The 120,158-nt window shown below is 45.3% G+C and overlaps 1 protein-coding gene across 4 annotated transcripts; it reads left to right on the forward strand.

Annotated features, from left to right (window-relative positions):
• Positions 1-6,706: 6,706 nt before the first annotated feature.
• On the forward strand, positions 6,707-63,557 carry slc23a2 (solute carrier family 23 member 2). 4 transcript variants are annotated; one of them, XM_052040861.1, is made up of 17 exons: positions 6,765-6,850; positions 7,455-7,507; positions 7,989-8,261; positions 22,266-22,364; positions 28,204-28,320; positions 33,774-33,931; positions 37,163-37,251; positions 38,439-38,506; positions 40,920-41,101; positions 43,954-44,074; positions 45,747-45,903; positions 47,902-48,048; positions 52,214-52,323; positions 53,133-53,262; positions 54,327-54,464; positions 55,934-56,029; positions 58,439-63,557. In XM_052040861.1, the coding sequence occupies exons 3-17, from the start codon at positions 8,154-8,156 to the stop codon at positions 58,666-58,668; spliced, it is 1,950 nt and encodes a 649-aa protein (XP_051896821.1). In that variant the 5' UTR covers positions 6,765-6,850; positions 7,455-7,507; positions 7,989-8,153; the 3' UTR covers positions 58,669-63,557. The 4 variants fall into 4 exon arrangements, with proteins under 4 accessions (XP_051896820.1, XP_051896822.1, XP_051896821.1 ...); XM_052040860.1 differs by lacking the exon at positions 7,455-7,507 and having other exon boundaries at positions 6,707-6,850; XM_052040862.1 differs by lacking the exon at positions 7,455-7,507 and having other exon boundaries at positions 6,707-6,850; positions 47,902-48,049; positions 52,218-52,323; positions 58,439-63,556.
• Positions 63,558-120,158: the final 56,601 nt, after the last annotated feature.

Consider the following 120,158-nt stretch of genomic DNA (forward strand, 5'->3'; position numbering starts at 1 on the left):
TGGAGGGACGGCAGAGGAAAAATGGAAGAAATTTCTACAGGAAATAAGGACAATGCAGGACAGATATATTCCAAGAAAAAAGAAGGTTTTGAATGGAAAAAAGGCACAGATGTGGATAACGAGGGAGGTGAAGGATAAAATAAAAGCAAAAGGGGCGGCGTACAAAGTAGCAAAAATTAGTGGGAAAACAGAAGATTGGAACGATTTTAAAAATCTGCAGAGAGAAACTAAGAAGGTCATTAGGAAAGCAAAGATGAGTTACGAAAGGAAGCTGGCGGACAACATTCGGAAGGATTCTAAGAGTTTTTTTAAATACATAAGGAATAAAAGAGAGACACGGGTTGACATAGGACCAATTGATAACGGTGCAGGAGGTATTATAATGGATGATAGTGAGATGGCAAGGGAATTGAATGAATATTTTGCATCGGTCTTCACCGTGGAGGACATAAGCAATGTGCCCATTAGTCAGGAGTCTCACGAATTGGAGCTGAGTTCAATTGAGATTAATAGGGAGAAGGTGCTTGGAAAACTAAAGGGGCTTAAGGCTGATAAGTCTCCCGGACCGGATGAGGTGCATCCCCGGGTTCTGAAGGAGGTGGCTGTGGAGATAGCGGAGGCGTTGGCGATTATTTTTCAGGAATCGATAGATTCTGGCATGGTTCCGGAGGACTGGAGGGTAGCGAATGTAGTTCCGTTGTATAAGAAAGGTGGGAGGCAGCAAAAAGGCAATTACAGACCTATTAGTCTGACGTCAGTGGTGGGAAAATTATTGGAGTCTATCCTCAAGGAGGAGGTTACCGAATACCTAGAGGCGCAAGGCAAGATAGGACCTAGTCAACATGGTTTTGTGAAGGGGAGGTCCTGTCTGACCAACCTATTGGAGTTTTTTGAAGAAATCACAGGTAGGGTGGATAAGGGAGAGGCGGTAGATGTTGTGTATTTAGACTTTCAAAAGGCCTTCGATAAGGTGCCTCACAAGAGACTGATTAATAAGATGAGAGGTCATGGAATTATGGGCAGGGTAGCAAAATGGGTGGAGAATTGGCTGGTTGGCAGGAAGCAAAGGGTGGAAATAAAAGGATCTCGTTCTGGTTGGTTACCGGTTACTAGTGGTGTGCCGCAAGGGTCGGTGTTGGGGCCTCTCCTTTTTACCTTGTACATCAATGATTTGGATGATGGAATAAATGGTTGTGTGGCTAAGTTTGCGGATGACACCAAGATAAGTGGAGGAGTAGGGAGCATAGAGGAAATAGAAAGAATGCAGAGGGACCTAGACAGTTTAGGAGAATGGGCAAGGAAATGGCAGATGAGATTCAATGTTGAGAAATGTGCAGTTGTACACTTTGGAAGTAGAAATAAGCGGGTAGATTATTATCTAGAAGGAGAGAAGATTGATAGTGCGGTAGTACAAAGGGACTTGGGGGTACTTATACAAGATACCTTAAAAGTTAACCACCAGGTTGGATCGGTGGTTAAGAAAGCGAATGCTATGTTGGCATTCATCTCGAGAGGTATAGTGTATAAAAGTAAGGAAGTGTTGATGAGGCTCTACGGGGCGCTAGTGAGGCCTCATTTGGAATACTGTGCGCAGTTTTGGGCCCCGCATCTTAGGAAGGATGTGCTGACGTTGGAGAGGGTTCAGAGGAGATTTACGAGAATGATTCCAGGAATGAAAGGGCTTAAGTATGATGAGCGTTTGTCGGCTCTTGGACTGTACTCGCTGGAGTACAAAAGGATGAGAGGGGACCTCGTAGCGACATTTAAAATGTTGACAGGTAAGGATAGAGTAGATGTGGCTAGGCTGTTTCCCTTGGTGGGCGTGTCCAGGACCAGAGGGCACAATCTTAGAATTAGAGGGTACAGTTTCAAGACAGAGATGAGGAGAAGTTTCTTTACCCAGAGGGTGGTGAAATTGTGGAACTCCTTGCCACGCACAGCAGTGGAGGCCAGATCAGTGGGGGTATTCAAGGAGGAGATAGACAGATATCTAAATAGTCAGGGTATCAAGGGATATGGGGATAAGGCTGGCAAATGGGATTAGAATAGTTTTTTTTTCTCTCTCTTTTTTTCCCACCCCATTTCTTTTTCCCTTTTCCTTGGAGCAGACTCGATGGGCCGAATGGCCTGCTTCTGCTCCCTATCTTGTGATCTTGTGTGATCTTGTGATATTATTCCCCATGGAACGTTCCTTTCTGGGTCAGGGGAACATGAAGCATCTTTTCCCAGGACTGACCATCTTTAAGTTTCCACAGCTCATGGCTTAGTTGGCATCTCACTAATGTAAGGTTCATAAGTATGTATTAAATTTAACCTAATAAGATTCTTGCTCATGACTATAATGAACCACAGTGGGTGGAAGTATACTCGTTACAAGTTCAACAGATGTATTGATTAAGTTGCACCCAGTACAGAGAAGCCATATGTAACAAAGAGAATGGACACAGACTTCTCCTTGAAACCTCAGGGACTTGTCCTTTGAGGATCTGTGGAGTGCTCTCTTTTCCACCTGCTGTATCATGTTGATTGCAGGTGCTCTTCCCTCTAACTGTGCTTGCTCTCTCTCTTTCTTGTTCTCCCTCATCTCATACTTTATTCCCCTTTACTCGTCATTCTCACCCACTAACTAACAATTTCCAGAACTATTTTAACCTTGTTGCTTTCCAAAATACATTTTATATTTCACTTATCACTAGCCCCATTTCCTCTTTGCAGATTGAGCATTCATTATCATCCTTGTTAACTCTCTCACAGACTATGCTGCTCTTTAAATGGCCCCCATATTAATTGTCTAAAACTCTGTCACATGCAGTATGTTGCTTGCCTCAGCTATATGGCCTTTTGGATGTTTCAACCCCTCCTTTGTTCTGTCCATCTTTCTTGCCCTACTTGTTTCAAGTAGCATGTAATGTATTTAATATATCTGTTCTGTCACAGGCTATATATCAGCTTCAAACACAATACCCTCACTCTTGCATCCTACAAGTTTTAAAGGTAATTCTGTTTCAGCACGTTCTTTGCAGTTAGCATTTTTTTTGTTTAACTAACCACAGCACTTTGCTGCTTAACTTTCTCCCATTTAAGTAAATAGTTAGAACATGGTGTATTAAAATATTTTACCTTTTGTTTCAGCTGTTTCTCAAATTTAGCTATTTCCTGTACTTGTGTCTGATGATTTGATCATTTGCCATGAAGTGTGGCACCAATATCCCATCCACCCCTCTTTCTAGACCCTGACAACTCCCCCCACCAACCCCCCCCCATGCTGATTCTCAGTCTGTAACTCCTGGGATCTCACTCAACGCTCTAAATTCACTCCCCAAAGCACAGATTCTATTCCTGCCTTCTCCACCCCTCCCCGATCAAACTCATTTTCCACATCTGTATTGTGGAGGGTCATGGCTGTCATGTGACAGCACTGCCCACTACCTGGTCGGAAGACACACCACTGCAAATCGAGGTTTGGCTCAGCCCCACGCATCAGCGCACACCTGACCATTGGCCTTTGTAAATTACCTGGCCTGGACCCCCCCAGCCCTCCAGCACTATAAAGTGCACCACATGTGCTTGGCTCGCTCTCTTTGCCATCTTTGAGGGACCACCCTGTTTCACTCCAGGCCGAGTACCGTGGAATGGCGCTGGAGAAATCATTGGTGAGGTGTACACTGTTAAAGGGTTGGGAGCATTTTAGTTAGTGTCCCTAGTAGCATAGAGCTGCGCCTGCAATGAATCAAGGGGTGGTGGGTATTGTATTGTTTTTCCCTGATTGTATATACCTAGTTTCTTGTGTGTGTGTGTGTGTGTGTGTGTGTGTGTGTGTGTGTGTGTATTTTATCCCGGTGTGATTTTCCCACGCTCGCTATAAACTGTGCACACGTGTTATTCCTGTTACCATTTTCCCATGCTCGTCTTTAGTAAATAAAATCATTTACTGCCAGACTGTGTTCAGAGTCCTTGCTTTTGAGACCCATCGAATCTGTTTTCTCACTCACAACAACATCCCACCTCCTTCCTGTCACACACCTAAATGTCATATTGTCATCTCTCTCAACTCTGATCTTGCTTGCAGACAACCTAAACCATCGCCCCCCTCTCCCCCCATCTCCCCGATGATGTTGTTGAATGGTCCATCCTGTTACTTAAGTAAAGATATGTTTGCTACCTGCCAGAATGCTGGCACTACAACTTTTTCTAATGAATTATCAAATAAATTTGCTAATGCCTCTGCTATTTCTTAAAATGCATGGATGCCACCTATCTGGACCACAGTTCTTATTCTCTTTGAGTTTGATCAGCTTATTTAATATATCTCTTTTTTCCTATTTTAAATGCACTCATTTCATTACTCATCCCATTATCCACCTGTTCTATCTCCCTGACAAATAGTGAAGCAAAAATAATGATTTAATATTTCTGTCATCTTCTGTGTTCATCTGAAACAAAAAATCTAGTCTTAATAATAAAATCTAGTCTAAATAATAAAAAGCATGGACGATTGTAAAAACTCATCTGTATTAACTTGATGCCTCTATTGCCACTCTAAGCTTTGATTTCATTGATATGTCTGTAATAATATTTTGCTATTTTGTTTTATGTTCCTTGATAATTCAAGGGCCCTTGAAACACTTTGCAACCAACAAAATACTTTTCAAGTCACTTTTGTGCACCTGGTAACCAACTTATGCACAGCAAATTCCCACAAGCAAAAATGTAATTATATTTTCACAGAATGTGGACTTTGCTGGCCACACCAGATTTGTTGTCTATTCATAATTATCTTGAACTGAGGAGGGAGAGAACAGTCAATCACATTGATGGATCTGCAGGTCACATGTAAGTCAGGCAGGGTAAGATTGGGAGATTTCCTCCCTTGGAGGACATTTGTTAATCCTTAGAGTTTTACAACACTCCATTATTTTCATGCTTATTATTGTAGAGATTAAATTGATCCCAATTTTTTAAAAATTCTAATCAATTTAATTTAGTTTCACCATTTGCCACATCAGGATTCAAATATGTCTCTGGATCAGTGGTTGAACCTCTAGCTATTGGACAAGTCACTTAACCACTTTGCTACCACACCTCATGCTGCCTAATTTGCTGATTATTTCCAGCTTTTATTTCAGATGCCTGAAGTATTTTGCTTTTGGCTCATTTTGATCGCGTGACTGCATGTTTACTGTATGAATCATTTGGACCAAAACGCCTAATTATTTTGCCTTTGTATATTTGGTAATGTGTCTGGGGGGGGGGGGGTGCAACAAAACAAATGATACAATAAGTGATTAAAATCAATGAAGAACAGAGGGACCTTGAAGTATATGTCTACAAATCCTTAAAGGCAGCAGGGCAGGTAGATAAGGCAGTATAAAAGGCACATGAGGTGCTTTCCTTTGTTAGCCAAAACTTTGAATATAAGAGCTGGGAAGTTATGCTCAAATTGTATACAATGCTTATCTGCCACAGCCTAAGCCTAGTTTACTGTTCTGATCATTATCTGATTACACTGGAAAGTGGGAAAGATGAATTTTGATGGGGATCTTACCAGATTTGAAAAACTTTAATGATAAGGGAAAATGAATTAAGCTAAGGTTGTTTTCTTAGTAATTGAGGCTGAGGAGAGACTTAATATCTGTATTAAATTATGAGTGGCCTATAGAGGAAATAGGAACAAACATATCCCTTACCAGAGCAACCAAAAAGCAGGGGCATAAATTTAAAGTAATGTAGAAGATTTAGAAGAGAGATGAGGGAACCTTTTTTCACCCAAGACTGGTAGGGGGTCTGGGATTCACTGCCTGAAAGGAGGAGAGATGGAAACCATCACCAAACTTAAAAGGAGCCTGGATGTACCTATAGATTCTCTGACTCTTATGTCAATGCCTCAAGTGCTGAGCTGGGATTTGGCTCAGTAGCTCTTAGATTCAGATTCAGATTAGTTTATTGTCATATACACCAGCATGCAATGAAATTCCTTGCTCATATGAAGATCAGAGAGTAAACCGGCCTTATATACAGGCCAACCCTGGGTTATAAATTATGGACATCCCTAAATGCAAACAAGATCCCATAATATTTAAAACATCTAATGAACAATCATTCCTACAAGTGCAGGGCTAGTTTCCTCTCCCTCTCCACTTTTCGTAATTGTTTTCCCTTCACTCTTATGTGCTTTTGATACCATTTATTACAACACTGTGGAGGTGTGGTTACCATATTGAATAATTTTTGAATAATTATTGAATCGACTCTTAGGCTACAGACTTACCATGATTACTTCAAATGGAACTGTTAGGTTGTGGAATATTAGGCTACAGACTTACCATGATTACTTCAGATGGAACTGCTAGGTTGTGGAGTATAAGGCTACAGACTTACCATGATTACTTCAAATGGAACTGTTAGGTTGTGGAGTATTAGGCTACAGACTTACCATGATTACTTCAAATGGAACTGTTAGGTTGTGGAGTATTAGGGAACACAGGAAAAGGAGGGTGAAATCAGGTCAATATTTATTCATGCGCTGAGTAAGCTTTAATAATTTAACAGGAATAAGATAAAATAGGTTAAGCGTTAAGATGAGAGAATGCACAACAGCAGATGCCAAGCACATGACTGCAGATGGCGCTTCTTTCCAAAGTGAGTTGCTTTGCCATTGGTGGACTGTGTTTTTTGGTTCGGTTCTCCATGAATGACGTCGAGTAGAGAGGGTGATGCCTTCCGGCTGCGGCGGCACAGTCTTCATTGTAGGAATAGGAGACGTTGTCGAGCTGCCGGGAGCCGCATCTCGCCGGCACCGTGGCAGGCGACAGCGGGGATTGCCAGAGCGTCGATAGGCCTCATATTACAGGTAAGAGCAGGAGATCTCTCCGGGTGTACCTCACACACGCGTCCATTCATCCGCTACCTTACACAATGCCCTCCTCCTAACCTTACATAAACCTTGACAAGCGCATGCTTTGCAGTTTCCCGTTATTGCAGTCAATACTTAATGCAATTCTTTTTAATGTCAGCTTCATGGAATGCTGCTGCTAGTTGTTGGAGGGTGGAATGGCTGAGGTGGTCTCAGATGGAAACTTTGCAAAGGGGAGGCTGGAGTATGGGGGGTTAATTTGTATTGCGAGGGGTGGCTGTCTTTAGCCTTCCGTCTGGCCTTCACTGCACCGATCACAGTTTGGGAGGGGGTTATGATGGGGGTGATGTTCTTGCAGTGGGAGTGACAGCGCGCTGTAAAGATGGAAGGGTGCAGAGGACAATGGCACGAATTGCAGTGACCTCCACTTCTTCCCACCTCTTTGGCGTTCAATGATCTCTCGAGCTTGCTCTCCATGTCCCAGTTCTCAGAAACCAGTGCAGGCGATAGGGGGGCTTCCTCGTTTGCTGTTAGATCGTGTTTACATTAGATCTTGGCGGCGGAGGCTGCTGGCTAATGTTTTAGGGTTTTTTATTTTCAGGCATGGCGGCTTCTTGTTCCAGGCACTTGAACTGCACAGATCATAAGTCCAAGGTACTTGCAGAAACGCGCGCACACAGACATTCCCCTCACCCCCCTCTCTCACACACATACTTCTCTCTGAGAGGGATAAATCCTCATTTCCCTCTGTTCTCAGAACACCACACCTATACCTCAAATTTGCAACCTCATGGTGCTGTTGAGTAACTCAGTTTATATAAGCAGTATTGAGCCAGCCTTCATTGGGAAAGAAGCTGAACTTTATGTAAGGAGCCACGTGAACTGATGTTGTTGTTAAGCAGACCTACCGAGAGGTTTAATTGTTGCTCCGTTGAGTGGCTGATGGATAATTTTTTTCCTTGTATATTTTATCTGGTGAAATGATGGTGTGTATTTAGGGCAGTGGCTGAGGAGTGCTGGCAGTAGATTCACCTCGCCCTTCCGCAAGTGTCTCTGTCTGCCAATTTGACTTTGGGCTGGTTTCAGATTCTCTACATAGAACAAAACGTAATCTGTGTTTTTATTTAATTTTCAGGTTCAGGGACGTTCGCAGAATTGGCAGGTCATGTTGACAGCATCTCTGAGGCGCACGTGACTGCCCTTGGGGCCAGTGTGAGAGAACTGACCCCCACCCTGCATACTCCCTGCACTATTCTTACATCCATCCCCTCCCTCCCATCTCTGCTCCTTCTGGGAATCGATGGGAATCGGCAAAAATACAACCACCAAGGGCAGCATGGAGTCCGGGAGCACATCCGACAGCAAGTATGAGGATGAGAAGCACTCGGCTGCATTCTTCCCAGTACCAGTAAGAGTCAACAAAATTGTCAACCTACATTTGTGTTGTACCTTGTACTCACTTATAAAGCAATGTAGGAGCATTAAGAAAATGATATTTGACATCTTGCCCTGTAAAAAGGACAGATGAGGGAAAGCCCGACCAATGAGTGTTCTCAAAAGGAGGAGGGTCATAGAGTACCACAGCACAGAAACAGGCCCTTTGGCCCAACTTGTCCATGTCGGCCTGATCTTCTGCCCGGTCCCGTCTACCTGCACCCAGACCATAGCCCTTTATACCCCTCCCATCCATGTCCCTATCCAAACCTCCCTTAAATGTTACAATTGAACCCACACCTACCACTTCTGCTGGCAGCTCGTTCTGCACTCACATCACCCTCTGAGTGAAGAAGTTCCCCCTTGGATTCCCCTTATTTATTTCACCTTTCACCCTGAAGCTATGTCCTCTAGTTCTAGTCTCACCCAACCTTGGGAGGGGGGTTGGGGTGGAAGCCTGCATGCATTCACCCTATCTGTACCTCTCATAATTTTGTATACCTCTATAAGATCTCCCCTCATTCTCCTGCGCTCCAGGGAATAAAGTACTAACCTATTCAATCTTTCCCTATAACTCGGGTCCACAAATTCTGGCATCATCCTTGTAAATTTTCACTGCACTCTTTCAAGCTTATTGATATCTTTCCTGTAGGTAGGTGACCAGAACTGCCCAGAGGGACAGGTTTAGAGAGGGGATTCCAATGCTCAGGTGGAGGCATGGCTGCCAGTGGTGGAAATGATTAACTTCTGAGATGTAGTAGAGGCCAGGTTGGAGGAGTGCAGAGATCTCAGGTTAGTTCCAGAGGGGTTTGCAGAGAAAGTGACAGGCCCTATATCTGGGATCTCTGTCTTTATGTGAGTGAATGAGAGAGGCCAACAGTGAGACACTCGAAGAATCTGAAAAGAAATTACAGGGACCATTCAGTGCATCGTACCTGGCCACAGCCTTTTGAAAGCATGATGTAATTTAGCCTCCACACCCCTGCTCTTCCCCACAAGCCAGTAAGTTAGTGCTACACAAGTGAACACCCAGTTTCCTTTTAAAAGGTATTTGCTGAAGGTCCGTCGTTAGCAGTTAGAAGAAGGTGCAACAAACAATCTGCTGGAGGAAACCAGGGGGTCAAGCAGCATCTGTAGGGGGAAAGGAAGTCAACGTTTCGGGTTGAAACAGCAAGTTCCTTCCCTAGCCCCCCTCCCCACCCACCAGCAGATTGTTGCTCCGCATTCCAGCATCTGCAGTCTCTTGTGTCTCCAGTTAGAAGGTGTTGGGTTCTAGACCCACTCAGACACCAAATAGAAGAATCTAGTCTGACACTCCAGTGTAATCCCTTTCATGTAGCTTTATACCAAAGTGTACATAAAAACTTGCATGGCAACATTTTGAGGAAGAAAGTGGAGTTCTTCCATGACACTGATCAATAATTATCTCTTGTTAAACATTACCTTGTCACTGTTACATTGTTGTTCCTGGGAGCTTGCTGTGCACAGTGTCTGCTATATTATGTATGTTACAATGATGATTGCATTACAAAAGCACTTCATGAAAGGGATGTGGAGTATGCTGTAGAAATGCGTCTTTTATGACTGATCCTGTGGAATGTGATTCTTAGTCCTTTCGAACTGTGCATTACAAGAGGCAGTAGGTTTCAGCTGTTAACTTCCCCTGTCAGAAGTAGTTTCTACTTGTATTGTCCCTTTATTTTGTCAGTTTCTTTAAATTTTTTAAATTTTATTTACAGCGTGGTAACAGGCCCTTTCGGCCCAACGAGTCCGCCCCGCCCATTTTAAACCCCCAAATTAACCTACCCATACGTCTTTCGAATGTGGGAGGAAACCGGAGCACCCAGAGGAAACCCACGCAGACATAGGAAAACGTACAAACTCCTTACAGACAGTGACGGGAATTGAACCCCGATCGCTGGTGCTGTAATAACGTCACGCTAACCGCTTGACTGTCTTTGGTTAGTAAGCTGCTCACTCTTTCATGCATTTCCTTTAACCTTCTCCCAGAATCATTGAATGATGACTAACTGATGATGATGTAGCATGGAAGGGGGCCATTTGGCATCTCCCACATCCCAGCCCATTCCCCAAGCCCTGCTGATTTTTTTTTTGTTGTTGAGGAATTTAACCAGTTACCTTAAATGTGACAATTAATATAACTTGCCAATACATTTCCAGATTCTACAAACTTGCTGTGTAAAGTTGATTTCCTTCCTTCTCTGCAGTAATGGGTACAATCCCAGCCTCTCTGACCTATCCACAAGTGTCATCTTGTTTGACATGTACCTCCACCATCAGATTTCTGATTTGATTCATGAACCTATGAACACTACATTGTTGTTCCTTTTTTGCACTATTTATTGTCGTAACTTAAAGTAATTTTTATGTCTTACACTGTACTGCGGCTGCAAAACAACAAATTTCACAACATGCGTTGGTAATGATAAACCTGATTCTGATGTACAGAAATTTAATAGCGGCCCTGGCTTTTTAGATCGGACATTTTGTAAGTCTTGCTCCTTTACCATCTTTGAATTTTGGGATAACGAGGTTGGTGGTGTAGCTGTTGATCTAATTGATGTATACATTCTTAATCATTTTCAATAGCAAGGGCTGTATGTAACTTATCTTTCCACCAAGACTGGCCGCCTCTTATGCTCCTAACTTTATTCTTAACCCCTTATACTCCTGTTGAAACTGCAACTTCCAAATATTGGCATTGAGACCTTCCTCTAGTGTGTTTCCTTCTGAACCCTCTGCTGCAGTTCTCCTGCTAGTTAGTAGTTGTTGAGGAGATGTGATGACACTTCTGATGCAGTTTTGGACTTGGCTGGTGACTTACCAACCCTCCTTAGAACTCTGGTTAAGAGGAGCTAATGAAGTACAGACCCAAGACCAAACTAGTTTTGGAGACTTGAGACAGCACCTTCAAAGGCAAACACGGATGATGTGATTAAATTTCAGCATGATAATCACAGCTGGTGTTCTGTGCCTCCACAGTTGCCATGAAGTACTGGTTACGATGTGGTGACTCAGAGCTTAAGTGGGGCACAGCAGTAATTAGCAGCTGCTCTGGTTTTTTTTAATAAAGCAGATTTTTCTTTTAAGTTCCATGATAAAATTATACTTGTTTTCTCTCTGTTTTGGTCTTGTTTAACTTTCTACAAATATCAGCATACCTTAAGGACTGCAAAAGGCAAGAGGCATCACCCTTCCAGAGCCAAAATTAGCAAGCTGCAGTTTCAAAAGGAGGAGTTTGAGGGGATTTAAGAGTAAAGTCAGGATCAAGATAGGAGGCAACTAGACCCAGTAGAAAGATGAGTTACATACAGCTCTCACTATTGAAGAAGATCAAAAATTTATAAAGCTACACCACCAACCTTGTCATCCCACAACTCAAACATGGAAAAGAAGCAGGAGTCACATGATGTTCAAATTAAAAAGCTAGGACTATTATTAATTTCATCTCCCTGTGTGGAAGCCATCCTTATCTGCCCATTTTCTGGAACAGATGTGCAACTCCAATCCTACTGCCAATCCAGGAATCCTTGCATGGTGCATCCAAATAAAGCATGGTTAACAGGTCGAGACGTAGGGTTGCTGAAGGGTGCTATTTTGCCACACAATCTATTGAGTTTATTGGTTATTAATATTTAATTGCAAGGGGGTGGGGAGCCCTTAAGTTTCATGGTTTAATAGTTGTACATGTTAGTATGGTGCCCAGATGATTAATATCTTGAAATTGTGCCACTTGTGACAACTGTGACACACTTCTCCTTTACTCCAGTATTTCGCACCTTGGAAGCCTTTCTTTCAGCTGTGAGATCAAATACCAGAGGTAACTAACATAAATTTAGTCCTTGTATTCATTGTTCACTCAGCCACTTGCTGAATGAAAAGTTCATGAAAGAATACACCTTTAGATGTAATCGGGAATGTTTTTGACTACCAAGCAGTATTCAATGGGCTGCAGCAAAGTTATGGAAAGTGGGCAAGTTCTGATTGCAGGTCCTGTAGGTGTTGGTGATGCAGGCTGTGCCGAACATCAGTGAGGGGAAGAGAGACCCAATCAGTTCTAGGATTAAACTACTTGTGACGGCACAGTGGCCCAGCTAGTGGAGCTGCTGCCTCTGCTGTTTGTGTGGAGTTTGCATGTGCTCCCTGTGGCTGTGTGGGTTTTCTCCTACATCCCAAAGACTATGTAAATTACCCCACTAGTGCAAGTTACCCCTCACCTGTGGGTGGGTGGTAGAATCTAGGGGAAGTTGATGGGAATGTGAGGTGAATAAAATGGGGTAAGTGTAAAGGGGTGTTTGATGGATGGTGTGGACTTGATTGGTTGAACGGCCTATTTCTGTGTTCAGTGACTTTGCGATTTTCTGATTCTACTTGAACGTTTGACACCAGAACACTTGAGCAGTAAATTAATGAAATTCCCGTCCGTGCCATTTACATGGCGTGTGGATCTGCGCCAGACAGTGGGTTCTTTTCATCTGGTATGGTTTTTTACCCTGGATTATTTAAGGCAAAACCTGCTGCCCTAGATGTTGGAACTTGTGAGGGAATAAGGTCACAAAAAGTGCTTGGCTGCAAATCTATTATAGCAACCCACCTCCAAACTGTAAACTGCGAATTTAGTCATTGGCTCAATCTGATAGTCCCAGCTGACCTAGTTTTTTTTTGCTGACTGCATATAGACTACAATCCTTGGTTGGTATTGGTATTGGTTTATTATTGTCACTTGTACTGAGGTACAGTGAAAAGCTTGTCTTACAAACCGATCATACAGGTCAATTCTTTACACATTGCAGTTACATTGAGTTAGTACAAAGTGCATCGATGTAGTACAGATAAAAACAGTAACAGTACAAAGTGTCACAGCTACAGAGAAAGTGCAGTGCAATAAGGTGCAAGGTCACAACAAGGTAGATTGTGAGGTCAGAGTCCATCTCATTGTATAGTGTTATTCTGAGTCTCAGTGGATGTTAAAGATACTAGGGTGTGATTTTAAAGTCTTCCTCGAGTGTATCTTTGCTGAGATCAGAGCATGAAAAGGCACAATAGTCTTAATTAATCTGTGGTCAGACCTTCAATTTCCAAGACACAAAGCTGTGGAGCTCCCTTGCCAAACCTCTCCTACCTTTCTCTTTCTGCCTTTTTAAGGTGTTCCCTTAAATCCTACCTCCTGAGCAGCACAGTATCCTTGGATCTTCTTTTGAGGCACAGTCAAGGCTAGGACGTGCTTTGGGATGTTTTGCTATAATTAAGGCAGGTTCTTTGCTTGATTTCCTTGAGCCAGTTGTTCCGTAGACTGTCTGCTGAGCCGGGGGTCCAGAACCAGGCCCTTCAGCCCACGTGTCTATGCCGAGCAAATTTTTGTATGCACTTGACCAGAAGTTGAAGGTGCTGATGTCCCAGGGAATATTCTATAGTGCTTTGGACCTCTGATGACAGGGTGTTAGATCTCAGACTTTTTATTCCTCCCTTCCCAAACAATCTGATCTGGTGGGAATGATGTTGTTATATAGTCTAGCTTTACGATTCTACCTGATGTGAACAGTGAGTTCAATGTCAAGTAGGGTCTTAAATAAACAAGGAGAAATTGCTTCTCGAGGCACAAGATTAAGCAGAGAGCATAGCGCCAAGGCCATTGGCAAGTCGAACCATTTGTACCCAGCAGGGTCCTATCATCTGGAAGGCACTGTATAAAAGGTTGGTGGAAGCAAATTCAATAGCAAATTCCAAAAAGGAATTGGAATATTTTTGAATGGGTATTGGAGAGTGGGACCAACTGGATAGGAATATCAAAGAACCAGTAGAAATATAGAGGGACAAATGGCCTCTTTTACTGAATTGTGTTATGAGCGGCTTCTCCTGGGGGACAGTGGGTTCCCCGCCAGAGTAAAGATGCTGGCGTAATTCACCGACCAAGCTTGGTGGTCACACTGCTTTAAGTGACTGAGATTTTGTGTGTAGTGTTTATGTGCCATTATCCTCCAGTCTCTGCATTTTTCTGGAGAAATTACTTGAGGTGCAGAGGGAACCTGTGAGTAAGGTGCCATGAGAACAGAACTGAGCATTTGGAGGCTAGCTGTGATCTTGTTGTCTGGTGGACCATGTGTGAGGGGTTAAATAGCAATCTCCATCTAATGTTTTTGTGTAACCATGATGGAGATGAAACTATAACAAGTCCTGCCACAAAAAAAATTATGTCAGGCCTCCATGTTTTAAATAAAAAGGCAGGTATGTCCCGTGTTATCATGTTGAAGAGTTGGTTACTATAGGTAACAGAAACAAGAAGATGCTGGAGGAACTCAGCAGGCCAGGCAGCATCCATAGAGAAAAAAAGACTGTCGACGTTTGGGGTCAGGACCCTTCTTTAGGACTGAAGATGGGAAAAAGGGAAGCCTACTATTTGGGGGGGGGGGGGGGGGAACTGAGCAGTGATAGGTGGACAAGTAAGATAAGATTTCTTTATTAGTCACGTGTACATCGAAACACACAGTGAAATGCATCTTTTGCGTAGAGTTTTCTGGGGACAGCCCGCAAGTGTCGCCAGGCTTCTGGTGCCAACGTAGCATGCCCACAACTTCCTAACCCGTACGTCTTTTGGAATGTGGGAGGAAACCAGAGCACCTGGAGGAGTGAGGAGAGGTACGGTGGGCACAAGGTGGTGATAGGTAGATGACTATCACTATCTCTTACCTGCATCTACCTATCACCACCTTGTGCCCACCCTGCCTCCTATCTCCTCATTTGTCCACCTATCACTGCTCTGTTTTTTTGTCCCCCTCAATAATGGGCTTCCCCTTTTCCCATCTTCAGTCCTGAAGAAGGGTCCTGACCTGAAATGTTGACCATCTGTTTTTCTCCACGGATGCTGCCTGACCTGCTGAGTTCCTTCAGCATCTTGCTTTTTCATCTCGGCTCCAGCATCTGCAGTTCTTTCTTATTCTAATAACAGAAACAAATCTACCCTCAACATTGCTTAAAATACAACAGAAATATTACAGTTGCAAATGCTTTTCTTTGCACTATGAATACACAGGAAACTGGAATATGAAGACATTTAGAACACTGGGGCAATTCTATCTGTCAGTGACATTGTTCCTGATTGATGTCTAAACCCCATCCAGAAGACTTGGTTCCAGAACACTTCTTCACCTTGCCTCCCAGAAATCTGGAACTCTCTCCCACAAATGGATGCTGAGCCTTGGCTGGATTGAAAATGTCAAAAGATTGACAGGTTTCCATTACGTTACTTTTATTTGGAGGAGGGAGCCTGAATAAAATTGGTTTTATGTGCAGACATTGGGGATGGTGGAGGGGATTTTGTAGGGCCTCCGTTCAGGGAAGAAGTGGAGGAACCCAAGCTGAGGAAGAGAGGGATTTGACATCCATTATCAGGAGAAGGTGGTTCAATCCAGGAAACCTGCTGACAAGGGGCAGGGGAAGGCATATAGGTGGGAGTGAGCAAAGATTAGGGTTTGGTAAATTTAATAATGGGACTGGAATGAGTAACCAAAAGGAGGAAGTCTTTAGCAGAGCACTCCTACTTGTGGATCTTGGGATGGAGATTGAAGAGGACTATGCAAGCTTGGAAGACTTGATTGAGCCTGCCCCAGGTTTGGAAGCCTTTCTGCTGGGACATCACATTCCACTGCCCTTAATGTCATGTGCAGTAACCTTGGTGGGCATATGACCCTCTCAAACCTGGTTATTCTTGGAAAAATATCCTGTGCAAAACCACTTCACTGCTGATGAGGTAGCTGCAAAGTGGGGAGGGGGGGAGGAGGGGGTAGAATCCTGCAATGTGTGCATACTAGCACCAACTGCTTGGGCCGAATGTTCTGTTTCTGTGCTGTATATTCCATGTAACAATTCTGACTAAGGATCAATGCTGAGGAACTGGATCAGGAAAAAACCTATCTGTGCCTGCATTTTCTTAAATCTGATGTTGATTCATTGTCATTTTTAAAAGGCAATCCCAGTGAGTTCTCATTATTTTGTATTTCCTTATGATATAAGAGACGATCATTTAGCCCATGGAGTCTATGCCAAGTACCAGAGCATTCCCATTAATCCCAGTGTGCCACTTATTTCCCTCCAGCCTAGTTCCTCATATGTGCCATCAACTCCACCTTGATTCTCTTGCCACTCACCTACATTAACAGTGATTTGCAGTAACCATTTGTATACCAGCTGGCACAATTGTGGGACGTAGGAGGAAACTGAAGCACCCTGGCCTCTGCAAGGAGAATGTGCAAACTCCACACAAACAGCACCGGAGGTCGGGATTGAACTCGAGCTGTGAGGCAGCAGTGTTACCTGTGGTCACACTGTGCCGTCCTTCTGACTTGCTGAGCTCCACTACAGGTCCAAGGTGTGCATTCTCATTGTACTTCACGCACACCACCTGACCACCTTGCAGCCTCTGACTGGAAGCTGGCTGTCAGCTCCCCACAGTAGCTCAGTGAACCTCGGGTTGGAATTGCATGGCCAGGTTCAAACTCTGGCCTGCATCGACAGCTGACCTGATGAGTTCTGGCATAGGTGCAGTTGGAGCCCTCTGTAAGCCTGGGGGATACAAGGATGCAGTAATGGAAATGTAGATCCTGTGATTTCTCAATGCTCTTAAGCAAGATTGGGGTCTATTGTGATCTCCTCCATGCTTGAATACCCTGCAGTGGCATGACCTGAAGTTTGGCCTGTTGTCCAGGACACTGAGTTGGACTGCATTGAGAATATAATGATAGAAGGCATTCAGACCTTGTCTATCCCATCATTCAATTGCATCATAGCTGATTTGTGATCTAACTCCATTCACTTGCTTTTGTCCTGTAACCCCTTGATCCCTCTGTTAACAATGAATGAATAAGAGCATTGCTATTGGAAGCAGACTGGAGTCTTTTGTACAGGAGGCACAAGATGGAACAGTTCCACCTTGCCCAGCATCTCAAGTAGAGTCTGTAAACAGGAGAACTTTCGTCGTGCATTCTGTTCATCTGCTCAAAGAAGAAATTGCATTATTTTTCCATTTGGTTTTAAAAAAAAACTAAATTCAGTAGCAACTTCCTTCTTTTGAGGCTGTGTAAGGTGCCTGATTTGGTGATTGTTGGCACTGTCAAATCAGTCTTTTGGGCAAGTTGTGGAGTGTAATGGAAAAGGGGTTGGCTCGTGGTATCAGAGGGTCCTGGGGCCAGCACAAGAAATGGAAGTTGCGAGTCCAAGAATGGGTTACAAGAGAGAAGCATATTTTGATTCTTCTTTTTAAAAAAAAACTCTAATTTACCCTAAACTGAAACTCAAGAAGGTGTTGCCAGAAATTGAAAATGGAAATGCAAGCATTCAGTTACATCTTGACCTCCATACTTTCGTGAGTATCCAATTAGAAAGGATAACAAATTTTGCTATGCTTATGATAGACAATTTGGAGAATTTTGTGTGCTTGGTATTGGCATGGACTTGGTGGGCCAAAAGACCTGTTTCCTTGCTGTATCTCTGACAGAAATGATAGAGTTTTAGGGTCACTGTATGTGCTGAGTGCTGATGGTGACCCAGTGGAATGCTCTAGCTCCCACCGGATGAATCCACCTCCATTATCCAGGAAATTGCGTGCTGGGAGTAAGCAACCTGCCTCCAGCGAAAGATTCTCCTGAGGTTTTGTGGGGGAGATCCTGGGTAAGGGCAGTGGCCTTTAGGCAGTATGTCATCAGGGACCGGGTGGGGAAGAAAGAGGGACCCTGAAAAGGGTGAGCAGCAGCGATTGTGGGTGGTCTCGGGTTGGGGAGGAGAGAGCAGAGAATTTGAGCTGAAGAGGGAAAGGGCAAAGAGCGGAGCAAGAAGGGGAAGGAATCTTTGAGGGGAGGAGGCTGAGAAAAACTGTTTGGACAAGATTGTCAATGTTGATGCCTGTGTGCCTTTGCACCAAGACCTTGCTCTGTCAAGCCCCTGTGGTAGCTGGCATGCAGTGTCTGACTCACACTAAAGGAAAGAAGCCATCACTGACCCTGAGCTGTTGCATTTGAAGGAGAAGCCACGGGTGTTTGTGTGTGTTCATGTGCAAACTGGTTCTGAAAGGGTCTATTTCCTCTTGTTAACATCAGAACATCGCAGTTCAACAGAATTCCTGAACTCTTCCCCTAATTTGTTCAATGTTCCCCAGTCTTTAGATTAAAATAGCTGACTCAGGCTTGTGCCTTTGGTAATGAGCCAGCACTAGGCATTAGTCACATGCTTGCTGAGCTTTATGCAACCTGTGTTCTCTGTCCCAGTCTGGATATGAAAATTCCTTTCTTTCTAACCCTTGTTCTCATTGCTGATTACATCATTGACCACTGTTGGGTTTACAAGGACTGGAAAGGACTTGTGTCTGCACGGCATGAATCCCAAAACCACCAGGCTTGGAAGGAGAGTGTAAAACTGTTCCCAGTTGTTTCATAACTGTAGATTAGAAGGATATTTTGTTGATAGCTTCACTTCTGTTGTTTGTCTTTGTAAACTCTCATCAACTGTAACTATCTAATAAAGCTGTGAGAACTATTAGTGCATCTCCATAGAACCAGGATGTCCCAGTGTATTTTATAATCTGTGAAGAACTTACCAAGTATGAACACTGTTGTATTACTGGAGACAGTAGCCGGAAAATCTTTTTGTTCAGTGATTTGTAGTTGAATAACCATTGACTGGGCCAAGAAGAATTGGCTGGCTGTGCATTAAAATGGGTACATGGGATCTGTTGGGCCCTCTTGAGGGCATAGTTGCAAACTCAGATTAGCTTGCCATCCCAAAGATGGCAGCTTTGTCATGGCAACAAACCCTTTGTACTCCACCATGAGCATCGGACTAGGTTTTTGTGCTTGTCCCTGGAGCCGGTCTTGAACCTGCAAGCCTCTGTTGTAGGGGATAGAGTGTGTTGCCTGCTGAACCGATGAGCTTGGCTGACATCTGGCAGTAATCTTGGCGCAAACTCACCCAGGGACCTAAGCTGGCAGAGAGTCTGAATCGGGAGTAAACATATTTCCTTTCAACATAGTAGGTAGCCATTTTGGCCCATCTATAGTCCATGCCAACTCAGAGCAATCCCATTCCCCTACTAGTTTTTTCCTGTAACTTGTTCTTCCCACATTTCTATCGACTCCTCTGAATTTTTACCATTTACCTTCATGGCAATTAACCTGCATGTCTTTGGGCTGTGGGAGGAAACTGGAGTACCCGGAGGAATTGAATGCAGTCGTGGAGAACATGCAAACTCAACATAGACAGAACCGGATGTCAGGATTGAACCCTGGTTGCTGAAGCTGTGGGCCTCTGTGCCACCCTACATTGCTGAGGCAGGGAAGTGTCTAGTTCCCAACACCAACATCTGTTAATCGTCTGATCATAGGCTCACTGAAAGAGAGCTTCATCTAACTGGACGTGGCCTAGTGCTTAGTCATTCAGATCAGATGAAGTAAGTCCGAGTGTTGGATTACATTCACGATCCCAAACAGCTAATTGGGATTCCTGCACCAGCTTGCTGACAAGTGATCCCTCCTTGCAAGAGGCCATCAAATGTGGCTGAGGTCTGGGCTGGCTGGTGTTGGCCCACTGTGTTCTCTGTGTAGCATCCATGAATGTGAATGGATAGGGCCCTTTGATATATGCCAATAAACTATATTCAGCCCTTCCCCAAACTCCCCAGCTCCCAAACCTTCCAAGTCCCATCACAACCTGATCCAAAAATTTGCAAAGCAAGAGCCACAAGTTGCTCCTTGCCAATTGTACCTCAGTGATGTTGCAATGAACTTGTTGATCTTGTTAGAAAACTGCCAGGCTTAAAGCATCGAGTTACTGCTAGGGAGAAATGGGTTCCTATTCGGGGTTGCGTTTGTCTGTCCATTATCTCTTAAGTGCAGCTGCTACAGATACCAAATTTCCTCCATCCCTCACCCAGGATTGACTTCTGAATTGGAAAGAAAATCAAACGGCCAAACCTCCCTTTTCTTCAGGACTTTTCCAGTAGAGCACCCTACAACCATTCCTTCAGTGGTATTGTCATCGGAAGTTGATAAACTGGTTTCACATGAACGGCCATAACTAGTGGATCAGTTTTGGTGGGACGTTGTGTTTTGTGATTTGGAATGCTGTCATAAGGGGTGAAGCTGCTTGAAAAGAATTGGGAATGGTGGGAAGAGGAGCTTTTGGAATTGTACAGAGCGACAAGAAAGAGCTGAACTAATGGGCCCAGTGGCATTAAGAAGCTTGCAATGCCATAACTTCTACCCAGATTTCATAGGATTGGTTTGTAATTGTGGTTCATGTTCTGTGTCAACTCTAATGTTCTGGACTGGAGTTGTGTCAAAGATGGGTCATTGTGACTGCACCATCTGGGCAAAAATGATTTTGTTTTTACAGAACATTTAGTGCTGACCAGCACAGAACCCCAGAGCTACTATCTGGTCCGAGGTGTTTGTCTAACTGTCCATTCGATCCTTGGGCTTAATACTCCTGCTGGGGCAGGACTTGATAGCAAGTTGTAGATCTGCTGCCTTTTCCTCTACAGGGGACAGGAAGGGAAAGTTAGACAATACCCAAAGGATCCCAACGGAGTTGAAAGGCTGTACGTTGTTCTTCAGCTAACTGAACCTAGCGCGTTGTCAAACCCCAAAATTAAGGGTTTGCTTGACCTTTGCTCCTTCCAGTAACAGGAACTACCACAGAGATGCAATTAATGCAGAATTTGCAGGTGTATATTTTGACACTTGCATTAACTAGAAATAGCATTTGGTCTTTCACTGTTGTTGGATCCAAAATCGGTGTAATCTAGAGTAAATCCCATTAACAACCATGAAGGTTTTTTAAATTTAATTTTTTTTTAAATTTAAATTTTATTTACAGCATGGTAACAGGCCCTTCTGGCCCAACAAGTCCGTGCCACCCATTTTAAACCGGAATTAACCTACCCGTACGTCTTTGCAATGTGGGAGGAAACCGGAGCACCCGGAGGAAACCCACGCGGACACGGGAGAAGTTGGATCTGGTTGTATTCTTTTGTTGTTTACGACTGCTGAAATGCAAGTGCTTCCTGGACCTGGGACCTCCAATACATCATGAATGCTTGGCACTGGAAAAATACTTTGCCAGCCTCAGACACGCACCAAATGACAGTGTTGGAAGCATCCCTAATGAATTGGAGGCCTCCTAACTAGAAAGCAACCATATATTTTGACAGTCTCAATAAAGGGCAACGTGACCTGTTGAGTTGTGGATTTAGAAACTGCTTGACATACCACTTGGCACACAGTGATTCATGACAGGATGGCTGTAAAGCCCATTGGGGACTCCTCACCAGCCTCCTAAAGTGCTCACGCTCTGCTCAAATTAACAAAGTGTGCCCTTTGAAGAATTTAACTGGGTAACTCACTTAATGGGTTCCTCATGAGGAAGAGGAACATCTTTCCTTCAGCCTGGTAAAGATTTGAATCTGAGGAGGAACTTCCTCTCTCTGGGTCTCGCGTTCCTGCCAATTTTTGCCCCGTTTCCATCTTTATTAACTACTTAGGCCATTTAGCCCATTGAATTTGTGCTGGCATACAGAGCAATCCCATTCCCTCACTAATGTTCCCTGTAGCCTGTTCTCCCCATATTCCCAACAGCTCCTCCCAGATTCTACCACCCACCTACATACTGTGGTGTATTAACCTACCAACCAGCACGTCTTTTGGGATGTGGGAAGAAACTCTGAGCACCCAGAGGAAGCTTGCATGGTCACAGGGTGAATGTGTGAAATTCCACAGACAGCACCCAAGGTCAGGATTGAACCTGGTTTGCTTGAGCAGGGAGGTAGCAGCTCCTCTTGCTGTACCACTATGTTGCCCCATTGGAGGATAAGAAGCAGATGGGAGTCCCAGCTGGGCCAATTGCTGCTTTGCCGACCAGCTGGTGCCAGCCTCTACTAAGCCCCTGTCTTTTGTTGGTTCTCTTTCACTCCCAGGTGGTGATGAATGGAGCTGTTCCGGCCAGCAGTGAGCAGGACACAGAAGTCACTGAGCTGATGGCGGTGTATGGAAAAGAGAACAGCACACCAGAGAAGGTAAGAGTAGTTCAGGCCTGATTCTCTCACTTTGGTTCATTCACCAACGTGATCACAACTGACTCACACGGTACAGGAGGAGCCAATTTTAGATCTAAAATTGGTCCAGATACCTGCAATGGGGATTGAGATTTCCTTGTTACTGGCAGAGGTGAAAACAACAGCTATTATGTTCAAGTTATCTTAATTCATTGCCAATTTCGGTGATCTTTTCAGACACTGATGTGAATTTCAGTGATCAGCTCATTATTTCTCTGAAACGTTGCTGGAATTCGAGATGGTAAAATAACCTGTTGGCCTAGAAATTCTATTATGTTCTTGTGTGCGCCGCGATCAAATTTTAAAAGAAATCTGATCCAGAAGTACACCTCCAGGAATTGTTCCCGATCCTCTGTGCATTTGGCACACAAAGGTCACTAGGTGTACAGAGTGATGCCATGCAAAGGTGTTTTGATATCACCTGTGCGATTATTCTGCTCTGCTGTGTGTTCGGATGGAAGCAGTGCTGGTTTCCTGTGCATGCTCAAACTTAAATTCTATCCCAAATGAAACCCAAACCCTTGTGGAATGGAATGGGTCTGACCTAGAGTTATTCATCCCACTGTCCTATTCTTTCCCTATATCCCTGCAAATTTTTCCCCTTCATGGATAGGTGGTTCTTTTGCAAAAATTATTGAATCTATTGCTGCTGGCCTCCCCTGTGAATATTGCCTCCCTAAATGCTGTACTGCTGTCTACTACCTACTCTCTCCTGTTTCCAAGTAGTCAATAGCTCCCTTGTCCCAGGATTTTAGTGGCTGTTTGTTGGTTTCAGTGACCCACACTTAGACTCTGAAGATTTGGCTCCTGACGACCCATTGTTCATTCCCTTCTGATGTTCTATCTCCTGGGACAATGCTGAGCATTGGGGTTGTTCCTGTTTTCTTTGGCGGGACCTTCTGTGCGCACTGCCTAGAGGCTTCTTGGAAATCTGCCTCTATTTCTTCGGGGTAAGGCAGTGGGTTACTTACAGAAGCATTTGGAGATGGGATCAGATAGCCCTCTGTTCTCAGTGACGTGGTGGAGGTCTCTCCAGTGCCCTCTCCCAATTTCGCCTACCAATCAGGCAAGGTAATGGTCAACTTTTCCTCTTTTCACTGCTGGTTCTCTGGGTGCACAGCTCTTCACTGCCACCCCTCCACCCTGATTCGACAGTATCAGCAGGGTATTGTGCAGTGGGCTGTTCTGCATCTGGGGTCTGTTCAGTCCTTGATGGCTGTATGGGAGTGCATCAGTAGGAATATGGGGCAACTGTCCCTTGTGTCTGGTCGCTCAACTAAGAGGCTTGACACATGAACCTGCAGTTTCTGGGACATAGCCCCACGGTGGTTCTTGTTCCCAATGAGATTCATAAAATCATAGAGGGATGCAGCTGCTACCATCAGGCAGGAGGTACGGAAGCCTGAAGTCCCACACCACCAGGTTCAGGAACAGCTACTTTCCTATAACTATCAGGTTCCTGAACTGCACAACCCTAATCCTACCTTGGCAACAGAACACCATGGACCACCTCTTGCACTATCATGGACTTGTCTCTGATTGTGCAAAACAAGACATTTCTGCAAAAAGAAAATATTTTTCTTCACTGGCTTGTATAACTTGTATTCTGTGTGTTGTCTGAATCTATGTGCCTGTGATGCTGCTGTAAGCAAACTTTCCATTATACCTGTACTTTACTGTATTTGAGCATATGACAATAAACTTGACATGGTAACAGGCCCTTCGGTCCACTGAGTCCATGCTAATCATCAATGAGCCATTTGTACCAATGTTGCATTAATGCCTTTTTTTATCATTCTCCCCACATTGCTATCAACACCACTTCACCTCCAATTCTACCACTCGTATACCACTGGAGTCAATGTACAGGAGGCAATTTACAGCAGCAAATTACCCTACCAACCCACACATCTTTGGAATGTAGTGGGGGGGTAGGGGGTTGGCGGGGTGGGGTGGGAGCCAAAGCACCTGGGGAGAAGTCCACACAGTCAAAGGGAGAACATGCAAACTCCACACACAGCACTGGAGATCAGGACTGAATCACTGTGCTGACCAGAAGGGAAGCCTCCTGTTGACTATTCTGGCTTCGAGTGTCCCCAAAATCAACTAGTTCCTCTCCTGTAATCCTCTCCTTAGTTTCTTCCACCTCTCAACTGCCCCCTCTTGCTTTAAGATGTTCTTTAAAGCCCAGCTTTTTGACTGCTTTCACTTTTTTGGGTATCTCCCTACGTGGCTCTGTTTCATTGTGCCTGTGAAACACTTTGATATTTCATTACATTAAAGGTATTGTGCAAATACAAGTAGATGTTATTTATTGTTGTGCTTTCTACCCTCTGTGAGCTCTCCTTGCTTTTTGCTGACACAGGTATTCCTTGATCCGTAAATGTTCAATTTATGAATTCTTGCTACAATGCATTGATGCTTTGGGGTACGTACAAAGTTATTCACTGCAACAGATAGCGTGCCAGGCTGTGCCAAAGTACTGCATTTCATAAAACCTTTTCGTTAAACAAATTTTCATAAATCAGAACACTTTCCAGGAATGCCTCTTTGTAAGTCAAAGGATCCTTGTATAACCTCAAACATTGCCACTTGCAAGGCAAACAGTGGATCGGTGTCACACACAGCAGCAATGTTGCACTTGACTATTCACGGAGCCTCTGTGTGTGTGTCTCTCTCTCCCCCCACCCAGCTTTTGAGATTTTGTCATCCAGTCTCAGTAGCAAGAAGTTAAGAGGCTTAGTGATGCACCAGTGGTTTTAGGATGTGTTCCAAATTCTGTAACTATAACCTTTGCATCTCTAAGTCAGAAACTTCTCCAATGATTCACCAGACCAGGAATTGCATTCAGGTGAGTGGCCTGGATTTATTGTTTTTCAGACGACTGAACCTGGAAGTGTTTATAAACTCTTCTCTCTCGCTCTCTCTCTCGCTCTCGCACACAGCAAAAGCACAGCAGCATAAAGGTTAAGTTGCTAGACCTGAGACATGGGCTCAAATCTCACCACTCCAGCGAGTGTACTTGAATTCCTGTAAATCTAGAATAAAAAAAGTCAATATCGGTAACGGTCGCAGTACATGGACAGTAGATTTGTCGCTAGTGTGTATTTGTTATTGGGTGCAATTGTTACTTTAAGGTCGTTGGGGGTCACATGTTGACTGTTGCAACTTAGTATGTCGCGAGTGTCAGTTTAGTTCAGAGCAGACTGACAAATGAATGTTTGGGAGTGAGTGCTCTAATACAGATGTCCTTGTGTTACAGCCATTTGGGTAATGGTAATTTGCCCTTACGGAATTCACAAATCACCACTCAAAAATCTGAGATACAGAATAAAATTCACTCTTTTGGCATTTATGCAGGGGGGATATAAAATTAATACAATATGTGAAAGAAGCAACGAATTTTGTCAGTTTTGACTTTTAATCACTCTATGCTGCAGGGCAATAAGGTTTGGATATGACGTCACTGCTTTGATTGGGTTGGCAGTCACAGCCGAGACCCTGCTTTAAGATAAGATTTCTTTATTAGTCACATGTACATTGAATACATCTTTATGTGTAGTGATTTGGGGGGCAGCCCGCAAGTGTCGCCACGCTTTGGCACGTGTCTGAGGAGATGTGAACAGGGAGCACTGTCACGCTGTCATCCATGGGGCATTTTCTTTGACATGTTGCATTGTGGGAGATGCTGTAGCCATGGCCAGCTTTTACACCGGCTCCTTAAAGGAACCCCTTAGCCTTTAAGATAAAATAAGATATCTTTATTAGTCACATGTACATTGAAACACACACTGCATAGAGTGTTCTGGGGGCAGCCCACAAGTGTTGCCACTCTTCCAGCACCAACATAGCGTGCCCACAACTTCCTAACCCGTATGTCTTTGGAGTGTGGGAGGAAACCGGAGCACCTGGAGGAAACTCTCACAGACACTGGGAGAAGGTACAAACTCCTTACAGACAGTGGCCGGAATTGAACCCAGGTCCCTAGCACTGTAATAGCGTTATGCTAACTGCTACACTACCATTCCACTCAGTCACTGCACTTTTTAACCCATTCCCCCCCCCCACCCCCCCCCCCCCCCCAGAACTCCATCTACACTGCCTTCCTCCCACGATCCCTGATCCTTGAATCCAATCTCTTTTCTTGATATCCCCACTTCCTAACTCTTTGCTTAGCCACGAGCCTTGCATGTCAGAGAAAATGTCTCGCAGTTGAAGAGTGCGGTACTGGTGCACTCTGAGACATCTGTTTACATAGATTGGAGAGGGTGTGGAAGAGGAGGGCCAACCCACTCGACATCATATCCAAATCTTGTTGCCCTACAGTATTGACTAAAAATTAAAATTAACGAAGTCTGTTGTTTCTTTCACACAAGCTCTGTCCATCTCCTGAGTCTATTGTTGACCTCAACTGTTAAATAACAGTGGTGGATCATTTTGTCATCACTGATAAACTGGCTTAATATGAGGGAAAAACATCCCATAGCAATGCATCTCTGCTTATAACATGGGATTTAGTGGGAAAAGGGGTTCGTGTTACAGAAAATCATGTTACAGATGGTTTTCTAGGAACGCGACACTTCTGTAATGTGGGAGTTGCCTGTATTCCATAGCATCGGTATAAGAACCCAGTACAATAAAGCTCTGATAATCCATTATCTGACCATTTGGAATTCTTGACAGCTTGGTGTCTGGCTCAGCAGTTAATGTTTGCCATTATCCTTGTCCACTTGCCAGGGCCCTGGTCTTCATGATCCTTTGAACTCACCTGGTTATGTTTCCAGATGTCCTTTTAAACTTACTGTGTTAACTAAAATGTTATTGTATAATATCTTTCTTTAGAAAAGAAAATGAAATAATCATGGAGTATTAATAAAATAACACGTGAAAGGCTGGATCGTTTGGTAGTCGGGCACTGGGAAAGTTCCAAGTGTGCAGGATTAATGGAATTTTACTGTATACCCCTTTGGGTGACTGTGAAACTGCCAAATTGTAGTTAAAACCCATCTGGTTCTGAGGAAATCTTCCCTTGCCTGTCCTGGCCTACGTATGTGACTCTAGCTAGCGAGTGGGCCTTGGGCAGGCTGCTCTTGAGCTATCGCCCTCAGAATACCCTGGCACCCATCATATACTTTTCAACAGTTTTTAAAATTCTCTGATACAGAGACTTTAAAGACCTAAAGTCAATTAACGCAAAGCTAAAGAGTAGATATGATTCAAAAACACAACTAATTGAAAACATTAATACAAGGTAAGATAAGTAAAGCATTTGCCTGCCCTTGGCTTTTTCCACAGGGAAACCGTTCATCTGAATGTGCATTTGGATTGGGGGCAGGAATGTGCTTTCTGAAGCCTGCCCCACCATATATTGAGATCATGTCTGATCTGCTTGCAAGGTCATCTCTGCATTCCCACCTTTCCCTGGTAATCCAATGAATGGGGTGGCTGCTCCCACATCAACCCTCCCTGCTGTATAGCAGCCGATGTGGTACATCTGCACCCTGGGTGAATCAGTGCCCTCTTACTTGCCAGTCCAGATGTGCTGGCTACCCTCTGCCCTTTAGGACATCTTGGGTCTCCATGTTCGGTAGTGCAGGTGTGCAAGTCCTAGACCACTTGAGACACAAGTGACTACCATGATTGGTCCAATGTGATGGACTCATAAGTGCCAGCAAGACACTCTGTGCAGCAGTGTTTGGGATGGGCAGTTATTTTGATGCCCATGTTCCACAAGTGCATAAACAAAAATCAATTGGTGTTGTGTTATTTTTGGTTGATCTTTCATTCTTTTATTTGGCAGCGTTCCTTGACTGATGTCTCTAACAGCAGTGGAGATCTGGATGCCCAGAGGATGGACATGATCTACACCATTGAGGATGTTCCACCCTGGTACCTCTGTATATTCCTGGGCCTGCAGGTGAGTGAGGGAACCCACGGCCATCCATTTAGATGGGAGCTGGATTGGGGTTGAGTACTGTGCTTTGAAGTACAATAAATGAGGCTCCATCTGTAGGGTGACTTTATTGGGCTAACCAAACCTAGGTTCTGACCCAGTGAACTCGGGAGTCAACTCATCAACGCTCACGCTAGGTGGATTTGGAAGATTCCCAATTTGAGTCTGGGATATAAGTGATGCAGCTGGTAGAGCAGCTGTCGCATGGCTCCAGCGATCTGAGATCAGTCCTGACCTCTGGTACTGTCTAAGGTTTCCACGTTCTCTCTGTGACTGTGTAAGTTTCCTCTGGGTGCTCCCGTTCCCTCCCACATCCTGAAGACATTAGGGTTGGTAGGTTAATTGACCAGTGTAAATTGCACTTAGTGTGTGGGTGAGTGGTGGAATCTGTGGGGAGTTGATGAGAATGGGTTACAGGGAAAATTATTGAGGAATGGGATTGCTCGGAGCTGGCATCGACTCAGTGGGCTGAAATGGCTTTATTCTGTGTCATAAGGAAATGTAGAGGGGGTAGAAAACTGAATTCTGTGCTGACGTCACTAGTTGGAGAGGGTGCCTGATTATATGACTGCATGGGTGAGAGTTGCACTGTGCATTACTGCGACGTCTTCCTTGAATAAAGAAGTGGGTGATACCAAGGGGTGTGTGGGGATTGAGAATGGTGTGTTCAGTGAATCCTTCCAGCAGATTGTGTGTTGCTCCAGATTCCAGCATCTGCAGTCTCTTGTGTCTCAAATCCTCTGCATGTGTATTTGCTCTCTGGAAGTGAATGGGCAGAGTGTAGAAGGGGCTAATGATTTGCACTGGAGTCCACTTTTCACAGGAGATCCATCTGAGTTTATGTGGGGTGATGAAATAGAGTTCTTTTGGGAATGTGATTGCCCTCAGAGTCTGCAGCCTTGAAGAGAGAAGGGTGGGCTTGGAAATTGTCTGTGGTGGTGTGGAGGAGGGTGGTAGGAGAAGCACAGAGAGAGAGTTCAGTGTTTCCCTTAGCTGAAGTTGGCACTTCACTTCCCTGGTTCATTATCTAACCCACTCCTCCACCATGTTGAGCTCGCATTGGACAGTGCCCATTCTCCTGGCTGATTGGTGAGGGAATGTATTCATTGATAATTCAAAGTCCAAACCCTCAGGGAAAGAATTAGTGGTGCATGGAGGAGAAGGGCCAGGGTTCAGGTTTGATAGCCATTATCATTGATGAGGTTAATTGCATATTCCACAAAAATGAAAGCCTTTGCTGAGCAAGAATTTGATTAAGGCTGAATGAGGGGAGTAAAGTTTAGCAGAGAGTGGTGGAGGGAGATGTCGACACTGTTTACTTGACAGCGTATCATTAACCTGCTCACTGACTCAGTCTGGTTAAATGTGTAACCTGGGCAACGCTGAAAGGGGAAATTAAATCACAGCTGAAATGTTGCAAGTACACAGCCGCGGGACATAAAGAGAGATGAAGATGGGTTCCAAATCTTAAAGCAAAGAGAAGTGATGCTCCTGAGTTGGACAAAATCGATGGACCTGCTGTGAATCCCAGCGGGAATCCCTTGTCTGTTTAAGGCTTTTGCACGTTGCCTCTTTTACTATTGCTTGTGTTTGAAGATGAAAGGTTGTTTCCTTGGACTCCTTAGTTTCCCTGATTTGCAGACAAATGGGACTCTTTCTGCATTCTACTCTCTTCCCCTCCTTTTGCGTGGGCCAAACGTGGCAAATGGGACCTCTGCCTCCCTGTCCAGGCAGACTGATGTGAATGGAAGCCCCTCCATGTCTTTGTCCCAAGCCAGGATCGTGAGATCATATGCAGTGGCCACCCCTTCCTCGCCTGGTAAACCAAGAACCTCAAACAGGGCTGCTGACCGAGGTACAGAGCTCTGTGGTTGATGGTGGCAAAGTAGTTTCCTTGATCAAGGGTTCAGTCTTGGGTGAAAATTGGCTCTTTAGGGACAGGGTAAGGGAAAGCATCATAGCCAGTTGGATTGTGAATCTTGGCAATACTACTGAGAGTGGCAGATGCTCTGGCTGAGTACAACAAACGATGAGTTGCTAGATATTTGGAGACTAGACTTAAACCTCACAAGAATTGGTTGTCTCCTCATTAACTATGAAGTGTTTCTGTACACTTTCAAACAATACCATACAATTAAGGATATTCCTTTGAAAGTCCTTTAACCCTTGTATTGCTCGTCTTTTCTGTGTATCTGTGTTATCTGGTGTATCGCAATGTATGTGCACCCTGCCCAACCAAGACAAGACAAGACAAGATGCTCCCAGTGCCTAGTCTAATCAGTCCTTAACTGCTGCAGTCCAACTTTCACAAGGAATCCAATTAGAGTGTGCTGAAACTGTCTGTTTTGGACGTTCAGTCACTGCACACTTCGCCCAGACTTGAGCTGTAAAATCAAAGGGCTGGTGAGCACAGGGCTTTGCAGGCATCAGGCTATAGGCATGATCCCAGAGGGTGGCAGAGTCAGTAGTACTGTTGGCTTGCAGCAATCTGAGTTCGATCCTGACCTCTGTGTAGGTTTTCCCCTGGGTGCTCCGGTTTTCTCCTACGTCCCAAAGATGCGTGGGTTGGTGGTTTAACTGACCGCTGTAAAATGCCCCTAGTGTGTGGGCGAGTGGTAGGATCTGGAGGAAGTCGATGGGAATGTGGGGAGAATAGATTACAGGGAAAATTAGGGGAATGGGATTGCTCTGCGAGCTGGCACAGCCTTGATGGGCTGAATAGCCTGTTATGAGACAGGTGGGTTGGCTCAGCTGTGAACCTGTAGAGCAAGAGATTGTTGTTCCAGAGCTTGAAGTGGGCTCTTTATGGCAGCTGAGCTCGAGTCGGCTTCCACACTACAAAGGGCTTTGTTCCCAGCTTTGAGTGCAGACTGTGGAGCAGCCTTGCTGTGTACCTCCTCTCGCTGGGACAGCCTGCTTTGATGGCCAGCTGATGGTTCAGTCCCATGGAGTGGGAACAGCATGGTGGCAGGTGGTCGTCTGGAGAATGGGCTTTTCACTAGATTTTATTGTTTAATAGTGCTGCCTTTGTTTGCTTACCTTCCTGTTGGGAACTTTCCTTTCCTCAAGGTCTTCCTGCAATCATGGCTTTAACCACCAGTTTTCAAAGAGTTCAGAAGCCTTTCAAGGTTTCTCGCTTGATCTTCCTTTTGAAAAGGAATCATGCTGTGGGGCTTAAACGGGCTCCAAGGAAACTAAGCAGGGCTTGGAGCCAAAGTCAGTGTTGAGTGGGTGAGGTCAATGACCTTTCACCAGGACAGAGAAAAGTTAGAACTCAAACACGTTTTAAGTTGCAGAGGAGGAGAGAACAAAGGCACTGTCCGTGATGGGGCAGAGGACAGGAGAGGCTGATTAGTGTTTGTGATGGCTGAGGGAGGGGAATGAAGTCTTGTTAATTCTAGCTGATCGGGATGGTATTGGTATATTATTGTCACTTGTACCGAGGTACAGTGAAAAACTTGTCTTGCGTACCGACCATATGGGTCAATTCATTACACAGTGCAGTTACATTGAGTTAGTACAGAGTGCATTGAGGTAGTACAGGTAAAAACAATAACAGTACAGAGTAAAGTGTCACAGCTACAGAGAAAGTGTAGTGCAATAAGGTGTAAGGTGGAGGGGGTGTAAACAGTGATTGACAGCAGAGGAGAGAGAAGAAAGGAAACACAAACTGTGAGAAGCCAAACACTGCAATAAACATTGGAAATAGAAGTGGGGCTGGCCATTCAGCCCATCGTGCTTGCTCTACCAGCTGATAAGGTCATGGCTGATCTTTTACCTTGGCACCACTTTGCTGCGTTTACCCCATGTCCCTTAACAACCAAAAATTTATCAATCTCTGGATTAAATATACTGGGTGGCAGAGTCTCCGTGGTCCTCTTGGGTGGAGAATTCCAACCACTAGGGAAAGAACTCTTTCAACATTATCAATGGCTGATTCCTGGTTCACCTCACTGTCACGGCCAGTACGACCACTACTTGTGTCAGAGTCCTACAGCACAGAAACTGGCCCTTCAGCCCACTGAGTCCGTGCAGATGTCGAGCACTCACTTGTATTAATCCCACTTCATCCTCCCCACACTCCCATCAACTCCTCCCCAGATTCTACAAGTCACCAACACTAGGGGCAATTTACAGTGGCTAATTACCTACCAAACTGCATGTCTTTGGGATGTGGAAAGAAACTGGAGCACCCGGAGGAAAGCCATCCATTCACGGGGAGAACATACAAACTCTGCACAGACAGTTCCCGAGATTGATATTGGTTTATTCTTGGTATTCGTTTGTTACTGTCACATGTATGGTGAAAAACTTGTTTTGCATACCGTTCATACAGATCAATTCATTACGCAGAGCATTGAGGTGGTACAAGTTAAAACAATAACGAAATGCAGAATAAAGTGTAACAGCTACAGAGTGCAGTGCAGGTAGACAATAAGGTGCAAGGTTATAACGAGGTAGATCGTGAGGTCAGGAGTCCATTTTATCGTACTAGGGAACTGCTCAATAGTCTTAGAACCATAGGATAGAAGTTGTCCTTGAGCCTGGTGGTACATGCTTTCAGGCTTTTATATCTTCTGCTCGATGGGATAATGACTGGGGTGCATGGGATCTTTGATGATGCTGGCTGTTTTACTAAGGCAGCGAGAAGTGTAGACAGAGTCCATGGAGGGGAGGCTGGTTGGAGCCGTGAGGCAGCAGTTCTGCAGGCTGTGCCATTTGACCTCACCTGGTCCCCAGTCCTGCCCTTGCTCTGCTCCTTGATAATACTTGTCAAGCCTCTGAATACCCTGGAAGCAGTTTCAGACAAATGCCGTGTCAAAAGCCCCGGTTTGCACAATGGCGTACGAGAACTTTGGTTGCTGCTGAACATGTTTGTGCATTTAGTGCAACACACCGAGTTCTGTATTTTCTTCGTCCAACTCAGTTTTGCACTCACCCTGCACTAATTTTGTATTCTTTATATACCGTTTTTTTGGACTACTTGTACTTGCACAATTTTGTGTCTGCGTTTATTGTATGTCCTCTGTTCTATGTACGTCCTCTGTTGTGAGAGTCTGGGGGAAATGACATTTCGTTCTTCCATGTGTTTTTATAGCATATGGGTGAATGACAATAAAGTATAACTTGAACTTCTGATGAAAGGCCATCGATTTGAAACATTAACGCAAGTCTCCACAAATGCTGCCTCATTTGAGTATTTACTACAGTTCTGTTTTTATTTCAAACTTGTGGTATCTGCAGCATTTTTGCTTTTCGCTGAACAGCAGGAGCCTACAATAACTTCAAAACCACAGTGTGCTCCCCCAGCTCCTGCAGAAGTAGCAGTGCTGTGCTCGGCATTTGCAATTGTTGGTGGGGTGGGCCACTGGTTCTGGAACGTGATCATAAGCTCTTTCCCAACTTTTTTTTTTCAGCACTACCTGACCTGCTTCAGTGGCACCATCGCCGTGCCCTTCCTGCTGGTGGACGCTATGTGTGTTGGCTTCGACCAATGGGCTACCAGCCAACTGATTGGGACCATCTTCTTCTGCGTAGGGTTGACCACTCTGCTGCAAAGCACACTGGGATGCAGGTGAGTCTTCCCCAAGCAGAAATCAGGTGGCAACTACAATGTGGCTGATTGGAGCAAACTTGTAGCCCACACCAACTTACAGCTACCATTCCTTCCCCCATATTATAATAGGGAGTGCACTTCCAAAGTATTTCATTGGCTGAAAAGTGCTTGGAGGTACCCTAAGGCCTCAAAGGGCAGTATAGAAATGCAACCCTGACCTGATTTAAAGTGTAAGATTAACAAAAGAGAGCGCAGGTGAAACTGGGAGGCATTGGTTGGTCAGCTTGAATGTGGTGATAAGCCTGTGGCTGGGTTGCTCCCACAACAAGGCAGAGAGCTTCAGGATTTAGACTTGGCAATGATGTAGGAACAGACAATGATGGCCACCCATCTGTGAGAAACACATTCCCATCACCTGCTCTCCTTATCTCGGTGGTGGCTGTGGAAGGGATTCACAGAAGGGAAGGTGGAATGCAAATGCAATGTTTGCTTTAAATTAAACGCTAGAAATAAGAGAAGGATTAGGCCATTCAGTCCCTCATGCCTGCTCTACCATTCAGTAAGATAATGGCTGAACTTTTATTGCAACTACACGAGTGAAGAATGTGAGGGTAGTTGATGGGACAGGGGAAAATAAAATGGGCCTGGTGCAGAATTAGTGTAAATGGGTGTTTGATGGTCGACACAGACTCAGTGGGCCAGAGGACCGGTTTCTGTGCTGTATGATTCTATGACTTCCATGAACTAACCCATATCTTGATTTTTCTTAGTATTTAAATGCATCGATCAGTCTTGAATAAACTCGGTAACTGAGCCTCCACAGCTGTGTTGGGTTGTTATTCCCAAAGAGTCTCCACCCTCTGTGTGATAGGGTTTCTCCTCGTGTGTCCTGAATGGCTGGCCCCTTATGAGAGACCTTGACCCCTGATTCTGATGAGCTGGAGGAACACTGGCTGTCCTTCCCTCTCCTACCCCCGAGCACCTTGATTCCAGCAGGAAGCCATGAGCCGTGTCCTTGATGTCTTGTCCTGGGCCCTGATTAGTCATTTTGTACCTCGTGAAATGAGGTCAGTGCTGAAAAAAAAGCGTGAGGAGCAGCTGCTAATCCCTGGATTTTCTGAGAGACCCTCTGGATGGCACAGCCGATTTAAAGCCTTTTATTGACCTTGTTTCAAAGCCAGCTTGGACTGAAGGCAAGCTCTTGCCTATATTTGATTGGTTCTGGCCTAATTCAGCAATGACACTTGATTTATCTTTAGCAAAACATCCCCAAGGTACTTCATGGAGCTTTATCAGTCAAAATTCAACAGCAATGACATTTGACTAGATAAGCAAAGTATATAAATCTTGCAGGTTTTAAAGAGCATCTTGCATAACACTCCAGAGAATTGTGCACCTGTGCTTAAAATGAATGATCTTGATTAATTTTATAAAAATTGAATAAAGGAGGTGCTTTCATGTTTACACAGGCACAATAAAGCATGGACTGTCCTGCTGTAGATACTTGCAGAGCAAGTATTGTAGGTGCAGGTGACATCAAACAAAATGATATACATTAATGAATAACTGGATTATTTACTTAGTATTGGAATTGTCTGCTAAGCAGTACTAGGTCAAGTGTTGTTTCCTCTCCTTCCAGCTGTGTCCAGTGCTGTCTATGTTTAACACAAAGCACAAAGGAGTTTCTTGAAAAGGCTTCCTTTGGCACCACACATTTAATGCACTGTGCTGGATTTTATGGTGTTTGACCTTAACTAGTTAACGATCTTTAATCGTACCTTGCCAAGGAAGTAATGGTCCTTGGCTTTCTGTTTTTTTAAAAAAAAGAACTTTGTATAATAATTTCAAAAATATATTTATTCATAAACTTCAGATGTCTATGATGTGTTCAAGTCAGCATTTTCATCACATCGTGTTAGAGTCTAGTCATGTTATTCTAATTGCTTACTGTTAGCGTCCGTTATCATTGTATACAACTCTTGAGCAAATAGTTCATGGAACTTGAACACAGATTTTGACCACTTGCTGTACAATGGTGGAGGGCCTTAACCTGTTGTCCTTTCCCATGGCAGATGGCTGGAGAAAGCTATTCACTGTGTCTCAATAGCGCTTGAGAAGGGACCAGTAACCATTGCTTCCTGCAGTGTGCTGATCTCCAGGTGTGAGCCATACTGCAACCCTCTACTCATTGTCATTTTCTTGTGTACCTGAATATTCTAACAGTGAATCTTGTACACAATTGGTGCCTTTATTGATTCTGCTCTGAGCTTTTATTTACATAGGGTTGTACAGCACAGAAACTAGTTCTTCAGCCCCCTGGGTCCATACTAAACACCAAGCTCCCATTTACACTATTCCAGCACTACTGCCATTTTATTCAAGTAGCCAATGGATTTCAGATCACAACAGCCCAGTGTATAGGAGGATGTTAATTCTCCTCATCTCTCTGGATCTCCTGCTTGGTATCTTGGGTGGTAACCGCTGGTTGCCGACTCTCCTGCCGGGGGAAATGGATTTCTATCACCGCTCACTCGAACCTCCCCATTGGAGGGAGACTTCCTGTGGCTCACACAGGACTCTGTAGTTGCTCTGTTGCCCTGGTAACCAGGAGTAGTTATGCTGCAACGAGTGGTTAGCTTCACCAGTTGAGAGATAACTATTCCTGGTTACCAGGGCAACAGAGCAATTGTACAGTCTTGTGTGAACTGCTGGGAGTCTCCATCCAATTTCAAATCAAATGCTCTCCGCACACACCTACCTCCATCCTCTGTTCCCACAATATCTGCGGTCCCTCTGCTACCGTGCTCCATCCAGCATCCTCTCTCTGTCACGGCCACTCGCCCCCACTGTTGCAAAAGGAGTCGCGTTCCCAAGTATTCAGGTGCCCACGGTGCCTTTTTGTCTGTTCTGTGAATCTGACCCATACACTTATTGTCAACCCTGTTTGGATGTACTTTTGAAGTGCGTAGATGAGGCAAACAGTTTCCTTGTCTACTTATTTCTCATGTCTAATGCAAATCAATGCACTGTCTGCACATTTTCTGGAGCTGTTCCCAGCAGGTTCTGGCATTATCAGTAGGTTGGTGACCCAGTTCTCACCAGCCTTTGGCACTGAGGCAACACTGGGCACCAGTCAGTTTCTGGTTTTGGAACTGAACCAGCCTGTAACTTTCCCAAACCACTACCATCCTTGAGGAGAAACTTCAGTGCCGTGTTCCTCTGACAACAGATTCCTTTCGTCTTCTTCAGACTTCCCTTGTTCCAGGCCAGTGCCTTTGCTTTCCTGGCTCCTGCTCGTGCAATCCTGTCCCTGGATAAATGGAAATGCAACAACACAGGTAGGGAGCATCCTTCGCCTGGCCTCGTCATGAGCAGAACCACCGGGGGATGGGATAGGCAGCATTAGTTTGGACGAGGCCTAGAGCTGTCGCTATCTGACCTGAGCTTCAGGCTGCAGGGCTGGTGGGTTTCAGGGTGTTGGCCTTGAGAAATCCCATTGGCCATTTTGTAGGCTTTAATATATTTGGGATCATCCTCATGGGTTTGAGATGGAACTTGAAAGGATTTAAATCTATTTCTGACTTTCTTATGTCACTTTAACTGGTGTGGTTTTTCTGCTCTTCCACTTCTCTCTTACTCTCTCTAACCCTGTGTCTTTCTTCTCTCTTCCTCTTGCTCAATCACACCGTTATGCTCTCTTGCTTTTCCTTTCTCTCCCTCCCCCATGTGCGCACACATTCTCTCTCCCATCTTCTCATGCTCATTTATTCTTGCTCGCTTTTCTTTTACTCTGCTGTTTTCCCTGCACGTGCTCCCTCCCTCCCTTCCTATCCCTATGCTCAATGGAATAGGTTTACACCATTCACCATCCAGGAGAGGGGAGAACGGACAACACTTCCATAGCGCCGGTGTAGTACAGGCAGTCTCATTGTTGGGACTCAGCTGGTGTGGGGAAGCCATATTAGGGCACAGTGTTCAGGCCACATTGCCTGTCGCTGGTTCAGAGCAACTGCCCTGAGGCTCTCTTGATCAGGACCTGTTCACCCAGCTGATTTAGTTTGCATTGGACTCGGCCCTCTAGTTAACAACTGCACCCTGCCCCGTAGACAGTAGACTTGTTCCTCCGTGACACTTGTAGAGGGAGGGGAGGGCATACGGTCTAAATGCCATCCTGGCATAGAACCAATTGGCAAAAAACAAACAAGCTTGCCTGATGATTTCACTGGCACAACACACAATGCTGGAGGGACTCAGCAAGTCAGGCAGTGTCTATGGTGGGAAATGGACAGTTGACGTTTTGAGTCGAAAAGTTGACTGTCCATTTGCCTCCATAGATGCTGCCTGACCTGCTGAGTTCCCCCAGCACTTTGTGTGTTGCTGCAGATTCCAGCATCTGCAATCTCTCGTTTCACTGGCGCACGGGATACTTTTTCCATTACTATGAGTTAAAGGCCTATGGCACAATGCCAATCCAAAAGCACTTTACTATCGATGCTTCAACTGACTTTCACCCTTGTCTTTTAAGGTATATCCTTTACAAATAGTTCTGAAATGGTGGACACATCGCATATTTGGCATCCCAGGATACGAGAGGTAAAGATCATTGTGGATTAATCACTTCATATTTCTTTGCGATGTAGAAAGAAGCCATTCAGCCCACGAGTTTATCCCATTCCCCCACTAACTTTGCGTAACCTTTTATTGCTACATAGTCATAAGCTTTAGATTCGACCACTCACCTACGCACTGGGGCAATTTACAGCGGCCAGTTAACCTAACAACCCACAAGTCATTGGGATGTGGGAGGAAACCGGAGCACCCAGAGGAAATCAGCATGGTTACAGGGAGAACGTGCAAGCTCCATACACAGCACCAGAGGTCGGGATTGAACCTGGGTCACTGGAGTTGAGGGAGCAGCTCTACAAGCTGTGCCTCTGTGTCACCCACATGTACTTGCATGTAATTCCTCTCTGTCAATCCCTTGCTTGCCCCTCCTTGACCGAGAGCCTGAGTGAAGTATGTCCGACTGTTGCTGAGAGCAACTGGTGCACTGGCACATGATGTCTGACAGAGAGATGATGTAGCTATTACAAGTCCCACTAGTTCATGGGGACTGTCCTCCAAATGGATCTCTGTATGACAAGTGGGCTGGTGTCTGGGCAGTCTAGCTGATGACATTGATACAGTCAATGTTAAATGATACTGGGAATTGATACAGTGCCATTCACAATCTTAGGATCTCCCTAACTCGTGATAGCCCAGGAACCCTTTTGTTTTTGAAAACGTTTCCAAAACGTCTGATGAAGATGTGGCAGGTAGTTTGCTTCCACAACCAGCAACCTGATGACCATATACTCTGTTTGGGGATGTTCTTACCAAGGAACCTCAAGGGGAATTCCTCTTGCCCACTTGTGGCCAGTTAAGCGCTGGGATATGCAGCAGCTCCAACACTGCAGCGCACTGACCCCATCAATTCAACACTCCCCACCTTGACCCCTCTGCCAGACCCACCTGAGTTTGATTTTGTTTTTATTTCATTTTTGGGATCCCGGCATCACTATTACCCATCCATAATTGCCCTCAAGGAAGTGGCGGTGAGCCGCCTCCTTGAACCAATGCAGTCCTTCTGAAGGTACTCCTGCGGTGCTGTTAGAGAGGATTTCTAGCCAGCACTGTTGATGGAGGGTAGTATATTTTCATATCGGGATGGTGTGTACTTGGAGGAGTTGGTGTTTCCATGTGGCTGTTGTCCTCCTCAGTGGGGGAGGTGACTGGTGGGAAGGTGCTGTCAGGATAGTCTGGACAGGTAATTGCAGTGCATTTTGTAGGCAGTACACAGCCACTATGCACTGCTGGTGGAGGGAATGAATGTTTAGGCTGGTGGACAGGGAGCTAGTCAATGGGCTGCTCTATCTTGAATGATGTCAAGCTTCTTGAGTGTTGTTAGCACTACGCTTATCTACGCAAGTGAAGAATATTACATTATTGACTTGTGCCTTGAAGTTGATACAAAGAGTGGAGGTGTTCTCCTCAGTGTCCTGACTAATATTTGCCCTTCACTCAACAGTACATTGCTGTCTGTGGAAATATGTTTCACCGTGGGAGCTGTGTGATGCATTTTCTGTAACATGTTAGTAACTCCACTTCAGGTGTATTTCATTGGCAATAAAGAACTTTGGGTGTCATCAAAGATAGTGTATGGTGGTATTGTGGCCAAGCCAAAGGACTAAGGTAACAATCTAAAGGCAGGAATTCAAATCCCACCACAATAGCAATGAAATTTAGATTCAGTTAATTAAATAAATCAAGAATTTGCTACCATGAATTGACCAAGAAATATCTGCCATCTTTACCTGGGGTGACTCTTAACTGCTGTCCAAAGTGGCTGGACAAGCTGTTCAGTTCAAGGATATGGGAATGGGTTTTAAATGCCAAGCCTGCCTGGTACCAGCGGTGCCCTGAGGAATAAATGAATGGCACAACATCTGATTGAGGTGTGGTTCTTTGCCAGGATACAGAGCAGGTCTTTGCAGTAATGGGCTTGAAGATCATTGTTTTTCATTTTGTTACGACGCTGCTGGAGAAACCTGGAATTCAGTGGAGACTGGAGAAGGACATGGAAAGATCCCAGAATTCTTGGGCCTAGGATAACAGTGCAAAGCTGGACACTGCAACCAAGGAGCAAATGGAAGTTCACAAGTAATTCTGCCTCTCAGTCAGGGGCAGGTGTCCCTTAACATAGAGGCCATTTGGGATATTATAACTGTGCCAGTTCGTTGAAGGTTTCAAATTTAAATTCCTTGTGTTAGACTGTGGGAACCTCTGTTCATTGCTTCTGTACTTCTGTACTCACCTGCTATTCCCAGAACTCCTAGGGTCCTGTTCTCCTTGTGGTGGCACCCTTGTTGCTTCAGGAGTGTTTCACTACCTGCAGAAGAGGTCTGTTGGACCAAAGACTTTGACTTTTTGGTGCTTTGGAGTGATTCAAATGTCGTCTTCTTTGCAGATCCAGGGAGCCATCATTATGTCTTCCCTCATCGAGGTGCTGATTGGTTTCCTGGGGCTACCGGGTGTACTTCTGAGCTATATTGGGCCACTCACCATCACGCCAACGGTGGCTCTGATTGGCCTGTCTGGTTACCAGGCAGCGGGGGAGCGAGCTGGGAAGCACTGGGGTATTGCGATGTTGTAAGTGCATTCCTTTGTACTTCCAAAATGGAAATGTGTTGAGGGCAGTTTTGGTCCTTAATTTAAGAAACGATATACCAGCACTGGAGGCAGTCCAGAAGAAATGTATGAGGGGAATTTCTGGGATGAACAAACAGAGAAATTGGATTTGTATTCTTTGGGGTTTGGGAGAATGAGCAGTGATCTTATTGAAACATGACAGGTCATGGAAGGGTAGATGTTGAGATATTTCCACTCACAGGAGATTCTCAAACAAAGGGACATAATTACAGAGTAAGGGGCCAGTCATTTAAAACTGAGGTGTGCAGCAACTTCTAGCGGAGGGTGGTGAACCTTTGAAATTCTTTACTCCCCAGAGAGTGGTGCAGACTGAGATATTAAAAAGGAGGTGGATAATTTTTTGAAAGATTGGGGAATTAGAGGGCTATGTGAAGATGACGTAGAAGAGGAGATGATCAGTCATGATCCTATTGGATGGCAGAGCAGGTTTGAGGGGCCGAGTGGCCTACTCCTGCTCCTGTTTCCTTGTGTTCTTAAACTGGGAGGGGCAGAGGTCCAAAGTTTGAGCTTTGCTGCTGGTGAGGCCCTGGAGTTATCACAGGGGTGGGAAAAATGAAAAATATTTGATTGTAATCCAGGGCTCTTTGCTGTGGGGAACACAAGGACAGGCAGGGGCTTCCTGTGATGCTCTCCGAGCTGGTTGTTCACCCAGGTCCTTTGGGATAGGGTGAGATTTCAGCCGCGTGGAATGGGTGTCCAGTTCAAGTTCACTGAGAAGAGCGAGTGAATTCAGCAACAATGACAGCTTGAATTTATAGAACACTTTTTTTAGTGAAGTAAAATGCGCCATAGAGCGTTATCAAACAAATTTTGACCCCCAAGCTGCCGAAGATGATTTTGGAAATTATGATCACAAACTTGAATGAAGAATTGGGAGAAGTTATTTCATTGGTGTGGGACAGGAAAAGGCCATTCCGTGCCTCAAGCCTGTTTCGCCATTCAATAAGGTCGTGGCTGATCTGTGACTGAACTTCCTTAACCCACCTTTTCCCACATCAATGATGCCTCTAATTAAAACTACATCAACCTCGGGTATAAAGTGAACAATTGATGTAGTAACAATTGTGTTTGCGGAAGGGAATTCTGAACTTCCACCCACTCTGCTGGTAGAAGTAATTCCTAACTTCACTTCTGACTCTGATATTTAGCCTTTCCCTCCAAGGTTGGTTTGCTGAGTTAATGTGCACTAGTATTTATTTTAACTCCAAAGCCCCAAGTTGTGACTTGCCCTCCAACATGCATCAGTTGGTATGTAGATCAGGGCTAATTAAAAATGTGGGGACTAAATGAAGAGAGAGATCTCTGAAATAAAAGTCAGTGGGTAGTGTTTGCTAGCTAGTTGGAGTTCTGCTCAATAGAGTGGTGAAGCCAGCCTAAATCCCAGTCTTCGTGACTGTAAGAGATCTCCACTTGCTGACGTCTTTCCACAATCTCATTGAAAGTGTACAGCGTCATTCGAATTGGCTGCCAGTCTGTTGGCCTTTTGACTCTGAAGCGCAGCCAAGTCTTCATGCTAATGCTCAGTTCACAAGATCACAAGACAAGGGAGCAGAAGCAGGCCATTCGGCCCATCGAGTCTGCTCCAAGGAAAGGGAAATAGAAATGAGAAATGGGGAATGGGGGAAGAAGAAGAAGAGAAAAAACTATTCTAATCCCAATTACTGGCCTTATCCCCATATCCCTTGATATCCTGACTATTTAGATATCTATCTATCTCCTCCTTGAACGCCCCCACTGATCTGGCCTCCACTGCTGTACGTGGCAAGGAGTTCCACAAATTCACCACCCTCTGGCTAAAGAAATTTTTCCTCATCTCTGTTTTGAAACTGTACCCTCTAATTCTAAGATTGTGCCCTCTGGTCCTGGACTCACCCTCCAAGGGAAACAGCCTAGCCACATTTACTCTGTCCTTTCCTATCAATATTTTAAATGTCGCTATGAGGTCCCCTCTCATTCTTCTGTACTCCAGTGAGTACAGTCCAAGAGCCGACAAACGCTCCTCATACGTAAGCCCTTTCATTCCTGGAATCATCCTCGTAAATCTCCTCTGAACCCTCTCCAACGTCAACACATCCTTCCTAAGATGTGGGGCCCAAACCGGCACACAATATTCCAAATGAGGCCTCACTAGTGCCCCGTAGAGCCTCATCAACACTTCCTTACTTTTATACACTATACCTCTCGAAATGAATGCCAACATAGCATTCGCTTTCTTTACCACCGATTAGGTTCTGGAGGGCAAATAGTGCAAAGTGGGGCGAGACTAGGGCAGTGACTGTGGTAATGGCCGCATTGACAGGTTGGAGATAGAGGAGGGTAGACTACCAATTGGAATGGGCAAAGCTGGGAATTGGGGAGGATGACACCAGGGGATATGGTGCCTGCCCTGTCCCCTTGGGTAGCCTCTGAGGACAAAGGCCAAGCATCCAAAGCAGAAGGCCCGAGGGAGACAAGGTTGGGTGGAGAGGTCTGGTATGGAAAAGTATTGGGTTTTGATTTGGAGGTCAGTGAGGCTGCTGAGACGATGGAGTAGTTACTGGGGTGTGGCTCATCTCTGAGCACTTGAGGGGCCAGTATCTGAAACTGGGCTGGGGAATGAAAGGCTAACATTTCCCGACAGGGCAAGAATGCCCTGTATTGGGGCAGGGAAGATGCCAGGTAGAGGGCAGGATCATTATTGGAGAGCAGACGGGTTGTGCTGGTAACAAAGGCCCAGATACATTTTAGACATGAGAAAAGGGCCATTCGTTCCAACAATGCTGCCCCTTTTAAACTGCCAGTTTCTTTTCCAGGACAATATTCTTGGTACTATTTTTCTCACAATACGCACGGAACGTCAAGCTCCCTCTCCCGATTTATAAATACAAGAAGGGGTGGACAGCGTACAAGTTGCAGCTATTCAAAATGTTCCCGGTAAGTTGCTGGTAATAAGATGCTGACAGAGGGTTGATACACAAGGAGAGGTTGTGATGTCCAGACTCCGCTGCGCATTCCCTGTTAACTTGGGAGAGAAAAGCAAGAAGACTTGTTATTGAAAGGGAGACATGAGTTTCTGTTGTACTTTGCATAAACTCAGGGTGCCCCAAAGTTTTCTACAGCTGGAGAGATTCCTTTGTAATGTAGGAAAAGGGGCCAACAATTTGTATTCTCCCATAAATATTGACAATGTTTTGGGCATAAATGTTTCTGAGGACATCAGAGATAACTCCCCTATTCTTCTTTGAAATGGAGCTTCAGAATATTGTGTATGTATTGTGAGTGTAGTTGGGGCCCTTAATGTCCTTTCCCAAAGGTCACTAGCTCTAATACTGCAGCACTTCCTCAGTACTGTCTGGAGTGCCAGTCAACAGTGGCTTATCCTGTCCCTCTGTTTTAAAAAAAATGTCCATGATGTTCACATAGTGGAGCGCACTGTTGAGCTGTAAGGGTTAACATATGATGAGCAATAACAGTCAACACTTGGCAAATCCTAGATTGTTGATGGCTCACGCTGAGAGCAGAACATTGACCAGCAACTGTTAGTGCGATTACATAGTTAAAGTATCCTGAGATGTTGCAGAAGAGGACACTGACACAGTTTAGCACATTTCCTTGTTGGCTTGGTTGAAGAAATTGGTTTTGCAAGGTGTCTTGGGGGAAAGAGGCACATGAGAGGGTTAGGGAGGAAATCGCAGAGCTAGAAACCTTGGCAGCTTGAAGACACAGACACTGTTGGTGGAGCGATTTATGTTTGGGGATGTACAAGAGGTTCGAATTGGAAGAGCACAAGGCACTCATGGTTCAGAAGGCGAGGTCATGGAGGGACTTGAAAGGGCCTGATTACAGAGTGGAACCTCCCTGCTCTTCTTGGAAATATCACTGCAGGATGCTCAAGCCAGTTTGAACAAACGAGATGGGATTTGTTGAATGTCTGGTGCAAGGGAAACCCCTCAATATGGAATTCCCTATCCTCAAGCTCCAGTCTCGTGCTTGAGTCTTGGGCCTTGATCCAATGGGTTGACCCTCGTGTCTTGCCCCAAAGAAGTGACTGTCCATCTACCCCCACCCCCTACACTTCCAAGCAGAGTAATTTGGAGGATCTTAGCCTGGCCCCAAGTGTAAAACAGAAAATGCTGGGAACACCTAGCAGATCAGGTAGCATCCATAGAGAGGGAAACAAGAATTAATGTTTGGTTCAAACCCCAAGTCTTCAACCTGAAAGCTCAACTCTGTGTCTCACTCCACAATTACTGCCTGGTGAATGTTTCCAGAGTTTTCTGTTCTGGTTTCAGATTTCCAGCATCTGCAGTTTTCTTTTTGATCTTTAGTTTCCCACTGTAAAACCAAACTCCCCAATCAGGCAAGCACCGCATGTACAGAAGTTGCAGAGAATCTGGTTTCTCTGTGGTTTGAACTGAACTCGGTGGTGGTAGGGACAAAGGTGAAGTACTAATTGATCATTAAAAAGGGAAGGAAACTTCAAAGAGAATCGTAGCTGCTGTTAATATCGCATATAGTTGTGATAAGAAGTTATGAGTGTAATTTATCGCATTCTTTCTTGTGACATCTAATTTTCCTCCGGTCGCTGCTGGTTTGGCTCCTGTAGATTATTTTGGCTATCCTGGTGTCGTGGCTTCTATGCTTCATTTTCACGGTGACCGATGTCTTCCCACCGGACAGCAGTCAGTATGGCTACTATGCTCGCACCGATGCAAGGAAAGGGGTCCTCTCTGTGGCGCCGTGGTTCAAAGTTCCTTACCCCTGTAAGTATGCACCCTCCATATTATCGCACCCACTTTGCCTGGCATTCACCAGCTTCCTGATCGCACCTTGCTGATTGGAGCTGGTTTATCTCTGCGTTGCTGTGCTGATTGGTCAAATGGAGAACTTGAATTTGTACAGGGCTTCTCACAATCCCAGGATGCCCCAACTTGCGTCATTTTTATTTCAGAATCAACAGCAAGCTCCCACCAAAAGTATAACATGCTAATCTGTTTCAGTGAAATGAAAATAGAAAATGCTGGATTTGACACTTTTCAACCTGAAACTTTGACTCTGCTTCTCACTCCACAGATGCAGTCTGACCTGCTTGGTATTTTCAGCATTTTCTGTTTTTATTTCCGATTTCCAGCATCTATATTTCCTTGATTTTCAACCTCCTTTAGTGATGTTGTTTGAAAGTTAATATTAGCCAGAGTTCTCCTGAAGTGAGTCATAGAATCATAGTTATAAAGCATAGAACCAGGCTCCTCGGCCCAAATCGTTCAAGCCAACTAGGATGTCTCTCCAAGCTGGTCCTATTTGCCTGTGTTTGGCCCATATCCCTCTTAAACATTTACTATTTGTGTACCTGTCAATATCTCTTTTAAACATTGTAATTGTGCCCACCTCTACAACTTCCTTTGGCAACTCGTTCCATATCCCCACCACTCTGTGTGGAAAAAGTTTCCCCTCGGGTCCCCTTCAAAATCTTTCCCCTCTCACCTTAAATCTATGTCCTCTAGTTTTAGACTACTGTAGTCGAAGGCATGGAGTATCCACTTGAGAGAGCAGACAGAACGTTGGATTAACATGTCACCTGGAAGACAGAAGTGCAGCACTCCTTTGGTGCTGTGGTTCTAAGCATGTCAACTGAGGCTTTTGTACTTGAGCCCTTGGACTTAAACTCTCAAACTTCTGACTTGGAAACAAAAGTGCTAATGGCTGAGCCACAGCCGACCTTTACACCTGAGCTGAATACAGATTGGACTTGAGTTGAAGTGAAGATAGCAGTGACTATACTCTCTCTCCCTTTCCTCCTTTCTACCCCATTAACTAAAAGCGGGTTAACACAGAGAGGGTCTGTTAATGGCTGCCTTGTGTCACAGTGGTGGGAGAAGGGAGCCTTGAGCTAATGTGACTCTGCCTCCTTTCCCTCGGACTTCGCAACCCAAGAACACTTGTGTGGGCGATTTAACCAAGGGTGGGAGGAGACAAATGCAGAGCAGAAATAGTAACATATTCTGCCTCATTCACGATGGCCTCGTTAAATAATCTCAGCTATGATGTGCACACCAGCATATCAAAGAAAGCATTAGCAATAAACCACGTTGGAGTTGCCTGGACTTCATTAACAAAAATAAGTTGTGCATTAATGACATGCTGCCTTGGATAATCACTATGTAATAGTTTTAATTATAAACATCCAGTGTGTGGTCGTTTCTTCTATTAAGACCCCACCTAAATTGTGTTACTGTGGGTTCCACAAAGCCAGGTAGTTGTCACAATGGGCTGCATCACCCATAACACTGTCTACTGGGAGTCTCCAGCTCCCTCTTGGCTGCTCCCAGGCCTTGCTGTAAGCTCACCCAATCCCAGATTCAGCAAACATATCCCATCCAAGGACAGGATTGTTTCAGTGAGCTGCAGTGCACCAAGGTTTGTGCATTGACTGAAAACAAAAACAAGCCATTAAGCTAAAATACTCCAGCCATGATTTATATATTTTTTAAATAAAGCATGAGATAGGTTTATGACGTTTAAGCTATTTCTCCCCCAGCAATGGACATGCCCAATGACTCTTGCAAGTTATCCTAATTATCAAAAGTAAATATCAGTTTTCCACAATTTTTTCTGTTTTGTCTGCAACTCAACTGCAATTTTTGTTTTGAAGTTCATCTCGCTCTTCAGTGAGGCCTTGTTGATTTATGTCTTTGGAGGTTTTGATGTTGAAGGCCTTGTTCTCTGAGCAGTACTGACCATTTTGTTCTCGCTCCTTGCAGGTCAGTGGGGTCTCCCCAGCGTCTCAGCAGCAGGTGTGATAGGGATGCTGAGTGCAGTAGTTGCCAGTATTATCGAGTCCATCGGTGATTACTACGCCTGTGCCAGGCTGTCCTGTGCCCCTCCCCCTCCGGTTCATGCAATCAACAGGTATCCAATCACAGTAGGAAACGTGTGTGTGTGTGATGGTTGTTATTTTTTTGGCTTCCTGCTCTTCCCTTATTTCCTCTTTCCTCCCTTCCAATGCTTTCACTCCCTCACCTTTCAATCTTATGTTGCTCTTGCTCGCTCTCCCTGCACGTAAGTGCTCGCCTCGTGTCTCTGCCATTTCCTATTGCATCATTATGCTGCTGTTCTTCCTCCCCTCCCCTCTCCAACTCCTCTCTTTTCGGCATTTTCTATTTCATTTTCTGCCACGTCTTCCCCTCGCCCCCTACCCCTGAACTGCGTGCCGCGGTTTTGCTCACCTGTGTGTGTGCACACGCCTGTCTGTTCCTTCCTTTAATGACCTCTAAATGGGCACGTTTGGAAATGTATTCATTTGGAAGTGTTGGCCATTAGTTGCCCCTGGTGACTGTGGCCTTGGACATCAGCAGTTCCTGTTTCTTTTCCTTTTTAATGAGCACACTGTGTTCTCAGCACTCGGCTCACTCACTTGTATGTCAGTTGCCATGGACATCATACTGCAGATAAGGCTTGAGATTCGCTGAAGATCTGTGGGAAGCTGCTTCAGCTCATTCTGCATGGAGTCAACATTAGCTGGCCTCTGCGGTGTGAAAGCGAGAGGCAAGCTTTTAGTTTCATCAGGAGTACCGGTCGTTCTGTCTTCAACCTTGGGGTGTGGGTTGTGGTCAGCCAGGTTCCTAGGGTCCCACAATTTTGACTGGGATTTGGAGGTTCTGGGACAAAGTAACATCCGTACATCTCAATTGCGACAGACTTGGGGATGGGAGCACAGTGGGTGAGTCACTGGACCAACAATGCAGAGGGCTGTTAGGTCAGAGACGAGAGTTCAAACCCGGCCACAGCAGCTGGGTTAACTAAATAAATAATCAGGGATAAAGCCCAAGTGTCATTGATGGTGATACTGAAATGACCAGATAATTCTAAAAGCCCTTCTGGCTCACAGGCCCTTCATTGTGAAGTTTGCCATCGTAATTTATAAGATTGAGAGGCATAGATAAAGTAGACAGCTGGTCTTGTTTTCCTGAGTCGAAATGTCTAATACTGGAGGGCATGCATTTAAAGTGAGGGGGGTAAGTTCAAAGGAGATATGCGGGGCAAGTTTTCTTTTGCACAGAGCATGGTGGGTGCCTGGAATGCGCTGCCGGGGCGATGGTGGAGGCAGATGTGATGGAGGCATTTAAATTTAAATTGGTTTATTATTGTCACATGTACTGAGATACGGTGAAAAATTTGTCTTGCGTACCTTTCATACAGATCAATTCATTACAACAGTGCATTGAGGTAGTACAAGGTAGTAGCAATAACAGAGTGCAGAATAAAGTGTTACAGTTACAGAGAAAGTGCAGTGCAGGTAGACAGGTTCAAGGTCATAACAAGGTAGATTGTGAGGTCAAGAGTCCATCTTATCGTACTATGGAACCATTCAATAGTCTTATCACAGCATGATAGGAGCTGTCCTTGAGCCTGGTGGTACATGCTTCCAGGTTTTTGTATCTTCTGCCCGATGGGAGGGGGGAGTAGAGAGAATGTCCGGGCTGGGTGGGGTCTTTGATCATGCTGCCTGCTTTACTGAGGCAGTGAGAAGTGTAGACAGAGTCCATGGAGGGGATGCTGGTTTCCGTGATGCGCTGAGCTGCGTCCACAACTCTCTGCAGTTTCTTGTGGTCATGGACAGAGCAGTTACCATACCAAGTCGTGATGCATCCGTGTAGGTTTTTATGGTACATCGATTAAAAATTAGTGAGGGTCAAAGGAGACTTGCTAAATTTCTTCAGCCCCCTGAGGAAGTAGAGATGCTGGTGAGCTTTCTTGGCTGTGATGTCTACATGGTTGGACCAGGACAGGATATTGGTGATATTCACTCCTAAGAACTTGAAGCTCTCATCCCTCTCGACCTCAGCACTGTTGATGTAAACAGGAGCATATGCACCACCCCCCTTCCTGAAGTCAATGACCAGCTCTTTTGTTTCCCTGACATTGAGGGAAAGGTTGCTGTCATGACACCATGTCACTAGGCTCTCTATCTCCTTCCTGTACTCCGACTCATCATTATTTGAGATACGGCCTACTATGGTGGTATCATCTGCAAACGTAGGTGGAGTTAGAGCAGAATCTGGCCACGCAGTTGTGAGTGTATAGGGAGTAGAGTAGGGGGCTGAGGACGCAGCCTTGTGGGGCACCAGTGCTGAGGATGATCACAGCTGAGGTGTTGCTCCCTATCCTTGCTGATTGCAGTCTGTTGGTCAGGAAGTCAAGGATCCAGTTGCAAAAGAAGGCGTTGAGTCCCAGGTTTAGGAGTTGGAATCGTTTGCTTGGAATTATAGTATTGAAGACAGAGCTGAAGTTAATAAGCAAGTCTAACACAGGTGTCTTTACTGTCCAGATGCTCCAGAGATGAGTGTAGGGCCAGGGAGATGGCATCTGCTGTAGACCTGTTCCGGCGATGGGTGAATTGCAATGTCTGTGTGTGCGTGCACGTGTACAGTACATGTGTCTCTGTAGGTGTGCATCTGCATATACAATACTGTATGTGGTTGGTGTCTATATGTGTATGAGCACCTGTGTCATGCTGGTGTTAACAACTGAGGTGTGTGTGTGTCTTCTGTATGCAGTAACTGGCTGGGGCAAATGGGAAGCCTGGATTCTGAGTGAAAGATGTGGGCAGGTTGTGAACTGGTGGCTGGAATGCCCTTTGTCTGTAGTAGAGATCTTTTCAAATTTGTACAAAAAACAGCTCCTACATCACCTTCCACCCACCCCCCCCCCCCCAAATTGCACTGGTGATCCCATGAGTTGTTGCATGGCCAAATCTTTCTGCAGAGTTGCCCTCTGTACTTGAGCCCTCCCTGTGCAGACCCAGGTGCACAGTTGTTTTGTGGCTGCTCCACCCTGGATGGCGGACTGGGCTGCATCTGTCAGAAGGCAGAATTCACTCCAGTTTCCTTGGAATCGGAGAGTAGGGAATTGGCCGGGCTCTACTGTCTCTGAGAGGTCAAGGTTGAGGAGAATCGGCGAAAGAGTTGATCATCAAACCTTGTCTGGCCGGGCTGTTTGTTAGGTTCGGTATCACTTTCCTGCCTAATCCTGATAACCGTTGATTTTCTGTCTCCGAAAGATCTACATTGACCTTGAATACGTTCAATAACTTGGTATACTCAACTCCCAAGACAAGAATTCTTGGAATTCTCTTTCATTCAGAAGAATTTCCTCCCTCTCATAGTCATAGCTTGGTGACCCTTTATCCTGAAACTAAGTCTTCCAAGCAAGGGAAAAACGCTCTCAGTATTCATCCTGTTAGTCTCCCTTGGCACCTTGTGTTCCAATAAGATCATCTCTCATTCTTATAAACTCCTGAGAAATTAGGTCCAGTCAACTCAATATAAGGCGAGCCCTTCACCCCAAGAATTAGTCACATGAACCTCCTCTACACAACCCACAGGGCAAGGGCATCTTTCCTTAAATAAGAAGACCAAAACCATAGCAGTCCTCCAGCAGTTGTCTCACCAAAGTTTTAGCAAGACTTTGTTACCTTTGTGCAACAAACAGCCCGCTGGAGGAACTCAGTGGGTTGAGCAGTATCTGTTTGGGGTGGGGGAAGGACTTTTCGGGTCAAAACACTGCATCAGGGTTGGTGCAGGGTTTCAACCCGAAATGTTGACAGTTCCTTTCCCCACCACAGATGCTCCAGATTCCAGCATCTGCAGTCTCTTGTCTCTCTTAATTACCTTTGTACTGCATCTCCTATACACTAACCACCCTGACACGGGTGCTGAAAATGACCCCATGCTCCTGATTGGCATGCTGGTGCTGCTTATAATAAAGACCAAGCAAGCTCGCTGGTCAGTGGCTGTCTCTCAGGTTACTTCACTTGATTTGGGCTGAAAGTTAATCTTCAACACCGAGATAGGAAGGGAGAGGCACATCAAGATTTTGGTTTCTGCTTCCATTTATTTCTCAGTGATCACGTCTTTGGCTCCAATATAGGGCCATAATCTCAGATCTACTCTGTGATGCCTAGCATGGTCAAATTGCCTGGGTAATTCAGTTTGGAGATGCCTGTTGAGGGAGGATTTGTCTTTGCCAGCAGTACCCAAGCGATTGTTCTTTACCTTGGTGTTTCTGTGTTTTGAAGGGGCATCATGATTGAAGGTTTGTCCTGTGTCCTGGATGGACTGTTTGGCACTGGAAATGGGTCCACATCTTCCAGCCCCAACATCGGAGTGCTGGGAATCACAAAGGTAAGGCCACAACTGGAATTTGCAGTGGCTGAGCCCCATCAATAAAGCTGCCACATTTATTAGAGTTTGTAGCATTCCCCTTCAAGACTTGCTCATCCTGTTGAATTGTCTTCAGTTGGGGGTGCTGTTTTTGATATCAAGTCCTCCATGATGGTCACCTTCAAGCAACTGTTTGTGAAGGGGTGGTGAAGTATTTCACATGGAACTCTGTACTCCAATGGATTAGGTGACTGAGTGAGGTACCCCACCCCCAACCCCAGCTCTGCTCCTCAACTGCACTAACCCGTGACCACTGCCAGAGCCTGTTGTGGCTGTTTGTTTTGTCCAGATCGCTCTGGACGTGGTCTGCTGCTCATCGAGGACAAAACAAACTGGAATTCGCACTCGCTGTTCCCCAGATGGACTGAGCAATCACGTGTCCAGTATGGACATGCTTTCACTTTAGAGATTTGTCCAGTTTTGTAGATTAGTTACCTTTTCGTTTTGGGTTTTGTTCTGGAGTTAAGGTTGGGGAGATGCTGTTTCCCCTCAGTTGTATCGCCAGTAGCTGCAAACTAGGCAGTATGCAACAAACCCATACCATAGAGAAGTACCAGTGTTCTACTGACCTGGTGTTAACAGTGTAGCTTCTCTGAAGAGTTGTGAGCCTTTGTGTGACAATCTGAAAGGCTTCCAATTCTGGGTTGACTGATCCCAGGCACAGTATGTTGGACATCTTCTCTGCATCGCATTACCTCCTGGTTTTCCTGCTGGCTGTAATGCTGATTTTGTTTTAAACCGCTCCTCATTGATAACCCTCTCTGTCGTAGGTGGGAAGCAGGAGGGTCATACAGTATGGAGCTGCGATGATGCTTCTGCTGGGGACTGTCGGAAAGTTCAGCGCACTCTTTGCCTCCCTCCCCGATCCAGTCCTTGGAGCACTCTTCTGCACTTTATTTGGTACTTTGCTCTGTTGTTGAACATCTGGAGCAGCTGCTTGTATTGACTGGGGTAACGGTTCTCTGTGGGTGGCACAGGGTTAATGGATTGGCTTGTGGGGGGAGAAGGTTAACCGTTCAGCTTGGGTCTTGCACCTTGGATCCAGTAATGGCAGGTCTCGGAACCACCAAACGCACAATGGTGGAAGCACTCAGCAGGTCAGGCGACACCTGTGGAGAGAGAAACAGAGGTATCACTTCTGAGAACGGAAACATTAGCTCTTGTTTCCTTTTCCACAGATGCAGCCTGATCTGCTGAGTGTCTCCATCACTTTCTGATGCTGGTTTCCAGAATTTTCTGTTTTCATTTCGCATATCCGGCATCTGCAGCTTATTTTTTGATTTTCACCAAATATGCTGACAGTGATGGATGAACAAGAAAAGCTAGGTGGCTGAGGGTGGTGGAGGGGTGGCCCATAGTGTGACACATCCATACCCTTCCAGCCACAATCATTCTGCACCCATCAAGGCATAGGTTTGTTAGAAGGTTATGGTCCTATCCAAACGCCGGAAGATGGCAGTTCATAACTGGGTGATGGGTAGGAAGGGAAAGTGACAGACTTGCTAAAGGAGCACTGCAGTGTAGGGAAGGGGCGACAACATGAGGGAGCGCAGTACTGAGGGGTGGCCAGTACTATTGGGTGGACAGTACTGAGAGAATGCAGCACTGTCAGAGGGAGAGCTGCAGTGGACAGAGTTGGTACTGCACTGTCGGAGGGCAGGTACTGAGGGAGTGCGGCGCTGTCCAGGTTCTGCTCTTCGTGAACCCCAAGGATTGTTCAGCAGGTTTGGGTGGTTGTGGCAGACACACGACGTATCGGCTGAGGGCAGTCAGGAGTTCTCTGGGTATTTACAGCATTATTTCCCTCACTGGGCCCTGCCAAAAGCAGATCCATTCATCCATTTTGTGGGACCTTACTGGGGGCAGAAAGTCTGCCAATTAGAAGAGGCCAGTGGGAGGAAGAGGTTAGTTGAGATGTCTTCTGGTGAAGAAGCTTGTTGGTAAATGTGACACTTTGCCTGCAGGAATGATTACGGCTGTGGGATTGTCCAACCTTCAGTTTGTTGACCTCAACTCCTCTCGTAACCTCTTTGTCCTCGGATTCTCCATCTTCTTTGGTCTCATGTTGCCCAGCTACCTGAAGCAGAATCCCCTTGTAACAGGTAGGTCTGCCTGGTGCAACACACTGTTCCCTGATACTGTCATGTCATCTCAGAAACCAGTAGCAAGGGGTTCCCATGGACACTCAGTACATTTGGCAGCATTTCCCTGGCCAAGTCCTGGCAGTGGCATGAGTGGCTTCTTGGGTGCTGCAATTTGAGGAACCGTTTTCAACCTTAAATCAGCATTTCCAAGCTCTCAACCCTGAAGTATGGACCTTCACAATGTCACCTCTCCTTGTTCTCCTCCACACTCAGACTTTGCCCAGTATCCTTGCTGTTCCTCATTCTCTTTCTACCCTGATGTGGTCACGTCACCTCCCCCTTGACTCCACTCGAGCACTCCTGGCTTGGCCGTCCATCGCTCCATCTTGTTGGATAACTGTAGGCCTCTGCATTCAGCCTGAAGGTCTGAGTACTCCAGTTCAAAAGTAGGATAAGCCCCTGGCCCCTGTTGTCCACTCTGTCACTTTCCTGACCCTCCTTCCCTATTCTCTGCACTCCAATGTAAGAAGCTTGAGATTATTGTGTCTCTTGCAATTCAGCTGCCTTTTCTGGTTCTTCACCCTCTTTTTTTTCTCTCGCACTGAATCCAATTTCTCAATTCTCTTGCCCCTCCCCTTGCACTGTGAGATTGGCCAGACCTAGCGATCCACCTCCTGTTATCCCATGCGCACAATTTCAGGGGTGGCCAAACGTTGATTTTGGAGCCAAGCGCAGCTCTTTAACGGTTCGGGAGCAGATCAGAGATCTGTGGACCAATGAAGGAGCTGTGATGTTCAGTGCACAATACCCTCTGATCTTGGGGGAGATGCATCAGAGAGGGTAGAGGGTACTCTGTGACAATCGGGGGCATTGTCCTCTAACCACAGCAGATTGCTTGTGGCACCCACTGTATATAGAATTGCAGGACTGTGACAGCGGACTGTGCTCAGGCTGCCTAAACACATACATGTGGTGTTCTTGCAGTTGTCAGACAGAATGCTTCTGCGTGACATGGGTCATAAAGCAATACAGCATGGAAACAGGCCCTTCGGCCCAACTCGTCCGTGCTGACCAATGTGCCCACCTAAGCTGGCCTCATTTGTTCATGTTTAGCCCATATCCCTCTAAACCTTTCGCATCCATGTACTGAAGCAACTGTCTTTTAAATGATGTTGTTGTACCTGCCTCAACTACTTCCTCTGGCAGCTTGTTCCATATGTGCACCACCCTCCAGGTGAAGAAGTTGCCCCTCGGCTCCCTTTTAAATCCTAATTATCAGAGGATGTGTTCGCTACTCGTAAGTCTCATGGGAAAACAGTACTGAATTAATTCTGTTAATGACGATGCATTGTTGAATTGTAAGAAAAACAGAAAGGAGACTTGAACCGAGGCAGTCCCTTTTACAAATCATTTGTCAGCGCCTGCTCTTTCTCTCTGCTGTCTCTCTGCTACTAGGTGATATCAGTTGTTTTGGGATTTCTTTGCAGGTATTGCTGAAATCGACCAAGTCCTGAACGTGTTGCTGACAACTGCCATGTTTGTGGGCGGCTGTGTGGCTTTCATCCTGGATAACACCATCCCAGGTATGTTCTGGATGTCTGTTCGATTACGTACTTGCAGGTTGCCCACGTCAGGTGACCTTGCCACTCCTGACCAGATAGACAACCGTGGAATAGTGCAACGTCACCCCCCTACCCTCCCCTCAACTTGGCCAGTATCAAATGAGATGGTGAGAGTTAGAATCTGGAGCAGCCACAGCCCCTGTTTTACAATGGTTGACCAAGCCAAAGAACAGGATGAGTGCCAGTCAGTGCAGGAATGAATATTGCCCTCATTGTTCGTCCCACATTACAGTCTCAATCACACCTCAAAAACCCCTTTGTTGCACTGTGAATTTGATGCTTCTCATTATCTGATATTCCTCCTCCTCCTCTAATTCTAAGCTCTTCCACCTCCCTGCGCCCCTCTCCACCACTGGCGGCTATCCCTTCACTGCCTGGGCCCTGGGATTCTCTCCTCGACACACTTCATAAAAACCTACCTCTTTGATTAATTAAAGAGGTTTAATTCATTGGATTAATTTAATTAATGAGCAAAATAACAAACAGTGGGAGGAACTCAGTGGGACGAGCAGCATCTGTGGGGTGGTGGGGGGAGGAATTGATGTTTCGGGTCAAGACTCTGCATTTCCCCCGTGAGTTTTTCCTCCCACGGAATGCAATTCTCGACCTGCTGTGTTCCTCCTGCAGTTTGTATTTTGCTGCACATTCCGGCATCTGCACTCCCTTGTGTCTCCAGGTTTTAAAGAGCACCTTGTGTGGCTTGGTACCAAATTTCTCCTGGGAAGTGGCTGTGGGAGGTTTGATGACATTAACAAGGATATTAAACGTGCAGTTGCTGTTGAGCCCAATCAGGCCAGAGACTTTACTTCCATCTGTGGCTGGATGTCTTTCCTCTGGGAGTTGATTTCCCAAAGGAGTCAAATGGTGCCAACATATTGAAAGGAACTGGAGAAAATCTTGGCAAGAAGGGAGTGGAGGGGGATCTCTACTGTGAGATTTGCTTCATGTATTCACATTTCTTTATGATTAAAAAAAACAGACTATTCAGCCCATCAAGTCTACGCCAGCTTTTGGTGCTATCCCATCCCTGTAACCTATCCTCTCTCATACCCATTGACTCCACCCTGATTCTCCTGCCACTGGTCTGCACTATGTGCTGTTTACAGCCGCCAATTTTAACCAACTGGCATGTGAGAGGAAACCAGAGCAGCCAGGGGAAGCTCACTGGTCACAGAGTGTGCACACACCACACAGCCAGCACCGCAGGTTGGGGTTAAACCTAGGTTGCTAGAGCTTGTGAAATAGATACCTGCAGTGCCATTGTGCTGCATTACTGTGAGGTGCCTTGGGTGGAATGAGTTGTGGGCAGATTTGATGGAGCTCTTCTTTGACCTCTGTGTTTGTATCACTGTATGGACTTTGGTGTTTGGTATTTTTAGATCTTTGAGATTGTTGTTAGGAGCCCAGTTGTTTCCTTGAGTCTGTTTTTCTCTCCTCTTGGACGTTGTGTGTGTGTGTGTGCGCGACCACTGATGGTTACAAGCGAGTGGTTTATGTGGAAGAACTTTGGATAAGGAGAAATACCTGATACTTCCAATGGCCCTTTCATGCTGGACTGCCTCCTATCCCACGTTGAGGAATGAGAATCTGACTCGGGGAGGGGGAGCTGGGCACATCAGCCATGGATTGTACTGTCAACCTGAACTCAGAAGGTTGTGTGTTCATGCCCCGCTGAAGAGATTTGGAAAAAATCTTGCCTTTCACTCCAATGCACCACTTGGTGAGTGTGGCACTGTTGAAGGCCCCTTAATTTGGTTTAGATATCAAGATCCTGTCTGCTTCCTCAGATGGATGTATCCCATGTCGTGACGTGCATCAATAAGAAGCCTCCTGGAGGAGTTATCCCTCAGTATCATTAAACAGGTTATCTGGTTATTATCGGGGAAGTTGTTGTAAGCACCTCCTTGGTATTGGTTTATTATTGTCACTTGTACCGAGGTACAGTGAGAAACTTGTCTTGCATACCGATCGTACAGGTCAATTCATTACACAGTGCAGTTACATTCTGTTAGTACAGAGTGCATTGATGTAGTACAGGTAAAAACAATAACAGTACAGAGTAAAGGGTCACAGCTACAGAGAGTGCAGTGCAATAAGGTGCAAGGTCACAACTAGGTAGATAGTGAGGTCAGAGTCCATCTCATCATATAAGGGAACCATTTAATAGTCTTATCACAGTGGGGTAGAAGCTGTCCTTAAGCCTGGTGGTATGTGCCCTCAGGCTCCTGTATCTTCTACCCGATGGAAGAGGAGAGAATGACCCGGATGGGTGGGGGTGAAACAAATTCTTGAAATACCTTGGGATGCCCAGGTGCTGCTGACTGCAGTTTCTTCCAACTAACCTCTACGCTGTTTTATTTTCCGCTGCAGGAACCTGTGAAGAGAGGGGTCTTCGCAAGTGGAAGGTTGGAGTCTCCGGGGCCAAGTGCTTGGACAGCAGAGAGACTTACAATTTGCCCTTTGGCATGAAATATCTCAAGCGATACAGACTGTTCAGCTACCTGCCCATCAGCCCAACCTTCACTGGGTACCTCTGGGACCGGTGCAGGGAGAAGGAGAGCTGTCGGAGGCGGGATGAAGAGCCAGAGACGACAGTATAGCGAATGGAGAGCCACGCTGTCGTCTGTAGCTATAGGACCTCTTCCTGTCTGTTGTGTCTGTGTCCCCGACAAAGAGGACTGTTGTGTGGTGTCACACTCCCTCCCCTCCACTCCCTCCCCAACCATCCAACCGCGTGCGTATATACACACACACACACACACACACACACACACACACACACACACACACACACACACACACACACACACACACACACACGAAACAAAAATCTTTTTGGTGTCTAGGTTGGGATGGGAGCAGAGTATTTCCCCATTGTCGGTTTGATATCCTTGTCAGGAGTCATCACCAGTCAGCTCTTCATCTGAGTCACTGTTGTCTGTGCTGCCAAAGCCGTTTTGGGGGGTGTGTGTGGGGGAGGAAAAGCCCTGCAGTTGGGAAGCTGCTTGGATGCTGTGACCCCTTATCCTTCTGTTGAGCAGAGGATGGGGGCATTTAATTGGGAGAGAAGTGGTGCAACGTGTGTATGCATGATGGATGTAGCAAAGCAACACATTAATACAAGAAAACCTCAAGGATGACTATAGGCCATTCAGCCCAATGAGTCTGTTCGGTCTGCCTGAAACTTTACCTCGCTGTTACCCCCCACCCCCCCCACCCCACCTCCCAACCTGTAAATAAATGCTGGAAATGCTCAGCAGGTCAGGTGGTGCCTGTAGAGCAACGAACGGACAGGGAAGGTTAGAACTCAGTCATGTTGCAGTGAAGGGGGAGGGCTGGCGAGGACAGAGGGAATGTCTGCGACAGGGCGGGGTTGCAGAGAAACTGACATAAATGGTGATGGCGTCAGTGGAGATAATGTGGGCCTTGTCTGAGGGAAATGCAAGGAGAGGCAGATGAGTGAAGACAAGAGGAAGCCAGAGGACACAGTGCTGTAACTGAGTTAGAAAACACTGGAGGGAAAGGCTGCAAATACTGGAAATTCGGAAATAAAAACTGAGAATGACAGAAGTATTGGCCAGTTCAAACGAACTGGAAGGGCTGGTTATCTGAAATAGTTGCATTCAGTATGAAGGCCAGAGATCTGCAATATACTCTCAAGGCAGATAATCGGTGATTAACAAACCTCTCTTGGCCAGTCTGATGTCACTCATGTTGTTCAGTGTCTCGGTCATGATGCTGTCACAGACATTCCCTTTGTTCGTGTCCAGCCTCCCCTCCCTCCCTCCCCCCACCCCCCACTTCACTGCATCTTTAAATATGTCTGATTTTTGTAGAAAGATCATCAACCCTAGATGTTAACTCCAGTTATTTCTCCACAGATGCCATCTGGCCTATTGAATATCTCCAGCATTTTCTATTATTATTCCAGATTTCCAGAATCTGCATTTTTTTTCGTCTTTTTGAAACCCTCTTGCAAATTAGTTTTAAGATTCCACCCACTCTCCACCTCCTCCTTCACTGTCTTGGAGAGGGGGAGAAAATCTTACCTGTAACATCATTCCAAAGATTTTGAACCCTTTAACTAGATTTTTCTATGGATCCGTCTTTTACTAATCCTTGTGTTTGCCTTGATCAGAATTCATCCATTTGAACCTTGATTGACCTCAATGAGGTCCTTGTTCGGCCATCACTCCACTCTGTTTTAAGCTTGTCTTGCCTTTTCTTGGAGCCTGAATGTTTTCCAGTGCTCTCGCCGCTTTCCTTGGAGCCCTATTGCCTTTGATAGGTAAGAGTCCTGAGTCAACTGAGACTCTGTGGGAATTCTGTCCACTGCTTGCTTCTCCCTGTCCCTCGCCCTTCGTAGGTTCATGGCGGAAATGCTGGTCTGCCAGCACTCTAGCCTCTGTGGAATGTTTAACTTCCTTCTGATGCTTTGCATTGGCAATCATCAGCTTTCAATTGTTAGACATTTGGATCGCAATAGTGTCGAGGGCTATGGGGAGAGAGCAGAAGTATGGGAGTGTTTAGGCCAAGATTGGATCAGCCACGATCTTATTGAATGACGCAACAGGCTCTCGGCCACGTAGCTGACTCCTGCTCCTGCTTGTGTTCAGTCACCCTCTAACTAAATGCTTCCGTAATGCCCTTTCTGCCCCTTCTGTGCTCTCCTGGAGTCCATGGGAAGTTGGACAAGCTTCCAAGGCTGCTGCACTGTTGCGCCTATTCTCTTGTGCTTTCTGATCTCGTTAACCAGAATCTTGCCTGTACCCCAGTACCCCACCCATCACCAGTTAGCTATCGGGCAGGGTCTGATTTACAGCAACCTCAAAATAACTTTCAAGTTCTGCCTCTTGCGACCTCTCTCCCCAATGCTTTGTTCGCTGAGAGATTTGGAGAGCAAGGCCGATACTTACCAATGGGAACATGATGGAGTGATGTTTGGAGAGGACTTCTCCATGTAACGTTCCTCTTCTGAAAATAACATAAGTTATGCTGAAGAGACAAACACGCACAAAGAAGCATCTGCACAAAGGTGTAGGAACTTTAGCCCTAACTGTAACTGTCATACACTAGGACTGTGCTCAACACACAACTTGGAGATTGTTGCGTAGCTCCGAAGACTTATCCGAGCCCTATGTGGGGGTGCTTTGGTGTGTCTTAACACTAGTGTTTATTACCCAAATGTATTTCTGAGGTACTTGCATTCTTAGCCACATGATGTAGATTTTTAATGCCAAGGAGTGTTCCTTTCAGGGAATGCTCCCAAGTATTACTGAGCCCCACCAGGCATCATAGATTGGAGAGTGTTGATTACTCTGTGGATTGCAGTTAGCTCCTTAATGAGGAGAATAAAGGGCCGCCAGGCCACCACCTCGTCCAGTGACCCACCATACTCCATCCCCAAGAAGAGGATTCAGCATGGTGAGATGTCTTTGGCTGTGGAAGAACTCTGCCAAGAGGGACCCCACATGATTGGCAGCTTGAGACCCTCTGAGAGGCAAACCACTATTTTGGAAATGTTGGCAAAATGAAACACTTCATCTCCATAACACTTTCTCATCTTTTGGAGGGAGGTGGGGGCAATGGTCCATAAAGTGTGATGACTCGTAATAAAGGACTCAGTCGGAGTGATCATTGATGGGTCGATGCAGGTAGCACTCATAGAGGATTTGTTAAGGGGACCTGCAGCATTTGTGGGTCAGGGATTTAAATGTTTCAGAGGTTGGGTGGGATGATTGGTGACCCAGTTACAAGTAACTTGGGCCAGCGTTCCCAGTGATGGATATGGGAAGAAATTCCCAAAGGTTTGTCACTGGGCCACTTAGTGTTTCAGGGATGGGCTGACCCTGGATACTGGAACTCATATTAATTACAGACTGGGTTACAACCCAGACTGTTGCTTCACACAGTTAATCCGGGCTTTGATTCCTCAAGTATGTAAATAATATATATCTATAAATATAAATATATATATCTGTGGGTAATTTTTTATTTTTCAGCTAATGTTAACATGCTGCTAGGGGAAATGGGGGTTGGAATTATTGGGATAAGGGTGTCCTGGGCATTTCTTGCCCTGATATTGGTTTGGTTGGTGTGAGCTGCGGGTGTTTCACTGGAAGCGAGTACGTACGCTGTTCTCCAGCTGAGTCTGTGTCTGCTGGCAAGCTTTGGTCAGAGGGCACTGTAAGACTTACAACATTGAAAGTTGCATGACAGGTCCGTGCAACTCGTTGCCAGTCCCCAAAGCGTTGTCGATCATTCTGTGTCGTTCCCTGTCCATCCCTTTTCTGGCCTGCGAGGCTGTTGCATAGCCTCTGAAACTGGCACCTTTGAGGGCATAAAGAAGGATAAATTATTTTCCTGGGGAGGTGGTTGGGAGCCTGGTGGGGACTCATTGATGTGCATCAGATTCGCGAAGCAATGTGTTCATGTGTTCTGTTCAGCAGTTAAATGCATTTGGGAGATCCTATCCCAGCACATTTAGTGTTAAATTTGGACCTAAGACTGATGATCAATGGCCTTTTACCCCCCTCATGATTATCACAGTTGTGTCAATTCCACTCATCCCAGCTGAGGCCAATCATCTGGTGCCCAGCTAGTAGAATTTTTTTTAAGTTGTTTGGTGATTGTTAAATATCTTTGGCCATTCCTTTCTTTGTGGTGGTTTGCTCGGCCAAGGTCTCAGTGTGGCTGTGCACTGCCCACGTTGTGACTGGGTCTCGATGTGACGGTGGGGTGCGGGCATTGAGCTGATGCTCGGCACTCAGTTTGGAGGCAGCCCCATTGAGAGTCAGCATTCGATCATTCATTGGAAACAAAATCTGGGAGCGGTGAAACAGACCCAGGAGTTCTTGGCCTGTTCGTGGACAGTTTTTTTTTCTTTTAATTGCTCCACTCACCACTCCCAGCTTTCTCTCTGTTCCACGATGCCCAAGCATCCATGTGATGATAGGTTGGGAGTAAAGAGATAAAGCTGGGAACACCCTGTACTAACAGGCACAAAAAGGTACCCTTCCCCTGTCCTGTTCTTTATTCCAGTGGCAGGTAGGCTGGAAGATTTGGGTGTTTATAAGTAGTTCTGCTGGGAACTTGGTCAGTGGTTGGGTTAGGTGCCAGTTTCAGGCACCCACTTTAGTGTCTAGTTTCAGTCCAAGTTGGTTTAGTTGCACCTTGTGTTGTCTCAAAAGTTGCAAGGGCAGTTAAAAATTGTTCTGTTGCTGCCTGTCTGTTAACACGATAACTAGTGTTTCTGTTCTGTAACCCTGTGCAATATCAGCACATAGAAATACAGATAAATTTCAAGTGTATTTTTCTAACATTGCATCATGAATATGTGTCAGATCTATTTAAATGCCCGTGATCTCTTTGCAAGAATTTTACAGGCTGTTTGTAACATAATATCTGTTAATCTCATTCCAAGTTGGTTCAATAATTAAAAAAAAATATGGTGTAAACTTGACAATGAAGCAACTTGCTCACATTTTATTTTCTATCTTTCCCTGCTGTTGTTGGCTATCTCCTGCCAGTTCTGTCCAATTCTGGGTACCACACGGAGAGGGTGGGAGATGATTAATTAGGGATGGTTCCATAAGGTGCAGGCCATTCCCTTAAGTGTACTTCATTAAATTGGATCATGGCTGATCAGGATATTCCTCAAGTCCACTTCCCTGTCTTTTTCCTGTAACTCTCAATTCCCTTAGTGACTAGAAATCTATCTCAGCTTTAAATGTGCACAAGGAATCTCTCCCACCGCCCCACCTCCACCGCTTTCTGTAGTAAGGAGTTACAAAGAATCACAACCCTCTAAAAGAAGAGGCTGCCACTTTATTCTGAGACCATACCCTCTGCTTCTGGGGATCCTTTGAAAGGAAATATTTCATTCAGCACTTGCACTCTCTCACCCCCTAAGAATCTTACAAGTTTCTGTCAGGTCATCTCATTCCCTTAAACTCCAATGAAAGGAATCCCAACCTGTTTAACCTTGCATCTTAGGACAACCCCTCCATACCCGAGATCATTTCGAGTGATTTCATCTAAACTGCATCCAATGACAATATCTTTATTTATAAATAGGGGGATCAAAACAGTTTGTGGTACTCTAAATGTCGATTGGCAAGTGCCTTGTATAGTGGTTATAGAATTCCCTCTTTAATTCCCCAACCCCCTTGAAATAGGACCAACATTCCATTGGCCTTCCCTGCTACACGTGTGAGCATTGTTCATGTACCAAGACCCCAATGTGTTTGTGTTGGAGCTTTCTGCAGTTTCTCGCAATTTAAGTGTGTCCTTGTGTTCCTCCTTCCAAAATAAACAACTTCACATCTTCCCATATTATACTCCATTTGTCCACTTACTTTCAATATCTCTGTAAACTCTTTATATCCTTGCATCTTGCCTTCACACCTATTTTTGAGTCTGCAAATTTGGCTATCATACATTTGCTTCATTCTAGTCATTAATATATAACGTAAGCAGTTGTCTCAGCACTGATCCTTGTAGTATTCCACTGGTCATAAGTTGCCTCTCAATTCTACTCGATGCTTCCTGCCTGATGTCCAGTCCAATATCTATGATCATATATTGCCTCCAAATCCCTTAGCTCTTGTGACTTAACGTTTTATGACTCACCTTGTGGAATGCATTCTGGAAGTTCAAATATAAAATATTTACAGGTTCCCCTGTGCCCACTCTGGTCGAGATTTCCTCAAAAAAAAAATTTGTCAGGTTCAATTTCCCCTTTATGAAATCATGTTGACTCTGGTTGGATAATGAGTTTCCGAATGTGCTGTTTTACTTCCTTAATAATTGATTCTAGCATTTTTTCCAACAATTGATGTTAGGCTAGTTAGCTGCTTTTTACCTTCCTCTTTTTTTTGCAACAGGGTGGGTCCTTTGGCAGTTTTCCAATCCCTTGGCATTTCTCTAGGATATAATGATGTTTAGATGATTTACAACTAATGCAGCTGCTATCTCAGCAGCCACTTCTTTTAGGACTTCGAATGCAAACCACCTGGCTCACAGGACTTATCAGTCTTTGGCCCCATTAGTCCTCGTAATACCAGTTCTCTAGTGATGATGCTAGTTCATTCCTCCCCAGTATTATTCAATGGGATGTTCACGGTTTCTTCCACTAGAAAGAGTGACGCAAAATATCTTTTTAACCCCTCCGTCCTTGTTCCCCCACTTCATTCCCAAGGGGGCCATGATTCACATGGACCTCTCTTCTGTTTTTTTTATATATGTAGCTCTTGTGTCCACTTTTTATATTATCATTAGTTTGACCTCTTTTTTTGTCATCCTTTGCAGGATTCTGAATATATCTCAGTCTTTGGTCTACAGCTAATTTCTGCCTCGCAGCTTTCTCTTTTCACCCAATTCCATCAATTTATTTTGTTTTCACAGTTGGTTCATCCCTCCCTTAGGATCTCTCCTAACTGGGATATAGTTTTACTGAAATGTCTGCTATTGTTTACATATTGTCTTTCCCAGTAATCTATTGACTCAGTCAACTTTAGCCAACCATATCCTCACTTTAGATAAAATAAGATATCCTTGTTAGTCACATATACATTGAAACACACAGTGAAATGTATCTTTTGCGTAGAGTGTTCTGGGGGGCAGCCTGCAAGTGTCACCATGTTTCCGGCGCCAACATAGCATGTCCACAACTTCCTAACCCGTACGTCTTTGGAATGTAGGAGGAAACCGGAGCACCCGGAGGAAACCCACGCAGACACAGGGAGAACGTACAAACTCCTTTACAGACGGTGGCCGGAATCAAATCCAGGTTGCTGGCACTGTAATAGCATTACACTAACCGCTACACCACTGTGCCTGCTCCTTATTTCGGCTACACACAGTTGTTTCTGGCCCACATGTCTCCCTCTCACTCTGAAATCATTCATTGAACCTGCCTTATGACCCATAACCAATCCATGACCAGGGGTTGTTCCCTGGTTGGCTGCATAATGTTTTGCTCCCAAATACTGTTCCAAATGCAATCCATGATTCTTGTAGCAACCCTTTGCAATCTGGTTGACCCAATTGCATGAAGATTAAAGCCTTCCATAATTATTGCGGTCCTCTTCACCACCACCCCCCCCCCCCCCCCCCCCACAGCTCCATTTGTTGATTTGCAGCTACAGACTGTCTGTACATGTCTCCTACCAGCATTTTCCTTCACTTGCTCTTTTTAACCTTTGCCTAAATGCACTCAACACCACCTAATCCAAGGTTATCTCTCACAACCGTGCTTATTTCTTCTCTTATTTACCAGTGCTATCCGCCACCATTTTCCTTCTCTCCTGGCCTTCCTAAAAGTCGAGCATCTCTGAATATTCTCAGCTCTCTCTTTTGAGCCATGTCTGTTTTCCTCTGCGTTGTTAGTTCATCTTATTACGAATGATTTGTGCATTAAGATGCAAAGCCTTTAGGCTTGTCTTTTTCCATTTTACTCACTGTACCTTTCTTTTATGGCCCTATTTGCCTCTTGCCCTTGATTTCCCTGCCTCCTGCTGTTGTAATCTACTGTTCTTTCTTTCATTACTGTCCTTGTTTCTCTCTCCCTAGTCACCCTGCTTTGGTTTCCATACACCTGCCATTCTAGTTTAAACCCTCCCCAATGGCACCAACAAACACCCCATAAGTTAACCCGTCTGTACAGTTCCCACCTTCCCCAGAACTGGTTCCAGTGTCCCTTGAATCTAAATCCCTCCCTCCTTCTCTTCAGCCACCCATTCATTTGGTCTATTCTCCTGTTCTTGTACAAATTAGAAAATGGCTCTGGAAGTAATCCTAAGATTGCTACACTTGAGGTCCTGGTTTTGAAGTTAACTCCTTGAATTCATCTTGCAGGACCTTTATCTTTATTTAGTCTAATTTATTGGTACCAATGTGTACCATGACCACTGGCTATTGACCCTCGTCCATCAGGAAGCCCTACAGCCATTCTGTGACTTCCTTGATCCTAGCACCAAGGAGGCAATGTACCATCTGTGGCAGCAGAGATGCCTATTTGTCCCCTTATGATGGAAACCCCTGTCACTATACCTTCATGGCAATTAGTGCCACAAACATGACCTTTCTGCATTCTCCTCAGAGGTCATCTTCCTCCAGTAATATCCCAAAGGGTCTAACTGTTGGGGGAGAGAGGACAACCACTGGGAATTGCTGTGCTTCCTCTGTGGCTGGTGGTCACCCATTCTCTCCCTGCCTGTGCAATCTTAGCAGTAGTGTGACCACCTCAGAATCACGTTATTCCGGTACATCTCAGCATCAATGAATCCATTGCAGCTCCATGATGCAGTTAGGCAGTAGATGCACACATGGTTCCCATGGACACTGGAAGTATTGCTGACATCACAAATTGTGCAGCAGCTTTTCATGGATATCCAGTCATGAGTTCTACCTAAAATTAGGCTCCTTAGTTACTCCCTTTTGTTAAAGAATACTAATTACACAAGGGATCTTATTTCACTCCAAACACTACTTACTATAATGTAACGTTCTTCCACTTAATCCAATGAAATACTGAAGTGGTGACAATAACAAATACCCATCAGATTGTACTGGCCAATCAGCAATAGCCTCTGCGACATAAGACTTTTTGAATCCTGATGTCACCTCTGGATGTCTCCCTGCTGACCTGGTGATGGTATGTTGTGCTGATTTGCTAAACTTTTCCTGCCTGTCTAATGCCAAGTGTGCAATGTGTACTCCTCAATGCTGTGATGACACTACAAAGTGAGCTTGCCCACGGACAGAAACACACAACTGCACAGCACAGGATCCAATTCCGTTAATCTCCTCTTCACCCTTCCAGCGTGGGGATGCTGTGGTTAAATCGCATTTCTAGCAATCCCAAGGCGTGGAGCTGGAGGCAAGTTCAAATCCTAGGGTGGTAGCTGAAGAATTTAAATTCAGCCAATAACTTCTTCAAAACAAAATGGTAATGCTGAAACTATTTGGAGTGTTGCAGGCAAAAATAATTGTCAATTCTTTAGTGTCCTTCAAAGAACAGAAATCCAAAGGTGTATATGTGACTTGACCCTTGCTGGCTGCCCCCAGTACATTCTAAGTAGCGCAAAAAGATGCATTTCACTGTGTGTTTTGATGTACATGTGACTAATAAATAAATTATCCATCCATCTGTCAGACCCACAGCTATGTAATTGACACCTGTCTGCCCCCGAAATAGCCCAACGAGAAATTTAATTGTATCAGAAACACAGTGACTCAATAAGGAGGGATTGACCACCACTGTCCTTGTCTCATGGCTATCCCCAATTCATAAATGCCAGTGTAGAGCAGAGAAACAGTGCTGAGGGATCGAGACACTGTTTTCCTTGGAGTAGAGCAGACTAAGAGATCAGGTACAGGTGCTCAATATTATTGAGGATCTAGGTATACAAATGAAGGGAAGCTAAGTAACTAGAGACCACAGATTTGAAGTGAATAGCTTGCGGTGACATGAGGAATTATATGGAGCGATTGGTAAGGATTTGGAAGGTCTCTCTGATGTGTTTGTAGAAGCAGGCCTATGGTGAAAGAGAGGGGTTAATGGTGCTGTTATACCCCAGTAATAACACTAACCTAGCTGGAACTACCCTTCCCCAATGTTAGCATTAGAGATCATGCCTTAACCTCTACATCACTGAAAGAAGTTGTATTTCAACAGCACCTCAGGGCATTCCAAGGCGTTCTGAAACAGTAAGGTTTGAAGAGTTGTCATTGTTGGAATGTTGGAAATGCAGCAGATTCCAACAGAGAGAAATAACAGTCAAGACCTGTGCTGTTCTTTGAAACACTGCCATTAGGTCTTTGGCACCAGCTAACGGAGCAGGTGTGACCTCACCAGAAGAGGTGCCTTGGATATTGCAGCTTTCCCTCAGTACTGCACTGGAATGTCAGACTAAATCTTGTGCTCAGGACCCTGGAGTGGGACTTGATCTGATGATTTACCTGACTCCCAGGATAGAAGGGCTGCCCACTGAGGCCAGAAAGTGCATAAATCAGCCATGGCTCTTGCTCCTGGCTGCTGCATTATCCACTTTATGATGCTGAAGGTGAGATCAGCCCCAGTTCTGAGAGCTGAGCGGAATTGTATTCAAGTAGATGGAAACATTGCTTCTTTCAGAGGAAGTCATTCGCCAATGTCTCGGAAAGCCAGGTCTGAACTAGGTAGGGATTCTTCCTGCCCCTAAGTCCTTCCATAGGAATGGAGAGAACTTTGGAACATTGACCTTGTAGTGATTAGTACCATCAGAACACAAAGGGTATTTTTTGGCAGTGTTGGTGCGTGCAATGAGGTTGTTAAAGTGAGTGATCCAAGTGTATAAGACACCTACCAGACCAAAGAGGCTTGAATTGCATTTGATGAACTTCCAAGAGTTTGAACAATTCCAATTTCAATCTCTTGCTGCCTGAATTGAACCAGTGCATAAGAGGGCCAAAGCTTTCACAAAACCTTCCCACCACTCTCTCCTCCTTTAAAGCATTCCTTAAAACCTACCTCTTTGGTTATCTATCCTTGTATCTAGCCAAGCTGTTCCAGTACAATTGTAATGCTGTTATCTACCCAATAATGTGGAAAAATGCCCGGGTATGTCTTGTTCAGAGAAAGCAGGACAAATCCAATTTGGCTAAATACCATCCAATTGTTCTACTCTTAATCACCAGCAAGCTGATGGAAGGTGTCATTGGCAATGCTATCAAGCTGTTACACGCCAAAAATGTTGATAAGATCTTGCATCAAAGGCCTTTGCAGAAACTAAAAAGTTGTAGTGCAGGAGGTAACATTTTGCCATGGATAGAAAATTGGCTGGGCAAAAGGGGAAATGCGGAATTGGGAAGATGCAAACACCACAGGGATTGGTCTCAACTTTTTACAACTTGTATAAGGGACATGGATGGGGAGATCAAAGCTATAGTTGCTAATTTTGCACATGACACAAAGGATAGGTGGGAAAGTAAGTTGTGAAGGCAATACGAGGAGGCTACAAAGGGATCTAGATAGGCAAAGTCAGTGATCAAAGAAATAACAGATGGAGTATGTAAGAAAGTGTGAAATTGCCCATTTTGGCAATAAAAGTAAGAAGCATATTATTGAAATGGTGAGAGATTGTAGACTCTGAGAGGCAGAATGATCTGGGTTTTCTATTCTATGATCCACAAAGGGCTATAATAGGCAGGTGAAGCAAATAATTAGGTAATGCTTCAGATATAGGGCGTTGGTGAGACCAGATCTGGAGTATTATTGGTCATTTTACTTCTGGAAAGAAGTTACTGCATTTGCTACGACTCAGAGAAGGTTTACCAGATTAATACCTGGAATAAAGGTTGGAAATGCTAGGATCGTATCCTCTAGAGGTTAGGAGAGTGATTGAAACATGTAAGATCTTAAAGGGTGGATATGAAGAGGGTGTTTCCTCTTTTGGGAGAATCTAGAAATAGAGGTGGCTATTTAAATACAAGTTTTCAATTTGGGGGGGGGCGGTGGGAGTCATTTATCTTTGGAATGCTCTTCCTCGAAGGACAGTGGAAATAGAGTCTTTGAATATTCATAAGGCAGATGGATACTTGATAAGCATGAAGGTGAAAAGTTACCACTATAGATAAGATAAATAAGATAAGGTATCTTTATTAGCCACATGTACATCGAAACACACAGTGAAATACATTTTTTTGCGTAGTGTCACCACGCTTCCGGCACCAACATAGCATGCCCACAACTACCTAACCTGTACGTATTTTGGAATGTGGGAGGAAATCAGAGCACCCGGAGGAAACCCACGCAGACACGGGGAGAACATACAAACTCCTTACAGACAGTGGCCGGATTTGAACCTGGGTCGCTGCTGCTGTAAAGCATTATGCTAACGACTATGCTACCATACCTGCCCATGAGCAGGATAGGCAGGAATGTGGAGTTGAAGTTACAATCAGATTAGCCATTAAATGCTGGAGCAGGCTTGAGTGGCAATGTGGCTTATTCCTGCTCTGAATTTGTATGTTTGTCTGTTTCACCTATGCCTCACTTGGGTTGCACCAGAACCACTCGGCTCCAGACATCGTCATAGCCTCGGTCCAAACATGAACCAAAGAGCTAGACTCTAGAAGTGAGGTGAGAGTGACTGGCCTTGCCATTCACAGCAACATTTGACTGAGTGTAGCATCAAGGCGACCTGGTAAAACTGAACTCAATGGGCATTAAGGGGATAACATTCCAATGCTTGGAGTTTCAACTTGCACAAAGGAAGATGATTACACTTGTGGAGGTCAATCAGGAGTTCCTCAGGGCAGTATCCTAGGCATAACCGTCAATGACCTTTCTCCCATGATGTCAGAAGCGGGGATGTTTGACGGTGATTGCACAATGTTCATGCCTATTCATAACACCTCAACAAATGAAGCAGCCCATTGCCTGCATGCAGTAAGACTTGGACAACATTCAGGCCAAGCCTGATAGTGCTAAGTGGCGTTCGCACCATAAAAGTGGCAGGGAATGACCATCATTGATAGGAGAAGGTTTAACCTGCTACCCTTGATATTCAATGGCACTTCAATCATCAGGTTTCCTGCCTTCAGTATCCTTGTGAGTCACCAGTAACCAGAAGCCAAACTGGAACAGTCATAGAAACATTCTGGATACTAAAGCAGAGCAGAGGCTAGGTATACTGTGGCAAGTGACTTACCTCCTGCAACCAAACGCATGCACCATCTAGAAGGCACAAGTCAGGAGTGAGACAGAGTAAGAACAGGTTAAAAGCAGCTCTAACAGTTGCCAGGAAGCCTGAGTCCATCCAGGGCAGAGCAGCCTGCTTGATTGGCAAGAATCAAGCACTCTAAACATTCATTGCCTCCACTACCAGCTCATGGTGTCTGCAATGTATACCATCTACAAAGTGCACTGCATTTACTCATGGAGTCATACAGCATAGAAACAGACCCTTCTGCCCATCGAGCCCATGTTGATGTCAAGCATCCACCCCATTAATCCTATTTTATTTTCTCATTTCCACCAATTCCCTCCAGATTTTACCACCTACGAGGGACAATTTATGAGGGCCAGTTAACCTACCAACCTTTGGAACGTGGAAGAAAACTGCAGCACCCAGAGGGAACCCACACGGTCACAGGGAGAATGTGCAAACTGGACACACTCAGCACTGGAGGTCAGTATTGAACCCAGAACTGCTGGGGCTATGAGGCAGCGGCTCTACCCACTGTGTCACCCTGCACACCGAGGCTCCTCTGACAGCATCTCCTAAATCCACAATGTCTGTCACCAACAAGGGCAGCGGCTGCATGAGAACACCGCCACCTGCAGGTTCCCTCCAAGTTGCACATCACCATAACTTGAAAATATGCCATCGGTCTTCCGTCATCACTGAGTCCATATCTTGGAACACCCTCCCCAACAGTAGTGTGGGAGCACCTTCACCAAGACGACTGCAGTGGTTCAATAAGGTGGCTCACCACCACCCTCCCAAGGGGAATTTGGGATTGGCACTAAATTGCCAGCAATGCCCAGATCCCATAAGGTTAAAAAGAATCTGCTTGTGATTTGATGTCAAGATGTTGCCAGTGAAATGCCTTCTGATATCTCTGAGACTGCGTGTTGTATAATACCACAACCCACAGAGTAAGTTATATTATGGGCTGCATTGCACACAACCCATACTCACAATGAACCACATGTTTTAGAGTTTGGAGTTTGCGGAGAGATAGGTTTGGTGGCAGGAAACATCACCGATTAACCTTTTGTCTGTTGTGATAATTGTAAATAGACTGAATTGCTCGTAGTGAGTGGATCTCTCAAGCAGAAAGCCACAGGGCCTGGGTATAACATACCTATCTTGTAATCTCTCTCACAACTCTAGTGCCAGTGTGCAAAGGTTGAGCTTGAAGGAATCCAATTGCACATGGTTTGCTATCAAGTTGACACAGTGGCACAGTTGGTAGAGCTGCTGCCTCACAGCTCCAATGACCCCAGTCCTGACCTGCAGTGTTTGCTGTTTATGTGGAGTTTGCACGGTCTTCCTGTGACTGCCTGTGTTTCCTGGGGTGCTCAGGTTTTCTCCCACATCCCTAAAATGTGCAGGTTGGTCGGTTAATTGGCCACTGTAAATTTCCCCTAGTGTATAGGTGAGTGGTAGAACCTGGGTGTGGGGGAAGGGGAGGAGGGTGATGGTAGTTAATGAGCAGAATAGATTATAGTGGGGAAGTGGGGTTGCTTTGTGAGCCAGCATAGACCCAATGGGCCAAATGGCCTCCTTCCCTGTTGCAAGAAAATTTGGAAATATTGGAAGTCAATACCAAACCAAGCCTGAGTTTAATATAAAAAATATTGAATCCACAAAATCCTTTATCATAATTTATTACAAGATTTCATAATCAATGGATTTTGAGGCACACTGAATATTTAGGCATGCTGTATGCAGACTGCAGTCTCAGCATTCTAACAAGAATAGTTCATTGGCTGTGAAGCATCTTGCGATGTTCTCTGGTCTGAAAGCAGGTAGATGAACATTTTCAGGGTGATAACCTTCCATCAGAACTGTTCCGACCTGAAACATTAACTTTGATTTTCTTTCTCCACGGATGCTACCTGACCTGCTGAATACGCTCAGCATTTTCTGCTTTTATTTCAGACTTCCAGCATCTGCATTTTGGTTTCGCTTTTCATTTACCATATAAATTCTTTTGCTCATTGATTAAATGCATTCAGTGGGTGATATTTGTGTCAGGGGACCTTCCAAGTCCATCTGCACAAGCAGTCAGGGACAATAATGATGAGGCATTGTTAATACTGGATTGGATTGGCAACCAACCTTGGGTTGCTCAGGTCCATTAGTGTTTGTGTAGCGAGACCCAGAGTGAAGGAAACTGTGAATCTGACAAGACTGACATCTGGTTCAAAGAGATGGATTTTTCATCAGCTTTTATCCTCTGTTAGATAAGATATCTTCATTAGTCACATGTACATCGAAACACACAGTGAAATGCATCTTTGTGAAGAGTGTTCTGGGCGCAGCCTGCAAATGTCGCCACGCTTCCGGCACCAACATAACATGCCCTCAACTTCCTAACCCGTTCGTCTTTGGAATGTGGGAGGAAACCGGAGCACTCAGAGGAAACCCACGCAGTCACGGGGAGAATGTACAAGCTCCTTACAGACAGCGGCCGGAATTGAACCCGGGTCACTGGCGCTGTAATAGCATTACTCTAATCGCTACACTACCGTGCCTGCCTGGTTTGACCATTTTAGTTCAAGTATTTAACCTTGGCACACATTGTCAGTAGCTACTGGGCAATCATAACCACCGGTGAACCATTCTCCTTGTTACCCAAGAGCAGTGTGAAAGGTCTTTGACCTTGAAGGTGGCTTATCCATTGTTCTTCTGATGACCATTTTAATTCTTGCTCTTTGTGGGATCTTGCTTTGCATGCAATAGCTGCCTCACTCCCTCATTTAGTAACAACCATTGCACCAGAGAGTCAACCAAGCTTCACGACCACGACTGACATTGCCTGCAAGGTTTGGCTTGATACTAGATTTTCCATCTGGAGAATACTTCTGGACACCTGTAATCACCAAATCCTTTCATTGGGTTAAGTTTTACAAGCATTGCTTTGAATACAGTAAAACATCAATTGGGGAATAAAAGCTTATCATGAATGGAAACACATTACACATTAATCTTGCCCCTCTGTTTATAACCTTTCAAAGATTAGACTAACAGGAATTCAGTGTAAGTTAATTTCTGCTACATGATGCAATGGAGTTTAATCCATGCAACAAGAGTTAGAATTATAAATGTTTGCACCAGACAACAGGCCACTCAGCCTTTGCTCTTGTCCTGGCTCTTACCTGATCCATCAACAGCCAACAGTACTGCCCTGCTTTCTTCCCCATACAAAATGAGGCCATTTGACCCATCGTACCATGCCAGCTCTTTGGTAGATTGACCCAATTCATCCTGGTTCCTTGCATTATCCCCTTGCAGATCCTCCAGATAAGTATCCAGTTTTGAAACTTTTGATCAAACCTGCTTTTTCTTTTAATCTCATCAAGCCTGTTACCTAAGGTTTCCTTTTGATCTTCTGCTGACTATTTTAAGTCATTTTCTTTCAAAGTATTTATCCATTAAAGAAATTCTCAGTGTCGGCAATGTATGGTATTAAATTTTGAATGGAGCACTGTCTTGTAAAGTTGCTGTTGTTTGATTAGAATTCCATCACTGCCCAGATGAGCCTGAATTTAAGTCTTGCTTTTATGAAAGCTTTCGTTCCAGAACAGTGCCGTTGCAAAATCACTCCAGCTCTATCAAAAGCCAATTAGTAAAATGAAAGGGATATAAGCAGAAAAGTTGTGCTCCATTCTTTCCACCAGTTGGCTTATGAATGGGGTCCCGTTTAATTAGAGGTAATATGGCTCTTTTCTCAGTCTTTGCTTAGGTGTCTAATGCTTTGTTAGGTGAGCAAGATGTTCAGCAGGTTTAACCGAAACTCAGCGAGCCGGGCCAGGTAGCATATGTGGAAAGAAAAACTGCTAACTTTTCAGGTCACAGATGCTCCATTAGAACTGGGAGAGGAAACAAGTTAGTTTTAAGTAGCAGAGAAGGTGGGGGAATGGTAGGACAAAGAGAACATCTTTGATAGGGTGGGGCCTGGGTTGCTGCGTGATAAACTGTTAGTGATGGCATCTGGTTAATAGGTTAATGAGGATAATTAGAGAGAGAAAACAGGTAAAAGTAACATGCAAATGCTGTAGTGAACTGCAGGTCAGAGCTGTAGGAAATGCCCACCAAATCAGGCAGTAGAGAGAGAAGAACTGAATTAATATTACAGATGGATAACATGCAGCAGAACTGCCCACTTCTGATATAAACAGGGAAATGGTATCACCTGAAATTGTTATAGTCACTACTACAGCATAATAATAGATATCACACTATAATTGTGTCCATCTTCAAGAAAGTAGACCAGTCTGATTGTGGTAAGTACAGACGGGTCTCTTTGTTGACCGCCATGGGGAAAGTCATCAACAGGATCCTCATCAACTGCCTCCTCCCAGTGGCTAAAGAACTGCTCCCCAAATCACAGTGTGAATTCCGTCCATTTTAGGCGAGGAGTGGACGTGATCTTCACCATGCAGCAAGTCCAATGCATGGCCTTCGTCAACTCCTCCAAAAACTTCAATTCCATCAGTCGGGGATAGGGGGAGTCGAGGGAGTGGGAAGTGTGGAATATCCTTCTAAAATATGGCTGCCAATAGAAATTCACCTCCATCTTATGTTTGCCCCATGACAGCACGTAAGCCATGATACCAACCAATGGGTTTACAGCAGAACCAACCTTAGAGAAGACTAGTGTCAAACAAGGCTGCCCTAACACTTTTCTCAATCTTTCTCGAACCTCACCTCCACCAAACTTCACACGGAGATGGAGCTAACCTTCACAACTAAAGGGAAACTGTTCAACTGCTGGTGGTTATGTTCCAGAACCAAGGTTATTTGAACCTCAGTGGTTGAGTTGCAGTAAGCTGCTTGCATTTGCGCGTGCTCAGAGGTCAAGCTCTGAGACCTTGTTGACCAAAGCATATGGTCTTACACTCAACATCCACAGACGAACGACCACTACCAACCTGCCCCACTGTACCACGCTGCCCTCCCACAATAAAGGTTCATGACAAGACCCCGGTAAACCTGGACCACTTCTCATATCTTGGGGAAAGGCTCTCCACAAAGGCTGACACCAGTGATGAAATTCGTCATCACCTTCAAAATGCCGGCACACCTTTTGAGAGAAAAGCCATTCGAATATCACGACCTCAGGCCTGACACAAAACCCATGGTCTAACAGGCAGCAGTGATCCCTGCCCTCCTAGATGCTTCTGAGATCCGGACTACCTACAAAACACTGGGAAAATGCCACCAATCCTGGCTTTACAAAATCTTCCAAGTTCACTAGAAGAATAAACAAACCAACATCAATGTCTTCTCCTGTGGCACTGAGGCCTAGTTAGTCTCAATCCACTACATTAGACTAGCCATGTTGTTCACATTCCTTGTACATGATTCCTGAGATATTCACTCTATTCTGAGCTCTGTCATGTATGGAGATTACCAGGTGAACAGTGAAAAAGATCCAAGGTTGTGCTAAAAGATTCCTTGAAGGAATGCAACATTCCCTGACTTCTGGGAACTTCTAACCCATGACAGCTCAAAGTGGCGAAGGAGCATTTGGGACGGTATTAAGAACCTCAAAGTCATGCCTCGGGTATACACAGAAGCCTTGCGGAAGTGGCAGAAGGCGTGCACCACCTCACAATCTGCCCACTCACTTGCTCTATGGGGTATCTCCTGAACCATCTGTGGAAGAGTCTGCAGGTTAATCAGCTGCCTCAGAACCAGAATGGTGTCAAGTCATCCTTGATCTTGACAGACTGCCTGAAAAGAAGAGGGGTATTTGATATCGAGTCCATAAGACCACAACATGTCCAGATGGAAGATGCGGTGATGTACCTTGGAATCCTCCTGCACACTATAATGGTCCTCAACATTAGCTTTAGGAACAGCAGTCCATCTTTCATCGGGGCACATTGTAGCCTTTGGGACTCAGTATTGAATCCTACAACTTTAGGTGTCTAACTCCGTCTGCACATATCAGAACAAAGCAGGTCATCCATCTGTGACGCTGGCTCAATTTTCTCTATTAGCATAGTCTGACCCACTGGCATACCCTACAGCCTTGTATTTCACATCTTTTACATGGTCTTTTGTCTGTGTGCTCACTCCCTGCCTTCATTTCATGACTTTTATGAACAAATGACCATGTTTTCTCACCCGAGCTGCCCTCATTAACCTATTTAACTTTATTTACAGCTTATCCCCAACACAACCCTGGCCTCACCCTATTGGAGAAATCCCCTTTGTTCAATCCATCCCTCCTTCCCTCCAAATTGATAGTAACTGTGTCCCTCTTTCCCAGTTCCGATGAAGGATCCTTGATCTGAAATGTTAAACCCATTTCTCTCTCCACAGATGCTGCCTGACCTGCTGAGTGTTACCAGAATTTTCAGTTGTATTTCAGATTTTCAGTATCTGTGGTTTTTGATTTTCTTTGATTTTCATTGTCGCTATGTTACCGTGTAACTGAGACACACCTGACTGTCCAGATCAACAGGGAAGTTAGTAGCATTGGCCTTAGCTTTGAGGTATAGAATCATGGAAATGTGCAGTACAGAAAAGGGCCCTTTCAACCCACCTCACCTATGCTGACCGTGATGTCTTTCTACACTAATCCCATTTGTCCATATTAGCACTGTGTTCCTCTACACCTTTCCTATCTAAATGCCTGTCAAAATGCCTTTTAAACATTGTAATTGTTTCTGCCTTCACCACCTCCTCTGGCAGCTCTTTCCAGACATTCACCTCTGTGTCAATAATATATCCCTCAGATCTCCTTCGAATTTCTCCCCTCTCACCTTAAACCTCTGCCCTCTAGCTCTAGACTCCCCTGCCCTGGGAAAAAGATTCTATCTATCCTATCCAAGAACCTCATAATTTTATAAACCTCTAAAACAACACCCCTCAGCCTCCTATGTTCCAGTAGGAAGAGACCCAGCCTATCCAATCTCTCCTTATAACTATAGCCTGCCATTCCAGGCAACATCCTGGGGAATCTATTCTGCACTCTCTCGATTGCTGCCACATCCTTCCTGTAGTGTGGCAACTAGAACTGTTCTCAGGGGAATGGGGATGTTTTTATAAGGTATGGGGATGTTTTTCCTGACTATGTTGGCACAATGTAATTTGATTTAATTACTTAACTGGGGTCCATTGAGGGGTTGAAGACTGGCTGGTATCTTTTGAATTAACAGAAGGGGACAATGAATGAAAATGGAAAGAGGTGCCTTGCCTTGGTCTGAAAATATCTCCTTCCCATGCCAACATTTTTTTCTTTGATGTTTCATTGCTGGAGTCATCAACAATTCTCATTGGACGCTTTAATTTTGAGCTGCTTGGTCCCTGCGACTCTCGACCTCTGTGCCATTTTGGCTGACAGTTTGTACATAATGTTTCTTCCGTGTGCATGTTATCAGCTGTTTTACACCTGACAGTTTGAATTTTGCGAACGTTAAATCTCCTCACCCTTCTGGTTCACAATTGGAGGACCCAGGCCCTGCAACGAGACAATGGGGGAAAAGGAAATAGATTTGATTAATTCACAGCACAGCGACTGATCTATTGCAGAGAGCTGGTTCCTGCACCTCTCAAGCTTTCCATGATTTTACCCACGTCAAAGGTGGATGGTACTCCTGACGCATCTTTTCCCAGATCGTTTGAACACAGTCCATTGAGGTAAATGATTACATTCATTTATGGTGAGGCTACTCTCTGCATTCAAGACATCCTGACATAACTCTTTGTACATCCTGTGAAAATTTATTAAATGTTATTGTCCTGTACTCTGACTAATGGATCTCTCTGCCTTGAGTTTATTACTTCATCCACTAGTACTGCATTTTAATCATCAGTGACTGACTCACTCCTGTTGCTTAATTTGACTGAAATGCACCCAGTTCATCTTAGAAAGCCTGCTGACTGCTGATGCAAAGGCAGTCGATCACGAACAGTCAGTTCCCAGAAGTGCCCAATCTTCAAGCCCAGTTTGTTCCAAAGCTGGGTCAAGGTGGAAGCAACCACGGCTGTGTATCAAATATCCATGCTAAGTTTCCACTGCAGAACTGAGGGAGTGCCATACTGTCTGAGGTTCTGTCTCTTGGTCAAAACAACAAACAAAGACCTCACCTACTCTCCTGGGTCATCCCCTACCAATATTTTGCAGAACAGCTGCAGGCTGGTGGGTTAACTGGTCACTGCTCCTAGTGTGTAGGTGAGTGGTAGAATCTCGGGAGAAGTTGATGGGAATGTGGGGAGAATAAAAAATGGGATTAACATAGAACATTGAACAGTACAGCAGAGGAACAGGCCCTTCAGCCCACCAGGTCTGTGCAGACCATGATGCCAATCTAAATTTATCCCAGCTGCCTGCACAAGGTCTGTATCCCTCCATTTCCTGTCTGCTGATGTGTCTGTCTAAATACTTCTTAAACATTGCTGTTGTATCTGCATCTACCACTTCCTTTGGCAGTGTGTTCTAGGCACCTACTGCCCTCTGTATAAAATACCTGCCTTGTACGTTTCCCTTAAACTTTTCCCGTCTCACCTTAAAACTGTGCCCTCTAGTATTTGACATTTCCATCCTGGGAAAAAGACTGGCTACTTACCCTACTTACCTCTCATAATTTTATATACAGTACTTCTATCAGGTCCCCCCTCAGCCTCCTACACTCCAGCAAAAATAATCCAAGTTCTCCAACCTCTTCTTATAGCTAATACTCTCCAATCAAGGCAACATCCTGGTGAACCTCTTCTGCACCCTCTCCAAAGCCTCCACATCCTTCCTGTCATGTGACAACCAGAACTGTACAAATACTCCAAATGTGGCCCAACCAATGTTTTATACAGCTGCAACATTACTTGCCAACTTATATACTCAATTCTCTGACCAATGAAGGCAACCATGTCATACGCCTTCTTTACCACCCAATCTACTTGTAGTTGCTTCTTTCAGGGAGCTATGAACCTGCACCTCAAGATCCCTCTGTACATCAATGCTCCTAAGGATAATGCTACTTACTGTATACTTGCCTCTTCCATTTGACCTCACAAAATGCAACATCTCACATCTGTCCAGATTAAAATACATCTGCCATTTCTCTGCCCAAATTTCCAACTTATCTCTCTCCTGCTGTATCCTTTGACAACCTTCCTCACTATCTGCAATTTCACCAATTTTTGTGTCTGACTAACTACATTTTCATCCAAGTCACTTACGTATGTTACAAACAACAGAGGTCCCAATACTGATCCTTACAGAACATCACTGGTCATAGACCTCCAATCAGAATAACACCCTTCCACTACCCTCTTCTATGACCAAGGCTAATTTTGAGTCCAACTTACAGAGTTACTGTGGTTCCTCTGTGACTCAATCTTCTGAATCAGCCTACCATGAGGGACCTTGTAAAATGCTTTGCTAAATTCTCTGTAGACAACATCCACTGCCCTACCTTCATCAATCATCATTGTTACCTCCTCAATCTATACTTATCCTTCATTAATTCCATTTTTATTCCCCCCAAATTCTCATCAATTCATCCCAGATTCTACCATTCATCAATGCACAATGTATAGCAGCCAATTAAGCTACTAACCCGCATGTCTTTGGGATGTGGGAGGAAACTGGAGCACCCAGGGAAAACCCACATGGTCACAGGGAGAACTTGCAAACTCCATACATACGGTACCCAAGATCAGGATTGTACCTGGGAGTATCCTTCCACACAATGACAGAATGTTTTATTTTAGTGTTTATACTCAGCCAAGTTGCAGCCTTTGGCTCCGGAGACAGTTTCTATTCCCTTCTGGTGCTCTCAGTAAGGCACTTGACTAGGTCCTACTTCATAGGTTAATCAAGAAAGTTCGGGTGCATGTGGTCAGTGGAGAATTGTCTGTGTGGATCCAGAATTGGCTTGCCCATAGAAGACAGAGGGTGGTGGCTGAAGGGACTTAGAGGCCTGTGAGTAGTGGTGTTCCGCAGGGATCTGTACAGGGACCTCTGCTGTTTGTGATGTACATAAATGACCTGGATGAGTATGTTGATGGGTGGGTTAGTAAGTTTGCAGATGATACCAAGATTGGTGGAGTTGTGAATAGTGTAGAAGACTGGCGATGGATACAGCGTGATATAGATCAGATGCAGATGTGGGCAGAGAAATAGCACATGGAGGTTAACCCAGATAAATGTGTAGGTGTTGCACCATGGTAGGACTAATGTCAAGAGGCAGTACATTCTTAAGGGCAAGACCCTTAACAGTGTTGAAGAGCAGAGAGACCTTTGGGTGCAAGTCCATGGCTCATTGAAAGTGGCTACACAGGTCGATAGGGTGGTTGAGAAGGCTTATGGAATGCTTGCTTTCATTAATCGAGGTATTGAGTACAGGAGTCAAGAAGTTATGATGCATCTCTATAGAACTCTGGTTAGGCCGCATTTAGAGTATTGCGTGCAGTTCTGGTCACCTCACTATAGGAAGGATGTTGAGGCTTTAGAGAGGGTGTAGAGGAGGTTCACTAGGATGCTGCCTGGATTAGAGGGCATGTGCTATCAGGAGAGGCTGGACAAACTTGGGCTCTTTTCTCTGGAGCGGTGGAGGCTAAAGTGTGATTTGTTGGAAGTGTATAAAATTACGAGAGGCATAGATAGGGTGGACAAGCAATATCTTTTTCCCATTATTGGGCAATCCAATACCAGAGGGCATGCATTTAATGTGAGAAGGGGTGGGTTCAGAAGAGACATGAGGGGTAAGTTTTTTTACTCAGAGTGGTGGATGCCTAGAAAGTATGGCCTGATAGGGTGGTGGAGGCAAGTTCATTAGGGGCTTTTAAGAGGGGCTTGGATGGGCACATGAATGAGAGGAAAATAGAGGGATATGGGCATTCTGTAGGTAGGAGGGATTAGCTATGTCGGCACAACATTGTGGGCTGAAGGGCCTGTTCTGTGCTATACTTTCTATGTTCTATAATTCAGGTAGGAACACAACACTGCAGAGAATGGCCTCTGGCCTATAGCTCATTGACTTTTCCAGCATTAATTTGAGTCTAATCCATTAAGAGTTGAGAATCTGACCTCTGTTATGAATCACTAATGCACCATTAGTTCTCACCACTGCACAAGGTGTTTGCCTGCCGTAAGCACAAATGTAAGTGGTTCATTTAAGGAGGAATTTGTTCCTCATCCTGCCAGCTAAACAGGCAATGCTCCCTAATGGTGTTTGTTCCTCCACTGATTGCTTCTGCACTCGACTGAATTGCAGTGGTGATCCATATCTGTTGGCAGTGTGGCAAGAGCATTCTGTGAACCGGGCTTTTCCAGTTGGTCACAACCCTGACCAATACCTGCAGCCTGTCTCACCTCCAGCAAAATCTGGACAGGCTCCCTGCCCCCTCTCACAGTTGGTATTCAATCTCTGGAATTGTCTACCTGGAGGGTTGTGGAAGCTAGATCAATGTCATAGAGTCGTAGTGTTGCACACTATTTAGTCCATCATGTCCATGCCGACCAACATACATATCTACAGTAATCCCATTTGCCTGCATTAATTCCATATCAAAGTCGAGTTTATTGTCATCTGCACAAGTACATGTACACATATGCACAGGTGCAATGAAAAACTTACTTGCAGCAGCAACACAGGCACATAGCATCAGATACACAACATTCACTAGAAAAACATAAATTAAACATAAATTATACACAATTTTAAAAGAAAGAACAAAATTAGAACAAAAAAGAAACAAAGTCCATTGTAGTGCAAAGTGGTCATAGTGTTGCTATACTAAGGTAGTGACTAGGGTTGTGCAGATAGGTTCAAGAATCGAATGGTTGAAGGGAAGTAGCTGTTCCTGAACCTGGTGGTGTGGGACTTCAGGCTTCTGTACCTCCTGCCCGATGGCAGCTGTGAGAAGGTGGCACGGCCCGGATGGTGAGGATCTTTGATGATAGATGTTGCCTTACTTATGTAGATACTACTGATGGTGGGGAGGGATGTGCCCGTGATGTATTGGGCTGAGTCCACCACTCTATGCAGCTTCTTACATTCCTGCGCATTTGAGTTACTATACCAGACCACGATGCAACCAGTCAGGATACTTTCAACAGTACATCTGTAGAAGTTTGAGTGTTTGGTGACAAGCAGAACCTCCTTAACCTTCTAAGAAAGTAAAGAAGCTGGTTGCACCTTCCTTGTGATTGCGTCTACTGCTGGGCCCAAGATAGGTCATCCAATATATTGACATCCAGGAATTTAAAACTGCTGACCCTCTCCACCGCTGATCCACCAATGCAGACTGGCGCATGTTCACCCTTCTTCCCCTTCCTGAAGTCAACAATCACTTCTTTAGTTTTACTGATGCTGACCAAGAGGTTGTTATTGCAGTGCCACTCAACCAGGTATCCTATCTCGCTCCTGCATCCCTATACGCCTCACTCATTCATGTACCTGTCCAGATGCCTCTTAAATGCTGTTATTGTTCCTGACTCCAGCACCTCCTCTGGCAGCCCATTCCAGGTGCCAGCTGCTCTTTGTGTGAAGCATTTACCCCTCAGATCTCCTTTAAACCTCACCTTAAACCTATGCCCTCTAGTTTTAGACACCCCTATCATGGAAAACAAACTCTGGCTATGGCAATACATTTTTGAAAGATTGGGGAATTGAGGACTTTGGGGAACTGTCACAGAAGAGGAATTGAGGCCTGGAGTAGATCAACCATAATCATACTGGAAGGTGGGGCAGGTTTAAGGGGCCGAGTGGCCTACTCCTGCTCCTATTTTCTTCTATTAACAGGTTGTCCAGAGCTTTGGACTTCGGTCAGATTTCCTTACACTTTGGGGGGTTTTGAGGATCATTTCTAGCCCTACCTCTTCACTGCCAACAGACTGCCTTTGGGATGACAATACTTGTTAAAGACCCCCTCCACGGACAAGCATAGAGAAGGGGTGAGGATTCTGCCTCCAGGTTTCCTGGCAAGTTAAGCCCCAAAGCAACAACTGATCATCTCCCTGGAGGGCGTGGGTGTGAGATAAGGGGGTTAAAGCAGGAGTAATTTCTCCCCTGTGGTGAATGGAAGGTGAACTGAAGATGAATGCAGACGTGGTCTCTGCTCATTGAGAGTCCTGATGTGGAAGTTCTTGGTGGGGTCAACCTATCCTCCTGCTTCACTGTAGATCATAGATTTCTATGGGATCCACAAATAAAAAGGTTGGATCTTGACTGAGCCTCCAGTGAGGTTCTTTGGGGTCGGTGTGCCAACAGAGGTGCCACCTTCTTGTTGGGACACTAAATGAAAGTTCCTGTCTGCTCTTGCAGCTGAGGGAATAGATCCTTTGGTGCTTTATTCATAGATGAGCAGGGGAGTTCTCCCTTTGTCCTGGGGCAAAGCTGATTCCTCAAACTACACCAGAGAAGTGGATTGTCTGGTCATTGTGAGAGTTTGCTGAACCCAGATTGACTGTGTTTCCTCTATCACCACAGTGAGTGTACTTCCAGCATATCTCATTGGCTGTTAAATGCTTAGGCAGCACTTGAAAGGCATGGGGAAGGCATCGTAGAAGTACAAGTTCTTCTACAAGGTCACGATATGGCTTCCTGACAAGAGTGGCCACTACAGAGTGATACAGGTAATGCATTCATTGCTTCTCCTCACCGAATCCTGGGGACTACAAAGGAAATGGGATCGACATTTATACAGGATGTAGAAGGAGGCCATTCAGCCTATCAAGTCTATCCCATTTTCCACCCTATCCCATTCACCACTAGGCAACCGCTTTGCCGAGTACCGAGTTAGCAATGGCCATCCCAACCCCCTGGTTGCATGCCATTTCAACTCCCCTTCTCATTCCCACAGCAAACTGACTGTCCTTGGCCTTCTCCACTGCCAGGGTGAGGCCAAGTGCAAGCTGAAAGAACAATACCTCATATTCCGACTGGGTAGTACACAACCCAATGGGGTATATACATTGAATTGTCCAATTTCAGGTAACCTCCACTCCCATGTTCCTTTCTCTCTCCTCCTGATCCACCCAGGTTCTCTCACCCACCCCCTCCTCTTCTTTCCAACTCCCTCCCTCCCAGCCCCCTGTCATCCATTCATTCTCCTCCCCCACCTGGTTTCACCTGCCCACCACCCCTCCCTTATCTTGTTCCATTTATCACCTTCCTTACATATCAGATTCCAGAATCTGCAGCCCATAGTTGTCTCCTCATCGCCTTCCAGCCTCTGTCACTGCCTCCACCTCCCCTCACCCAGGTGGTCCCACCTGCCCACCAACCCATCCCACCTGGATCTACCTATCGCTTGCCAACTCCTCCCTCACCCCTCCCTCTCACCTCTTTATACTGGCTATCTCCCCATTACACTCTCAGTAGTGTCTTGACCTGAAACAGCGTACTGTCTGACCCGCTGAGTTTCTCCAGCAGTTTGCTTTTTGCTCTGATTTCTCCTGTAACCTGTTTTCTTCACAATCCCAGCAACTCTCCCCAGATTCTACCGTTCACCTACACACCAGGTGCAATTTACAGCAGCCAATTAACCCAGCAACCTGTATGTCTTTGACACGTGGGAGGAAACCGATGCAACCGGGGAAGCCCACTTGGTCTCGGGGAGAACGTGCAACCTCCACACAGACAGCACTTGACTTGACTCAGCATCAGTAACAGGTTGTATCTGCAGTAGGTAAGGGGATAGAATGTTGCAGCTCTCAGTGGAAAGCCAAGTTAATAAAACGGTGGGGGATGTGAGGCTGTGGACAAACCACTCTGAATCTGATTGCAAAATCTGTGCAGATTATGCAGAAATGCAGCTGTCGGTTGGAAATGCGAGTTGACTGTGGCATTGGCAGACCTCCAGCTAGATCTCTGGGAACAGCTGTGGCTTGGGGGCAGTTCTCTCCCTTATCCCTTCTCCCCTCTGTGGGTTAAACTCTTTCCTAACTTAGCTTCAGGGAGTGAACAGAATGGGTGGTTACTCTCCTCCTGACTGCTGCATTATGTGTTCCTATGCCAGGCTCCTGTACACCAGCACCTGTGGTATCTGCCAACTTTAAACTTCAGAATATAAAAGAAGACAAAAGCTTCTTTCATAGTCTCAGAAAGTCCCAACTTGTTTGACAGCCAGTAGAGTCCTTTTGAGGTGCAGTCACTGTTGTAATGTAGGAAATAAGGTAGCCTGTTTATACAGAGCAAGCTCCCACAAACATCAATATGATAATGATCACCTAATGACCAGATTTAGTTGCTGGTTGAAATATTGGCCCAGGTGACGTGGGAAATGTGCCTTTCAAAATAATGCCTCAGAGTTTGTTGTGTCCACCTGAGAGAGCAGTGGGGTTCCCAGTTTAGAGTCTCCTCAGAAAGAAATGTCAAACACTACAGGGCATGCACCTCTTTAAGGTGAGAGGGGGAAAGTTTAAAGGAGATGTGCAGGGCAAGCTTTTACACAGAGAGTGTTAGATGCCTGGAAAGGGGTGCCTGGGGTAGTGGGGCAGGCACTACAGCGCCAGCGACCCCGGTTCAATTCCGGCCACTGTCTGTGAGGAGTTTGTACATTCTCCCTGTGTCTGCGTGGGTTTCCTCTGGGTGCTCCGGTTTCCTCCCACATTCCAAAGACGTACGGGTTAGGAAGTTGTGGACATGCTATGTTGGCGCTGGAAGCGTGGCGACACTTGTGGCCTGCCCCCAGAACACTCTACGCAAAAGATGCATTTCACTGTGTGTTTTGATGTACATGTGACTAATAAAGATATCTTATCTTATGATAGTGGCATTCAAGAGTCTTTTAGATAAGCACACGAACGTGCAGGGAATGGAGGGATATGGATCATCTGCAGGCAGAAGGGATTTAATTTAATTTGACGTCATATTTGGTGCAGACATTGCGGGCCAGTTCCTGTGCTGTACTGTCCTGTGTTGTATGTTCTATGAATTGTAGGCTGCCTTCAGTACTACACCAGCTTTGATTAGGGTCATACAGCCTTTCGGCCCATCGAGTTAAGGCCCACCATCAAGCACCAATTTTTACTGATCCTTCAGTAATTCCATTTTATTCTCCCCACATTCCCATCAATTACCCCCCTCCCCCCACAGATTCTACCACCCACCTACATATTAGGGGAAACTTACAGCGTCCAATTAACCTGCACGTCTTTGCGATGTGGGGGGAAACCAAAACACCTGGAGGAAACTCACGCAGTCACAGGAACAATGTGCAAACTCCACACAGACAAGGAGCAGGGGCCAGGATCGAACCCATGATGCTGGAGCTCTGAGGGAGGAGCTCTACTAGCTGTGCCACTGTACCATTGAGTAAAGTTTGGGTGTGGTGGGTGGGGCTGGAATCTCATTCTGGCATTTGCAAGACTCCTGCTGTACAAGAGGGAAACTGCTTCATTTCACTTGTGAGTACTATTTGGCAGCGAGCTCCTCTGTTCCATCTACTGTTTGCCCTCAGTCCGTCCACTGGGACAATGATTCCATTCATTCACAGACAAGACTCTGTTTAACCATCTGTTAAACTCCACAATTGACTACACAAGTCTCCCGTTACAACCATGTCTGAAGGGACCTTCGGAAACTAAAATCCAACACAAACAATATAGGCAGATTCAAATCACCGCTGTTATTTATTTACTGATAAACTCAACAGTTGACCCAACAAACACTTAATCACTAAGGGACTTTTCATTGAAAAACTTCCCATCGGGCATCACCAAGGAACGAAGATGAGGGGAGCCAGGACACTCATGCTGTCTACAAGGATCCTGTGACATCTTTCTAAGGAATGACTGGGAATTCCCATTCATGTTACAAAAGTAATGGGATAATCATCTCACTGCTCTCATTCCCTTACTGTACACAAATAGGCTGTTGTGATTGTCAGCCTAACAATAGCAATGGCATCTACCCAGCAATGTGGAAAATTGGTCAGGTATGTCCTGTCCAAAAGAAGCAAGTCAAATCCAACCTGGCACATTAGTCAACTCTTGATCATCAGCATAGTGAGGCGAGGGATCAGCAACAGTGCTGTCAATAGGCACTTGCTTAGCAACAACCTGCTCACTGAAGCTCACTTTGGGTTCTGCCAAAGTCACTCAGCTCCTGAACTCATCACAACCTTGGCCCATGCATGGACAAAAAAGCTGAACTCCAGAGGTGAAGTGAGAGTAACTGCCCTTGATATTGAGGCAGCATTTGATCAAGTATGACATCAAGGAGCCCTGGCTAAACTGAAGTCAATGGGAATCAGGGAAAGATCCTTCCACTGATTGGAATCATATCCAGAACAATGGAAGATGGTTGTGGTGGTTGGAGGTCAGTCGTCTCAGCCACAGGACATCTCTGCAGGAGCTCCTCAGGGTAACGACCTAGGTTCAACCATCCTCAGCTGCTTTATCAATGACCTTCCTTCAGTCATAAAGTCAAGAGTAGGGATGTTTGCTGATGATTGCACGACGTTCAGCACCACTTGTGACCCCTCAGGTAATGAAGAAGTCCGCAACCAGATACAGAAGACCTGGACAATATCCAGGCCTGGGCTGATAGGTGGCAAGTAACCTTTGCACCACACAAGTGCCAGGCAATGATGATATCCAACAAGAGAAATAAGCTATCACGCCCTGACATTCAATGGCATTACCATCACTGAATCTCCCAACTATCAATATCCTGGGTGTTACCATTGACCAGAAACTGAACTGGTGTAGCCGTATACACAATACGTCTATAAGAGCAGGTCAGAAGCTAGTAATGGTGTGGCAAGTAACTCACCTCCTAACTCCCCAAAGCCTGTCCACCATTTACAAGGCTCAAGTCATGACTGTGATGGGATGGTCTCCATTTGCCTGGATGAGTGCAACTTCAATGATACTCAAGAAGCTCAACATCATACAGGACATAGCAGCCCGCTTGATAGGCACCTTGTCCACAACCATTCATTCACTCCACCGCCGATGCATGGTTGCAGCAGTTTGTACCACCTGCAGGATGCACTGCTGCAACTCATCAAGACTCCTTAGACAGAAACTTCCAAAACTTTGACCTCTGTCAGGTAGAAGGACAAGGGCAGCTGGAAGTTGCCCTCCAAGCTACACAGCATCCTGACTTGGAAATATATCGCCGTTCTTTCACCATCACTGTGTCAAAATTCTGGAACTCTCTCCCTAACAGCACTGTGGATACACCCACACTTGGATGGCAGTGGTTCGAGAAGGCAGCTCACCACTGCCTTCGCAAGGGCATCTAGGGATGGGCAACTAAATGCTGGACCCACACAATCTTAAGGTGATTTTAAGGTGATTGGAGGAAGGTATGGGGGGGATGTCAGAGATAAGTTTTTTACACGGGAGTGGTGAGTACGTGGAACACGCTGCCAGCAGAGGTGATGGAGGCAGATACATTGGGGCATTTAAGAGACTCTTAGATAGACACATGAATGATAGAAAAATGGAGGGCTATGTGGGAGGGAAGGGTTAGATAGATCTTAGAGTGGGATAAAATGTCAGCACAATACCCTGGGCCAAAGGGCCTGTACTATGTTGTAATGTTCTATGTTCTATGTAATCTTGGGGACAAGGTGCAAACTTCACACAGACAACACCGGAGGTCAGGATTGAACCAGGATCCCTGGAGCTGTGAGGCAGTGTCTCTACCAGCAGCAACAATGAAAAAAATAATTAGAGTGTGAACCAGAATATGGACTTAAAATATGAACAAGAAGTGTAGTGAATAGTCTACAGGCCAGGCAGCATCTGTGGAGGGAGAAAGAGAGTTAATATTTCAGGTCAACAATATTCCATTAGAATCTATGGGCCATATTCGACAACCAGAGTCAGCAGAAAACCACATGCTAATTTTTTTTCTCAGTACATTTTTGCTTAAAAATATCTGGATTCTCCTCAGGAGAAATAACAGCAATGCAATTCCCAGCAAATATTTGGTGTTAAGGAGATGAAGAGAGGATGGCACATTGGAACAGCTGTAAAGCTGTTGCCTCACAGCTCCAACAACCCAGGTTAAGTCCCGATCTCCAGTGCTGTCTGTGTGGAGTTTGCACGTTCTCCCCGTGACTGCGTGGGTTTTCCCTGGGTGTTCCGGTTTCCTCCCACTTCCCAAAGTCATGCGGGCTGGTGGTTAAAAGGCCACTGTAAATTGTTTCTACTGTGTCGGTGACAGAAAGAATCTGGGGAAGTTGATGGGACTGTGTGGACGAAGAAATAGGATTTGTGTTGGATTGGTGTAAATGGGTGCTTAATGGGTTGGCATGGACTCAGTGGGCTGAAGGGCCCGTTTCTACGCTGCATGACTCCATGAGAATTGTGACAATATGTGAGAGTCATAGAGTCATACAGCATGGAAACAGGCCCTTCAGCCCAACTTGTCCAGGCTGACTGTTGCCCAGCGAGCTAGTCCCATCTGCCCACGTTTGGCCCATAGCCCTCTAAACCTCTCTTATTCATCTACTTATCTAGATGGCTTTTAAACGTTGCTAATGTGATCTCCTCATCCATGTGGTTGGAGCTTTGGGGGAGACAAGCTGTTGCAGACCTGGAAGCAATGAGCTGTACATCTGGATAGTGTGCAGAGATACAACAGTCACTTCTCGACTATCACCACTGCTCAAACAATTGACCTCTGGTGGAAACAGAACAGATCCACCTGCTGAATAAACAGGAACAACATATGGGTTCCTTAATGAATATGGTGAGTTAGTCTTTCATGTTTCAATGGACTTCACTGAACTGCCTCTAAAAATACTCTGCTGACAAGCAGCCAAGAGCAGGCTCACTGATGACACAATGCTGGAAAAAAACTAATGTAAAAGCTTTGAGTGTTTAAATGGACATTTGTTATTTCAGAACAAAAGGATACAGTCCTTGGATAGCCAAGGGGAAATCTTGCCCTTCCCATCTCTTTCAGCACGTCCCAAAGCGCTTTATAGCCTTCGAGGTGTTTAGCACTGCAGCAACATAGGAAGCACAGCTGCTCGTTCACACATTGCACTCTCCCACAAGGAAAATGAAAATCAGAAATTGGAAATAAAAATGCCAGAAGCACTTCAAAGGTCAGGCAGCATCTCTGGATAGAGAAACAGAGTCCAGATTTCAGATCAAGGCCCCATCTGATGCTTCCTGACCTGTTCAGTCTTTCCAGCATTTTGTGTATTCTACAAGGAACAACCTGAATTCTGACAAAGGGTCTCTGACATGAAATGTTAACTCTGTTTCTCTTTCCACAGATGCTGCCTGACCTGCTGAGTGTTTTTGTTTTTGTTACAACCTGCAGACACCAACGAATCACTTTTAAGGGATAATTAATCGGCGAGATAATTCTCCCGCTGTTCCTTAAGATAGTGTCACAAGAAGGCTAGCAGGTCCTTAGCTGAGCACTTTGTAATTTGAAATAGAGAGCAGCAGGGGAGCTTAGGCGTGGCAGTGTAACGGTTAGCGTAATGCTATTACAGCGCCAGTGACCCGGGTTTAATTCCCGCTGCTGTCTGTAAGGAGTTTGTACGTTCTCCCCGTGTCTGCGTGGGTTTCCTCCGGGTGCTCCAGTTTCCTGCCACATTCCAAAGATGTATGGGTTGGGAAGTTGTGGACATGCTATGTTGGCGCCGGAAGCGTGGTGATACTTACGGGCTGCCCCCAGAACACTCTACGCAAAAGATGCATTTCACTGTGTGTTTCGATGTACCTGTGACTAATAAAGATATCTTTTTCCAGAGAACGGCACTAGATTTCTATGCTTGATTCTCTGGAGTGGAATTTGAACTTTCAGTCTTCTGACTCAGGCAAGAGATATGCCCTTTTCACTTTGGCCCTCCTTGACCTTAAACCTTGCCTTCCAGCCCCATGGTTACCACAGTGGGCCACACCCATCATTGAAGCTTGGTGTTGCCACCCACCTCTGTTCCAATTCAACATATTCAACAATTTCTGCTTTGACTTGCATGAATTTCTTGGACAGATGTACTTTTCCCCTCATTGATCAGTCAATCCAGAACCGGGTGCATTTTCCATACTTCCTTACAGTATTGAAGGTGGCCATTTGGCCCACTGTCTTTGTCCTCTCCTTGGGTAACCCTTTCCCCTGCCTATTTCCCTGTAATCTATTCCCTCCCACATGCTCGTCAGCTCCTGTCTGATTCTACAACCACACTCCTATGGTAAGGGTGAATTACTGCGGGCAGTTCGCCAATCAACTGCCACATCTTTGAGATGTGGGAGGAAACTGGAGCACCCGGAGGAGACCCACATGGTCACAGGTGGAATGTGCAAGCTCCACGCAGCACCTGAGGTCAGGATGGAAGGTGGGTCACTGGAGCAGTGAGGTATCAGCACTACCTGTTGCACCATTGTGCCTTTCTTTGTCACAGGACATTCAAAGCTCCACAGTCAATGGATTTTGGTTGTTCTATAATATTTCTGTTGAAGTTTGTACCAAGTGTTAGTTCAAGTTTAAGTTTATTGTCACGGGCATGCATACCCAGGGTATAAATGCCATGAAAATTAGCTTTCTGCAGCAGCAGCACAGTACGTTACAAGCATGCCAATCATAAGTTAACATAAACTTAAGTTAACATAAATTATATATAATTTACGTTAGTGCAAATTGAGGGAAATATAGTCCAAGGTAGAATTAAGGTTGTTCAGATCGGTTCAAGAACCTGACGGCAGTGGGGAAGAAGCTGTTGTTGAACCTTGAGGTGTGGGTCTTCAGGCTCCTGTACCTCCTGCCTGATGGCAGCATTAAGAAGAGGACATGGTCCGGATGGTGGGGTGGGGGGGGGGTCCTTAATGATAAATGTTGCCTTCCTGAGTAGATGTCCTCAATGGTGGGGAGAGCTGTACCCGTGATGGAACTGGCTGTGTCCACCATCCTCTGTAGCCTCTTGCGTAGCTGTGCACTGGGGTTTCCACACCAGGCCGTGATGCAACCAGTCAGAATGCTTTACACACTGTTAGGGACCTTGGTTTAACTTAGGCCTAGCCCTTAAGCCTCATGGAGGTTGAAACTAAAGATGAGTGTTGGTATTTGAATCCACAACCCCCGCATATGGCATTGACTTTTGTACATGGTAGTAATGAGAAGAGGGCATATCAAGGACCCTCACCATCCAGGACATGCCCTCTTCTCGTTACTACCATTGGGGTGGAGGTACAGGAGCCTGAAAACCCACAGTCAATGATTTAGGGACAGCTCCTTCCTCTCCACCATCAGATTTCTGAACGGTCCGTGAAATGATGAACATTACTTCATTATTCCTTTTTGTTTGCACTATTTATTTATTTTATAATTTACAATAATTTTATTTTACTGCACTGCTGCCGCAAAACAACAAGTTTCATGACATATGTCAGTGATAATAAACCTGATTCTGATTCTGACATTCCTGCCGAGATTCCTGGATAATTCCAGCCATGACTCAATATCTGCTCTCAATAGGGAAAACTAGCCTTAACCTACTCCCTAATCCTGATCACTTCATTCTGCAAGGGGTAGGCTCAAACCTGTGATAGAAAGGTAACAGCGACAGAGTGAAGTAATGTGGGGTAGGAAGGGGTTTGTGTGGAGTAAAAATATGAGCACACTGTAAATGGGCTGAATAGCTTGCTCTTTGCCTTACACCCTTCAAAGCTCTATTAATTATTTCACAATTCTTTATAAAATAAGCCAGCTCACTTCCTTCTTAAACGTAGAACTGTTTATCAGAAACAAAACTGGAAGCTATTTTGGGTGGTGTGGGATTAGGGCAGATGTCAATAAACATTAGTTTTTTGGTCATTGTTAAGCATCCTGCCTGGTGAAATATTTTTAAACCTACTTTGTGGGAAGGTTTTTATGTTGAAGTGAGCTTTTCACAACACTCTGACAGGATGTTCCTCAGATCAACTGTTAATTAGGATCTCAGTGTTCCATTAATAGGTCAGCTGTGTTGAGCTGAGAGGATGTTGAGACAGGTGACACCAATCCATGAGCAATGCCTGTTCAAAATAAAAATAAAAAGTTCTGAAAATGCTCAGTGGGTTTGGTGGTGTCTGTAGAAAGAGAGACAATTTATTTTGAGAAGGACCAAGAATGGAAGTGAGCAAAGGGAGTTAGAGAGTGAGGAGACACAAAGGAAGATACATTCAGGGAAGGGGAGCAGAAACCACAGATGATGAACAAGGAGCAGAGACGTATGGAAATCCTGTCGGAGAACTGGAGAGAACTTCTTCAAGGCTGATGTTGCTGGCACTTTGCTTTGAAGTCTTGGAGCCACATTCGAACAAACTGAAGAGGAGTGAGGCATCACTTCTAGTACTGGTTACAGGCTGATGCTTGGATGACAAGGATTCTTCACTTTACTGTGGAGAGGATGGGATGAGAGGTACAGAGGCTTTACAATGTGGGCATTGGGTTGCACAGGAGTGCAGCAGGTGGAACTATTGCCTCACAGTTCCAGTGACCCTGGGTTCAATCCTGACCTCGGGTGCCGTTGGCACGGAGTTTGCATGTTCTCCCTGCGATGTTGTGGATTTTCCTCAGGTGCTCTGGTTTCCTCCCACATTCCAAAAATATGTGGGTTAGTAGGCTAATTGGCTGCTGTAAGGTCCCCCTGGTGTAAGTGGGTGACAGAAGAATCAGAGGGAAGTTGATGGGGAATGTGGGAGAAAATAGGCTACGGGGGAAATAAATAGGAGAATGGGGTTGATGGGACTGCTGTGAGAGCTGTCGTGGACTTGATGGGCTGAATGGTCTCATTTGATGTTGAATGAGAAATGAAGTATAAATCATAGAGTTGTACAGAGCAAATGGGCCTGTTGGCCCTGTCTTGCTGACTCTTTTACCCTTGTTGAGCACTTCACTAGGGTATCTCAACATTCATGGCAGTAAGTATGGTGGGAAAAGAATTGCCTGTTCCACAGGATGGGCACATTACATAAGTTCATTTGGGATCAGTAGGCACCCTCAATATCAGCTAGTTCCCAGGCCCAAAGGTATGGATAGTGACACCAATGAGTTGTAAGAAAAGATATGGACACGAAAGGAGGTTTAGGAACAAGAAAGGAACAAAAGAGTATCCCAGCATTGAGTGGTCATTTCTCTACGGGAAGACTCAATATACATGGACTGCAGAGAATGCTGAGGGATATCCCAATTCATTTTCCAAGATATGGACACTGCTGGCAAGTCCAGCATTTGGTCCCCAAACCTGTTTGCCCCAGGGAGGTGGTGGTGAACAACTTTCTGGTGAAGTTTTGGGGAGGGAGTTCCAGGATTTAGATCCAGCAACGACTGGCTAAGTGTTTATTGGTCTCAATGTTGTGTTTGAGTTGGAGGGGAACCTGCAGGTGGTGCTGCTGCCTTGCCCTCAAAGTCCTTGTCCAGCTTAGTAATGATTGAGTTTCGGAGGTGCTCTTGGAGAAGCCTATTTATATAAGATCTTGATTAGTCACACGTACATCAAAACACACTGTGAAATGCATCTTTTGTGTAGTGTTCTGGGGGGCAGCCCGCAAGTGTCGCCATGCTTCCGGTGCCAACATAGCATGCCCACAACTTCCTAACTTTGGCTTTGGAATGTGGGAGGAAACCGGAGCACCTGGAGGAAACCCACGCAGACATGGGGAGAACATACAAACTCCTTACAGACAGCGGCCGGAATTGAACCCGGGCCGCCGGCGCTGTAAAGTGTTACGCTAACCGCTAGAGCATAGTTTGTAATTCTTTGGAATGCATTTAGTTTTCCTTTAAGTGTGGAGCAGAGGCGACTGTATCTGTTTCTGATGGTTGCGCACACTCCACGCACCAGGCATGGGCTGCCTTTGTACCAGTATGTGAGTTGGCTGAGGACGGGAGCAAGCAGAGCACGTGACTGGAATTATTGTTGGTCGGCCTGACGAGGTGTCGGAATTTTTCCGATCACTGTCCCACAATTCTTCCCTTTGCAGGAAGAGCATCCAGGAAAGGACATGTCCTCCACAGAGCAGACGTATAGAATGTGATGGAGTTCTCTCCACCTGTGTGGATGGGTGCAGCTCAGACAACAACACCCGAGACCTCATCACCCAGGTCGAGGCAGCCCGCGTGACTCGCTTATTACCCTGAACATTCTTTCCTTCCACCACCAGTGCACAGTGGCTACTGTGTGTGCTTGCCTACAAAGTGCATTAAAATTACTTGCCCAGGGAACTCTTGCAGCACCATTGCCACCAAGAATGACAACGGCAGTGGGTGAATGGGAACACCATCTCCTGCAGGTTCCCCTCCAAGCTGCTCACCATCCCGACTTGAAAATGTATTGGCATTCCTTTACCGTCACTGGGCATGGATCCTGGCGCTCCCTCTCCCAACAGGATTGTGGAAGTATCTTCACGAGGAAGACTGCAGTAGTTAAAGGAGGTGGTTCCTCATCACCTCCTCAAAAGCTAGCCTCTTCATTTTCCCTCTCTCTTCTTACCTTTTACCCATCCCCCGGTGGATCTGCTCTCCCCTCCTCGCCCGCACCTGCCTATCACCTTCTGTTACCTGCATCTACCTATCACCACCCTGTGCCCACCCTGCCTCCCTCTTCTGTCCACCTATCACTGCTCTGCTTTTCCCTCCTATATACTGGGCTTCCCCTTTTCCTATCTTTAGTCCTGAAGAAGGGCCCTGACCCGAAACGTTGACGGCCTGCTTTTCTCCACGGATGCTGCCTGGCCTGCTGAGTTCCTCCAGCATCAACGTGTTTTTCATCATAGAGATGAGCAATAAAATTACATGTCGCAAATGGGCTCATCCGGCAAGTAGAAAAATTGTTTCTTCCCCTAGAGGCTGAGAGATTTACAATGTGTTGCTTTGTCAGCTAATCAATAAATTGCCCCCAATCAGTGCCTTGTGAAAACTTTTCCATGATTGGTATGTTAATGATAGTCTGCCTCGTATGACAGAATGGTTGTAAAGTGTGGAGGCCCCAGAGAAAACGTGCCAAGATAGATCAGAGTGCAGCGATGTGTGCTTAAGGAGAAGGTGAGATAACCCAGCCTTTGTGTTATTGCTTTTGATATCATGAAGGTACAAACCGAGTCCTTGGACCAAGTGACTCTGACTTGATTGTTGCCCTGATCGATCGCCAAGCTAAAACTATAAGCTAATATGTCAGAGGGATACAGCACAGATAAAGGCCCTTCAGCCCAACAAGCCCATGCTGGCCATCAACTGCCCATTTGCACTAATCCTACATTAACCCTCTTTCTATTCTCCCCACTTTCTTATCAACTCTCTTCAGATTCAACCCCTCACCTACACACTCGGGGCACTTTACACCGGCCAATTAACCTACCAACCCGCACGTCTTTAGGATTGAGAGAAAACTGGAGCACCCAGAGGAATCTCACACGGGCACAGGGAGATCGTGCAAACTGCACACAGGCAGCACCCAAGATCAGGATTGAACCCAGGTCTCTGGTGCCGTGAGGCAGGTTCTCGACCAGTTGCGCCACTGTGCCACAACTGAGCAGATGTAGGAGGGATTCTGATGAGACGTCATTGATCTGGAAGGTTAGTTCTGTTTCTCTCTCCGCAGATGCTCAGCAGGTCAGACGGTATCTGCAGCAATTCCTGTTCTTACTTCAGATTCCCAGCATCTGTGTTGTTGTTTTACTTCCAACAGACGAAGGCATCTGATTCAATAAATACTTTCATTTTCAGTATCCAGGTTCCAGAGGGCTTGGGGTGAGAGTCACTGGTGCGTTGTGAAGTGCTGCCTCTCAGCTCCAGTGACCTGGGATCAATCCTGACCTCTGGTGCGCTCTGTGTGGAGTCTGTACGTTTTCCCTGTGACCTCTGGGAGCACTGGTTTCCTTCCACTTCCCAAAGACATGCGGGTTGGTAGGTTAATTGGCCGCTGTAAATTGCCCCTAGTGAGTAGGTGAGTGGTCGAACCTGGGGAGGATAAAACATGATGAATGTAAGTGGGTGCTTGATGGTCAGTGTGGGCTCAGTGAGCCCTGTTTCCATGCTCCATGACTGTAAAAACTAGTTGGAGTTTAATAAACCTCAAAGGAACAGTGAGACGTAGAAGGAAAATCAAAAACCTGCAGATGCTGGAAATACCCAGAAGGTCAGTCAGCATGTGTGGAAAGAAAAACTGTGCAAACGTTTTGAGTCGAAGATCCTTTGTTCAAGTGGCCACTGCTCGTGTTTGAGGCTGAGCACATTTGGGTCAAAGTCCGACCCCAGTCGTAATATCCAGATGTGGCTTCCCAGAAGGACTGACTGGGGGAGAGGGTTGGAGATCCCCAAGCAAGTCCCCACAACCAACAGGGAGATCCTCTACACGCGTGAGCACAAATACAATATGCAAGATCTCTAACAAGTTTACATAGGCACTGGTAGATGACTGACTGGCATTTATTGCTCATTCCAAGCTGCCCTTGAATCCATTGGCTTGCTGAGTTATTCCAGTGTTTGGGTTAAGGTTAACTACATGCTGGGGCTGGAGTTACATATACACCAGATCTGTTAAGAGCAGGCAGATTTCTTCCCCCTGAAGGACAAGATTGACTGTAGTTATTGCTTCATTTCAGAATTAAGCAATTATCTATATTACATTTCCTCAAACATAATTGTGGGGTTTGACTCTCATCACCAAATGGGAGGCAATAATTACAGTGAGTCACAGGGCAGTGCTGAGAAGATGCACTGTGACGGACGGGGCTTGGATGACGTTCTGTGCCTGGGGCTGACACTTGACTGGACGGCTGGAAAACTCAGCAGGGAGCTTGACGCAGCTCCCAGTTGCCTAGATGTGACTTGGGCAGACCGAGTGCCAGAAGTTGCTGCTTATTGATTGTCACCATGGCAACCTAAATAGGATTAGTAGCTCGACACAGGATGGTGGCGATTGCCAGTGAGAGTTTACTGTGAGGGACTGGGTTTAGCATCCCATTGTCATGGGGAGAACTCTCTTGTTGAGGAGCACTTTGGTGGATTTGAGCAGTACATACACCATTTCAATGTTTTAGGAATCCCCTGCATATCTTGTTATGACTTAATCATCAAAAAGTGATTCCGATTCCACCTCTCCCCACCCCCTAAGATTCAGCAGACATTTGACTGTCTTTTGTCAAAAGGTTATCGTCCATTTTAACTTGAGTCAAAGGATATGTGATCTATTGTCTCTTTATAATTTTGTGTCATAGTCACTTGTGAGAGTGTCCAATCTTCTATCTGTTTTCTCTTCTAATTGGTTTAAACAGTAACCTGCTAAATGCTTTCTGAATGTGGTTTATACTTGAGCATTTCAGTCTAAAAATCAATGCAGGCAATCGATAATAGGTTCATACAACTGTTATACTATGAACATGCTAGGAACACACTTTTATTCTCAAGCTCGTGTCCAGCAATGAGGTGGAATAATTCTCAGAAATTCCTGTCAGCTTATAACCTTAAGGGATAATTTGATTGAAGCTTCCAAGAAATGGAAGGGAACTGATTTAGGATAGTCACCTCCACTGGTTTGGGAACCTTGGACTTAGGGACCAGAGTGTAAACAGCAGAGTGAGGAGTGAGAGGGAGAACTTTGGAACTTCCTTCTGCAAACTGCAATTGTTGCCAGTTCAATTAATATTTTGAAATCTGATATCAGTAAGCTTTCATTAACCTCAGATAGGATGGGACATTGGGAATCGGTATGGGGTAAGGTCACAGATTACTCACAATCTTATTCAATAGCATAGAGGGACTTGATGACCTCAAGATCCTATATTCCAAAGCTGCCTCAAAAACTACCACTTGGACTTGGACTGGGAAGATCCTTGTTTGGCGAGTTTGTTCTGGAATGTTGGACCTCTGTTTTCTGTCAGAAGATCCTTCCTCCTTGCCCCAAGGTGTTGTGTGGTCAGTTTCCAGGGATCATCCACCCATCATCCCTGTGCTCCATTCTTACTCCTAATCTGGCAATTTTTTTTTAGCAAGTTTTTAAAATAATCATCTTATTTTTGGTTCTCTCTCTGTCCATGTCCCTCCCTATCTCTGCAGCCTACAACCCAACTCCAAGTCTTCAATCACCTTGTTCCTGTCTGCCTGCTGTGTCCTTTAAACTCCTAGCTTGCCTTTAAATACATTGATGCTGTAGAACTTCTACAGAAGCAAATCAAAATGTTAATTCTGCCCCCCTGGTGCTCCGATACAAAGTGTTAAATCTTTCCTTCTCCTGTGACAAAAGAATACTTTCATTCCGCCAATGATTAACCTATTCAATTGACTCCCCATGGATAAAGAAATAAATATTGAATTATCGGCACGTAACAGTGAATGTTAAAAGCAGAGTCTCACAATGTGCTTTTGTTCATTTGATTTCATCATAAATTTGGTATTGGTATTGGTATTGGTTTATTATTGTCACTTGTACTGACGTACAGTGAAAATCTTGTCTTGCATAATGATCGTACAGGTCATTTCATTACATAGTGCAGTTACATTGAGTTAGTACAGAGTGCATTGAGGTAGTACAGGTAAAAGCAATAACAGTACAGGGTAAAGTGTCACAGCGACAGAGAAAGTGCAGCGCAATAAGGCGCAAGGTCACAACAAGGTAAATCGTGAGGTCAGAGTCCATCTCATCATATAAGGGAACCGTTCACAGTGGGATAGAATCTGTCCTTAAGTCCGGTGGTACGTGCCCTCAGGCTCCTGTATCTTCTACCTGATGGAAGAGGAGAGAAGAGAGGATGACTCGGGTGGGTGGGATCTTTGATTATGCTGGCTGCTTCACCAAGACAGCGAGAGGTAAAGACAGAGTCCAAGGAGGGGAGGCTGGTGTCCGTGATGTGCTGGGCTGTGTCCACAACTCTCTGCAGTTTCTTGCGGTCCTGGGCAGAGCAGTTGCCGTACCAAGCCATGATGCATCCAGATAGGATGCTTTCTATGGTGCATCGATAAAAGTTGGTGAGTGTCAAAGGGGACGAACCGAATTTCTTTAGCTTCCTGAGGAAGTAGAGGTGCTGGTGAGCTTTCTTGGCCGTGGCATCTACGTGATTTGACCAGGACAGGCTGTTGGTGATGTTCACACAGGCATACACTGAACCCTGAGCTTAAATTGGATCAACGTTTTGAATCTATATGGCACCCTCAATATAGCAAGACATCCCAGTGTCCTTCGCAGAAGTAAATTTGACATTGGGTTATGCAGGGGGCTATTGGAAAGCTTTTATAAAAAACTGCAGATGTTGGAAATCTGAAATAAAACCCCAAAAAAGTTGGAAAAATTCAGCAGCATCTGTTGAGAGAGAAACAGAGATAAAGTTTTAGGTTGCTGACCTTTCCTTCACCAATAGGCCTGTTTTTCAGTACACCACCTCCTATATAAAGTAGATTGAATGGAAGATGACATTGCACCATGACTTTGTTGAGGGATTCATTTATTTTCCAGTTCAGAACCCTAATTGTGAAGGAATTAAAAACTACAAATGTTGTAGATGTTGTACAGTGTAGTCCGTGTCTCACTAGCTATTACCTTGGAGCCTACATCTTCTGGCCTCCTCTACATTTCTGAATCTGTTTGTTGTGGGTGCACCTGTATCAAGGTGCAATCTCAGGTTGAACTGGTTCACACTCCCAGACCGCTGTCATAGAATAGTAGTTTATTGGTTGTGACACATTTTAGGTGGACCTTTTTCACCCAGAGAGTGGTGAGTACCTGGAATGCACTGCTGGAGAGAGTGATTGAAGCAGTTGTTGACAGCATTTATGAGGTATCTTGTCAAGCACTTGAATTGCCAATGTATTGAATGCTACAGGGCAAGTGTTGGAATATGAGATTAATACAGATGGATGCCCACTGGTTGACATGGACATGGTGGGTCAAATGGCCTGTCTCCTTGCTGCATGACTCTATGTATCTATGCACTTCTAACCCTTGTAAAGGTCTTATAAATGGTAGTTTCCTTCTTTGCCTCTGTCTGATCCAGAATGAGTCTGGAGTTGGAAAACCTTTTCCCTTTGATCCTCCCGGGAGATGACACTGATTGAAATTTGAGTAATTCTAGGCCAAGAATCAAGATTAGCAATAAGCACGTTCCCCATCGCCTTCCCAGCTGCACACACGAGGCCTCAAAGTCCCTATTAACTTAATGCGTCTTAAAAATCATCATCTAGTTCAGTTTGGAATTGACTGTTTCAAAGCAAGAATTGTGTACCAGGGATAAAGAGTGGGGCACTTCTTTAATTTGTTTGTGGATTTCGATAACATAACATATCTTTATTAGTCACATGTACATTGAAACACACAATGAAATGCACCTTTTGCGGAGAGTGTTCCGGGGGCGGCCCGCAAGTGTCGCCACGCTTCCGGTGCCAACGTAGCGTGCCCACAACTTCCCAACCCGTACGTCTTTGGAATGTGGGAGGAAACCGGAGCACCCGGAGGAAACCCACGTAGTCACGGGGAGAACGTACAAACTCCTTACAGGCAGCGGCGGGAATTGAACCTGGGTCGCTGGCGCTGTAAAGCATTACGCTAACCGCTACACTACCGTGCCTGCCTAAAGCAGCAATAGCAGAGTTAACTACATTGGACTGATATTCACCTGCAACATGGGGGCACCCTCTTGAGGAATGTTGTTGTTCAGGGTGAATAAGGTTTGGAGTAGGGCAGGGCTGTGTCAAAGCGAAGAATTCACAGAATATCACAGCACACCTATCGCTAATGTCAGAACTTTACTACTAATGTTCTCCAAGAACCTCCTCTCTATCTAAAATCCCCACTCACCCGTCACGTTCCCCAAAGGCTTTCCAGTTCTTCCACCCTGGGTGACTTCATCTGACGAGTGATTGGGGTGCATGATATCCACAGGAGGAAGACGGTAGTTCACAGAGCCTTTGGGTGTATACGCAAGAGTGGCTGAGAGAAAGGCTGAGTCACCCTGACTGGAAAGGCTATTCGAACAATACTTTAATTCTAATCACTTTGACACATTGTATTTGAGCCACTTGTTGGTTTTGCCCTATAATAAGAACAGAAAACTTTGGAAATACTCAGCAGGTCAGGCAGCATCTGTGGAAAGAGAAACAGTTAACGTTTCAGGTTTGAGAGGCTCTGTCAAGGTCTCAGACCTGAAACATTAGATGTTTCTATTTTCAAAGATGTTGCTTGACCTGCTGAGTGTTTTATTTCAGATTCCCAGCATCTGCAGTTTTTTTTTAAATTTTAGTTTCACCCTATTTTAATCTCCCCAGCACCGCTACCCTCCGAGCCGCTTTGGTTATCACTTCTAGTTTTAGGTAGTAGGTCAGAAGTGCATTTATTGAAATACATTGGGTATGACAAATATAATTGTAGACTGGCTGGTCTTCTCATCCCCTGTCACCCTGTTAAAGGAATGCCCTTCTGGCCTCCTTTCCTGAAGAGATTAACTCTTGACTGAAACAAAGAAAGAAAATACTGGAAATACTCAGCAGGTCAGGCAGCATCTGTGGGAAGAGAAGCAGTTAACGTTTCAGGACAACACAAGATTCTGCAGACGCTGGAATCTGGAGCAACAAACAATCTGCTGGAGGAACTCAGCGGGTCGAGCAGCATCTGTGGGAGGAAAGGAACTGTCGATGTTCCGGGTTGAAACCCTGCATCAGGACTGAGAGAGGAGAGGGGAGATAGCCAGGGTAAAGAGGAGGGGAGGGGCGATGTGGTGTGACAGGGGCCAGTAGTTGGTTGGTGGACCAAGAAGGGGTGAAAGATGATGGTCAGATGAAGACCAGGTAGGGGAGGGTAAGAATTGGGAGACAGTGGCAAGTAGATGATAGATGGAGGCTAGCAAAGAGGAAGGCAGATTCCTTGGCTTGGTGCCAGTAACCTGTGGGCCGAAAGTCAACATTGAGCCCAGAATGGGAAGAGAGTGACTAGGTCAGTGCAGACTGAATGTGCTTCCATGCTGAAAGCTTTGCTTTACCAGCAGAGGCAGCCAGGGAACTTTGAAACAGTTCTTAGTTTCATAAATCAGATCTGAGAAACTCGAGCCTCCAGTTGGTCAGCTGATGCCCACAGAGCCTGGCTCTTTTGACAGTTTTTAGCAATTAGTGTATAACGACTAATAGTATTTGATGAAAGCTTTCATTAAATCCATGATGTTGTCATTGTTATTCAGGGAACACCAAGTTCTAAAACTAATTGTTTAACAGATTTTGGTTTAGTTCCAAACTTAACCCTACAAATCCCACGAGGAACAGTCACCCCAGTAAAAGTTGCACATCAATAAATTGCACTTGTACTTCGCTTCCCCTGTAATCAGTGGCTGAGGCAGGCAGTCGGCTCTTGGTTTAGGCTCTCGTGGTTGGACTACTTCAACACAACATCTGCTGGAGCCCTGCAAGTGTCCAAGGGTGCCTCACAGGAGTGTTAACAGCAAGGAATTTGCACACAGCCAAACAAAGAAGTATTAAAAGGCATGTTCCAAATCTTGATCAAAGAGGTAGATTTTAAAGATTGACAAAGAATTGATAGTTGGTAATTGGCTTATTATTGTCAAATGTACCAAGATACTGTGAAAAATATTGTTTTGCAAGCCATCCATACAGATCATTCCATACATAAGTACATTGAGGTAGTACAAAGGGAAAAGCAATAACAGAATGAAGAATACAGTGTTACAATTACAGAGAAAGTGCAGGCAAAGTGCAAGGGCCACAACGACGTAGATTGAGAGATTAAGAATTCATCTTTATCGTACAAGAGGTCCATCCAAGTTTCAGATTTTAGTATCTTCTGCCCAATGGAAGCAGTCAGAAGAGAGAACGACTGCTCTGGGAGGGGTTCTTGATAATGTTGGCCGCTTTCCCGAGGTAGCGGGAAGTGTAGACGGAGTCAATGGAGGGGAGGCTGGTTTGTGTGATAGACTGGGCTGTGTGCACAACGCTCTGCAATTCCTTCCAGGCTAGCACAGAGCAGTTCCATACCAAGCTGTTATGCATCTAGACAGGATGTTTTCTATGGTGCATCTATAAAAGATTGGTGAGGGTCAGTGGGAACATACCAAATTTCCTTAGCCTTCTGAGGAAATCTCAGTGCATTGTGGTGTGGGGCATACCATGGACTGCTGTGGTTCAAGAAAGAACGACTGCTGCCCTCTGGTGGATGGGCATCGGATGCCAGCATTGATGCACATTTCTCACAAGGTGCGTCGGTTCATGATCTTCACTGAAAGTCGACAGAGCAGCACTCCCTCAGCATCGAGTTGTAGTCTCAGCTCAGCTAAAGTTCCCAGTCCCTGGTATAGGGTGGAATATAAGACCTTCAACCAAATAAGATTACAACCATCAAGTTCCTGAACTGACCTAAACAAATCTAATTCTACCTCAGCAACCGAACTCTACATTTAAGATGGACTACCATTTTAAAGCACTACCATGGACTTGTTTTTGATTGTGTTTTTTTGCACTAATGTTTTTGTTTTGTATTTTTATTCACTGTCTTGTGTAATTTATGTATAATTTATGTTCTGTGTGTTGTCGGGATCTATGTGCCTGTGATGCTGCTGCAATAAAGCTTTTCATTGTACCTGTACTTCACTGTCCTTGTGCATAAGACAATGAACTTCACTTAGAGTGTTACTCATTGGGCTTATTTTATAATTAACAGCCTTGAGTTGAGCTGTGAATCCAAAACACCAGAAGATAAGATAAGATATCTTTATTAGTCACATGTACATCGAAACACACAGTGAAATGCATCTTTTGCGTAGCGTGTTCTGGGGGCAGCCCGTAAGTGTCGCCATGCTTCCAGCGCCAACATAGCATGCCCACAACCTCCTAATGTGGGAGGAAACCGGAACACCCAGAGGAAACCCACACAGAGACAGGGAGAACGTACAAGGTCCTTACAGACAGTGGCCGGAATTGAACCCAGGTCGCTGGCGCTGTAATAGTGTTACGCTAAACATTACGCTACTGTTGTGTGCTCAGGATCTCAGGAAGCCCTCCAGGTAGAAATGCAGAGGTGGTGAATGCCTGCAATGCCACTCCTGGGAGCTGCAAGAAATTTAGTGAACTTACACTTGTGGTCCAAGTCAGTAACAAAGGCCATCTACCAGCAACTGAACAAATACATGTGGATAGGAAAGGCTTAGAGGGATATGGGCCAAACACAGGCAAATGGGACTAGCTCAGTTAGTCAACTCGGTCAATATTGGTGAGTTGGGCCAAAGGGTCTTTTTCCCTGCTGTATAACTCTATGACACAGATAGAGGCCATTTGGCCAGCTCCCAGGGAACAATCCCATTAGTTCCAGAGCTCCCCTCTTTATTTCCCTGTGTGGCTGCAGATTATTTCTCTCCATGGAGTTTACTGCTACTTCTGAATAACAATGAAAGCGTCACAGATTTAATGAAAGCTTTCAGCGAGCACCATGGGTTATTATTCTGGCTAATTGCTAAAAACATTCAAAAGAGACAGACTGAGCGGGCCACCTGGCCACCCGGAGGATTGAGTTTCCAGGACCAATTTACTTTGCTAAGCAACACTGGAATAAAATACTTATGAATGTGCTGAAGAGTAACAAATGATAAGTTGTTCTCTGCTTTATTTTCTTTTCCACAGCATTGCTGCTGGTTTGACCTCCCCTAGATGTGTCATGCTGACATCTGAAGTAGTTCTATGCTGCTGAAAAGCAAACACCTACAAGATGCTTGATCTGAAATAAGAAAACAAGAATGCTGAGGATATTCAGCAGACTAGCAACATCTGTGATCACAGTCCTCACTTTCACAGGGAAAGAAGAAAGTTAAAATTATTCATATTTTCATATGACAGAGAAAGAGGCCATTTGGCCCATGAATTCTATGCCAACTCCCAGAGTAATCCCATCCCTTACTTATTTACCTGTAATTTATCCTCTTTCACATCCTCATCAACTGCCCCCAGATTCTGCTGCTCGCCAACAAACTAATGGCAATTTTCTGTGGCCAATTAGCCTACCAATCCGTGTGCCTTTGGGATGTGGGAGAGAGACAGAGCATCCAGGAAAATCCATACAGTCATAAGGAAAGCAAGCAAACTCCACACAGACAGCATGGAGGTCAGGATCGAACATGGGTTGCTGGAGCTGTGAGGCAGCAGTACTAAAGCTGCCCATTGTTGTGGAAGCTTTCATTAAATCTGTGACATTTTCATTGTTCATGCTCCCAACTCTCAAATAAAGAAGTTGGAACATCTTGGGGCTCTGGTGAAGGAGCAACTGGGTGACATCAATAGTGTTGGTTCCAAGGTCTGATTAGACTGTCCATCTCAGTGGTCACTGTAAAGTCGTTCTGAATGCAACAGTGAGTGATGAACAGGATCCTTTGCCTCTGACCCAGGATTTCTATGCAGAGCTAGCAGGGGTTAAGTGTCTCCTCGTAAGTTTGACATGACCCATGTGTATGCAGGACACAGTGTGGACCAGGTGATCCAAGATTATTTGACGGTGAGTACTCACAAATCCTCGTTATTTTACCCACGTGGTGTAAAGTTGTCCATGAAGATCTTCCAAGTTCCTATAGACCTGATGATGCAGGGTATTCCTCACTGTCTCTGGAATCGAGATGAGATTGATTAGCAGAGAGACTGAGAGGGAACACTTGAGTGCGGGCGAAGATGTTGTACTGGGGCACTGTAGGTACAATGAAATGGAGCAGATGTGCTTCCCTGACAGAAGAGTTCATGTATCCAGGTCTGACCCTGGAGGATGTCAGTACGAAGATGGCAGCAATACTAAATGGCCATCGATCTCAGGGGTGCAATATCAAACCAGGTTCTTTCTAGAGCTTGCACAATGTTTCCCTCAGTAACTGATGAACCCTGGCTGTGTGATGAAGAACCACAGAGGTTGTGGTGTAAGGTGATGTTTAGGCAGTGAGTCATTCCTGGTCCCAGTGACGTGGGAAGAGCACTGAGACCTCACGGCATTGCCTCCAGACATGGTACTGCGGCTGTCATCACTGATCGCAGCTACAGGTCACAAGTGACCAATATTGTATGTTTCTCACACATTGACAAAGAGCAAGAAAAATTTAGCACAGACCAAAATGGAGACACGACCTCTCATCCTTGGTGCTGCTTGTTTTTTTGGGTTCCTACTGGGACACTCCTTTGTGCTTGTGACAGACCACAAACGTTTGATGGCCATTTTCAGGCAAAGTCAGCCGTCCCTACAGTGGGAGGTAAATTGGTAAATTGGTTTATTGTTGTCACATGTACCGAGGTACAGTGAAAAACTTTGTTTTGCATGCCATCCATATAGATCATTTCATCATAACAGTGTGTTGAGGTAGTACAAGGGAAAACAATAACAGAACACAGAATAAAGTGTTACAGTTACAGAGAAAGTGCAGTGCAGGCAGACAATAAGATGCAAGGCCATAACAAAGTAAATTGTGTGGTCAAGAGTCCATCTTATTGTACTAGGGGACTGTTCAATAGTCTTATAACAGTGGGGTAGAAGCTGTCCTTGAGCCTGGTGGTACTTGCTTTCAGGCTTTTGTATCTTCTGCCCAATGGGAGAGGGGAGAAGAGAGAATATCCAGGGTGGGTGGGATCTTTGATTATGTTGTTTGCTTTACTGAGGCAGCGAGAAGTGTAGACAGAGTCCTTGGAGGGGAAGCTGGTTTTTCTGATGTGCTGAGCTGTGTCCACAACCCTCTGCAGTTTCTATCAGTCTCGGGCAGAGCAGTTGCTGTACTAAGCTGTGATGCAGTTGGATAGGATGCTTTCTATGGTACATCTGTAAAAATTGTTGAGTGTCAATGGGGACATGACACCTCACTGTATCTCTTGCTTGAAACTACAGTGTTAAGACTATGATATGTTGAGACTACAGAGACAGGCAGTGTTACTCTCCCAGTAGAACATGACATTAGGTTTTGTGCTTTGAAAAAGAATGCCACGGCAGATGCCTTCTCAGGACTCTCAAGCAAAAAGGTACAGTTTTTACACTATGCTGTTAATGGTTTCTCAGTTATAGCTGAAGAACTTGCAAGGGACTCTCAAAAAGATATGAATATATGCCTGGGTGGACTGAATGTGATGTTTGTGCTACCGAGGACATCAAGCTTTTAACCTCAGGAGATATAAACTGCCCACATATCGAGAATGTGTGCAGGCAAGCGATTATTGACTGTCCTTCAATGGCAAGTCTTGAGTTCCATATCCAGTATCTTGGCATGGTGAATAGCAGGGTGGTGGTCATTGGTTTGTTTACCTTCCTGGTGTAGACCTAGATATTGGAGACATGGTTGGTTCATGTTCAGCTTGAGATGCCCTGTCCCTGAGGATGCCTATTCAGACACCCTGTGATCCATAAGACCATAGCAATGGGTCTTTATTGACCATTTCCTATGGGACCAGACAAGTTCCTCAGATTAGCAGACAATGACCAAGTGGTTGGAATTGCATCCAGTGGGGTCCTGCAGCACAACTGAAAGATCTGTTGATAAATTATACTTGACCTTTGTGAACCATGGGATGGGAGAAGCACTAATGTCAGACAATGGGCCATAGTTTCTGTTTCCAGTCAACTTGGGAGATTTTTGCACAGCATAAAATACTGCCTTACGCTTCCAAACTGCTCCAACTCGGACTTTGAAGGAGGCTTTCAAGTGACAGCTGACGGACAACAGTTGGAAGGTCCAGAACTGGAATCTTCCTGTTGATATATAAGGCATAACCTGGCTGGAATGTTGAAGAACCTCTCACAAGGTTAAACATAGTGTGGCCAAACTCACAGGAGAGAGGCTAGAGAGGAAACAGAGCCAAAGAAGATATTTCTAGACAGCAAGAAAGCTATGAGTGTGTGGCTGTCAAGCTGGGAATACATAGACCTTCTAGCCAGGCATAGCCATCCACATGGGATGTGGGAGATGTTACCAAGGTGCAGGGAGCCAAGATTACTTGGCAAAGATTGCCAGAAAGCTCAGGAATGTTCACGTTGATCATTAGCTTTGTGCATATGAAACTGTAATTTTTTGCTCTCTGCACCTTTGATTACTTCTCCCACATCCCATGATGGCTCAAACATAAATTATGATCAGTTTGATGAAATTTGGTCAGAGATACACTGAGAAGGCATTCCTAATTAAGGAGGAGGGATGGAGAAAATGCCCATAAGAACATTTGGAGGCAGCACAGTGGCACAGCTAGCAGAGTCGCTGCCTCATAGCTCCAGTGTGACCCAGGTTCAATCCTGATCTTGGGTGCTGTCTGTGTGGAGTTTGCACATTCTTCCTGTGACCAGTTTAGTTTCCTCCAGGTGCTCCTGTTTCTTCCCGCATCCCAAAGGTGTGCAGGTTGGCAGATTAAATTGCCATTGTAAATGTCCCTGGAGTATAGGTGAATGGTAGAATGCGAGGGAGTTGACGGCAATATGGGAGAATAAAATGGGTTAGGATAGAATTGGTGTAAAAATGGGCACTTGATGGTCAGTGTGGACTCGATGGGATGAAGGGCCTGTTTTCATGCAGTTTCTCTCCGTAATTCTCTGATGCTAACCAGGAAACCGGATGAAGAATATCCAATCATACCGGGCAGGTACAGTAGATATTGCAAAATTAGCTTCACCCTTCCAAGACTGGTGTCAATTTATTCCTTTGGCATACAAGATCTGGTGTTAAGTTCAGCCAAGAGGTGCACTTCTGGATGTATGACGGATCAAGATCAAATGATGCAGACTGAAGTTTCAATTTGTGTTTGGAGGTTGAAGGATAACCTGTATAGCTTATTGGGAGCTCCACACCTGGCTGAAGAAGGCCAGAAGGGAGCTCCTTGGATCAGTTGGCACTTCTTCCATCCTTTATTTATGAAGAAAGGTTAGTTTAATGTTCTTTTTTTCCAAACGAGGGAATGGTCACTGTGGTTAGGCCATGGGATTGGGTGGTTTGTCTTGTCAAGAAGCAGTGAGGCAAAGGTAGCCTTATACAGGCATTAAAGTGTAGGGGAAAAATACCCCTCTCTCAATATGGGGTTTTTATTTCCAAGGAATATGTAGAGGTGCTGATAGCAAAAACCTCTGATCATCCAATCAGTTACTTGCACTTTATGGTGGCATTAACAGCTGGAGTAGGCTTCAGAGAAAGAATACACAAGGCTTCAAAACCAGCTCACTAGATATCAGAATGGGACGTTGCCAATTGGAAGAAAATCTCCCTTGGTCTCTTCCGAGTTTTCCTTTCTATCACTAACTCCTGTTCTCTCTCTTTCTCTCTCTCTCCCCCCCTCTCTCTCTTATTGTCTATCTTTTTCTCCCTTTCTCTCTCTTTCTCTGACACTTTCTCTCTTGCAGTTCTCAAGGATATTGTCCGGTTTTGAGAACTGTGTTACAATTTGTTATTCCTTGTTGGCCTAATTCTTCTCCAAACCAAGCACTAAGCTCAGGCAGAAACATAGAATCGGGGTCACATGGACAAAAGCTATTTTTGTACTCTTCATTCTCCCTGGTGTTGTGCAGGTTGAACAAAGGATTTACAGTCTCCTGGAATATTCCAATTTACAGGAGTATCCTTTACTACAGCTAGAAACCTCACTCATGCCCTGTGATATCCTGGAGTGAAAGGAGAAAATCCTGTAAAGAATAGGAGAGGTGTGTTGGGTCTTCCTTTCTAAGAGCCAGCATTAAGCTGAATGGCCTTCTCCCACCCAGCACATTCAATGGGCCATGAGCTGTGGTCTGGCTCAGTCTGTAAAGCTGGAAGCTCCACTTATGTCTGTATCACAGGAGCCTCCTCACAGCCAAGACAGACATTGGTGGTGAAGTCTACCACTGCCAACAAAGCCCTTGGGTGTTTGAGATAAAAGACATTTGAAGATGAAAACCTCAGACCTAGCCATGTTCTACAGGTCGGCAGTGATTCCCTGACCTCCAAGACACTTTTGAGATCTGGGCTCCCTCAAGCACTGGAAAGATGCCACCAAAGCTATCTCCACAATATCATCCAAGAATACGCAAACATATATCCTTTCCAAGACCAGCATCCCCAGCATTAAAGCCTCATTTACACTCAGTCAGCTGTGCTGGGTAAGCTTGACACCAAAGCCTCGAAGCAGAGCTCTAGTCCGAGGTCTGTCATGGGGAGAGATTACCAGGTGGACAGACAAAAAGATTCAAGGATCTGCTTGAAGGTTCCTTGAAAAACTGAAACATCCCCACTGACTCCTGGCTATCCCAGGCCCACAACAGCTCTAAGTGGAGAAGGAGCATTGGGGATGGTATTGAGTCCATGTATCAGGAGTGCAGAGGCCCTAGCAGGAGAATACAATCTCCCAAACTATCCGCCTATCTCATCAGCCACCCTCTGTCCCATCTGTGGAAGTGTCTGCAGTTCCCACATTGGCCTCATCAGTCACCTCAGAACCAATGGAGTTGAAGCGAGTTATTATTGATCCTGAGAGGTACCCTAAAGAAAAAGTAGGAATACTGAGCATCAGGCTCGCTGCAGAAGACAGAGACTTCAACATTGTCTATTGGTGCTCTGGGGTCCTAACAATGGGGCGACGTGGCGAGAGTTATTGTACTGACAGGGTCAGCAGATAGATTTGGAAAATCTATAATCTACCGGTGTCTGAAATGCCTTGTCTCCAATTTCAGGATTCTCCCCACAAATATCAAATAAACTACAGCTCGATTTTAAAAACCTCCTGTGTTTCCAAAGTCTTGTGCCCTTGCTGTCTTGCATTTCCCTTGTGTTCTGAACCTTCCAAGATCTCAGACCTTCTTCAATTCTGGCACTCTGCTGATCTCTGAAGTAGGTCCAGCATTGGTGACCATGCCTAGAGTGCCCACGCTCAGAGCTCTGGGATTCCCTCATTAATCCTCTCTAGCTCTCTCTGTTCCTGTTTAAGATGATCCCTGGAACCTACCTAACCTGTGATCTCTACCACCTAAAAAGACAAGGGCAGTAGATGCATGAGAAATCCAGCCCCTTTGCAGATGACCTTCTTGACTTGGAAATATACCATTATTTCTCCATCAACACTAGGTTCAAATCCTGGAACCCCCTGTCCAACAGCACTGTTGGGACCACCTTGACCAGAAGGACTGCAGTGGTTTAAGAAGGCTCCCCACCAGCACCTTCTCGAGGACAATTAGGGGATGGGAAATAAATGTTCACCTTCCCAATAATGCCACAGGCATAAATATTGTCCAGAATATTGGAGAAAATTCCCACGTTCAAGGCATTTCAGGAGAAGGCTGTAAGCATGCACTCAGTTTAAGTTCCAAGTAGAAGCTGATCAAATAGGATTTATTTAATTACTTAAAGGTTTTCAACAGGCAGTGGATGAGGTTACAGCACGACATTAAGACAGCTAATTGTACTGAAGGTATACCAAAGAATGGCTGGACTTTCTGGTTAGTCCAAGGGGACGTTGCTGGCTTAAGGGATGATGGTCAAAGCTGCTTCCACGAATCTCTCTGTCGTGTTCCGAATCTCTAGTCACACAGGATGTCAGGGTTGTCTTTGCTGTAGATCTTATATCTGCAAAGCCTCTTGTCAAAAACTGCTTCGCAGTTACTTGGAACGTCAGGGGTTTGAACGTACCTGTCAGGAGAGGAAAATAGACACCGGTGTTAGTGATCCCACTCATGATTACATTCCACCTCCCTGCATACTAATCCAGGAAAAGATTTGCCTTTCTACAGCCCCTTTCGCATCTCTTTCAGGATGTCCCATAGCCATTGGCGTGTGTTGTAATACAGCAAGTATTTATACACAGAAAATTCCCCTGCTCCCCTTCAAAATGGAGGCATCATCTCTACTTTCTTTATATTAATTTTATGGATCTGGGAGTCAGTTGCAAGGCCAGCATTTGTTGCCCATCCTTAACCAGCCTCTCCCAGGATTTATCATAGAATCATAGAACAGTACAGCACGATACAGGCCCTTCGGCCCACAATGTTGTGCTGACCTTTAAAGCTAGCCTAAGACTATGTAACCCCTTCCTCCCACATATCCCTCTATTTTAAATTCCTCCATATGCTTATCTAGTAATCTCTTGAAATTGACCAATGTACCTGCCTCCACCACCACCCCAGGCAGCACATTCCATGCCCCAACCACTCTCTGGGTAAAAAACCTTCCTCTGATATCTCCCTTGAACTTCCCACCCATTACTTTAAAGCCATGCCCTCTTGTATTGAGCATTGGTACCCTAGGAAAGAGGCGCTGGCTGTCCACTCTATCTATTTCTCTTAATATTTTGTACACCTCTATCATGTCTCTCCTCATCCTCCTTCTCTCCAAAGAGTAAAGCCCTAGCTCTGTTAGTCTGTCCTCATAATGCATACTCTCTAAACCAGGCAGCATCCTGGTAAATCTCCTCTGCACCCTTTCCAACGCTTCCACTTCCTTCCTATATTGAGGCGACCAGAACCGGATGTAGTACTCTAAGTGTGGTCTAACCAGAGTAAGATTTAGCCTAAGACTGGCGCCTCCACCAATGTCACTGGAAGAGATTACATGATGTACTTTGGGGTAAACCTGGGACTGTGCTGTTAAACTCATACCACAATCGTACCGACAGGACACAAGGAGCTGCTAATCTGGACCGTTCTTTCAAAGGGAATATGGAAAAATATGGGACAGCAAGACACACCAACTGGAGTCACTTATGCATGGAGTCATACAGCATGGAAGCAGGCCCTTCGGCCCACCGAGTCTGTGCTGACCATTGAGCACCCATTTACACTAATCCTATACTAATCTCATTTCATTCTCCCCACATTCCCCTCAACTCCCACCAGATTCTACCACTCACATACAAATTCATTGTTGTTGGGTCTAAATCCTGGACTTCCCTGCCCAACAGCACAGTGGGAGCACCTACACCAAAAGGACTGCAGCAGAGCTAACTGCCACACCACTCTGGTGCCTTTATGGGTCAAAGATAGTCAAAATAGGTAAAGAGTCTACTTACTTACTGCAAGCTTTTAAAACTTGATGTGCATCAAGTGCGCAAAATTAAAAATACCAATTTAAACGGAAAATATCTTCAGTCGTAAAAGGGCAGAGTGATTTCAATTTAATGGAAACTGCATTCTGGTCCTGTGGAAACAAGTGTGTGCAACTTACTCTGTACAGCATATTGCAGTAACCTTCCCGCAGTAACAGGAGTAGCAATCTTCACCTTTCCACATCGAACCAACACTGTGTGGAAATCCCGTTTTCCAAGCATTCTGCAAACAGGAAATCACAGTGTCAGAACCACCGGCAATGGCAGAGCCCGTCACAGAGCAGGGAAGTTGATCGGGATTGAGTTGTAGGATCATAACGTTATACAGCTTGGAAAATGCCCTTTGGCTCACTGAGTCTATGTTGACCCTCGGCACCCATTTACACTAATCCTAAAGTAATCCCATTTCATTTTCCCCACATTCCCATCAACTGCCCCCAGATTCTACCACTCATCTGCATGTCTACCAAACTGCATGTCTTTCAGATGTAGGAGGAAACCAGAACACCCGGGGGAAACTGACGTCACTGGGACAACATGCAAACTCCACACAGACAGCACCGGAGGTCAGGGTTGAACCCAGGTCACTGGAGCTGTGAGGCAGCAGATCTACTGGCTGTGCCAATGTGCCGCCCAAATTGAAAGGTCTCATCCTGCTGTCTGGGCCACTCAACACTTGATCTGGCTTGGCACCTTGTGTGAAAAACCTAGATTTTAAAGTTCTCTCTTACCCTTGCTTTCTATTCATTTCACCACCTTGGTCTGTCCCTGTCTCTGCAACCCCATCTGGCACTGCCACCTTCCAAATCCAATCTCCTGGTTTCCCCCAAGTTAATTGCTTCACCATTGGCAACCATAAACAGTACAGTGTATACTCCCTAGATTAGAAACAAAGTATTGGAGGAACTCAGCAGGTCAGGAAGCATCTATGCTGATGGAGGGTCTCAACCCGAAATGTCAACTATCCCTTTGCCTCCATAGATGTTGCCTGACCCACTGAAATCCTCCAGCAGTTTGATTTTTGCTCTGATCCGGGACACAGGACCTGCAGATTCCAGCATCTGCAGTCTCTTGTGTCCTGCGTTAGAAACTCCAGGAGTACTGTAGATATTCTTGCGGTTAGACCTTACTGGCCGAATCCAAGGTTCACCCCAAAATACACCACATAACGTTTCTCATAATACTGGTTGAGACTCCAATCCTAGCCTTACCCTGTGAGTGGTTAACGCTGCCCCCACAGCCTGAACTCAGAACGCTCCTTGAACCATGAGCGTTTGAATAACCAAGTTAAAGAAGGCTACAGACAAGTGCTGGTTAATAGGATTAGCATTAATCGGTACGATGCTCAGCATGGATATGGTGGGCTGAAGGGTCTGCTTCTGTGTTGTATCGTTCTATGACTCTGTCTCCTTTAAAGCCTCCCTCAATATCTCCTTCTGATCTTAAAAGCTCACCCTTGCCACCTTTTATTGATTCATTGGTGTACGGAGGAATGAGATGCTCCAGAAATACTGGCCCAGTGCAGTCCAGCTCCAGCCCAGTCTGACCTCCTCGGTCTGCAGCCTAGGAGGTGGAGCAGGCATTGCTGAGGTGCTGCTGCACTCTAGTGCCCGGGGCTGAGTACTGCAAGCAGCACTGCCCTTGGCTCAGAACCAACAACAATCAGGCTGTCCATCAGAGTGAGAAACAATGTTCACTGTCAGAAGCGATCTCTCTGCCATGACTGAGTGCTCACGGTAGCTTCCACTTCCCCCTCAGCTCTCCAGCCTCTGTGTGTTTCCTTTTTGATCTTTGCTCCTTGGAGTGAGCAGCTTGGGAAAGGCTCATTAAACCAAGCAGTGCAAGGATGGTTTGTGAGGAGGCCCCCACCGCACCCGGGACCCAGGGCATGCTGTGCAATAGAGTTGACCTTGCACACTTGGAGAATGTGGATGTTTGAGAAAAGCTCGCGGGCAGCGTGCAGTGTGACTGAGATTGGCAGTGCATGAAGGATCTGACAGGAATGCATCTTCTGCCCATCAGCCAAGTACGGTCTTGGTGCTTGTTTGAAAGTTCTGACAATGAGGCATTCTGCCAAATGGTTTGGACAGTCTGGTCAGGAGCCATCCCACAGGATCCATCGTGCCCTTCTCCCACAGTGTCTCCAGGATGCTTCATGCTGACCACTGCCTGATGGACTTTGCGTTCAAGTGATATTTTTTCCACAAAGGGCAGGTGGTATGACATAGAGCAACTGAGTAGCACGTTCTGCGGTAACATGGCCAGACCCGTCCTTCAAAACAAGGGGCAGTTAGAAGCTCAGCATGCAGTCCACACAGGGGATCGACACACAGGGATCTGCACACAGCTAGAGGCAACTACACACAAAGGTAGCCTTCAGGATGAGGGGAGCATTGGCTTTATCTTCCCTTCCCCCCCACCCACCACTTTCTCTGGTATTTCGTACATCACGTCCCCGAAGACTTGATCTATTGTGGATCTCCAGATGAAACGGAAGTTGGCTCAAGTCACTGCCTTGGTGCAGGAGCAGAACTTGAACCACACACGGCAGGACCGAGAGCACCTCGCATCTGATGACCATCAAGAGGGAGCACTGCTCCCACAGTCCCAGTTTTTGTTTCACCTTGGCTGTCCGCTCTGTCTAGTTCAAAGTGCACACTGGTAACTGGCCCTGGGTAGTGAAGGTCAGATTGGGAAAGTCTTGGACACTCCTGTGGCTGAACAGGAGCAAAGAATGAAGAGGAAACAACAAGAAATGTCTTCGTCCAGATAGCAGTGAACCTTTGGAACTCTCTGCACAAGGGTGATGTGGAGACAGGTCACAGTGTGTGTTTAAGGACAAAATCGATAAGCTTTTCAGTACTAAAGTAATCAAGGGATTATAGAGTTAGTGCAGGAAAGTGGTGCTGAGATAAAAGATTGGCTCTGATATGAATGCTGATTGGCTGGGCCCATTGCCACACAGGGTGACTTGCCAAGTTCTGTTTATTTCATTCATTGGGATGTGGGTATAAGGTCAAAATTTATTGTCCATCCCAAGCTGAGTAAGGAATAATGAGGCACCATTTTAAAATCTGAGTGTTAAATGGTACTACCCAGGATTCAAACCCAACAATGGTGCAGGACCCACAATATATTTTCAAGTCAAGATTGCATGTAATTTGGAGGTGGTACACCTCCCATGCACCTACTACCCTTGGTGGCTAAGGTAATTTTAATTTGCAGAGAAGATAGTGGGGGATGGATGGATAGGATGAAGGAAATATCTCCGGTAGGGTGAGACCAAATGACCAAATGTAGCAGAGAGAGGCAGATTAAGCTTCATTGTCTGTGTTGTGGGTTGCTAATTTCAGGGGTGTTTGAGACACCCTAGAGGTCAGGTTGTACCAAGAAGAGAGAGAAAAATTGAGCCAAAATCTCTGCTTTAAACTGGTCTATTTTGGATGGTGTTGAGTTCTGGAATATTGTTGGAGTTATATTTATCCAGACAAGTGGAGAGAGTTCAGTCATATTTCTGATTTGTGCCCTGTTAGGGGTGTTGGAGAACGCACAGCCTCTGAGCTGCTCTAGTTACACACACTGTTTGTTGGCGGCTCCAGCTAAGTTTCTTATCAGTGTTATCCCTCAGGGAGTCCGTGGTGGTATGGCAATGTTGTGGACTGCCAAGGTGAGGTGGCTAGACCAGGTGTTGGAGATAGCTATAGCCTAGCACTTGTGTGGCATGTTTGTAACTTACCACATTACCAGGCTTGTGAATGGAACAGTGCAGTCCATCAGCGAACACCCTATTTCTGACCCCATGAAGAAGGGAAAGTCCAGTTACACATGGGGTTTGAAACTGCACAGTGATACACCGTGTCCCTTATAAAATATCCAATGAAATGGAGCCAAATGTTGCTCATATTCAGGCTGCAGTTTATCACCGAAAATGGAATCCTCCCATTGCTATAAGTTCCACAACAATATGATTCAATATCTCATTATTCAATCACAAGGTTGTGGATCTTATGGATTAGTCATTTCCATTTTCAGTGACAGCTTGTAGCCTGAATCTGAAAATAGAAATATTGTGTGGAAAGTCAACAAAATCTAGTCTTCTTTCAAAAGAGAAAGTGTGCTTACAAGAATCCAGCTTGACTGAAGTGCTTTGCCAGCAGTGACGTGCTTCTGAAGTGTCGTTACTCAGGAGTAGAAGAAATACACAGAATTTTTGCACAGAGGAAAAAAGAGAATGAAAGAGAAAAAGAGAAAAGAACATGGAAAGGGAGGAGAGAAAGAGGGGGAGAGAGAGAGAGAGAAAGAGAGAGAGAAACTGGTTGACATTATGAACTGCAAACCATTCACCAACATCAAACGACAGCATTCCACTAGACTTACATTAATATACTTTGTGCACAGCAAGCTCTCACGATCACAGACAATCTTTACTTACTGACCTTTATTAAATGTTGGTCAGCATATCAGAGATAAGTC

Source organism: Pristis pectinata, chromosome 29 (genome assembly GCF_009764475.1).
Source record: "Pristis pectinata isolate sPriPec2 chromosome 29, sPriPec2.1.pri, whole genome shotgun sequence".
Lineage (NCBI taxonomy): Eukaryota > Metazoa > Chordata > Chondrichthyes > Rhinopristiformes > Pristidae > Pristis > Pristis pectinata.

Excerpts from the sequence above, each read along its gene's own strand:
- slc23a2 (XM_052040860.1), top strand. The coding sequence starts at position 8,154 with ATGGGAATCGGCAAAAATACAACCACCAAGGGCAGCATGGAGTCCGGG. Across the intron at positions 22,365-28,203 it reads AGAACAGCACACCAGAGAAG|CGTTCCTTGACTGATGTCTC; the intron begins GTAAGAGTAGTT and ends TTTATTTGGCAG. Across the intron at positions 45,904-47,901 it reads GTTCAAAGTTCCTTACCCCT|GTCAGTGGGGTCTCCCCAGC; the intron begins GTAAGTATGCAC and ends CGCTCCTTGCAG.